The sequence below is a fragment of the Diplotaxodon limnothrissa genome, linkage group LG15 (assembly GCF_057381915.1).
Source record: "Diplotaxodon limnothrissa isolate DT_005_m linkage group LG15, D_limnothrissa_male_GT1.1, whole genome shotgun sequence".
NCBI lineage: Eukaryota > Metazoa > Chordata > Actinopteri > Cichliformes > Cichlidae > Diplotaxodon > Diplotaxodon limnothrissa.
The window spans coordinates 35,097,791-35,241,969 of NC_140610.1; the positions used below are offsets into that span (position 1 = coordinate 35,097,791).

A 144,179-nucleotide genomic window follows, 5' to 3' on the forward strand; every position below is an offset into this window, starting at 1 on the left:
GAGTACGAGTGAATGTTATATGGAAAGCTCTTGGAGCATAGAAAAAATAGCTTGTACGAATGGGTGTGAATGGGCGAATGAGGCAAGTTGTGTAAAACACTTTGAGTGCTCAGAGTAGAAAAGCGCTATATAAGAACTAGTCCATTTACCATTCCTTGGTGGCAGGGCCCCTCGGGTGTTGTAGGGCTGTCAGGGGCGGTACCTCTGGATTGGCAGACCAGCTGGTGGTTCCCATCATCATGAAGGGGGACCAGAGGGTCTGTTCCAACTATAGGGGGATCACACTCTTCAGCCTCCCCAGCAAAGTCTATGCCAGGGTGCTGAAAAAGAGAGTCTATCCGTTAGTCGAATACAGGAGGAACAATACGGTTTTCGTCCTGGTTGCAGAACACTAGACCAGTTCTTTACCCTTTCAAGGATACTTGAGGGTTAATGGGAGTTTGCCCAACCAGTCTACATGCCTTTTGTGGACTTAGAGAAGACATTCGACCATGTCCCTTGGAGTATTCTGTGGGAGGTCTTTCGGAAGTATGGGGTGTCTGGCCATTCGATCTTTATACAACTGTTGCAAGAGCAGTGGGAGTGGCCGTTATTTAATCCTCACTGGATCATTGTCTTGAATAAGTTAGTGCAACTCACCTCCAACCCTTGAGTTAATATTTCAGCTTGCCTGTGAGAGAGATGCCAGTCTGTATTTTCACTGTGCTCAGGTTTGCTTGGAGAATCCCCTATGGTGAACAGTCTTTGTGTGGGTTTGAGAGAGAGTCTGGAAACAGTTGGAAAGTGGGGAGAGCTATAGTGGAGTGAACTGTTCTGATAATCCATCATGTTGAACCAGCAGCGAGACCCTGAATTTCAATAGGTAAAAAAGGCACCGATGAGCAGTGCTGCAGGCTCCGTCTTTGTCTGTTCACATTTAAATGATGTACATCTAAGCATGAACAGACGTGTATATTCTACATGACTGTGGCTTTCACTTTGTAGTCTCTGTGTGCTGGATTTTATTTGGATTACATTTGTGCTTTTGTGTTCATACCTAAATACTGAGAGAAAAAATGTGTGTCTGCATAATATGTTTGAAATGCAAAAGTAATGTGAAGAGTAGTATAACAAATTACATTCTTATGGGAGTAATAAAAATAATTAAGTGCAGTACTTCTTAAAAGTAATGCATGACTTCCAAGAAAAGTGTTTTGTGTAATATGTGTAACACATTACTTTTCTGAGTAATGACCAATAAACAGGGGAAATGCCTCCAACATACACAAATCTGTGATCCCACAGCATGCAGTTAGTTTGCATGAATGTAATTTCTTTGATATGCTGCTTAAAGATTGTGGTTACTTTCAAAGTGAGCCAGTGAGAACCCAATGAGAATCGCTATTGAAATCAGAATCGCTAAATTGGCATTAATTCCCATCCCTAGCTGTCAGTGCATGTTAAATAGGAAAAAAAAATAGCACTCATGCTAGATTGAAAGTTGCAGTGATCCCTGAGAGGTGGGTTTTCTGATACATGGGAACATGTTGTTCCAAGATATTTAAAAAAAAAATTCTTTTTTCTTTTTTTTTTTCACTGACAAGCAGCAGGTGATGGACGAAGGGTTGCTGGTGTCTTCTTTAGCCCATGTGGAAATTCCAGAAGTGGACCAGCTGCTGAAAGAGATGTCCCTTTGTCTACTGGACCTCCAGGGTCTCTGCAGCATCTTGGCTCAGAGAGCGCAGGGGAAAGAGCCCAACCTGTCTTTGCTTCTAGGAATGACATGTATGTAGGCATACATTTTATACTTATTTATACTTATTCTTTATGTATCACTTGTAACCTACTGTAGTTAGAGGGCGAACACAAATACAGACATTTATGATTTTTTTGATACAAATAAGATTTGTAGCATTTGTAAAAAAAATATATATATATTTTTTTATTTTAGTCACCTAGTAATCAGTTAGCAGTTTTCTTTGTGCGCATGTAAAATTCCTGGAATAGGGCTCTCAAACTCATTTTCGGAGCTGTTGATTTAATTTTAAATCCCATTCCAAGATTTCAGTTGTCAGCTGTCTGGAGCCAACAACAACGACAATAGCTGCTGATTATAAGCTAACATTATACCCACTAATGTCCTAAAAATCACAAGAGTTTATTCAATAACTGTCAGAGTTCAATAATGTCAGCTCAAATTCAAAGAAAGCTTTGGTAATGCCGGAAAGGAAGAGCTAACAACTACAAAAACAGTGCTTAGCGATACTGAGGTGATACTGTTGGTGTCATCTGACAGAAGTGAGTTTCACTGACTCATGGATCTGAATCAGACTCAAAATTTTACAGCCTCTTCCAGAGTAAAATACATGTGGATGGTTCTTACTTAACGTATTGACAGCTGAGGTAAAGTGAGGTTGTTAAAGGGTTTCACTTTAATGTTTACTAACTTAAAATAAATAAATGGTAATAAACAGCTGCAAAAACTATTTTATAATTATCTGATTAATTACACAGGTTTGCAACCAAAAATCTGCATAGGGTTTTTTGACTGTTTCTTGTAGATTTTTACTCACTGAAACCAAGAAAAATGTTTTTAAAATTCCATCACGTCAGGTTTTCTTGCAAAACTCATGTTTTTAAGTTTAATTAAGCATACAATTTCCCTTTTTAAACTGAAATCTGGTATCCTATATTTGAGTTAAAAAAAAAACATATCCACTAATGATTTCTTACATGAATTTAATATATATTCTAAGAGCGAAAGCGTGTTCAGAGAAGCATCAATGTTTTTTGCAAAACATGAGGAGATGGAGATCATTTTTTGATTCAACACCCTAAAAACATAAAATTTACCAAAAGTATCCCATGCTACGGAAGTATGGAAGAGGATTAAGAAGATAGTGAGTATGTCTTTTTTTTTTCTTCTTTTCCAGAATTCTTTTAAAAAAGTCAGAATTCTGACTTTTTTCTCAGAATTTTTTTTTCTCATGATTCTCAGAATTCTGGAAACGAAGAAAAAAAAGTGGCCTTAATCCTCTTCCGTACTACGCAGCTGATTTTCTTTCTGTTTTTCTTTTTTCTGGAGACCTGTGTTATCAGAAACCTTTGAACTTCAACAACATATCTCAGGGCATTGAAATATCTTTTTTTTTCTATCAAACACAAAATCATTATTTATAACTTGGATGAACAAAACTAGCTGTGACCCAACTTTTTTTTTCTTAGTGTTCCCCACACACAGATTTTAAGATTTACGTATATAAACAGATGCTAGCCCCAGACTACAACATCATCCTTCTGAACTTTTTAGGTTATTTATGAAAGATTGTCTTCCTCACATCTGACCTACCCCACAAAAAGATTATAAATCTGTGGAAACCACTCAGAGCTGTGTTTGACTCATCATGAAATCAAACTTCTTCACCTTCTGTTTGCACAAGTGGTTTTCTTGCAGTAGACGTAAATCCACATATGATGTCCCTATGTTTAATATTTTGTGCCTGATTTCCAAATCCACAGATATTCCAGCTAACAAATGTATTTGTTAACATGACTAATAGGAAAGTTAGAAATGATTATGCATAAAAGTGGATAGTCATTTCTAACTTTCCTTTCCCCCGATAGAGAAGAAATGTAACAATAAACATGCTTAAACATATAAAATAAGATAAGTTCTCACTTGCTGGACCATCAGCTGTCTGTTGAAGCCACTGGATGGGACCTCACTGTGGCAAACTTCAGAGCAATACACCAGTAAGGACCACAGGTAGCTTACAGTTGAATTCATTTCAATTCAGTTTTATTTATAAAGCACCAAATCACAACAACAGTCGCCTCAAGGTGCTTTATATTGTAAGGTAGACCTTACAATAATACATACAGAGGAAAACCCAACAATGATATGATTCCTATATGTCTGCATGCAGCAGGGACCTACCAAGCACAATAACTCGCACTGGTAATATGTTAGTAGGAGTCACAGCCAACTCACATGAAGAAAGCACCAATCGTGTAACTCATGGCTCTGTGAGCAACACGCAAGGCTGTCTGCATTGGCTGGAGAGAACTCACTCGCCATCCTCTTCCATTAGGCGCCATAGGAAGGTTGCATCAAGCATGTGACCTCATGAACCGCGAGCAAGCATCACACCCAACTTACAGCTGAGTTTTCTTTTTTTGTTTTACAAAGCACTGAGTGTTTAACCCGTGACATTGTGAGCAACACATTGTTCTAAACTCACTCGCCAGGCAGCCAGTGCATCACAAATTTTGGGCCATTCACTCTAGCTAGCGGTCAGCACAGCCTGGGCGGAGTCCTATTTAAAAGGGCCTTGACACAGCAAGGTCCCACCCAGCACGTAAACCATGAGCAATACGCAGGCAAGGGGTCACAGCCAGAAAGTCAACATATGCTTCCCATTAAACAGGCAGGTGGACTAAATACTGTAAACCAACTCAGTCGTAATACTGATGCAGACTCCCAACACTCTGCACAGCTGTGGGCGTGACCAGTCAAGCATAAGTGTCTTAAAGAAGTTTCCATGTGCCCTGATGCCCTAATCATGGAGTCATACCCCGAGTGTAGCGACAGTCTCAATGCGATAGAGCACAGTTGCACTGCATGAGAGACATGTGTATGGTGCCTTCTGCCCTAATCATTTTCTTTTCAAGGCACTGCTTCACATTTCTTCATGCAGTCATAATCTGGCTCACTAAATATTGTCCTTGACTTTTTCATAACATTTTCTCCTTTGTTTTCTCTGTTCAGCGCTGACCTTTTCAGCAGAGGACAGTGACTGCAAAGTGGTGGCAGTGGAAGACAAGTTAAGGTTAAAGCTACTGGAAGTTGGCCAGCTGAGGAAAGACATCGATGCGCTGAGGAAAAGCATCTCAGACTGCTACGATCAGTTTATGGGTGACTGCATTTCTCAGTGACTTCCTTTCACATTCTGTACTTCGCAGAGAAAGAATGCAAAATGATACTTGTATGATTGCTGTGTAGTAACTGACATCTCCCTTTGGAGCTGAGTGGACAGCACGCTCACATATATATGGGACAACCCCAAACTTCCTGTCAAAAAGTATCCAGGTGGAGCATGTTAATGAACAAGGACAATGTTTGTTAATGTTTTCCTAAACTGTTTAATAAGCTTTTAAAAAATCAGTTTTGAGGATCCGCTAATTTGGAAAAACAGCTGCTTGGAAAGACACTGGGATCCCAAAGGCCCATCTGTATAGTTTCTCCAGCAGTCAGCTAATCGTGTTGCTGCTGCTGGATGCAACTTGTATTTTAATACATGGCAGGAGCTCTCTGATGTCAGGTCAATAAAGAGAGATCGTACGAAGGAACTGAATGTAATTGAGTTATTATAAACATGTGTTAAAGAGAGTATATACAAATATAAAGCAAGCTGCACACTGAGATAAAGTAAGGGGACAATATTTAAGTAAGTATATAACAGTAATTCTTGTATTGCACTTAAAGTATGAAAAGAATATTATTGTCCCCCTGAAAGCACTGAGTAGGTGATCGGTTCCATTTGTTTGTCTGTTTGTTAGCAGTCTAGCATCTGATGATAGACACCAACAGCTCGAGCTGATTGAAAGCAAGAACAAAAAGGTGACATCAAATGTCCAAATCAGTAAAACTTTATGTCACTCACAATTTTTAAAGATTGTTTTCAAACTTCACAACAACATACGAGGCCTTTGGGGACATGAGTACCTAAGCTGGCTAAGCATTTGACCTTGATCTTCATTTACGGTCAAAGTTGACCCTGAAGAAACAAATGAGACCGTATGAGCAGTATATGGTATATATGAGGAGAGAACTGTACAACACACCTCTTATTTTTTTTTTCAGTACAATGGCTTACAACATCACAACGATTCCATAATAGGTCTACATCATTATAATGTAATAAAAACATCATGAAACAGATTTAGTACGTGCTCTCTGAGTGATCTTGTTGAAATATATACTGCACTTGTGAATAAGGCAGATTATGGCAGGAAAGACGCAAATGTGCAAGCTTGTTGTGTGTGTATGTGTGTGATTAAACTGTCTGTTGATTGTTTCGATGTGCGGTCTTTATGAATCTCCATTTTCACAGCAGACAGTGACGCCCATGTGAGCATCTTCACTAGCACGGCCCTAGAAAATAGAAAAGTCACTTAGTGTCTCTTTGTTTGTTTTTTAATGAAAATATTAATCTATCACCATGGCTTCACAAAGAACTTACAAACGTGTTTGTTTCCTAGCATTAGCTTTCTTCTGTGTACATGAAGCCTGTTTCACTCCTAATCTCTGATCTGTGAGTTTCACCCTGTGCCAACGGAGCCAATGCGGGTAAGTGGACTTGCCCAGACTGGCTGCTTTGGTGTTCAGGGCCTTGCCTGCCCTGATACGAAAAAACCTGAGAAGCCTTGCAGGTGAAATTGTATCAGTCACACCTGTTACACCTGCAGCACTTGTTATCTGGGATGTTTTTAGAGGCCTGGGCCCGTATCCCTAAAGATTCTGAGAATCCTCTCAGAGAGCTCCTAACTTAACCTAAAAATTCCTTGCCAGGAGTTTTAGCTTAGAAGTGATTCCAGAACATTTTCAGTGAACTCTGAGCAAGGAATGGATGGAAAATCCTATCTTAGTGAGGAGGTGTGGTTGACCCCGTTGCTAGGTATGAGTCATCATTTAAAAAGCCGTGATTGGTTGAACCTACAAGTTTGATGGAAATGAGCTTTTGGTGATAATGAGCAAAGGATGTACCCTCAAATCAATAAACATAATTATACACTCTAATCTTATGCTGACTGTAATTGTAAATAATATTTCACATTCAAGAAAATATCTGGAAAATGAATAGTAAGCTGTAGGGGTTATAGCCTAACATTAGAATCTAAAATATGTGAAAACTTAAACTCATTACACCCTGTTCAAATAATGATTTGTGTCTTATTTGCTCATATTAATATCCTAGCTGACATATTTTGTACTTTCACTCCCATATGGACCCTGTTGAAAACAAGATGGCCTATCTCAAGGGGCTGTCCTTAATGAAGTAGAAATCACAACGTTACAAGTCCAGTGTGGTCTTAACGAGGGTAACACGGCTCAGCTTTTAGCAATGTCTGTGATTGCAGACCCAAGTCATCACTGCTGCATTGTTGCATTTTCCCGGATGCCAAATACCTCGGGGTTGTGATTACTTTCGTCTCCGGTGTAATAGTGTTGTGGCGTCGAGTTGGTGAAGTAATTGCATCTCTAAGGAGATCCACCACAAACATGATTCCTGCACGATCCAATCTGTAGCGTCTCAATAATTCCCTGTCATCCAGTGTTTGCAGGACATCTCTCCTGCCTCTTCTGTTGGCCATTTTGTGCAGCTGCTTAGGGGAACTCCTAAGCCACTAAAAGTCCTCTTCCCTGCTCTTAGCAGATCTCGCCTTAGGAGCCCTTTTAAGCGTTAGGAATCTTGAGGAATAGCTTTTATATTAACTGGGATTGTCATGTCACTTTTAGGGGAAATTCTAAGAAAACGTCATGACTCTGAGAATTTTCTTAGAATTTGGCCGCTAGGAGCCACTTTTTGCACAAAGATTCTTTAGGGATACGGGCCCTGGAGCCTGGGCCCCAAGGCTTACTTTAAAAGGTTAGAGTAACATGTACGAGCTGTTTGCATTAGAAAGAATAAAAAGTGAAAAGTTTATTAAGGCAATTTAGCAGGAGCAAAGAGTAATAATCCCAAACAAAGTAATCTCATCACAACTGGGTCAGAAAATGCACTTATCCCTGTGTAAAAACCAGCTGGAAGTATGATCTAAATCAATATCCTTCTGAATGAACCATCCAACACTGCAAAAAAAAGCAGATGAAAAGCCAAAAACTACAAAATCTCCACTGTATTTTCCACTGCGAACGTCTTAGCTCCTGTTGCCTGAACTGTTGATCTCACAGGGGGGTGCGTAGATATGGGGGATAGAAACAACTAGAAAAGCACAATGTATCACCACTTGCTGCACCTGTAGGAGACAAAACTGAAGACAACAGACACAGCACCCACAACACAAAACTTTATACACAAATAAGTGTGTGTGTGAGGTAGAGAGTGTGCCTGTGTCTTTGTCACAAATGTCATTGATAATGAGGGTGGGAAGCTGCAGCGACGCCCCCAGAAGCCTGAGGACACACATCCCAACAGGAAGACTGGACGTTACATCTTCTCACTCCGGGAACGTCTAATTACCTGATGTTCACCCACACCATTCTCTCTCTATCCTTCTGATTTACATGATTTACCACAAAGTTCAAACTTTGAAACGCCTTCATTACATTTTCTTTGTCATTCTTAACATAGAAAATTCCATCGTGTTTACACATTCAGGACACATGAACATGCATTTGAACTAATTCAGAGGAATACTTTCTTCTACTTCACCATTTATTTAATGCAACTTGTTTTTATTAAATCAAACGTCAGTCGGCCATTCGGAGATCAGTGACTCCAGTGTGTCACCCTCATCCTGCATATCCTGGGGCTGATATTATGATTTATTGTTATCATTGTTATTCTGTTTTCTGAATCATTATACTGGTTAAACTAAATTATTATTATTTTTTATGTATTTATATTTCACGGGTTTAACAGTCACAACACTCAAACATTAGCCGTCTGATCTTCTTCCAAGATGGCGCCGCGTATGGATGCCCTGGTGCTTCAGTGCGTTACTTTTGTCTTGTTTTTGTGCATTCATTCCGCTTCCTGGGTACCACCATCACCCAGGACCTGAAGTGGGAGCCCACCATCACCTCCGTCATCAAGAAAGCCCAGCAGAGGATGTACTTCCTGAGGCAGCTGAAGAAATTCAACCTGCCAACACGGACGATGATGCAATTCTACACTGCAATCATCGAGTCCATCCTCACCTCCTCCATCACCGTGTGGTACGCTGGAGCCACTATCAGGGACAAACAGAGACTGCAGCGTGTTGTGCGCTCTGCTGAGAAGGTGATTGGCTGCAGACTCCCATCTCTGCAGGACCTGTACACCTGCAGGACACTGCGGCGTGCAGCCCGGATCTCAGCTGACCCTTCTCACCCTGGACACAGTCTGTTTGACCTGCTCCCCTCAGGCAGGAGGCTCCGGTCCATTCGCACCAGAACCTCTCGCCACAAGAACAGTTTCTTCCCCTCTGCTGTTGGACACATGAACAATAACCACATGACTGTCCCCACCACTCACACATGACCCTACGCTGTGTCACTGCATCATTTCATGTCTGGCACTGATCACCACCTGCACTCATGTATATATCCTTCTACGTAGCACTCTTAATTCTTATTCTCATGTATATATCTCATGTATATCTCATGCACATATCTTTCTTTCTACATAGCACTTTAATTCTTATTCTTATTGTTTGCACTGAAGCACCGCAGCAAATTCCTAATGTTGTAAACCTCAACATCTGGCAATAAACCCATTCTGATTCTGATTCTGATTCTGATCTTTAATCACATAAAAAGATCTCAGCTGTGATGGCGGGGTGGGCTTCACTCTCGACCTCACGTCAACTGACACAACAAAGGAGACATCCAGTTAGCCTTGGTCCAGGTGCCAGCACTTCCATCTGCCCCTGAGCGCTGGAGTGGTTAGACTGTAGGATTGCCTTAGTTAAACGTGAAGTTTGGGTTTCAAACAAGAAAAGAGAGGGGTGGAAATGAAACTTGTATAGAAGTCCACATGAAAGAAACTGTTCGACTTTCCTCCTATTAGTAGTTTCTAACAGAAAACACTGTGTCTGTGTGTTTAGCTAACCTCTGCACACAAGTATAAATCACTGTTTCCTAAATCTGCCCACCTGCCACCACATCACGCCTCCGACTCAGGCTGTCCCACTCCCTCACACCCACACTCCTGACACCGATGAGCCCCGATATCTGTAGGTGAGTTATTTTATGTCAAAAAACTGTAGCAGGCCCCTCTGGGAAATGTATTTTCATTCTACACACTGTTTTGTATGCGGCTCAGGATGATCACGTACAGCATATTTATTGATGACTGTGTTATCCTGGATATTAACACAGTTGTGGGTGTCCAGGGAGAAATGTGAAGGGTTGAGAGAGCAGCCCTGTAGCCAGCTGGGAGTTTGGTCACATCCTCACCAACACCTTCAGTGTTTTACTCTTAAGTGGTTGTTTTCATATTGTTAGGAAGGAAGAAAGCAAGGAAGTCCAAAATACAGTTGCAGGTAGAATCAGCCAGTCAACTTTCCTAGTCTGACTGTATCAAAGGCAGAAGTGTAACCAGGAAGTGCATAGATTTCTGCTGCTGTCTAGATGTTGTATTTTGCAGTGGAGAGCCCTTGTACACGGATCCTTTGGAGCTTTAGATGAACTGTAGCGGGTTAAAAGTCTCAGGGACCACAGAGTTTATGTGTGAGAACTTCAGGGCCACCGGCTTGACGTGATTCCCAGATGATGATAAATACTTTGATGTGTGTAGGACTTCTGCATGTGTTAAAAACTGAATACTTGTCATCACATATTGCCACTACATTGTTCTGTTTGTTGACGTTTGCAGATCTTGGTTTATTTTTCGCACTTCTCCGAGCTTTGAACAGTAAATTTGACACTGAATTTGTTGAGATGTCCACTCATAGGAGGGTTGGCACGTGACTGTTTTCCACTTGTGAATATACTTTCTCGCTGCAGAACGATGAGCTTCATATTGTTTAGAAATGGGCTTGCAACTGTAGCCAGATTAATGGGCAGTAACACTTACTTTTATTAGATTAATACTGATGTTACCCAGAGGGTAAAGCAGGTCATTACTTAATGGCAGTGGTTGGTAATTCAATCCCTGGGTGCTACATATCGTTGTTACATACTAACCCCACGCTGCTCTATGATGCATCCACTGGAGTGTAAATGTCAGATAAACTGGTTCTTGGGTGAACGAGTGAAGTATTAAGGGCTTTTCCACCATCTTTCCTCTGATTCTATTATTTACAGAATGGTCCTACTGGGGGAATGCATCCTATATATGCAAGTAGTTGAGCTGTACCTCAATAAAAACCACCGAATGAAGTGCAAACACTGCACCGCATTGTCATGGGAAGAAAATGTATAGGAGTATTTAAATAAACAATTCTTCTCTACTGCTCAGTCTGTTTTAAACAGATTCCTGGAACACAGAACACACACTGACAGCGTCCATTTAATGAAGAAAATTATGGTTTTTTGTTTTAGGTCATGGAACAGTAATATTTAATGTTTACATGATTCTGAAGTTTCAACATTTGAAGTACAGCTGCAGCAATAAAATCATTTTTATACATTTTCTGCAACATTGATCACTCATCTTATTGGCAAGTGTTGCATTTTATTACGACTCACCATCCTCCTCATTTGATAACATCTCTATAAGAACAGGGATCATTCAGTGCTTTTGATGCGAGCCTGCACTGTAGCAGAGAGCCTTACCTACAGAGCTCAGGGAGTCTGCAGCAGCAGTTTCCCCTTTATAAATACGGATTTCATTTATCTTTTACTATTTTAAGTATGAATGATCAAACATTTTTGTGATGTCTGCGGTTTTCACGTTTACAGTTGTTTGAGTCTTTACTGCTGAAGAACGCTTAATATATTATTATTTTGTGTACACTGATTGTATTTGATTTGTCTTTTGCACACGTTTTGTAAGCCTGCTAACGCGAGATGGGAAAATATGTTTTGGACTTTTGAATGCTTTCAATTATGTCAAAGATAAAAACAAGACTGGAACCAAGACAATAAAATAAAATAAAAAAGACTGACCTGAATGCATAACATAGCATTGAGAGTGTTTAGACAGTGTTGTTCATGGGGGTGGGATTAACTTACTTCTGTTTCTTTGGGCCAGAATAATAATATTAACAGTAGTAAGAAATAAGAAGAATGTATTGAACTAAATATCTCTGCACAGTGGTGAGGCCTGTTGGTCAGGGGCTGAGATAAAAACAGTTTGCAAGTTTGTTGTATTTTATTACATTGTGAGGAACACCTCATAAAGTACATGTGGCACAACAGAAGCAATAATGAAATATAATGAACAGCGATAGACAAATCAACAGGGAACCCAAAGAATTGTATTCAATTACAAAGTGTTATTTTTGTAACATAGTCGTGTTAAAATATTCGGGTGGGATAATCATATATAAAATTATTCTTTAACATCTCATTTGGATGAACATGAACGGATTAGATCTGAGAAGTTTGGTAACAGATTCTTTGAGGAGTAACTATACAAAGTAAAGCAAAACAAGTGTCTCCACTAAACACCTCCACGATAACTTGGTGACATCCATCACCTGCATTATTATCCTGTATATCACCAAGTTTATCAGAGTCCAGCATCACTCCCTTCTGCACATACCTCCACTTTAAGAATATGGACTTTAAAACCCAAAAATCATTGTTGCATGACCAGAAAATTACATCACTCCAAGGAGAAAAGGGAAAACAGATGTTCCCCTTTTCACAGGATTGTCACTGAATTTCATTTCAGTTCTTTTCCTTTCCACATTCCAGCAGCTTCTAGGAAGAGCAGTCAGTTTCTGGTGGCTTTGAAGGAGTTTCCCCTGAAGGTGTCTCACTGGACATCCCAGTATCTCCAGACTCTGCTCCATTGCTCAGTGATAACTTCTCCAGTGCTAAAGGATGGACACAGAGACAATAAGCAAACTCATCCTCATCGTCAATTAAAAGCCACCTGGACAACCAGCAGCAGATCTTCTCCTGTTCTCTATCCTGTTTCCAAACCACTTCAGAAAACTCATCTCTTCACCCTGGCCTTTGACACCTTGTGAGATGTTGCTTTTTAGCTCATTCTATGTTGTTTTTTTAATATAGGGCTGTTTCAATTTGTATGTATTATGTGTAGTATGTGTTTATGTGTATTATGTGTCTGGCTCTCTGTGCAGTTACATCCCATATCGTAGCTGAAGGGGGACTACAAGTCAAGTGGAAATGTGTTATCAGAATTTTTATATATAAAACAAAAGAAACTAAAACAACAACGATGATTTTTCTGAAAAACAGAAAACCCGCAAAATCCAATTTTCCAACATGCACCCGCTTCTACAAAGGTGAAGGTATAAACAGTGCACACCTTCACATATGGACAAAGTCTGTTAAAAGCTCTTTCATTGATCTGCAGATTTCTTCGTACCTTGAAGTGATGCTGAACGGTTGCTAGGTGGTGCTGTGATGCTGTCATCCAGTTCATCTAGGTAGAGTCTGTAGCGATGGCCGCTGTCATCCTCGTACTCCACATTCTCATCATCGCTGTCCACTTCAGGAGCCACATACACGACCTCGAACTCTATCTGTCCTCGCTGACACAGACACAAAGAATTAACCACAAACAGCGATATGCAGGGAGCACGTGTATGTGCGTGCCAGTGTTACCTGCTGAGAGAGAATGGTGACAGCTTCCTTATGTTTGGCATCTCGCAAATTGATGCTGTTGACAGCAAGGATGGCATCTCCAACATGCAGCCCTCCACATCTGTCTGCGGGCTGACTGGGATGGATCTCTGAAATTAAAATGGGAACGCCGTGCTCCTTCCCACCCTGAGAAAGTGAGGCCGAAGGAATGAAATGAGTTGAAAGCAGCTTTAATGCACTATGTCATAATGACACAGATGAACAGCACTATCAGACTGTGTTCTAATGGCGCTTCCATTTCTAAAAGCGATATCACGCAATTGGCTCTTTGAACTCTGGCTGTTACACAACAACTTGTTAATGATATGACACATTGCTCACTACAAAGGTGTATTTCAATTAAATTTCATTTATTTATATACTGCCAAATCACAACAGAAATCACCTCAATGCTCTTTATATTGTAACCTTCATCCTACAATAATCAAACAACCGTCTGAACAAGCACTTGGTGACAGTGGGAAGTCAAACCTCCGGAGGTGAGAGTTGAAGATCTCCCAGACCGGGGCCTACGCCGCACATTCCCAGCTCACGTTTTGGTGCGGCAGGTCTGTCCACCATCCTCCCTCTCCACCTGACCCAACTCACCACTACATGGTGATCAGCTGACAGCTCCGCCCCCTCTTTATCAGTGTCCAGAACACCCGGCAGCAGATCTGATGGTACAAAATCGATCATCGACCTAGGGTGTCCTGGTGCCACATGCACTTATCGTCTTCATTATGGACAAACAGTGATTTGCACAGAAATCCAGTAACAAAGAACTGGTTGTTTCAGATCACCCAGGCTGTTCCTCCCAAACATACCAGATCTCACTGTCATTGCCCACATGAGTGTTGAAGTCTCCCAGTAGGAAGTCACCGGATGAAGCACCCACTCAATGACACCAAGACGGCTATCATTCACTGCATAAAAGCAAATGACATTTAGGACCCGTTCCCCAACCCAAAGGCACAGTGAAGCATCCCTATTGTCCACCAGAAAAACCCCAACGTACTGGCAGCAAGCGCGTGATTACAAGAACCCACCCCTGCCTGCCGCCACCCACCAGAACCCAAGCCGTGCGTTGAGGTTAGCTTGTCTATATCTAGCTGATTTTTCTCAACCTCACACACTAGCTTAGACTCCTTCCTCACCAGAGAGGTCACATTCCATTTAAGTAGCCAGCCTTGTTAGCTGGGGATTAGACAACCACGGCCTCTGCCCCTGAGTGCTGCTCGACACACATTGCACCAAACCCCTACCGCGCTAGGTCCTATGGGCTAAGGCCTGGCTACCAGATGGTATCCCTCTCCGTGACTAGCTACAGGATGGGTCCTCGGTAGCCCTATCTCAGGGCAGGGTACACTGGTCTCTTGGTCTTCTTTTATCCATTGGGGTGGACTGAGTGGCTCGTCATCTGGCCCCAGGGCCACTTTGCACTGGACTCAATGCCTCTTTGGATGGGATCTTCCAAAGTCAAGTGTGAGTTGCTGAGAACATTTTTGGCTGAGGTCACAGACATTGTGAATAATCCACCACTGTTACCTGTGTTCAGTGAACCCACAGATACTTGCACTCTCATTGAGGCTTCATTGCTTACTCAAAAAGTAAGTAGAAAGTGGGTCCATGTCCGACTCCAGTTGGAAAGTTTGGACATACATACTTATTGAAACAGCCTTAGACAAAGTGGACATCTAACCAACTGAAGCTTAAACAAGGATGATAGTGCTTCTTAAAGACAAAGAGAATGCAAGGTGCAAGTAAATGTCACCCCCAAGAAATTGGAGGAGATGGTCCTGCTCATTACCACTGATGACCGAAATATGCTTTGACCGCATCATCTTAGTAGATGAAAACCCCCTAGCTTCAGATGGGGAGTGAACAGAGAACAGAACCTCGATACTCGATACGATAAAGCGCTATACAAATACAGGCCATTTACCATTTACCATTTTACTTAAGTAAGGTTTGATCCAAACATGGCCAGCTGCTGATTAAAAAGATAAAATACTGAGACTTCTTACTGTAATGGAAATTCCTAGACCCTCATGATCCTCTTTGACCAGCACAACCTTTCGGATAGGGCCAACTCCCTGGGTTTTCTTCAGCATGTCTGGATCCTGTAATTACACACAAAAACAACTTTTGGACGCAGAACTAAAGGTACCAACAGCTTTCACTACTTTGTAGTTTTACACTCACATGTCCCACAGGAGAGGGAAGAGGTCTCTTTGGGTCACTTCGACCTCTACATGCTCGGATCACAGTTTTATGGCGGTGAAGGTGAATTTCTGCCTCCAGTTGATTCCAGAGCTTGTCATGTGCTGGCCCTTTCATGTCACGACCCAGTAACTGTATCTGCTGCACCCTGAAAGACAAACCAAGCAAAGATCTAATTACTGTCTGTATGTGCCATTTAATATCTTACTGAAATATGTAAAACATTTGACATCTGTGACATCACTGGTCATAGGTAAGTATAATGCATGGATCACACATTTCAATTCAATATTATTTATATAGCGCCAAATTACAACAGCAGTCGCCTCAAGGCACTTTATATTGTAAGGTAAAGATCCTACAACAATACACACAGAGAAACCCCCAACAATCAAATGTTCCCCTCTGAGCAAGTGCTTGGTGAGAGTGGGAAGGAAAAACGCCCTTTGAACAGGGTGACATTTCTGGCAGAACTAGGCTCTTGCTGGGACGGGCAGCTTGCTGGTTGGGGTTGAGAGAAAGAAAACAGGACCAAATAAAATTAAAAAAACAAAACAAAACAAAAAAAACACACCGTGGAAAAGAACTAGAGATTAATATTGACAAGTGATTAAACACAGAGTGGTGAGTAAGAACAATGAGTGAGATTGGTAACTAAAGAAGAAGCACTCAGTGCACAATGGAAAGCCTCAAGCTGCCTAGACGTATTGCAGCATAACTAATGCTGGGCTTACACTGTGCGATTTTTGAGCCAATTTTGAGTCGTGCGACCGTTTTGGCGATCGGCCCGATTTTGGCCTGCATCGTGTAGTATACGTGGGGTAACGGGAAGCGATTAACTCCTCACGACCAGCTCCCGATCATCAATCGCGACCGTCGTGAGTGTGTCACTGCAGCTTCTCACACTGCGGACGCGCAAACACAAATGTCAGTGTAAAGACGGCGCATCACGGCAGTGCAGTGTGTGATCTGGACACAAGCGATGGAGGCACAACTTGTAGAACTTTGGAAAGCTCATCCGAGCCTTTTCGATGTGGCCTCACAAAATTATCACGACCACAACAACCGTGAAAATAGTCGGATCTACACTGCTGCTTAATCACAGCTGCCTGATTAATTTTTTTCATTAGCAATTTAGCAAAGTTGATGGTGGTGTGTGTGTGTGTGTGTGAGTGAAAGAAAGAGAGGGAGAGCGAGCGACAGAATTTCTGTTATAACCTTCATTTTATGGACGCACAGTGTGAGCACTCAGGTCGCATCAGAGCATCGGGCTGTATAGTGTGAGACCTGCATCGTGACCTACCAACTTCTAACCCCTGCGAGTCAATCGTGCAGTTTGAGCAGAAGCTGAATAACGCGACTGAAAAAAAAAAATCGCACAGTGTAAGCCCAGCTTAAGGGAAGATTCAGGGTCACCTGATCCAGCCCTAACCCTAATTAGCTTTATCAACGAGGAAAGTTAGAAGCCTAATTTTAAAAGTGAAGAAGAGAGTGTCTGTGCCCCAAATCTTGGAGCTGGTTCCACAGAAGACGGGCCGGGAAACTTAAGGAGCTGCCTCTTATTATTGGTTTAGACACCATGTTTTTAAGTTTTTTTGGGGTCAAGTACAAAATCTCAGTTTTATCTGAAATTAGAAGCAGGAAATTCATTCAGGTCTTTATGTCTTTAAAAGATTCTTCCAATAAAGGCTCTGCCTTTCAACAATACTGCCTAAGGGAGGCATATCAAATGTAAACTTTATAGTTAAGCTTTCTGTCCCCATTTACACGAACAAATTGACTTAATAGAAAGATATGATTCAAACCACCGCAGCGGAGTGCCTTAATTCCTAGACTTTAAATAAACTAATCCTCTGCAGATGATTAGTTAGCTGTTTTACAATTACTCTTTAAAGGATTTTTGGTGAATGGGAGTTGAAGATTGGCTCGGCAAATGGTGTAAGTACTGCCACCTTAAAGGCCTGTCGTATGTAGCCCATTAACGGGGATAAACAGAGAGCAATACTCATCTACCCTTTGATGTTGCCTACTAATGAGAAGTGATTACTGTGCTACTGAAACAAGGTCCCCCAGAAGAGACCATTTCTCATTCAAATTTATTTTACACTAGAAACTTCACTTTGGTTTTCAGCAACATAGGTACAAAGACTGATAGACATACGTATAATAATTTCTTGTATTTGTTTATTATACTTGTGTATACATGTTATAGTGTGTGCTTTCCTCTTGCACAGGTCCAAACTGATATTTTAATCTCAACAAAACTGTCACCATTATCATGTTCTCAACATGATTACAGACTACACTAAACCCCATCATTTCACTCTTCTCACATTAGTCGTCACTTCCACTGCATGTAGTCTGTGCCACGTGCCTTCATGTGCATGACTTCCTAATTATTATACTAATTGCTTATTAGAATCATCATCATCATCATCATTATTATCATTATTATTATTATTAGAAGTTACCATAATAGTCTTAGCAAACCTAAACTTTGCACTAAAAATAGTTTGAACTTTAACGTCTTACCTGCCAGCCAGTTCCTTGTCCAAGTATTTAGCAGCCAGTCTGGCGCCGTAGACTTCGGCCTGCAGTACTGCCATGTGCCTGCGAAGGGCCTCGTTTTCTTTCTTATATAGTCTGGTTTCTGCCTCCATTTTTGCCTCTGCTAATTTCTCCTTCTTACTGGCCTCGAGCTCCTGTTCCTAGAACAAACACATACATTGTAAGTACAAAATATTAACCTATTTTATTTTAAAATGAATATTATGAAAATGTAATGTTAAATTTGCAAAAATTAATCATGATTAATTACAAATGTTATATGAGGAGGTTAAACTCTGATTTACATTCACATTAGTCTATGTAATTTTATGTAATTTGCAGAAAAATAACCATGAGAAAACTAGGTACACGGGGATAAACCACAGCTGACAGGCTGATCCCAATCTCACTAATAAATAGAAGACTCTTAATGTGGCATTTTTCAACAATTGTAAATTGAATCTATATCAAACTTTGGACTTGAGGGAGTATAGCACAGTGTTTGATAAGAGATTGCCTTATTGTTGAGGTTTTCAAACCTGTTGCTCATTGACAACTACTGTCCTCTGTTACCTTCCAGTTCAGGCACAATGCAGGCTGCGCTCTTTTGGATTTTTATTCCTGGCATGTGCTGGACCTGCTCGCCCAGTTTGGGGCTCACTGCAATGAGTTCTCCAGTTATCACTTGGTATCTATCACTACAGCCCACTTCCCCTGCTTATCCACCACTACTATGTCTGGCAGGATTTCTCAATATTATCCACTTCTTATATCCGCCAGTGGTACATACCATGGAGGAGCCACACTATCAGTTGTGGCTTGCTGATGAACTCATGGACCTTTGTGTTTTCATCCTGGACATTGGTTCTGGCACTCACTAGTCCTCAGCCACCTTCCATCCGCTTAGTATACAGTCTCAGGGTGCTGGACTTGGGGTAAGGCATCCTCCAAGTCTAGGTCACTAACGCTCACTAACGCATGATAAGACGCTTTCTTGTCTTGATGTCAGTGGCTTCTCTCTCTCTCTCAGGCCAGCTGATTATTCCAGCAGGGTATCTGACGACTGGCAGGTGCTGACTGCCTGGATCTTGATCTTGTACTCTCTGCATGTATTTGATGACTGCAGCTTTCCTAGCAGCCTCCCATTTGTCTGTGGAATTCCCAGGCACTTGTAGCTGTCCTCGATGTCTGCGATGTTGCCTTCTGGTAGTGGAATTCCCTCAGTTCTGACTACCTTCCCTCTCTTTGTTGCCATCCGACTACACTTCTCCAGTTCGAATAACACTCTGATGATGCTGTAGATTCTAGTGATGTGGCTCAGTGAATCGATGTCTCGTTCACTCCTGGCACACACTTCCATGTAGAGGAGGTGGCTGACAATTGCTCCATTCCGTAGTTTGTCTGGTCTGGCTAAGGGAGTTCAGGCCTATGCAGAACAGCAGTAGTGACAGAGCATCTTCTTGTTTAATCTTGTACTTGATAATGACTTTTGCGATTGGCTTGAAGTTGGCCTCTAGTGTTGTTCGCCACATCCCCATTGAGTTCCTGACAAAGGCTCTTAGAGTCCTATTGATCTTGTACAATTGTAGGCATTCCAGGACCCATGTGTGAGGCACTGAGTAGTAGGCTTTCTTGTAGTCAATCCAGGCAGTGCACAGGTTGGTCAGTCTGGTCTTACAGTCTATCTACCAGGAGCTGGTGTTTTGCCCATCTGTCCTTTCTTTTCCCTGCTCCATGTGGTGCTGAGGCAGGTTACTGACCAGCAGTTGAACGGGATTGGCCCGTTTTCAGTTAGCCATTCTGGGTTTGTTTGGTCCATTAGCAGCTGACTCATTTGTTAGTTTGCTAGATGCTCATGGAGCACAGTTACAGTGGGGCAAAAAAGTATTTAGTCAGCCACCGATTGTGCAAGTTCCCCCACTTAAAATGATGACAGAGGTCAGTAATTTGCACCAGAGGTACACTTCAACTGTGAGAGACAGAATGTGAAAAAAAAATATCCATGAATTCACATGGTAGGATTTGTAAAGAATTTATTCGTAAATTAGGGTGGAAAATAAGTATTTGGTCACCTCAAACAAGGAAAATCTCTGGCTCTCACAGACCTGTAACGTCTTCTGTAAGAAGCTTTTCTGTCCCCCACTCGTTACCTGTATGAATGGCACCTGTTTGAACTCATCATCTGTATAAAAGACACCGGTCCACAGCCTCAAACAGTCAGACTCCAAACTCCGCCATGGCCAAGACCAAAGAGCTTTCGAAGGACACCAGGAAAAGTATTGTAGACCTGCACCAGACTGGGAAGAGTGAATCTACAATAGGCAAGCAGCTTGGTGTGAAAAAATCAACTGTGGGAGCAATCATCAGAAAATGGAAGACATACAAGACCACTGATAATCTCCCTCGATCTGGGGCTCCACGCAAGATCTCATCCCGTGGGGTCAAAATGATCATGAGAATGGTGAGCAAAGATCCCAGAACCACACGGGGGGACCTGGTGAATGACCTGCAGAGAGCTGGGACCAAAGTAACAAAGGTCACCATCAGTAACACACTACAACGGCAGGGAATCAAATCCCGCAGTGCCAGACGTGTTCCGCTGCTGAAGCCAGTGCATGTCCAGGCCCGTCTGAAGTTTGCCACAGAGCACATGGATGATACAGCAGAGGATTGGGTGAATGTCATGTGGTCAGATGAAACCAAAGTAGAACTTTTTGGTATAAACTCAACTCGTCGTGTTTGGAGGAAGAAGAATACTGAGTTGCATCCCAAGAACACCATACCTACTGTGAAGCATGGGGGTGGAAACATCATGCTATGGGGCTGTTTTTCTGCCAAGGGGACAGGACGACTGATCCGTGTTAAGGACAGAATGAATGGGGCCATGTATCGTGAGATTTTGAGCCAAAACCTCCTTCCATCAGTGAGAACTTTGAAGATGAAACGAGGCTGGGTCTTCCAACATGACAATGATCCAAAACACACCGCCTGGGCAACAAAGGAGTGGCTCCGTAAGAAGCATTTGAAAGTCCTGGAGTGGCCTAGCCAGTCTCCAGACCTCAACCCCATAGAAAATCTGTGGCGGGAGTTGAAAGTCCGTGTTGCTCGGCGACAGCCCCAAAACATCACTGCTCTCGAGAAGATCTGCATGGAGGAATGGGCCAAAATACCAGCTACTGTGTGTGCAAACCTGGTAAAGACCTATAGTAAACGTTTGACCTCTGTTATTGCCAACAAAGGTTATGTTACAAAGTATTGAGTTGTATTTTTGTTATTGACCAAATACTTATTTTCCACCCTGATTTACGAATAAATTCTTTACAAATCCTACCATGTGGATTCATGGATTTTTTTTTCACATTCTGTCTCTCACAGTTGAAGTGTACCTCTGGTGCAAATTACTGACCTCTGTCATCATTTTAGGTGGGGGAACTTGCACAATCGGTGGCTGACTAAATACTTTTTTTGCCCCACTGTAGCTTCTGTATGTTAGACTCCTGGTCCCCTCCCCAGTCGGACCAGGAGTGATATGTTCTCGTTAAATTTCTGGCTGTCTAAGTGGTGTCCAAAAAGTTATTAAACTTAGAACAAGATCTTCCACTCCAGCTTGTTAATGAGCCAAAGACCCAGACATGGTCTTAATTCATTCGAAAGCCTGATGGTTAGCCTTGTCCATGCAAGCTGGAAACCTCAAAAACAGTGTTATTTGTTGTTATCTATGGGCCTTACTCAGAGTTTCTATCTGACTTCTCAGATGTTTTGATTTGGTACTCAGCTCAGCTAAAATAATTAGTGGGGGTGATTTTTGCATTGATGTAGATATTAAAAATGACAGCCTCAACAAGGCCAATTATTAGAAATAAGTGTCTTCTTTCAAAAAATAAAAGAACGCACTCAACACTTAGTCTTACTCTAGATCTTATTATGATATATGGCAAAGCAAATGAACATTAACAGTATTCCCTGAACACCATTTTTTGTCTGATCATTTCTTAAATTTACAACAGTGGATTACACAGCAGTAATGAATTGATTTCATGACACTTGTTTATAGTGTCACAGCTTCACTGCATAAAATGCTGGATACTGTAGCTGCTCTGAAAAGGAAAACCTCAAATCAGAAGTACTTGACTCCTTGGTATAACTCTCAAACATGCACCTTAAAGTAGATAATTCATGGTCGGGAGAAGAAATGACATGTCACTAATTTAGAAGATCATCATTTAGCCTGAAAAAACTGGTCTTTACACTATTAAAAACAGTAGTTAAACCATTTTAACTACTTTAAAGTAGTTAAAATTGCCCATCACAGTACAGAAACTGCTTTAGTGAAGGTTACAAATGATCTTCTTATGGCCTCTGACAGTGGACTCATCTCTGTGCTCGTCCTGCTAGACCTCAGTGCTTGTCCTGCTAGACCTCAGTGCAGCATTCAATACAGTTGTCCATAATGTTTTATTACCGCTATTAGAACATGCTGCAGGTACTAAAAGTCCTATGCTGCAGTATTGTGAATCTCATCTGTATAATACACTCGAATTTCTTCATGTAAATGGAGAGACCTCTTCAAACACTAAGGTTAATTATGGAGTTCCACAGGGTTCAGTGCTAGGACCAATTCTGTTTATGTTTTACATGCTTCCCTTAGGCAGTATCATCAGAAGGCATAGCATATATTTTCACTGCTATGCAGATATCCAACTTTATCTATTCCTTATGCCAGATAACACATACCAATTAGTTAAACTGTGGGAATGTCTTAAAGACAAAGACGTGGATGATATTAGACTCCATCAGAGTATTATTGTGTGCAAATGTTAGATAGAAAGCAGAAAAAAGAAAAAGGCTATATAAAAACAGTTCATTTACCATTCCATTTGTGCAATATTAATTAAAAACATACTGTCTCAGAGTGACACTGAAAAACTAGTTCATGGACAACTATAATTCATTATTATCAGGATGTAGGGATGGGTACCGGTATCCGGTTCTGACATAAACGGTAGTAACCAGACCAAAAAGCGGTGCTTTATTTCGGTGTTTTGTTTTTTTTCCTGAGATATCATACACTTTGGATTCTAGCCAACCATTTTACCTTTCCAAGGATAGTAGGTGGGCCCAGGTACATATGTTCTTTTAGAGCAGAGCTACAGATTAAAAATGCCCAAGGCGAAGTGGTCAAAAGTCTGGCTGTACTTCACAGCAAAAGATGCAAACTCAGCAGCCTGCAACAAGTGCTTTAAGGTGATACTGTGCAAAGGAGGTAACACCTCGAAGCTGACAACGAACTTGGCGATGCATAGCGTTTTTTTAAAAGCTGAGAAATGCACCGTATTTGATAGCTTGCTGCGAGACCTCACACCGAGCACATCTACTGCGGGTGTGGTGCCTGTTATCGGACCCGGAGCAACATCCCCCAAAAACCCGAAGAGGAGAGTCCAGGCCGCTAGCCCTGCCGGTGCAGCAGAAATGATGACGGATGATGATGGCAGCAGCAGCCGTTCTTCTCTGCGTGAGTAGCTTAATGTTGTTCGTGTGTAATTTACGTTTAGTAGTTAACCACATTAATAAATTAATGCACGTAAGGTGAACTAGCAAACAGCGTTGTAGTTACATGCGGCTGTCTTCTTGTTTGATGGCAGATACTCCCTTCACCCTGGCCAAAAAGGCTAAAATGACCAAAGAAAAAGTGGAAAACAGCTAAACATGAGAGGTTTTTGGACAAAGTTTGTGTTCTCCATTCTTTAAGCACCGGTTCGAGCACCGTTTAGTACCGGTTTGGCACCGGTATCGGATAAAACCTAAACGATACCCATTCCTATCAGGATGTCTTAAAAACTCGCTGGAAAGCTTTCAGCTCATCTAAAATGCTGCAGCAAGAGTACTGACAGGTACTAGACAGACAGCATATTTCTCTTACACTGGCTTTTCTTCAATCCAGGATCAAATTTAAAATCCTTCTCATCACATTAAAGATCTTGAATAATCAGGCCCCATCTTATAGTACTAACCTGATAGTACCACATGACCCCATTACAGCACTTCACTCTTAGACTGCAGGATTACTTGTGTCTCATAGGGTATTTAAAATTAGAACGTGAGGCAAAACCTTCATCTCCCACGCCTCTCGACTCGGCACCGTTTGCCATGGCTTTTTGGGTTTTCCATTAGGTTACAGTACCTGGTACCAGGTACTTTCTAAGTAGGTACTACAATGTTATCATTGTCACACTGCATGCCACTGATTGGTTGGTCAGCAGCATCACTCAATGAGTCATGAAAGTATCTTGATCACAAAAATTAAAACCACCATTTTTGAAACCTGGCAAGGGGGGAAATGGCTATAAAAAAACAAAAAAAAACAATGCCGTGGTCCCCAAGTCTGATGAAAAGCCACACACTGAGCAGCAGGTATGTTCTTGCCTCGATGTCCACCTTTGTTGTCCACGCCCAGATGCGTTGCTATGACGACAAGCACGCACACTGGGTTGTAATGGAAAACCAGGTGATCCAAGTTAGCTCGTGGTGATCTGTGGCAAGTCAATTAGTAGGTACTAATAGAAAAGGGGCTTTAAACTGAACAGTTTTGAACTGGTTTATTCTCCTGGCTTCTATCTCTGGGTTACCTCGCCAAGCAGCTGCCCAAGGCTCTGAGTCTTTGCTTGACAGTTTCTAAGGCCTCAGGACAACTTGCAGCATTTCTTAGGTACCCCTTTTTGCAGTTCCAATAGTTGCCAAGTTTCCTTTGTGCTGCCTTGAGCTTGCCTTTCTCAGTGAAGAATACTGCTCCTTGTGGTTGTTCATCATGTAGCCAAGCATTTCAGTGATCACTGCTGCTGCGGTGTAGATCAGCCAGCTGCTTTCAATAACCGTCGCATTAGGAATTGTCCATAATGCTGCTTTCACATCTTTTAGAAGAACTTCAGAGTTTATTTCAGGTAGTCGTAGTAATTGGACATGGAGGGTCCAGGTTTCCAGCGTAGCCATGATCCTCCATCTCCTCAGGTCAGCTGCTCGCACCTCCAACGCATTCAACACACCAGCTGTTCTTGGGGCTTGGTGGGTGGGAATACCACAGGGACATACCACTTTAGGTGTTTACCCATGAGTGTCTATGATCAATCATGACAGTCTGTGATTTCTACAATGGATGTGAGACAAATCCTACTGTGAAAGTGACTAAAGGTCAAGCTGCAGGCCTGATAACGTCCCTGTCTGTGTACTAAAAGTGTGCCAATCGGCTAGTTGATGTTTTTACTTTATACAAGCAACTTTCACAAGAATGTGTTCCCACCTGTCTTAATACAGCCACTATTGTTACTATGCCACTAGATAACAATGCTGCTTATTGACTTGAGTATTTAACACATCTCCTAGCTAGAAGGGCACCTACACAGAAAGTAGTTTGCTTACAGCTTTGAAACTCACAGTTGATCACTGATTGCAGGCTTTGGTTCTTTGGCTAACTCTGATTTAGTTAACACCCTATCATATGTAAATCAACAAAAGCTTGCATTTTTCATTGGTAGTTAAGAACAGTTTAACTCGAGCCACTTTGATTGCATTGTCAGCAGTTATTTTAAGCATTGTCTCTGACCCTGATTCCCACACTCTGCAAATGGACACTGAACTTCCTCATAAACAAATGTTGAAAACGGCGCAGTCACACCACTTCTTTGACTTTAATTTTCGAAAGTCAAACCCAACAACTGCATTTGCATTTTGAAGTATCCTTGGGCACATGATGCATGTAAAGAGTACAGTGTGTGTGTGTGTGTGTGTGTGTGTGTGTGTGTGTGTGTGTGTCTATATATATATATATATATATATATATATATATATATATTTATTAAGTGTAAATGGTTGAAATGAGGCATGTAGCTACATTTTCTGGGAAAGACACCATTACACCGACTTACCAGCTCTTCTAAGATTGGTGTAGGCTTTAAAGGAAAATATACAGAAAAAGAAAAGAAAAAAGTCTTTGATTAGAGAAATTGGTACAAAAAGCATTAGAAAGGTTACAAAGCATCAGATATACAGCAGCAGACACCAACCTTGTACAATTTCAACCAGAAATTTAGATTCATCCCTCCATAAAATCTGTTTTATTTTTAGTCTAATTCTTGTATAATTTATCAGCATTTTCTCCAGCCAGCCTGCCTGAGATCATTTCTGAAAAGGCTTCAGTAAATAGTAGATGTATAAACTTAAGGATATGCATTTCTCACAGGTTAGTTTTAATCTGTTTAATTACTGTATGGGGGGCATGTGCAGTTTTTATTTAAGTTAAATATAATGTTTCTTTTACATCTAGTTTTAGTTTTTAATTGACTATAATAACCTTGCTCTGAACCAGGTCAACATCCGATCTGTGACCCCTTCAGCCCTGCATTTCTCCAACTACAGTCCTAAACCATTTATACTTTGTGTAAATTTTTTTTAACATAAAGGGGCTAAAATAAGTATTGAACAATTTTATAAGTTAAGATATTTTTGATGGTCCCACTGACATGAAACTCTCACCAGATGTTGGTAAAAACCCATCCAGTCATCATATGCAAAGAAATCAAACCATAAATGACATTATGTGTAATAATGAGAAATGACAGAGGGAAATAGTATTGAACACACTTACTGAAATGTATTTAATACTTGGTCCAAAAAGCTTTGTTGGTGACAGCTTCAAGACACCTCCCGTATGGAGAAATTGCATTTCTGTGATTTTGGCTCCGTGGGCCACTTCCATTAACTCTGAGCTTTAGGTTTTTTTTCCTTATAGATTTTCAGTTGGATTCAGGTCAGCTGATTGGACCGGACCATTCTAACAGATTTATTTTCTTTCACTGAAACCACTTGACAGTTTCCTTTGGGGTGTGTTTTGGATCATTGACTTGCCTCCACCCTTAGATGGCAGCAGATTTTTTCAATCAGGAATGTCTACATTTTTCCACTCATCCTTCCTTCAATTATATGAAGCGTGCCAGTGTTTTATGCTGATAAACAGCCCTACATCATGATGTTTCCACCTCCAAACTTCACTCTGGCTATGGTGTTTTTGCGGCAGTGCCTTTTGACCTCCAAACATGGTGCATATTACTTTTAAGACTAAGCAACATGGCTGCTCCAGCCTGCACGCCAAATACCCTTGGGCAAGATACTAACCCCAAGTTGCTTGCCGGTGCATCCATAAAAAGTACTTAGAAAAAAAACATAGAACAAAGTGTTTATATGAACGGTCAAATGAGGCAAGTCGTATAGAGCACTTTGAGTGCTCAGTTAAAGTGGAAAAGTGTTATTAGAAACAGTCCGACTGCTCTGCCCTCTGTAGTCATTTAGACATTTGAGCATCTGGTACTATCCCATCTCCTGGATCCCTGCAGTTTGCCTAAAGAGTCAATAGGTCCGTAGTCAATGCAGTTAACATGGCACTGCACTTCATCCTCCAGCATCTGGACTCTGCAGGAACCTATATCAGGCTAGTTTGTGGACTTGAGTTCCACTTTTAATGCCGTCCTCCCAGCTCTACTACAAGACAACTCTCACAGCCAAATTTTCCGCTTACACCTGCAGAAGGATCACCGAATTACTGTCTAGGCAGGCATGTCTCACTTTCAACGCATCAGCACCTGTTCTCCTCAGGGCTCTGTACTTTTTCCTCGGCTCTTCTCCCTGTACACCAACATTTGAACCTCTTATTGCCAATCTGTCAAACTCCTTAAGTTTGCAAATGACAAACTCATCGGGCTCATCTCGGGTGGAGATGAATCTGCCTATAGGAGGGAGATGACAATTTCCTTGGAACCATCACCTCCCAGGACCTAAAGTTTGAGCTAAACATCAGCTCACTAACCAAGAAGGCACAGCAGAGGATGTACTTCCTGCATCGGTGGAAAAAAATACAAGCTGCCAAAGTCAATGATGATGCAGTTTTACTCCTCCATCATTTAATCTATCCTCACTTCCTCCATCACCATCTGGTACGCTACTGCCACTACCAAGCACAAAGGCAGACTGCAGCGTATCATCCGCTGCACTGAAGAGGTGACTGGCTGCAATCCTGTACACCCTCCAGGACACTGAATCAGGCAAAGAAGATTGCTGCAGGATGCTGTGGTCAATCACAACCAACACCTCACGCCACAAGGACAGTTTCTTTCCCCTGCTATGTTGGATTACTTAACACCACCCCTTCAATCCGCTTACTGCTCAGTTAACATGCTGCAGTAACAAATTTACTTACTCAGGTTTTATTACACACATGTTTTGTCTACATTGCACCCTTTAGATCTAGAGCATATTCTATTTCTGTACAATTAGTTTTGCACCATGACACCATTTTTGCTCTCTTTAGTGTCACTTGGGAAATAGTTTTTAAAATGCCAAATTTTCGCAGGGGAGTTAATAATTCTAGTCTTGGCATGTCCCAGCAGGAGGAGGCCCTGGGGCAGACCCAGGACAGGCTGGAGAGATTATATCTCTCAGCTGGCTAACGTTAGCCTCTGTGATAACTGATTCTTGTTGAGGGGTGTTATAGTCTAGCGTCACTTAGCAGACGTTAGTTGTCTCAGAGCCCAAAGACAACTGTTAGCAGGCTCAAGTCATCTAAGAGACCTCCATCAGCTTTGAAAGCACATGTGTGGACTTATTTTGGATTCAGAACAAAAGAAGGCAGTAAAGACTATGACAAGAGCTATGCAGTCTGTAAAATCTTCACCGCCAGAGTCAAATACTCGGGTAACACAACAAATTTACAAGTACATGTGTCTAGACACAATAGCGACGTAGGGTCAAATTCTAATTTTAAAATGAAATGAGGTGTTTAACGGACAATTAAAGAAGTTAACTTTTCGAAACTACCAGCAACTTCAACTCGTGCAACAAAAAAAGATAGCGCAGTCCGTACTTGTTTTTATTTGCAAAGACATGCGCCCTCTGAGTGCTGTGGAGAATAAATAATTTTGTAATATGATTAAAACACTGGAGCCCTGTTGCACTGTTCCCTCCCGACAACACTTCACGGACATACTCTGCCAAAGTTGTATCAAGAAGGCAAAGCGACAGTGCTGGACTGTCTCAGCTCAGCACAGACAGTTTCTTTGACATGCGACCCTTGGACTTCGAGAGCCACTGAATGGTAGGCCACTGTTACAGCACATCACAAAACTGATCAGTGGAACCGTCAGTCACACAGGTGAACAAATTCCCCTTTTCAGGTTGCACAAAAAGTGTTCTATTGATGGACACTGCAGAGCTGTACTTTCTTTTATTAGCACTTCATTTTAATAGCACTTTATATTGTCAGTGTTTACTCAGATGAATTCTTCATGCAATTTCATTTTTGATTTATATTTGTTTGTGTTAAGGTAACATAAAAAAGTGCTTCGTTTTGATGCTGCAGAGAGCATTTTTTGGATTAGTATTTTAAAAGTACTCAATAAGTACATCAACATTTCATTGTTTACTTTTTTCATGTTAAAGAAATAGTCGATATATCAGTAAAGCTGTTTTGTTTGTTTATTTGACATGGCTTCTGATAAGGCAGATGTTAATTTTTCTCCATTCATTTTGAACTTAAAGAGAGAGTGTTTTGTTTCCTCCAGTGAAATGTATCCCTCTATTTTAGTTGAGATAGCTCATGCCAAGCATTTAACAGTTTGGACTGTTTACTGTGAATTTTCCTACACTTAAATTCAGTCTTAATAAACACAAATAGTGTCTGGCTTTTAGTATCGCAATCTATCGTATGGTCTCCCCTGTATTGTGATACATATTGTATCGCTAGATTCTTGCCAATACACACCCCTAACGGAGATGTTTATTTCTGTTTTCCAGCAGAACTTGGCACCTGTCCACAGCACTGAAACTACTACAGTATGCTTACAGTGTTGTTATTCTGCTTGCCGGGGAGTGTTATTGTTGATTAAGACATTAGAAAGACAGAAAAACAGTAAGAAGACCTGGAGTAGAAAGACGAAAGGAGTAAACAGGAATGAAATTTCTCTTGAAATTGTAATGTTACCTCAAAGGAACATACGTGTCTTGGTCCGAGTACAAGAATGACATTGACTTTTTTAATTACAGGCGCATCACTAAGCTGTACACTGTAATGCTATGTCAGCAAGCATGTCTGATACACGTACCTAACGTCTTAGACTGAAAACAGAAGACTAGGTTGTCAGTGACAGTGTATTACTCAATGATTGTATAATAAATATGTCATCTTCACTCACTGCAGCCAATCAGTAACTCTGTTACTATTGTTAAATGATTACAAAGGAGTAAACAGGAATGAGAAGTTCCAGTCTGGTTTTAGAGCTCGGCATAGCACAGAAACCGCCCTTCTGAGAGTTTTTAATGATTTGCTTTTAACTGTTGACTCTGGTTGTGCTGCTGTCTTAGTAACCCTGGACCTGACAGCAGCCTTCGACACTGTTGATCACAACATACTGCTATCCCGCCTTCAACATTGTGTCAGTTTAAAGGGCACTGTCTTAAAGTTTTTCCAGTCCTATTTGAATAATAGGAGTTTTTCTGTTCACCTTGGTGAACTGTCATCTCCCAGAGCTCCTTTAACCTGTGGCGTACCTCAGGGGTCCATACTAGGCCCCCTGTTGTTTATTCTGTACTTGCTCCCTCTGGGCGATGTGCTCCGTAAACATAATGTGTCCTTCCACATCTTTGCCGATGATATTCAGATCTACCTCCCTCTGAGGTTGAACTGCAATGTTTCTTTGCAGCCGCTACTCTCCTGCTTGTCTGACATTAAGACTTGGATGACTCTTAACTTCTTACACCTTAATGAAAGCAAAACTGAAGTCATTGTGTTTGGGCTTCCTAAAGATCCCAACTTCTCTCTTGACTTTTTGGGACCCCTAACCTCCGATTGCACTTCTTCCATTAAGAGTCTTGGTGTTATTTTTGACAATGCTTTTAAACTTGATAAACAAATTAGCTCTGTAGTTAAGGGATCTTTTTATCATTTGCGGATTTTAGCCAAAGTCAAGTCTTACCTTTGCAGGAACGATCTAGAAAGAGTGGTCCATGCTTTTATTACTTCACGGCTAGACTACTGCAATTCCCTCTATGCTGGCCTAGATCGTTCCTGTCTACATCGCCTTCAACTGGTGCAGAACGCTGCCGCTCGCCTGTTGACCGGTTCAAAAAAAAGAGACCACATCACTCCGGTTCTCTGCTCTCTCCACTGGCTCCCAGTTGCCTTTAGGATTGATTTTAAAATCTTATTGCTGGCTTTTAAGGTTTTAAATGGCACTGCACCTTCTTACCTGTCAGAACTCCTTAGTACTTATCGCCCCAGGAGATCTTTGAGGTCAGCCGACCTGATGCTTTTAGATGTTCCCAGGTATAAATTAAAGACAAAGGGAGAGAGGGCGTTTGCTGTGGCTGCACCCAGACTGTGGAACAGTTTACCTCCTCACGTCAGACTCTCCAAAAGCCTAGAAACTTTTAAAACCGCTCTTAAAACTCACCTCTTTTCATTGGCTTTTAGAAAGGTTTAATTTATTTGTTTTATATATTTTTATTTTATTTTTATCAGCGAGGTGTTATTACGAAATTGTGTTCTATTGTATTTTTATCTGTATTTACTGTACAGCACTTTGGTCAGCCTTGGTTGTTTTTAAATGTGCTCTATAAATAAACTTGACTTGACTTGACTTGACAAAGGCTGATTGACTGTATTACAGCCGTTCTTCCTACCAGTTTATCTTTGATGCTATCCGACTCCTCAGCTTGGCCTTGCTTGACATGAAGCTGCAGTTGGAGAGCATGAAGCTGCAGGAGCAAGTCGTGGACCTCCCTTTCTGCCACCACCCGTGCAGCTTTAGCTTCGGTCAACTCTGAGCGCAAGTCCACCAGCTGAGCCTAGAGTGAAAGGAAACAACAGAGGGATGGGGCACAGGAAGCAGATGTGTTAGGTGGTTTAAAGGGGCATGGGTCTCAGATCACAGCATCACTGTTTTCGTAGTTTGCAAAACCCAAATCTTACAGTACATACTTTTTTTTTCTTTGTAATTTATGAGTATTAATTATTAGTTACTGTGCGGAAACATTACGATCCCATAAATTTAGCACAACAATGTATTCATGTGGTATTCTAAAGGTCTTTAAAGAAAATAACATATTACATATCCAGGGCTCTAGAGTGCAATCAATTTGGTCGCAAATGCAGGCTAATTTCTCAATGGTGCTACTAAAAAAAATCCCTGCGACCAGCTGTTCGAGTAAAAAACAAACAAAAAAAACAAAAAAAAAACCTCTGAAAGGCTCTGTGGCCAACAGCAGACAACATTATGCCCATATCATAAAGGTGCTGCTTAGAGTAGCTGAATGTGCTGCTGAAGCCCCGCAGCACCGACTCTGTGCTGCTGCTACCTTTTGCACTGGTGCACCTAAGAAAAAAAGTTAGGTGCACCAGTGCAACCATGGCAAAAAGTTAGTCTAGAGCCCTGATGTATTTGTTTATTAAAAGCTCTTTATCAAAAGATCTGCAGATGTGTCATTTAGTACTTGAATTAAAGAGGCGGAAAAGATGAAACACTGTTTCACACAAGCCAAGTCTGCCTGACCTTCAGGACATTAATTCATGGACAGACATTCTGTAGCAAAAACAGGGAGAACATGCCAACTCCAGACAGAAAAGGCGGTGACCTTCCTGCGCCTTCTGCTGTAATAGACGCACGTTGAGTAGGGGTGAGTTTCAATAATCAATTTTCCGATTAAAATTGATTTTGGCTTGAATAAAGCAATTCATAAAAATCCTGAATTGCTTTTTAAATATAAATGTATTTTGCCCGAAACGCCAGAATCTCAGGTTAAAGCTCACAAAACTATTTCAACAACCTCCAAACAGCTAAAACAGTAAATGAGTGCAGGTAAACGTATTCCGCACAAACATGTAAACACAAAGCGCAGACCTGACGCATCAAAATCAGTGAGATGTCAGCTTTCTCACCTGAAAGCCAACACCTCACAGCTTCTGCTGCGTCTGGTCGACGCTCTGTGTTTACGTCCTTTTTTTTGTGCTGGGTTCTGAAGCTGCTGTTTCATCACTCTCCAACTGAAACTGACTGAATCAGCAGCAAAAGAAGATCAAAACTAAGCTTTACATTCCGCTTCACTTAAACATAGTCATGAATTCCCTCTTACTTTTGCTGTTTTTCTTCCACCACGATAAAAAAAAAAAAAAAAAAAAAAAAAAAATCACACTTTTAAAAAATGCTTTTTAAAATTATGACAAATTGCAAAATGCCTCTGTGACTTTGCTCTGCTTCACGAGCAGGTTTTCTTCCGTTTTTGTTCTACTGCTGAATATTTTTAAGGTTAACTGATATAAAAAGCCAGGCCAGGAAAATCTCCTTCATGTTTTTCTGTGTTTTATCCTCAGTTACTTTGACACAAAGGCATCTGCTGTGATGCTTACACCTCTGATGACGTCTCAAAAGTGTCAGTACTGATAAATAAGATAAGATAACTCTTTATTGTCATTGCACAGTCATACATAGTACAGTAGTACAATGAAATTGGAAAACTGTCCTACGTCGGCACTACATATAACACAACACGACACGATATGACACATCACAACGCAACACAAACAACACAATATATTAACTTAGTATAAAAAAAAGAAGAATAAGTGTATGTGTATTGCACACTGTTATTATTGCACATTATGATCAGAATTATAATATTTCTGAGGAAAAATTTCCCCGATTCAAATCTAATTGAAATCGGTGGATCGAATCGAATCGGGACCTTGTGAATCAGAATCGAATCAATTCTAGAAATCAGTGATGATACCCAGCCCTATTGCTGAGCTAACAAAACTGTACAATCACAACATTTTTGTCAAAACACAAGTTATGTTTAGTCATTTTTCTCAGTGCATCTGTCCTGACCCCTCCTTGATCCACTTCTGTTCCACCACTGGAAAACATTTAGAAACAAGGTTCAAAGTCTAGGACAGAGGGTTGCTCCATCTGATAGATGGATGGCACAGTGTATATGCATTGTTTAACAAGTTTAACAGCTGGCAGGGTGAATCACCATGATAACAAGCTAAGCTGGAAGAAGCAGGGTTATCTCTAAGCAGGAAATACCACTGGTTCATGCGGATGTCACTCGCACCTGTATCACCTATTTAAACATTGTAAACATAAACATATAGCCCATAATGACAATATTCACAAATGGCAAAGCTTCTTTAGACATGACAACACACCCTAATTACACAGCAAACATTGCTGGGGAAATGCCAAGGAGTTCAGGTGCTGACTTAGTCTTTAAAGCCCCTCTCATTCAAAAGAAGCCTGGGGCCTGCCGACTTACAGACCGAGTCTGACAGCTTTGTGGAAACGTACGGAAGCTTTGAACGGCCTAAACAATAATATGTGTTGGAGCGGATTAGCCTGTTGCTTTAGGTTTGTATTGTTCAAAAATGTCTCAGGCTTTTAATCATGTCTTTATAGTGAGAGCCTTTTTGATTTGTCAAATTAGTAATGACAGGTCGTGTTCTTGAAACAAAAACACACAAATTATTATAATAATATTAATAAGAGAGACACAATACGGATAAGTGAATGACAGTGATAGTGTTTTTAGTTTTATGTTAACATTTACAGAAAAAAATGAAGGGCACTCCAGAAAACAAACGAGACATTACACCACACAATCCTGATTACATCTAAAGAAAAGATAATCATTGTCACTTTAAGGCCATGACGTAATAATCGAAAAATTCTGAAATTCATTTATTTATTTAAAAAAAACGTTAGCGCTACATAATTATAAAGGATATTTAATAAAGCGGTCAAAGACACCTGAGAACATGTTCTGTATCTAGAAGACAAATGAATGTGAAGTATGCTAACACCTATGTTGGTTTCAATGACCAAACGAAGGCTGCTGTGGATACCATAACCCATGTGATCACAGTTTACAGGTCGGTGCCACAGATGGATAGAAACCCTCAGAAGCACAGGGAGGACACCAAAACACAGGAGTGACTGAAGCCCTGAAAACACCAGTGCTGCTCTGTGGCATTAGTCACTCTGTTGAATCTTGAGTGGAGTCGGCGTGATCATTTCATTAACAGGAAACCCGCTTCCTAATATTAACCGCTCTTCTTAGACGAAATACTAACCTCTAGTTTATGGTTGAGCTGGAAGACAGTCTGAGTTTTATGACAGAGCTGAGCGAAACAAGAGCTGAGGCTGGTCATCTTCTGCCGACCCTCATACGTTATATCCACTTGATCTGGATCTATTTCTCCAAGCAACAGATCCACATCCACGAAAGCCTTATCAAATTCCTTCTCCAGCACTTCTAGCCATCGAAACATGGACATACTGGGGACAAGGCCCGAGTGCTGGCCCGATGGGGAGCATCCAGTCGAAGCAGACATGGTTAGAGCAAGGTAACGCTGATGTTAGCTTTGTGCTAACTTAAAAAATGATGACAAATTAATCTCTGTCAACACCGTTAAAATATCGCTGTAATGTGATGAACACTGTGTTGGTCCGTAGACTTAAAATTCCCGAAAGAAGCAACGTCTAACCAGAACGTCCCACATCAGATTCACGATTTCATCCAAGCAGCCACTACGCAGAAAGCGGCATACAAGAGACCTACGACTACTCCTTCCGCTACTGTGGAACTGTTCCCTGTGGGTGTTCTAGGAACTGCTATTGGACCTGTCGACGTCGTACCGGAAATACACGTTAACGCAGAGCTTGTTCCTGTTCTTACTTTCACAATTAAAGTCTTCTAATGCGAGGAATTTTGTATAAATAATTAAATAACATTATTTATGAATAATATAATTTTAGTAATCTCGGGGCTTTCGTGACATTTGCAAGTTTAATGACTTACTGTGTAGTGTTCCAGTAACACGTATTGTGTAGTTCTGGCTCACTAAATAACTGATGAGGATGTGCAGTTGTGCACTGAACAGGCTCTATCCATGAATGCAGTGCACAAAAAAGCATTATGGTGTATTGCTCGTAGGGATGGGAAGCTTCTGAAGCGCAGGTGTTAGAAAAACCAAGGCCACGGACCATTGTTCCCTCTAATTTTTCATGTGTCTGAGCGAACACACAAACTCCCTGAGCGGTCCCTTGGACCGCTGTGAGCAACAGTAGACGTGTGCACTGTGGTCACGCCAGCATCAAATCCATCCAAGTTACATGGCTTATTAAAATAATCCAATTACAGCATTTACAATTATGTTAGACTACTTTTAATTAACTGCTTTAGCCCACTTACAATGAAAAAAAAATCTTGTTCATGACCTGTGTAGTATGTTAACACTATTGGAAGTAACTTAACTTGAAGTAAAAATAACTTGAACTCCAATTTTGAAAACACAACTTTCTTTTTTTTTTTTTTTTTTAATAAAGCCCTGACTTGTATTATGAGTAGGAGTCTGGCCTGGGAGAGAGTCCTGTAACCTTCTGTTTGCAAAATACAGTATATAATGACCAATATTGGGCAATTAATTATATAGTTACTTCTCCAAAAAAGTAACTGAGTTATGCAAGTTTTTTGCAGCTGTTTACCTAAAAATGCAGCCAAGGCGTTTTTAAAAAAAAAACAAAAAACATTTCAAACTATTTACAGAACAATCAGGTGTTCTGCATCAAATTTGATGCAACACAAATTATTTGTGCCACTCCAAAAATTATTTCTGTCCACTATGAGATAAAGGAGAAAAACACTTCTGTAACACCTGTAACATTCAGTGGTCGCCTCACTGTTCTGACACACACAACAAAACTATTGACTACACTACACACTAACTACACAAGATTTGCGCTAAACGTTGCAAATCTCTCACATCTTAAAACACTGCTGTCACTCCTTAAACTTCCCCCCTTCCTAAACAACTAAATGCCATTTGGGGGGTGGTGTTGTTTTTGCTCACAGGCTTTCGAGCGTTTTCCTTATAAAACGCTGTTTTTACCGTTTCGTCCCGCAGTAAATATAAACAACGATAGTATTCAGGAAGAAAACCAAACATTGCATATATATATATATATTTTTTTTTTTATCATAACTCTGGTTTTACGTGGCCTATCAACACAATTTAAAAACCTGGTATAAAGTCCACCTTTTCCGTCAATTGCTCCGTCTGTCCTGCTCACATCTCCAATGGTTGTACACGTTGTCATTAACGTGGCTTCACTCCACATCAGCCACGCTGCTTTGCTAACTAAAACACCGGTGTCGGCACATAAGGACGCTGTCATAGCCTGTCAACGACGTTGATTAGCTGCGTATATACGAATGTGAATCACAATATTGCCTGGGCTATGGGATAAGGAACATTGCCACTGACCTTCACCCCAGTTTCGACAGGTACTGTACACCGGGCACCATTATTCCAATGTTTCACTAACCAGCACCCCCGCTATGTTTTTGCCGTGGATTGTGAAGCCCAATATGGATTATGCAAGCACTCAAACACTGGAATCTAAAGTGTAATCTGTGGCTTAAACTCACAACTGAATATCTCAACAAAAACCTCCTCTCTGCTTTCAATGAAAAAATAAAACAGCAGGAATTTTCAGCTCTTACTCCCTTTCATCAGAAAACTTTATTTGCTGCAATAAGTTACTTTATCATCACTATAACACATTACTCATATAACACCATAAAAATATATTTATACTGTTAAAAATGTCAGAAAAACATCCATTAAATACAGGTGATCCCTTTTTTTCATTACCACTGACGCTTCTGCTGTAATAATCTCATAAAGAGCAGGAGTAATGCAGTTTCACTATGACCCAGTAAAACATCATGCCAGTGTTATAAGATACAGCATCCACGGCAGTATAAAGTAAAGTTTCTAGCACGAAGCTGAAACGAACACCTGGAAAGCTTCAAAATCAACCAAAAACAAAGCAGACTGATCTCACAACAGCTGGAAACATGTTTGGTTATTCCAACGAATATAGCAGACTCAGAATGATTTACTTTGTAAATTAAGTTACTGAAAGCAACAGGAATATTAAAAGAGAGAGAATTTTGCTGAAGTACACTGATCACTATAGTCACAGACTGCTTTCTTTAACAGTTCCAATATGTTTCTGGCCTCCTAAATATGTGTTGATCATAATTATTAACAGTCTGGTATAATAAGTAGCTTTGTTCGGAACTGTGCAGAGCTTGTCTGTGTCACTGTAGTGTATTGGTGTAGTGAAATTGTCCAGCAGATGTCACCATGGACACAGGTTGACTCTAGTTGAAACTAAGGGGTCATTCAACTTGTGCAGTTAGCTTCAAAGCATAACCCTACTTGAAAATTGGAAAAAAAATGGAAATGTGCCAAGGATGATGTGTGCTCACAGTCAGCTGTTCTCATGTGTGGTGATTTCACTGATCCACTTCTGCACCTAGTGAAAATATCCTTTCATGGGATATAAAACTCTGACCATTGAGGGGATGTGCGCCAGTGATGTGCATCCTGCCCAGAATGCCAAGTGGCGAACCGCAAGACAATATCCTGAAGCATTGCTACTGGCCAGCATTTCTGCAACAGAAACTGTGGCACAGGCACCGTTTCAGGTCATCTCCCAAGTCAGAATTCCGAAAGAGATACTGACTGATTGGGGCACCTTGTTCATCCGTATGCAGTACCTACAAAAATGAGTCCAAGAAATGGCACCTGGTGAAGAGGCAACAGGATCATGAGCACCCAGGACTCACTCGTAGTGATGTAGTCCTCTGGAAGAGCATCTGCAGTGGAAACTGCATATAACCTTAATGTGGCAGGTTGCAATATAGTTGAACTAAACAGATTTATTGTCCGAAGGCCAAACAAAATGCACATTTATTTCCCCCAATTGGACCATTGCAGCTTTTGCTATACTGGTCCACTTGAAAGTCATATTTTATTAGATTTGTATTAGGATTTTGATTTATTACAATCAGAATGGACAAGAAGAAAGAGAAGACGAGAAGAAAGTTAACAGAAGAAGAGAGAGAGGGCACTAAAAATTAGGGGTGCAACGATACACAAAATTCACGGTTCGGTTCGGTTCGATACTTTGGTGTCACGGTTCGATATTTTTTCGATACAAAAAAATGTTCATGCCTTTTTAATTTGTCATTTATTAAAATTATAAATATATATTTTAACTCAAAAGTACAGTTTTTAAATTTAACCCTAACCCTTGTGCCAGTTTTTTATTTTGACAGCGAATGCGCACCTGCGGACCACTTATGTGCAGCCCTGGTTATTTAGCTCGTCATATTGCAGCCACAGAAATTCTTTTGTCCATGAAACCATAAAGCTGCACTTTCTTTTTGCCTTATAGTCTCATTTGTCATAACTTCTCCGTTTTGTGGTAAGCTTTTCTTTGGCTGTCACTTCTTCACCCCGACCTGTCTTATTTGGCTCAGCAGAACTAAAATATATATACTGCTACTTTTACACACGGACTCACATAAGCTCAGCGATTCTCTGAGCGATCAACCTCTCACATGTTTAAGCTTGCTGCGGGAGATTTCACTTGTCATGTTTGCATAGTAAGCTAACGATTAATAAGACGATGTCAGAGGAATTGGTGCACAAATTATCATCACTCACAGATCAGTGCTGTCATTGCAAAGTGAAAGCAAAAAAACAAGCGCAAATTCAAACGCGATTTCAATATGTCACATATTGACAGTGGCTCACCGATGCCAATGACATAATTACCCAGCTACATTTCTGAAAGAATGCAAAAGCATTGACATATATTTTTCCTACAATAGCCCGACGGGCAGGGCAGAGAGATTTTTGTAGCCCGACTGGAAAGATCGCTAGCCCCAGGACGTCGGGCTAGCGATATTGCAAGCCCTGTATCTGATTGAGGAATCACTCATCTTTGGAAAAGAGAGTTTATTACAGAGAAATGTCTCTTTCCAAAATAAAAGCTATACTATCCGCTTCTTCTGGGCTATATTCTCAGCAGCATAAGGAGAATCACGTGCTAACAGCTGTCTAAATGACTCGGCTAAAGTTAGTAGCATGCTTGTTGTTTTTGTCTTTGCACTAGGATGATGTCGGCGTAAATGTGCAGTCATATTCGTTGTGTTCCCACTAGTGCTTTCAGGTTAATCTCGTTGAAATGACCTTAACGCCACAACACGGCAAATCTCCGTTAACGAGCTACCGCCGATCGCCCCGTGCATGGGGCTAGACGGCCAACACGTTAACGAGCTAACTGCGCTAACACACTAGTTCACACCAATGTAATTAAGCATTGCATGGCACATCCAACATACTGTTTTACTTTAGTCCATGACTCGCTTACCTTCAGGGTCATACGTCACATGAAAACCAAAATAATTCCAAACGCCAGATCTGAATGAGGGTGGGGGAGGTGCCCTGCGCTCTTCCTTCTGACTATGCTGTCTGTGTTGAGCGCTCAGTGGATCTGCGCTCGACAGTGCAGCCTAGGCGGAGTAGTCGAACACAGATTCACTGAGCGCTCAACACAGACAGCATAGTCAGAAGGAAAGTTGATAAAATAAATTACAAATGTTGTATTGTTCGATACATATGCGTACCGAACCGAAAGCACTGTATCGAACGGTTCAATATCGATACGAATATCGTTGCACCCCTACTAAAAATCTTCACCACCTGCTGAAATAAAATGTAAAAAAAAACATGCAAAAAACTACACAGCAGGGAAACCTCAACAACAACCATCATATGCATAAGTAGCAGTAAATATTAAATATTTAATGTTACTGAGCACACACAGTGTTAATGACACATCACATGTTTAGAGGCAGCAGCCAACCAAGATTGTATGCATTTGTTTGGACACCTGTGTGTGAGTCCACACAGCCTGGCCCCCCTAGGACATGAAGCAGGCATGGAGGAGACCCGGGCCCAAGACATCTATAGGCACCCCAGAGCACGAGAGCCCCAGGAGGACCACCGCAGGGGCAGTCACACCACCCACCAAGAAAAGACCTGAGGAGAGCCCCAGACGGGGTTCACCCAGCAGCTATGGTGCAAAAGCCCCCGCCCCAGATGGTGAACAGAGAACGTGGGTGTGAGAAAACCCCATGCCTCAATCGGCCCTCTCATATGTTGTGTTGATGCATGCTGTTCTAAAGTGCATTTAAAACAGGGGAGGAGCATGGCGCCAACAACCTTCAGCCAGATAACAGCTGGTGACAGCTCAGCCCCTCCCAACACCCTAAATGTCTACATGCAATTTAAAATTGAAAAGTGGGCACAGGCACCAGAGGTGAGGCTAAATAAACAGACCGTTCTCTGCACGCCATCCAGTGTGCCTACCCCCAAGGACCTATATGAATGTGTTGTGAGAGTGTAAATAATGTGTCTAAGTTATGGAATAAAATTGAGGCACAGGTGACCAGGAGGGGAGGGCAATACATCCCCTGCACCTCAGTGACATACCTGTACCTCAAGGCCCTGCATGTGTGTGTGTGTGGGTGGGGGGGTGATGGAGCGGGAGGAGGGAGGTAATTAGAGAATAATATAAATCCCATCTCAATGAGAATGACACTGGATGAAAGAGGACATTGATAGCTACATTTTGATGTATATATTATACATGTAGGGAAAAGGTCTGGGTGTGAAAGAAGGAAAAAGAAATTCTTTTTCAGATTATTCTCCAGCCTCAGTTTTTACAGCTGATGATATCATCATGCAGTGTTGGGAAAATTCCATGAAGAATCAAATTCTTCATGAAACCTAAACTGTTCCTGTGGAAGAAAAGAGAAAAAAAAAAGATGTCAAAAACACAGAATTACCGGATAAAAGTCTTGTGACTCATATAAAGTTTGATGAAAGTTTGGCCAAGTGCTAGGGCTCCAGAGTGGCCTGGGTTGGTGCAATTTTTTGGAATTTCATAAAAACTATGCAATGAATTGCTGAAAAAAATACAAGCACATATGTTCAAAAGAAGAAGAATCTAATGGTCCCTGAATGGTTTCTCTAAGTTGAACGATGTTGAAGGACTACACTGGAACAGAGGGAACACACAGGCAGGGATGACTAGACATGGAAACAGAGGGAGCAGAGAATATCATGAGGGGCAATGAGATCAAACCCTAGGACCTAGAAGTAGCAAAACTAAAACACAGACGGCATATTTTAAAGAATAAAAAACAAACAAAAAAACAAACAAACACAGGCATCAACTTGTAACTAACTTACTAGGCACTAAGGAAGAAAGACGGAGGGAAGTAAAGACTGAGACAATTTATTTTTGGGCTGATCACCATTTCTCGTGAACATCCTAACCTCATGAGGCATTTCTGAATATCTCACCAAGCTTGTACCACAATGATTGTACAATATACAGTTTTAAAAAGATACAAATTTCAAGAATTGTGAGAACAAATAAATTTGACAAAAATGTGGTGCTGAGATGATTCCGACAGTAGGGGGCAGCAAAGGCTAAACCTGTGTATAAAGTGCAAACGTCACATTGAGAGTCAAAGTCTACCAGCTGTGTGTGTCTGTGTATGTGCACAGTGTGTCTAGGGGGTGGGGGTTTGAGGACTTTAAAAAGATTACATTTTGTGAGCAAAACATTTTAGATGTCACATTATTTTATTTTTAAAAAATATGTTGTGTTCAAGTCTAGAGCACTGTGCTATAAAATCTGCTGCATTGAACACTAATGAACTGCCTGCCAGTATTTCTTAAAACCTGACAGATTTGCCCACGCCACTCTCTCTCTGTCTCTCACACGCACACATGCATACACACCCACACATAAACACAAGCAGAATTAATCTAGATTTAGCGGGTGGAAGATTGCTGCGCTTGATGGCGAGCCAATCTCATGACATTACATAATGCTTCCCCCCATCTGTTTTCATTAGAAGTTAATCTATACAGACCAACTGTCAGTTTCTCCTATGATCCTGACATGTCAAAATCACACACCATTCATTTTAAAACTGTTTAGTTAAAGTGCAAACTCATTATCCCAGACAGTTGTTTATCTTCAGAGTTGCACATGTGACAGCTTTTTCTTTTTTTAATGAATAAATGAAGAGCTGGCAGCAGAGCTATAGGCAGAATAGCCTCTGCTATATCTGAAACCTGAAAGTCAGGAATAACCCATTAAAAACAAGTTGGATTAACTGTAACACGTTGTAGTGTTATTGCCCTTTATAACTGATCAAAGTGTTTGTGCAAAGTAAGTACAACAAAAATATGCTTCCAATAACGTGTGTCATAGCCTCCCCTTGTTTGTTATTGCCTTGGAGTCTCTATGAGGAGCTGAGCAGAGGTTAGCTTTTTTACTTCCACACATCAACCTGATCACTTGGTTCTAATCATTCTCATTACTGACCTGCATTTAAAGACCAGCTCAAGCACTCAATCTCTACCAGATTGTCTGGCTCCTTAGTGTGGTAATGAGACGCATCTATGCTACTCCTGCAAACCTGTCATTTCTATATGCTAACTAATTTGTTTCCCCTGTTTCATGGCTGAAATGTGGAATGTTTACCAGAATTACCCACCAGTTTTCATTGAGCTCATCCGCTTCTCCGGTAAATCTTCCTTTGAACACTCAACCAACTGCTCACTCTCCATTCTTTATTTCTACGAAAAAAATGACCAGTCTCCCTCAAAATTTCTCCCTACGGTCTTGCATTAAGCTATCACACTCACATTCTCCTTCTCCCAATGGTCAACACTTGGCAAAAATCCCAACTTGGATCCCCTGGACTAAGTGCTCTCCCCTCTCTCCCATGGTCCCATGGCTTCTTGGACCCTGCTGATGTTGCGTTTCAGAATGCCACATCAACCTCTTCAGACGTTTTTTGCTGGGGGGGGGGGGCTGTGGTGGTAATCTGATCCAGTGCTCCTTGGCCAAGTCTCATTTGCTCACACTCCTCTTCCTTAGCTCACATCGTTAAATTATTTTACCCAGTGGGTCTCCTTGGAGATGAGGCTTTGGCCAGGACTGAAGCCTTTTCCCTCTTAAACCCAATTGAAACTTACCCCTTTTAATTACTTTTTGGAAGGACTTTTTAATCACCCTTTAGCAACTGAGACATAGTTAAAAGGTTATTAAATTTGAGGTAATAAGAGCATGGCTGTCAGGATGTGCAGCTGCAGATTGTGTAAGTTTTGTGTGAGGACCAAAATGCAGACAAAGGAGGCTAGACTAAAACTTAACAAATAGCGAGCTGTTTATTATGGAAGCTGAAAACCATAACTCACCGAGCAGGGCCCATCCACTTAGTTATTTCTCGAAATTACCCTGAGTACTTGGTTTTCTTATCTCACCACCTAATAAGCCCGTTCTCTTAAGATAACCCTGGTGGAAAGTCATAACACTTCTATTACTTGCTTGAAAAATGTAAAGAAACTCAAATGGTAAATGGACTGGTTCTTATCAGTGTTGGGCAAGTTACTTTGAAGTAATTAATTATAATTACTAGTTACTTCTTCAAAAAAGTAACTGAGTTACAAGATTCTAAAAGTAATTAATTACTTGAAAAGTAACTATTGCTTATGTTACGGCCCTAGCTGGGCCTCCTGAAACTGCCCTTGTGTGGGTGTGCTTTTTCTCTCCGCCTCTTCCTCTCTTGCTACACCCCTCTGTCTCTCTCTCACTCTCCTCTCTCCCCAGGACACAGCTGCTCTTGATTAGCCTCGTTGGCCACCTGAATCCAGTCAGCAATCACCTCTGAGGCTATTTAAGCTGGGGGTGAGCTGTGAGCAGGGTGATTTTTCTCTGGTGTTCCCACATTGGGCGTTGAAGGTGTTGGGAGAGATCCTATAGTGTGGAAGCAGTGTGCAGTGTAATTGCTTCACGTGAGTAGTGTGGGCTTGTGGGCCTCGGCAGCAGTAAAACTAGCTGCTGCTAGTAACAGGGTGAGCTTGTGGGTCCCTGGAAGTGCCTCTTCGTGGTGTGGAGTTTTTTGTTTGGTTGTTGTGTTCCGTGTTTTGCAACCTTTTTCCTTTTTCCAAGTGTTATTGGTAAAACTGCGTTGCCGGCTCTTTATGTTAAGATTATCTATAATAAAGGCTATTTTATTTACTAAACACACCTGTCTGTTTTCCTTTTCATTCTGTTTCCGGACCCATTTGTTACTGGTCCCCTCACTTGCACGCCTAGACCCCTTTGTGGGGGACGTAACAATGTGGGGGCTCGTCCGGAATATGAATGGAAGGAACAGCAATTGAGCTTTAGTGTGTTGTTCGCCGGTGGCTTGTTTAGTTGCATTGTGTCTGCTGCGCTCTCTCTCTGGTTAGCAGAGGGGAGTGTCTAGCTGAGCGTGAACTCCTCCTTCAGGCACTCATTTTTTGTTTTGCCTGTTTTATTTTCGGAATAATCCCGGGTGGGGATTAGTTCCCTGTCGGAGGTAGGCTTGTCAGTGCTTTGTGCACTTGATGCTTAGCCTTTAAAGTTGCCTCGAGCCTGGTACACTTCAGAAGCTAAGCAGGCTAAGATTTTAGTAGGTAGGTCTGGGGAGAGAGTCGGTGGTATTTTTATTTTTTGGTTAACCTGTTGCCACACATTTCCCACCTATTTTTCATTTGTGTATTGGAGGTGGTGCTGCTTTGTTGTTACTGTTATCCTCAGGTAGTTTTAGTTTTAATGGCTATTACCGTGTTTAAGGAAAACCCTTCGCTTGTCCAGCTGGACGCCTGTAGGAAGAGGGATTTGCATGAGGTGGCATCATTTTATGGCATTTGTGTCTCCACAGCTCTGCATAAGGCTGAGCTGAAAGCTGCTCTTGTGTCTGGCTTGGTGGAGAAAGGGATAGTGGGTCTGCCAGTCTACCTGAGCATGGTGTAACGTCTCAGCCTGTTCCACAGGTGCCAGATCAAGCTGTAGCTCCTTCAGTGTCTACACCTGTTGCTCAGGGGATCCCTGAGGACAAGCCGATGACACTGCCTCACTTCGAACCACTCTCCATAGAGTCATCAGTAGGTTCGAAGCAGGATGCTAGGCTACGTGTCCGCCTGGCTCGTCTCCAGTTGGAAAAGGAGGATCGTGAGAGGGAGTTCCAGCTAAAGAAGGAGTTGGAGCTTAAGCGTTTAGACACAGAGCTTGCCAGAGCCAGGGAGGTTGAATTGAAAAAGGTGGAGGCGGAGACAGCTGTTAAGTTGCGACAGTTGGAACTCCAGCAGGCTTCCCTTTCTCCGGCTGCCTCCATTCGGCAGGCAGACACACCGTTTGATGTAGGAAAAAACAGTCGTCTGGTTCCGGTGTTCCGCGACACTGAGGTTGACAGCTACTTCGGGTGGTTTGAACGAATAGCCACAGCCTTACACTGGCCACGGGAGTCGTGGGCCATTTTGCTACAATGTAAGCTGGTAGGTAAAGCTCAGGAAGTTTGTTCCTCATTGTCAGGTGAGGACAGTCTGACTTATGACAAGCTGAAAAGTGCTATCCTTCTAGCTTATAAGCTCGTCCCAGAAGCCTATAGGCAGCGTTTCTGGGGATTAAAAATGGGACAGGGTCAATCCTACCGAGATTATGCAAGGAAGAAAAGTATGCTTTTTGATCGGTGGTGTGTGTCCAGCAAAGCTACTGACCTGGCGTCGGTTCGTGAATTAATGCTGATAGAGGAATTTAAGAACTGCGGCTCAAAGCGCATCGCAGTATACCTCAGTGAACATAAGGTGTCCTCATTACAGCAGGCTGCAACACTGGCTGATGAGTTTGCCCTCATCCATAAAACCAGTGTCATTAAGAATGACCAACGCGACGCCTCAGTGAAGGTTAGTGATGTGCCAGCTGCACAGTACCCAAAGAGTGAGGTACTTGTGTCCCATCCCAAAGCAAAACGGAAGCGTTTTCTGTTTAAAGTCTGGCCATTTGATAGCAAATTGTGAGGCCTACAAACAGAAACAGTTGGTCTCGAGGGCTAGGAGTGTGCCAGCTAGCAAAGCTGATACAGGTGTGGTTTCAAGATCCAAAACAAAGCTCTGTTTCTTCTGCCACAAACCTGGCCACCTGATTGCTCACTGTTCGAAAGCCAACTCAAGGCAAAATCGATCTGCTTTCAAAAGAGTGAACTGTGGTTCGCAAACAGACAAAGTTGCCAGTCCTAGGCAACAATTGGAGCATAATTGCTCAGTGGTCTCATTTGGTGAATGTCAGAGGTCGACTAATTCTGAGCTGCCACCTGTTGACCATCTTCCAGATTACCTACAGTGTGACAGATTGTGTGTGACACAACCATTCCAACCTGCACCTCTGGCTAACCAGCATGCCTTTCGCCATGACCTAGCGAAAAAGCATCAGAAGTGTTGCTGTAAGGCCTTCTAGCTGCCTTACGGGTTCTCCATATGTGATGGCTCAAAAAACATCTGGCTGTCACTTGAGACACTATGTTGAGGGACTTGAGCCAACCCCGTGCAGTGTTTTCAACCCATCAAAAAGGTCTTGGCAGATTTGGCAGGGTATGCCTAACTGTTATTATGGTGCATGGTAGGTATATGTTTAAAGGTTGGGTAGGACGTTCTGTGACAAACCACTGGTTTGTATTTATGGGAGGGGGTGTTACGGCCCTAGCTGGGCCTCCTGAAACTGCCCTTGTGTGGGTGTGGTTTTTCTCTCCGCCTCTTCCTCTCTTGTTACACCCCTCAGCTCTCTCACTCTCCTCTCTCCCGAGGACACAGCTGCTCTTGATTAGCCTTGTTGGCCACATGAATCCAGTCAGCAATCACCTCTGAGGCTATTTAAGCTGGGGGTGAGCTGTGAGCAGGGTGGTTTGTCTGGGAGAGATGCTATAGTGTGGAAGCATTGTGCAGTGTAACTGCTTCACGTGAGTAGTGTGGGCTTGTGGGCCTCGGCAGCAGTAAAACTAGCTGCTGCTAGTGACAGGGGGAGCTTGTGGGCCCTTGGAAGTGCCTCCTCGTGGTGTGGAGTTTTTTTTGTTTTGTTTTTGTTTTTTTTTTTGTTTTTGTTTTTGGTTTGGTTGTTGTGTTCCGTGTTTTTGCAACCTTTTTCCAAGTGTTATTGGTAAAACGACGTTGCCGGCTCTTTATGTTAAGATTATCTATAATAAAGACTATTTTATTTACTAAAAACACCTGTCTGTTTTCCTTTTCATTCTGTTTCCGGACCCATTTGTTACTGGTCCCCTCACTCGCACAGTGTTGGGGAGTAACGGAATACATGTACCGCCGTTACGTATTTAGAATACAAAATATGAGTAACTGTATTCCGTTACAGTTACCGTTTAAAAAGGTGGTATTCAGAATACAGTTACTTTGTTGAAATAAATGGAATACACTGGGGTACTTTCCTGTTTCATTTTGTCGCGGGTCAGGACTGTTTGGGTTTTGTTTGACAGCTACGTTCTTTTGTTCCAGGCGGCAGCGTTACGGTTGCCATGGTTACAGGGCGACGCTCTCTCTCTCTGCGCCTTTTCGTTGTTGTTGTTGTTGTTGTGCTAAGCTAACAGGCAGAATGCTACAAGCATAGCTCTAAAGAATGTAGCATCATGTTCAGTGTAGTCCGTGCTGCTGGGAGAATGGACTGCCATACACGTTATGTGTCTGTGAGCGCTAGGAGGGAGAAAAAGGGGAGTGGAAAGGTACGAGCAGTCATCGAGCAAAAACGGGAGCTGGAAGCATGTAAATATAATAATAACCACTGCAGCCAAGAAGAGTGCCTGACGAGCCCAGTTGTAAGTAAGCTATTAAGACTCGACTGTACACTGTGTTCGTGTTTTCCTCCGAAAACAACAAGTTCCGTTGGAGCAGCCTTTCAACGCCTCTGTCTGTCGCAAGAAAAGTTGACCCACACAACAAAGTAGAGCTATTTTTCGGCTACCAGCCGACAGGGACCCCGCCGTATTATGCTGGGCTTACACTGTGCGATTTTTTTCAGTCGCGCGATTCAGCTCCTGCTCAAACTGTACGATTGACTCGCAGGAGTTAGAAGTTCATAGGTCACGATGCAGGGTCTCACACTATACGGCCCGATGCTCTGATGCGACCTGAGTGCTCACACTGTGCGTCCATAAAAATGAAGGTTATAACAGAAATTCTGTCGCTCGCTCTCCCTCTCCGTCTTTCACTCACACAGACACACCACCACCATCAACTTTGCTAAATTGCTAATGAAAAACATTGGTCAGGCAGCTGTGATTGAGCAGCAGTGTCGATCCAACTATTTTCACGGTTGTTGTGGTCGTGATAATTTTGTGAGGCCACATCGAAAGGGCTCGGATGGTTCTACAGGTTGTGCCTCCATCGCTTGTGTCCAGATCACACGCTGCACTGCCGTGCTACGCCGTCTTTTTCGCTGACATTTGTGTTTGCGCGTGCGCAGTGTGGCAAACTGCGGTGACACCCTCACGACCAAGCGATTGATGATCGGGAGCTGGTCTTGAGGTGTCAATCGCTTCTCGTTACCCCACGTATACTATACGATGCACGACGCACGATGAAGGCCAAAATCGGGCCGATCGCCAAAACGATCGCACGACTCAAAAATCGGCTCAAAATGGGCCAAAAATCGCACAGTGTGAGCCCAGCATTAGTCAGAGGTCCCTTTACTACAGTTCGGAGTCGCGGACCTTCAGTAATAGTAATAAATCACACAGCAATAGTACATTCACGTTGTTGTAAAAAGCATGATAATATTGTAGCGGGTCAGGGCTGTTCGGGGTTCTGCTTGTACAGTTATGTTTTGTGTATGTTGCCATGGTGACGGGTGACGCCCTCTCGCTGCGACGGTGTGTCCTTCCGGGGTCAGAGGGCGCCCTATGTGTGTTGTGGTTGCTGCGCTGAGCAGTTAGCAAGTGGCAGTGTGTTCTTCTGCAAATGTAATAAACGGCTGTGCTCCCTGGCTAGCTCACGGGAAGCAAGACCAAACGATACCTCCGTCTCCTCCTTGTCTGAACTCGCCACAATATATTAAGTAATCCAAAGTATTCAGAATACGTTACTGTCATTGAGTAACGTAACGGAATAGGTTACAGAATACATTTTGGGGCATGTATTCTGTAATGGAATACATTTTAAAAGTAACCTTCCCAACACTGCACTCGCACGCCTAGACCCCTTCGGGGGGGACGTAACAACTTAACTTTAAAAAATGTTTAAAATACACAAAAGGAATATAATCTTGACACAGTGAAGACTTCATATTATGGTAGGTTCTGCAAATCACGTACTGAATTATTCTGAATTTATAAACAGCGAAACACTATTCTACTGAAACTGCCATCTGAAATGTCTTATAGAAGTTATAGTATATTATCTATAAACGTACCTGTCCGCTTGTTAATTACTTAATCACGTGGAGGCAAGGACCTCGCAGCACAAGCATACTCCCAACCTATTGTAAGATTGTGCTGTACATTATTATATATATATATAGTGTATTTTTTTTATTAGTAAAAAACGAAGTCACAAGCAAAAGGAGAAAACACCATGGCACATGTTTAAACAAGGAAAGTTTATTCATCTAATAAAATAGACATAACATTATTTTTTTTCACCCAAAAAACATATTCAAAGCACCATATCAGCCCGATATCACACAGTACTGTCACATGAAACAGAAGCTCTGCAGAGCGGCCAATCATAATGAAGCAGGTCATTATTTGTTCTTGATTTAAGCTGTTCTTCATATTTCTAGCCACCAGATCTCGCTAAAGAGGACAGTTTTGAAAAGCTTCGAGAAGCTTCAGTACTTCGGAACGCTTCATTTGGCCATCACCAGTATTATATCTAAGTCTTTCACTTTCCTGTTGCTAATAAAATTCTAATTCTTTGGTAATGATTTACTTCCAGACTAATGCCATTACCGTTTCTAACAGTGATGTGCGCACTCCTTGCGTAGCCTCAGATTTCACTTCCTGTTTACGTTCCGTAAATGACGTCACGTCGATAAGGTTAGAGAAACCGTTTCAAAACCTAAACAGCAGAGAAGTTGAAAAATATCCCATCATTACTGAAACACGTTCTGTCTCACTTGCAGACTGGAGCACCGGTGCGAGAGCGGGACCTTCGGTTTGAGCTGTATCGCTCAGATTTAAGAACGAAGCAAGCTACCCGGGCTGCTAAGCGAAGCTAACGCTAATATTTGAAAGCTAGGTATTTGAAAACTAAAACAATACAACTTCAAGACAGTGCCCAGTTTCTTTAAGGATGGAGAGCAAATACAACCTTAAGAGTCCAGGTAAGCCTGATCCCAAAACAACTTCTACAGCTTTCAGAACCCTAGGATAAATCCTACAGCTAAAATCCAACACTTTAATGTTTCTTAATTAGCTTAACTGTTATTAGCCTCCGTCCCAATCTAAATGTTTACACTGGCACCTTTATTTGGTATTTTTTCTGAGTTCTTTCTGTTGTGTGGGATGCTTTATTTATTTTTTTTAAACTCTTCGGTATTCAGAGCAAACCATCTGTCTGTTGAAACTGTACCGGCTGGCTCTGTCCCTGCACTTTTCGTGTTGCGGAGTTCTTTGACGTTACACACGTAATTAAGGACACGTCTGCGTGTTCAGCGTTGTCGTTAGCTGCTTGTGTAATATTAGTGATCATGGGGACGATTTAATCGGCTGATTTTGAAGGTTGACTTTAAGAAACATAGCGAGCATGCTGGTGGTGTGCAACCCACAGCAATAATACGTAATGTTTATTTTAAAAAAAAACGTTTTAAAACAGTATATGTATTTTTATGACTTTCACTTTCGTAAGAAGAAGATTTAAATGAGTCACGGAAATGGGAATGAAAAATATTGTGCACTTTGCAGTATATTGCACAAAGTCTTTAACGCTGAATATAAATCATGTCTTGTGTCTGTTGTGATTATGATAGTTGCATTTTGCGTGCATGGCTCAAAGCTGTTCTGGCAGGATCAAAACTTGGCCAGCTGTCCAAAACCTTTTCACTGATCCCTGATAATGAGTGTTTAGAGGTGAGCCTTATAGTTTCTCAGTTTTCACTGGGACAGAAATGAACTGAAATCAGAAACATCTTTATTTGTGCCCACAAACAAGGAATTGGACTCCAGTGTTCCAGGTTAACTGGTTTTTACGTTAACTCTCTATGTTCCGCAGATCAAATGGTCTTCTCACTTTGCCAGTGTGTCTTGCGGTTTCACAAGAAAGGGCAACATCTCCAGCTCGTACAAATGCCTATGTGTCTCAACATTAGCTTCAGGCAACAATTAAATTATCTCAATTAAAAAAAAAAGAAAAGAAACATAACTAACAAGCTGACATTTTCCTTATGACACCACCGATCTGCTTGAAGGACCCTCAGTCATGCATGCATCCTGTTCACCTGTCAGCTGTCTAACGTCTGCTGCTGATGTAGGAAACATGCCCACATTAACTGGTGTTAGACACAGTTTAGTGGGCAGCTGCGTCCTCAACATAATGTAATGTCATCACAATGGCTTGTTTCCTGAGTGCAGAGCTGCTGGAGATTGTGTTTCCTCTCAGAGTGACTGATCTGGGTTAAAAATGAGATTTAAAACGAGGAGCGATGAACACTGAGATAACTACAGAGCACTTCATAAGCGAACTTGTTGCTTTAATGAGAATTTGTTCTGCCACCGATTTGATCAAATGGACTAAATAGCATCCTCTCAAGATGTATGTTCAGGAAAGTCACCCAGGTTTCCTAATAGACACATAGGTAATAGACACAGGCAATTGATGGTTATTTTGAAAAAGAAACCCTCTTTAAATCTCCACAATGCTGAGTAAGTGTATTTGTAATGTTTTAATACATCAGCAGGTTGTGGCATGAAGTGCTAAATGCACTTGTAAATGACCATTTCTGTGAAACTTTGGTTATTATGTTGATGGGTTTTCATGAATGGTAGGATGATCCATTGCAATGAATTATGGGACAGCATTGTTTCTTCTCCCTTCACAACAAATGACTGTAGAAAAGATGCATGACCTGGCTGCACTTCCTTCCATAGTACAAAAATGAAGTCAAAATTTCCCACTTGTGGGAGCTGCCGTATTGCACGTTTGGAGTCAGTCTGTGCAGTAGTGACTCGAGGTGGAATAGCTGTGTCACCTGCTGGATGTGACCGTGAACACGCCCCCCTTCACTTTTTACGTAGCCCATCTTCTCCAGGTTATCTGCTGATGGGTTTACTGCGACTAACGACTCGTTAAATTAAATACAACCACAAAGTTTTGTTAGTATAAGCTTCTAATGAAGTGTTATTTTTAGCTGGTGAACTGGTGACTCACTGGACTGACAAGCTGGAGTCAAACGCACTGTTTATATATTTACTTTTTCCTCCCTCGTCTCCTCATCGGCCAGGTATACAGAGCGATGCAGTCAACTTGCAAAGCAGTCCACGACATGCAATCGGCTGTATTTTATGCAATAAAATGGTGTCGTCTTTGTCCCAAGCACACCCAAACAATTTAAAACATGTGGTTGCTCCATCACACCGCAAACATAACTGGGTTTCTCACTATAGAATGATCAGGAATCCTGGCATCCATCAGCGTGTACATAGAAACAAAAATCTCCACATCAGTCTTGTTTGCTTACATTTCTGTACCGTCATAAGATGGTACTAAACATGCTCTAAATCTTTTAAACAATTAGAGCGTTAAACCTTTGACGGTTTTTGAGAGCAGGTCTTTATACCTGTAGCGCTTTAGGTCTCCTTTTTTAGCTAAATGCTATAATAGTAGTGACAGCGGTAGACGTGCGCACAGTCTGGAGATGCTTTTTCTTTTCATTCTCTTGTCTATGCCTTTCACGTCTTTGGTGTTAGCTTGTTATTATGTAACAGTGTCTCTTTTTATCCCTTTGGACCTGGTGTGAGTCATTCCTAGTGGCAAATAGTCAACATTTGTGTTGCATAAGATGATTTGGCATATAAGGATTATCACCTTGGGCCTGTTACTGGACTTCTGCAGAGACAGTTGTGTGGGAAAGGCTTTTCTTGTCATCTCTTCCTACTATGGGGGTAGTTGCAGTTCTGGAGGTAGAGCAGGTTATTTACTAAACGGATAGGTTGGTGGTTCAATCCCTGGCTGCTCCATTGTGCATGCCAAATCTGCTTGGGGCAAGATACTAACCCCGTGTTGCTCTCTGATGCATCTATTGGAGTATGTGTCTGAATGTTGGATAGAAAGCGCTTTGAGTGTTCAGTTTGAGGAGAAAAGCATCTTACAAGAACCAGTTTATGTACCATTTAAGACAGAGCCAAAAATGGAAAATGAATATGAAACTCAGCAGGCAATAAGGAGCAGTGTAGTTCCTGTCAGTGTCTCCAGGCACAGATACGTTAAATGAGAGAATGTCATAATGAAATCCAAGAAAAACCATGTTAATTTCACTATCATTTTCGTTGTCATTGCATTGTCAACTCTAACTATCACCACCTTTGAATTCTATCTTATCTTATCTTCCCATCTTTAGCTTGCATGTAACAGAGTTTTTTTTTTTTTTTTGTTTTTTTTTTGGGAAGATAAATTTGAAAAAAGATAATTTTCCAGAAATTGTGTGGCGACATATCTGAATGAATGCAGTAGTAACTATAAATATAGCACTATGTTTTATGCTTTGTAGTGTATTGGCAAAAAATGAAATCATCATTGATCACAATTTCTTTGAGTGCCAATGCAATGGTAGTGCAAGAGGATTTTGTTGTTGGTCAGTTATTTAAGACCCGAGCAAATATGGAATTTATATTATAGTATTGGCCAAAAAAAAAAAAGTCGCCACCAAAAAAAGGTCACACACTCTAATATTTCATTAGACCGCCTTTAGCTTTGATTGCGACACGCATTCTCTGTGGCATTGTTTCAATAAGCTTCTGCAATGTCACAAGATTTATTTCTATCTAGTGCCCATCACTCTGGAACAAGGTAAATCTGGACTCACCAGACCACATGACCTTCTTCCATTGCTCCAGAGTCCAATCTTCATGCTCCCTAGCAAATTGAAGCCTTTTTTTCCGGGTTGCCTCACTGATTAGTGGTTTTCTTACGGCTACACAGCGGTTCAGTCCCAATCCCTTGAGTTCCCTTTGCATTGTGTGTGTGGAAATGCTCTTACTTTCACTTTTAAACATAGTCCTGAGTTCTACTATTGTTTTTCTTTGATTTGATTTCACCAAATGTTTAAGTGATCGGCAATCACGATCATTCAGAATTTTTTTTCAGGCCACATTTCTTCCTCGAAGACGATGGGTCACCGCTATCCTTCCACTTTTTAATAATGCGTTGGACAGTTGTTAACCCAATTTTAGTAGTTTCTACAATCCCCTTAGATGTTTACTGTGCTTGAAGCATGACAATGATTTGACCCTTCTCAAACACACTAATATCTTTTCCACGACCCTGAGATTTGTGTGTGTGTTATTGATATGTTGAACTGAGTAACGATATCCAATGATACTTAGCAAAAAATCATGCAAGTCTATGCTTCTGGGGTTAAACACCATTTTATACACCACACCAACTGCCTTGCTTGCTATCTGGTAATGTGATAGTGTCGTTACCATTACAGTATTTGCATGCTACAGTGTTAAATAATAATGTTATACTTTTACTGGTTATAAATGAAAGTTTCTTATTTGTTTACCGTAACTACCATGTTAATAAGTAATTTCATTACAGCCAGAGTAAAAATGCTAAGCTAAAACATCAAACAACACAGTAAACAAAGCTTACTGGAAGATGTTGATGAAGCTGTTAATACCTCACTTTCATCATCATCATCCATACAGTTCTTAGAAACTGACATACCAAAGTTGGCTTTCAGGCTGTCAGCCTTTAGATATACATTACATTGCCAAAATTATTTACTCATCTGCCTTCAAACATGAACTTGAGCTGCATCCCAGTAGTAATCCAGGATTTAATACAATGTCGGTTCACCCTTTGTGGCTCTAACTGCTTCAACTCTTGTTTGGCAAATGTTTAGCTGGCTTAAGCACATTTACTCAGGGCCTTATTGATGTGATATTCTTCTGCTGCCACGGCTGTGTGTCTGTGAAAAAGGCGTTTGCTCTGTGTTGTGGTGTCCTGATGACACACAATTTCACGAGACTCAAACCTTAAATACTGATTCATAGACATTGTCCCCCATTAATGATGGACATTTCTAAGTCTAAGAAAACTAGCTTGTTATTTTTCATATTCTCCGCAAGTCAAAGTAAATAGTTTTTAAAGGTGAAATATAAAAGTAAAATCAGATTTAGTCATTTATACATTTGACTCCAGACGGCTGATAAATTTGCAAGAAAGAAAGATTAGGTCATTGTGTGTAGAGTTTTGAGGTGAAAAATGAATTGAATCGGTTTAGGAATAAGGGTGTAACATGACAAAACATGGTACAAGTGAAGTGGTGTAAATGCTTTCCAGATGTACTGTAGCTTTCCGTGCAGGTGGTAACCTTTTTTTTTCCTTTTTCTTTATTTCTTTTGATGGAAAGCGGTGAAGAGGCTGATGAAGGAGGCTGCTGAACTGAGGGATCCCACAGAGCACTATCATGCCCAACCACTAGAAGTAAGTTTGGCATTTTTATGCTATTACTTTACTCTATAGTCTAACAATGCATGACAATGAAAATATAAGCAGGCAATGCAGCTACTTTTACGCTACTTTTACACTACTAGGTACTACTAGTTTTGATAGCCTTCAAGTTACAGTGTGTAAAATTTTCACCTATAGATATCAGTTGCAGTTTGTAGTGAGCTTGACTGCAGGTCAAAATTGGTGTGAAATCAAAGACGTGACCTGGGATTTTCAAACTGATAGAATATGGTTATTAAAGTTCTCCGAATTCTCTTTGAATTTTGTGACCTCACGGTCAGAAGTCAAGTTTTCTGAAAATCTTTTATATAAGATAACCCATACTTTTAGGCCTTTTAAATCTCACTATATATCCCTGTCTTGTCTCAGCTGGGGTCCTCATTTAGTGTCACAATCCTCAAGCTAATACAAACACAAACACACTCCAGTAAGTTCATTGGATTTAATACTTAGTTTCACTTTCATAAGTGATAGATATACGCTGGCTATGACTTCTGAAAATATTTGTCTAGTGGTCAATAGAGATGTTTAGCTCTGCAAGTCACTTTTTATTTCTTAGCATATTTTTTTCTTATTTCAAATCAGCTGATAATATCTGATAATCAGCTGTATAAAGCCCTCTTGTTCCACAGTTGCGATAGGGATCATGTCTTTAGTGATATAATAGGCTACTGTGGCTTTAAGATGGTTTGTTTCGGGGCAGGAGGCTGGGAAGACGTCGCGGTCTGGGATACAGCACGCAGGTTCAAGCACTGTGGCGCTGTTGTAAATGGTGAAAATGATTGGTAGAGCTCGAACCTTTTGTCGGGACGCTTTTTCGTCATTCTCTACAGAATACATTATTCTGCTGCTCATCTGACACTTTGAATCCAAACCATCTCCAAATATTTGAGCCGTTGTTTTTCTTTTTACCAACCAGCTACTCTGCGATAGCTACTGTGTCCATCTGGTCGCTGCCTGCAGGTGAAGCGATGGGCGAGTTGTGTTCAGTGAGAAATAGAGGCGGGGCAGAGTGACGTGTAGAGACAAGCCTGGACGAGAGAGACTGGCTCCACAAGTATAATTATAGCAAACGTAGACTATATCGATATAAACGATAGTGTCACATCTTATATGTCGTATCAAAGTATATGGATTTTTTTTTTAAAAACTTGATATTTCGCCCAGTCCTACCTTCTGTTGTCTTCTCAGACAGAAATATGTTCTTAAAATTAGGGCCGGGCCATATCACACCGTTCATGGTAATACCGGTATAATGTTGGGCAACGATAAGAAAATGAAATATCGTGATAGAATATGGGTAAAACGTGCATGCGCAGTGCCTTTGTTTTCATACGCACATGGCGGCGACGGAGAATGAGAAGGGCGAAAGCGGATCGTAGAATGAAACAGATGAACCAGAATTGGTTTGTAAAAATGCTGCAACTTCAGTGGTGTGGAACTGGTTTAGCTTTCATCCGTCAGATACACAACAAAGCACTATTTTTGGTAGAGCATGCTAGCGGGCCGTCGTTATTACCGTGTTGTTTGGAAAATACAGCACACTTTAAATCAATCCTTTGATTTTTCTGAAAATCGACAGTGTCCTTTATAATCCCGTGTGCCTTATGTATGAATTCTGGTTGTGTTTACTGACCTCGAAACGATTTTATGTACACGGCGCTCGAAAATCTGTCAAACGTTTTAGTACGACTTTGCTAAGCTACGAACCCGCACCGCTTGATGGATTGTCGGAGCATTACGGCTATCGTAGGCAGGAGCCTGGCGGAGTGATACGTACTGCGCTTCAACATAATGTTACCGTATATTGTGTGTATAACCTCTTTTTAAGTTTTGTGGATATTATACATGGTTATGCTGAGGATATGTCGGCCTTTTGGTTAAACTGTCAGCAAGGAATTTGCATTTGCACTGTTAATTTTTTATATAACTTTAATGCACATAAAAAAACAGCTGCTTGTTTAAGTGAAAATACATTGATGTTTTTTTTTCTGCACCCATAAAGTTGTGGATTTGTAAAGTGTTTTGTCTAGTGTCAATTATATCGTCAGCTATGTCGTTATCGCAAATTTTCAAATATATATCGTGATAAATATTTTTGGTCATATTGCCCTGCTCTACTTAAAATGATATTTCCTTCTTTCTGCAGGACAATCTCTTTGAGTGGCACTTTTCTGTTCGTGGTCCTCCAGACTCTGATTTTGATGGTGGGGTTTACCATGGCAGGATCATACTTCCCCCAGAATACCCCATGAAACCTCCCAGCATCATCCTACTCACAGTAAGATGCAGATGAAGATCACATCTTAGCTGCATTTGATTATTCTCCTGATGCAGCAGATAATCAAAAAGCTGAAAAAGCAATTTTTAAGAACAGACAACTTTCCCAACCTTATACACTGACCATGTTTGGCTTCACACATAACTGCAAGGCACATTCTCTAAAATGAACATTATCAAAAATAAATATCGTTCTAGACTTACCAGTGAGCATATGTATGGCCCTGATTCCATTCAAGCCCAGGCTTACACACCTGGAGGAACAAGCTAGAGCTCAATTTTCTTTTGAAACAGTCAGGGAGTTGAACGTAATAGGGGAAGAAAGTGAGCTTCCAGAACAGTTCAGGTGTTAAGATTAAGGATGTTCCTGGCCAGGAAAAAATGAGACTGACTGACTAGTCTAAAACTATGAAGTTCAATTTTAAAATCGTTTCATGGAAATTTCAAAAACTAATAACAAAGGCATTGTAAACAATTTACCCCATTCTTCAATAATGAATCATGCCGCTTAACATTTCGTTTTGTGCGTTATCAACATTACACGTACATTATATTCAGCATTATACAACATTATACTTTAAACAGTTAAAACAAACCTGCTGCAACAGGGAAGCCCAAACCTCCCTCTTGCTGCCACCTCCAGCTTATCCGAGGAAACTTCAAGCCTTTCCCGGGCCGGCCGATAGATGTCGTAAGATCTAGAAATTTTTAACAATTAGATTCAATTGCTAGTAAGTAAGGTTGGGTGACTGGACGAATATATTGCCCATCGATGATAGACTGAGCCTTTCACCGATCGTTTTTACAAGACCAATTTATTTATTTGCCCGTGAGTAAGTTTGCTGATAATGTTGACTGAAGCTAGGGAGAAGCAGTCAACAGAAAAAATAATAGCGCCCATCAAAAAGTCTGCGCCTGCGTGAGTATATTGCCTTTTGTCGGTTATTGGACCGGCGAATGTCAGTTGGAAAATTTTTACATATCGCCCAACCTTAGCAGAAAGTCTGGTACCGACTAGTGACAACAGCGACCATTAATCAAACATTAGTAGAGTCAAGATGTAAAAGAGAACGAGGGACATTCAAGCTTCTCCCTTTATTGTGTTTTTCACTTTAATTAAAACATTGAATGCATAACTTTTAACATTTCATTTTTTTCTCTTATTTTAAAATCCAGCTCTAATTTTACTTATAAAACAGGGGGAATCGATTAACTCGCACACACAGTGGGGGAAATTTAATTTTATCCCATGCTGAATTCCTCTCATACAAAAAAGAATAGTTTCATATTTTAATGGTAATTTCATTTTAATGTTGAGAGATGGAATGTCAGTAAAAAAAATAAAAAATAATAATAAAAAAGTTGAAAATGGATTTGAATGTCATTGAGTGAAATAAGTATTTGACCACCAACCAGAATCCTCACGTTGGGAGGAAGTCCTGTGGTCAGGAAACCCAAATCAAGGCTGGACTAGGCTGCATGACCATAAGGAAGGCGCTTATTGAAAACGGATCAAATATTTATTTCAGTCAGTTATAGATCTTTATGTAATGTGTGGATTTTTGTTTATATGAAACAACCACAAAAATGAGACTGTCGAAATTTAAAAATTCACAAGATCAAATCATCCTTTTCCCACTATATTCAGGCAGCTGTGCGGTACATGTTTTAATGACTGATAAAAGTTAGAATTTGTTGTGAGAAAACTGTGTTCACATGTTTTCACTGACACCAGCTACTATTTTATTGGTTCTTTGTTGAACCAAATTTTTAATTAGATTTTTGTTTGAAAGCTCTGACATTTGCACAGTAGTAGCCTCATTTTTATTTGTTAATACTGCTCAAAACTTTTATGTCAGTTTGTGTTCATAGGTTTTGAGAAATATGTGCTGTGCCTCTGTTTTCCCATACGTACCAATACCACTTTCTTTTTATTCCCTTCCATTAGCCAAATGGGAGATTTGAAGTTGGGAAGAAGATTTGTCTGAGCATCTCTGGCCACCATCCCGAGACCTGGCAGCCCTCTTGGAGTAGTAAGTATAGGAGACAAGATCCCAGTTCTCCATACGTATCTTATTCCCTGAGGTAATCTAAGTATTTAGAGGTTGCATTTGGAAATAAGCTCCACAAAAGAATTTGTAGAGCTGTGAAATGAGATGTGTAGGAAAAGTACTGAAATGATCATCACTAATTAATAGCACTGATGTCTTGCATGCAAAACCATCCAGGTAAGCACTGATGCTCTAATGCTGTTAATTGGTACAGAAGTATTCCTGATTTCCTATTTTTGTTGTATGTTTGTCACACTTCAAAGTTTCAGATCATCAACCAATTTTAAATGTTAGACAAAGATGACACGAGTAAACACACTATGCAGTTTCTAAATGAAGGTGTTCATTATTAAGGAGGAAACAGAGGAACCCACCCGAGGGATTAATAAAGTTCTATCTTATCTTGCCTTATCTTAACAATCCAAACCTACATGGCCCTGTGTGAGAAAGTGATTACCCGCTAAACCGAATAACTGTTTGTGCCACTTTTAGCAGCAACATCTGCAATCAAGCGTTTTCAGTAACTGGCAATGATTCTTTTACAGCTCTGCCCACTCATCTTTGCTGAATTGTCATAGTTCAGCCACATTGGAGGGTTTTCGAAAATACACCTTCTTTTTAAGGTCATGCAACTGCTCCTCAGTCAGATTCAGGTCAAAACTTTGAATGGGCCACTCCAAGGTTTTCACTGTGTCAGTAAGTCATTCAGAGATGGACTAGCTGGTCTGTTTTGGATCATTGCCTTGCTGCAGAACCCAGTTGCGCTTCAGCATTTTCTCAAGGTCATCAAGGCCGAGTTACATGAACAAATTGGAGTCTATTAGATAGATATGATAGAAACCACCACAGTGCAGTACCTGTAAAACCTACAGCATGCTCTAATCATTCTAAGAGAATATTATGGTCTACAGCACAGGTCTCGGACTCCAGGCCTCTAGGTGCCGGTGTCCTGCAGGTTTTAGATGTGTCCTTGATCTAACACAGCTGATTCAAATGGCTAAATTTCCTCCTCAACATGTCCTGAAGTTCTCCAGAGACCTGGTATTGAACTAATCATTTGATTGTGTTGACCTAGGGTGAGATCTGGAACCTGCAGGACACCGGCCCTCGAGGCCTGGAGTTTGACACCCCTGGTCTACAGTATCTAATGCTGCACTGAGGTCTAGGAGGACAAGCACAGAGACGAGTCCACTGTCAGAGGCCCTTATGATGATACATGTGTTTGGTTTTGCTGCTGGCGGCTGCAGTTTGTCCTGATGTGGTGTAGTGCGGTGTAGTTTTTGTGTGTGTCGGTGGCATATTGACTGCTGCTCTTATCTATCCGATCTTCACTGACGGGTCAAGATACCTCATTCTCCTGTGTCAGCGTTTACCACCAGTTCCCCTGTCATTCAGCAAAAGTTAGACATTTTTCTTCGTTTGAACTACAGCTGATTAGAGTCAGGTATAAGACCTTTTTTTTTTTTTTTTTATTGTCCTGTGGTGTATCGTCCATTTTTAAAGGCATTCAGTGACTTATTATCCTCCACTATAAAGCTGCCCAGACTCCTTATAGTTGGAGATTTTAACATTAACGTAGACGACAACTCTGACCTCTTTGCCAGAAGCTTTACTGGCATCATGGATTCTTTTCATTTCACTCAGTTTGTGTCTAGTCCCACACATACCAAAGGACACAAACTGGACCTTGTTTTTACTTTGGGTTTAAATATTGATTCTATTTGTTCTGGGGACATTTTTACTTCTGATCATCACTGTATTATTTTTAACTTGTCTTTCTCCTGCTTGCCGTGTGGTCAGCACTCACACCTTAAATTCCTCTACTGCTGAGAAATTCTCTGATTCTTTTAAGTTGTTCTTATCCCCTTATGATCTTACAACAAATCTTTTTAATAATTACTGTCTTACTGAAATTAGCTCGTTTCCAAATTCTCCCTTCGCATAAATGAAACCATTCGCTGCTTAAAGCGTTCTTGTCGATAAGCTGAGCACATGGTCTAATAAAGGATCTTTCTTTCAACCGTTCAGTTAGAGATGCGAGAGTGCCTATTTCTCACATCTGGTTACAAAGAGCAGAGGTAATCCTCAGGTGTTATTTGATGCCATTAGTAATATTGTTACTCCTGCTCCACCTGCCACCCCAATCTCTTCAAATAAAGGTGAAAATTTTCTGTCTTGATAGAAAAATTGATAATAGAAGAATTACTATTTCTCCATCAACATTTACATTGTCTGTTCCTGCTCTAGCTCGGCCTGTTATTTTAGAGTTGAAAACTAAAGTAGACTTTTGGCCCCCAGACTCTGGAACTCTCTCCCCCTGAGTTTGAGATCTGTGCACTCGGTGCTTTCCTCTAAGAAAACTAAAATTAAAACTTTTTAGACTTGCATTTAGTGTCCTTAGATTGCTTGCTTGCCAAAGTCAGTATGTTAAATGCAAAGAGATCTTTTTCAGTACTGCATGAACTTTGTATGTGAAACATTTGTTTTCTAATATAAATGACAAAGCTCACTCCAGTAATCTGCTTCTGGCCTAAACAGTATTGCACTTTGGGTGCTGGTGTTGATAGATGAACTTGTGCTGAGGGTCTTGATATAAGAGTATTTTTATACACCTCGAGAGTAAAAACGAATAATTTATTACTACCAAGAACTCCTCATTAGTTTGTAACTGGCGTTTGGTCCGTTTGCTGAGTTCTGCTTTCATGTTACTTCTCAGCATGGAACTTTAATCAGTGGAAACTCAGTGGGAGATGCTGCATCTTCCTCAAAGCATTTCTCTCTACTGCCTCCCTCTCTTAAGTAAGAAGAGTTTCAAATCAATAACAGAATTAAATCAACCTTCTTTTTACCAACAAACTGTAGGTCACATGGCCAGCTATGCCTCAGAGATTTGACTTCCCCTGCTGGGTTTTTAAAGTGTTGGCTCTAAGTTGTGTCTGATCCTGTTTGCAATGACCACAGGAGGCCTGACTTGATAATTGAACAGTGCTTCCGATTGTCACAGACAGGCCAACTGTAGGGTTCCAGGTTTATGCTCACTACTCTTGGTGGCTGCTTTAGTTCATATGATATGCCTGCATATTTATAGAGCATGCTTCAGATAATTAAACATTCCCTCTGATGTCTCTTTGGGAAATATTTAAATTTGTATTTTTTACATAGGCTGATTTATTTAGATATGGTATCGTTACTCATGAATATCTTGACAAATGTTTTTCCTCAAGCTGTTTTCTGGTCTGTCTGTACTTAATACTGTTTATTTTTTAAAATGTAAGCTGAAGTGTATTGTGTGTATTGTTTATAGCCCAGCTATTTTCACAAACTTTGGTCATAGGTTATACACACAGTTAGAGATAGCAGGTCATCAGAACTGAAGTATGACAGTTTGCACCAAAGTGACTTATTTCAATAGACTGGCTGCTGTTAAAATTTGCTGCTTCTTCTTGTCTTCGTCCTAGTGTCTTTTTCAGTCACTTAATTGAAATTTCTCTCTATTTCTATCTATTTCTCTATTGATCGATGGAGCAATAGATCATCGCCGTTTACGAATAGGAACATAGAAAAGAGAGACCTAATGTTTAACAATCCATATTTAACAGCTTTACTCTGGTGCAGTTGTGGATACTATATTGTTCTTACTTTGATTTTTTTTTAAAAAAAATTTATTTTAAATTGTATTTTTGATGATTTTTCTTTTGTTTTTTTTGGTGGTCTGTGAGCAGATAGCCGCTAAAAAGAAGGGGTTTTGGGGGGATTACAGGAAGAGAGAAGTTGCAGAGAGGTGTGTAAGACTGGTCCCAAGTCTCAGTCACATTTTGGGGGGTTTAATAAATTTCACCAGATGTCTAGAAATGGGAGCTGCTCCATCCAAAGTGGGATGGATGTCGTCTCTCCTAATAAGATCAGGTTTTCCCCAGAAAGTTTCCCAATTATCTAAAAAGCCCACGTGATTTTTTTGGACACCACTCAGACAGCCAGCAATTTGAGGACGAAACGCATCACTCCAGGTCCGACTGGGCAGAGGACCAGAGAAAACAACATAGTTTTTGCCAAAGTCACACACTGTTTCAATATAATTATAGTGAACTCTGACTGACACAACCCGATGTTATTGCTGCTGATATGAATGATAATTTTTTTACCAAATCTACATTTACAAGCAAGATGTATTTAAAGAACAGACAGTTCAGAGAATAAACATAAACTGGACAATTAACAGGTTGTCATGGCCAAGTGAGGCTAACAATGAATATCAATAGTCAATACTCAATCAGCTTTATTCGCCACATGCAGGTTGTCCTGCAGTGGAATGGACCCGCCCCCTGACCTTACGTTGTGTTTTTCATTCACTTGCTATTTTCTCCTCATTGTTTACACACTCTCTCTCTTTTTTTTCTTCCAGTTCGCACTGCCCTCATAGCTATAATTGGATTCATGCCAACAAAAGGAGAGGGTGCCATTGGATCTCTCGATTATACTCCTGAAGAGAGAAGAGCCCTTGCCAAAAAGTAAGATTTAGTAGATACAAAAATCTTTTCAGTCTTTCCAGTTGAGAATGGTAATAAGGTGAGTATGGCATATTGCATCTTCTTGTATGAAATAATGTTACAACCTCAAGTAGCAGGCAAGCAGGAAGTGGATATGATCCTCATAAAATATTCAAACAGCCAAGTCCGTTCAAACATGTAATAGAAGCACCTGAGCTCGAGTCGACATGCCTCATTGCTAATTACTGGTCTATCACAATCTGAAAAGAACATTTCCAGGCCAGTCCTGGTATTGAAAGATGACAAGTTCATCGTTGCTGTGTGCTGCCAGTCTCCAGAGGACGCGTGAGCAGACACTCAATTTTCATATCACACTGTGTTTTCCTCAGAGAAAATGGTACAAAGCCAGCGATGGTAAAGTTCAAGCTAAAATTGCTCTTCTATTAGCAGATGAGATGAGTTTTTGATCATCCGGTTATTTCATTAGTTCATGGAGATGAAATGGAAAGGAAAACACACTGTGTGATGAATACAAGGCTGCTTGTCTCCATGATGGCACCTCCACCCCTTCCCAACACACACACACACACACACACGCACACGCAGTGGCTGAGGCAGCACTAAAATGTTCATTTATTAAATGAAAATGTAAAATATTACTATTTAAGTACTTCACATTTACACTCATTTTGATTACATATTCAGAAATGACAACATCTGATCTTTAGACACTTTGTGAAAAGACAGTCTGCATGTAAGGACAGTTTGAAAAATAGTAAGGAAACTTAAACCTTAAACTTCAACCAGCTAGTTATTAACATAATGTTTGCTGGATTTAGTCCCTGTTCAGATACTGGCATCTCTGCAAACATAATGAACAAAAACCAATCTATTGCAAATACCTAATAAAGATGGCATCTGGGTACAAGTCAGCAGCAGCTCAGATTTGCACTTTAGTCACTGATAACATAAGACAGAAAAACCCTTTGACATCTAATGAAATAATGAACACTTCTACGTAGGGATGCCATTGTTAAAGTCTTAAGTCAAGAGATGCCTTTATGAATGTAAATGCAGAGGGTTTAGAACAAGTTACAAACCATTGGTTAAAGTCAAGTACAAGAACAGTAGAGGAATGGCATCATTAAACATCTTATTTATAGTTTAAAGAATCAAGATGGATCCTTTCATTTTCTTGTTCTGTCAACTTGAGTTCACAGTACTAACTCCTCTGCCAGTATTTTCTTGAAAGTAGTGCTGGACAGTGCTGCTGTGAAAGAAGTATCAAAGAATAAACAAGAGCACTCAGAGAGTGTAATTCCTCCTGAAGGGCAAGAGCTATACTAAAACTTTGTTTTATGATGTTTTTGTTAAAACATGCTGTTCCTCCGCTACTGCCTCGTTTGAATTTTGGACGAAAGGGATTCTGGGATATTGCATTTCGTCATTTCGATTTGATTGGAGACCAAAACAGCCAATCAGATTTGCATCCAAGTCTATGATTGGCTGGTTTTGTGGCACAACTATAACGGTGTACAGAAAGAGTTGAACGCGCACGGGCAGAAATGTTGAGAGCGTGAGCAACACATTGCGAGCGAGCGCAAATGCAAAAACTGAGCGAGAGGGGCTGCTGTTGTGTGTGTGTGTGTGTGTGTGTGTGTGTGTGGATAATAGCAAACACTGAAATAAATTTTTTGCACGCAGCAATGAATTTTGTTCACTCAAATTTAGCTTTTCTTCGCTCAAAATAAATTTCTCCTTAAAATGCAACACTTGCACCTGCAAACTTTTTTTACGTGCGCTCAAAATTTTCTTACGTGCGCTCAGAATAGTGGCACAAAAATAACGCCATAAAAACTCCCTGAAAAGCTTTCAGTTAATCCAAAATACTGCAGCGAGTACTGACAGGGACTAGCAAGAGAGAGCATATTTATTCTATATTGGCTCCCTGTTAAATCCTCTGTTAAAACTAAAAATCCTGCTCCTCACATACAAGGTCTTAAATAATCAGGCCCCATCTTATCTTAAAGACCTTATAGTACCATATCACCCCAGACACTATCTCTACTTTTAAGATTAGGCTTCAAACTTTCCTTTTTGCTACAGCATATAGTTAGGGCTGGATCAGGTGACCCAAGGTTAAGGTTACTTTATTTATACCCATAGGGAAATTTGCTTTACAGAAAAATAATAGCATTTGGCATCCCTTCACAAAACACACACACCTAATAAAACCTGACAAATGCACATTTTTTGTAATTAAATCAAATGAATCAAATCAAAACCATTCTTATTGAGTTCGGTGACAACAACAGGGACAAAGGTGTTTTTATAACGCTTTGTCCTGCATCTTGGAACTAGAAACCTCTGTCCAAGGAAAGACGCTGAAATTCACCCCATAGACGATGGGAACCATTTTTAAGAACTGATCGAGCTGGGAGGCTAAACAGGGCTGTGACTCACCTATCAGATGACTGGACTGTCTCTGCACGGAGTGTTTCTTCTTCAGTAACCTTTTTTCACTCACTGTGTTTTTATACACCTCTCTGCATTTAATTATTACTTATTATTAATATGTGGCTCACTACCAGAGAATGTCTTTATCCTGTCTTCCGCCCCTTAATCCCAACCGGTCATTGCAGATGGCCGCCCCTCCCTGAGCCTGGTTCTGCTGGAGGTTTCTTCCTGTTAAAAAGAATTTTTTCCTTCCCCCTGTGGCCAAAGCGCTTGCTCATACGGGATCATTTGATTGTTGTTGTTTTTTCTGTTTTCTCTTTATTATTGCAGGGTCTTCGCCTTGCAATATAAAGCACCTTGAGGCAACTGTTGCAGTCTGGTGCTAAATAAGTAAAACTGAATTGAATGAAAAATAAGAAAATTATATCTTGAAAACTGTGAACACTTGTTTGCTGACAAACAGACAACGCTTGTAAGCCAGTAGCAGACGTAACTGCTGCTATTCTTTCAGTATATGTCTTGGAATTTACAAATAAGCTCTTCCAGCTCTGTGAGCCGACATATGTGTTCTTGATTTATGTCTGAAAGGGTTCCAACTGTAGTTTTTGTGAAAAACTATCAACCAACCACTGTGCCTATGTGGTCCCTGCTTTTGGAGACACAGGCTTCCCATTTACCATGTCATAGTCCAGTTATGCGAAGACTGGAGGCCAAAAAAGAACATTCGACATGCTGTGCAAAATTCCTCATGCCGAATAAGCCAAGCTTTTTCTTTGTACGTCTAAACTTGACTTGAATAGAATCTAATTACCACTTTTTTCCAGAGGAAGACTCTGATTTGGATCATTTAATACATAATGTATCCAAATTTATCTATGCCACCTTTTGCTTGAGGAGCTTTACAGTGATAATGTGCTGTTCCTGAGAGCATGAGTCATTCCACAACTTCACAGCTGTAATATGAGGCCATTAGTTGCTTCTAGGGATGATTAGCTATTCTAACACAATCCAATGAAATCCACTGAAACATCTTTTTCTGTACTGCTCATGTTTTTTCCACTGCATTAAGCGTCTCTGTTGATCGTGTTCCTAGTAATATCACACCAAACCTTGCTGTCAGGGCTGAGATGTTGGCCTAAAGGTGCACACAGTATTCTAAGCTCTTAACAGGGGCATGTCAATGTTAAAAAAAAAATTACAGCTGACGATACACACTGTGGCAGTCAACACGATATAGAAAGTCACTGTTACAAACACACTTGCAGTCACAGTGTAATCCCGGTACTGATGTTTGAAGCAGAGTTTTGTCTGTTTGTATGGGATGATGGGAATTGATACACAGCCCTAAAAAGTATGGGCAGCTCAATGTAAAAGTCTTTAGAACTGTATACTGTAATTGGTACCGAATGGGCGAAGCACCACATGGTGTTACATTTTTCTTTGGCACATACATCAAAGAGCCACACTGCATATGCTGCTGTGAGGGTTCTGGTTTTTCTTGCTTTGTTCATGTTGAGAACAGCAAGTTCTCTGACCATCATCCAACAAATCTGGATCTATGTCTTTGTACCAAACGCTGCTCACTGGCTGTATAACTATACACAGCTTTTTGCTCATATTCATCTCAAGATTCACCAACATAATTCTGCCTTTTGTTGTATTTTTTGTGGGGCAGTTTTTTACTTTTCTTTTTGGGATGTCAGTGGCAGATTTTGTTGTTGTGTTTGTCCCCCCTTAGCTGTAAAAAGCTGATAATGTAGTCACTTTTATTTGAAAGTTCTTAAGAAACTCAACGGTCAGGGCTGAAATTCTGGAGAAATTTGAAGTTCTTAAATTTAATGTGACCGTAAAGTTGGGGAAGCTTCACGGTCAGAAATTTGAAGCGCTGAAGAATTACAAAAGCATTGGTGTTTCTTAATAGGTTGGCTGTCTAATAAAAGTATGTCTCAGCTTAATGCTTGTTCTGTGTATAACCAACATGAGTTGGGAGTAATTGAGCTATTTAGTTTTTTGAGTTGATTGTTCTGTGTTCAGAGATTTGAGGCTGCCATGGGATTTTGTTTTTTGTAAAGTTGAATGTAAATTTTATTCTTCCAATAAAGTTTTGACAGGGATTTTTTTTTTTTTTTTTTTTTTTTTTTTAAATGGAATAACATTTTTAATCCTGTTCTGGACTCTTTGGTTCTTTGGTTCAAGCCTGTTTGAATTTCTAGCACTAGATTTGAACATGAATATCTCAGCCTAAAGTTTTAGTCAAAATGGACGAATCTATAATATGGGAGAGAAACATCAAAAATAGCTGTGTATTGGTAAACTATGTAAGAAAAAAATATGAGTAAGTATTTGATATTTGAAGCTTGAACATTTTATAGCAGCCATTATACAGGGTGGGCCATTTATATGGATACACCGTAATAAAATGGAAATGGTTGGTGAAATTAAAGTCCTGTTTGTGGCACATTAGTATATGTGAGGGGGCAAGCTCCTCAAGATGGGTGGTGACCATGGTGGCCATTTAGAAGTCGGCCATCTTGGATACAAAATTTTGTTTTTTCAATAGGAAGAGGGCCATGTGACACATCAAACTTATTGGTAATGTCACAAGAAAAACAATGGTGTGCTTGGTTTCAACGTATCGCCAACCATTCCCATTTTATTACGGTGTATCCATATAAATGGCCCACCCTTTATATCCAAACCTTGGATGACAACAATTTTAGGCAAATTGAAGATGGTTTAACAGAAAATGTTCTAAAACTTTAGTGATTTCAGATGTAGTGACTCAGGTTTTAAACTATTTTTGTTTTTGTGGTACAACTTGTCATATTTGCTACAGCCAGCTTGAAAGTTAAATGCCATTTTCTTAATTTGTGTGACTAGGAATTTCATGGTAAAAATGATTCTACATGTTTTATCTTGCAATATTGTGAACTTTGTTTATTTAGAAATTGCCGCCAGTTGTTTTGGGGTTTTTTGCCTTTTCTTATATTAGTGTGTCCTCAGATAGTCCAGCAGGAGCATTGGGCTTCTTTTCATATGTTTACGAGCCAATATTGAGACAATTTTTAATGCATCTATCGAAAATTACACACCTGATTCATTTTGGTGGTAAGAAACACCAGTGAAAATTTCAGGCCTTTATTTTTTATATATTCATGTTTAACATTGCAATGTGATTTCAATGGGTAAAAAAATTGTTTAAAAGTGGGCCATTTTTCCAAAAACAAGATACATCTTAAATTATCTATGAAGCTAAACTTTCCCAACATGCATTATATATGTCCAAACTTTGAGCCAAACATTTTTATGCAAATTGGAAATGGTTGAGCAGACAATGTTCTAGTAACTGTCTGATTTGAGGCGTGCTGAGCTGCCCCTAACTACCATGACCCATACAGTGGTGAGTCAGTGGTCACAGACTTCCACAGGCTAGACAACAGCGCCCTGACTGCTGCTGGTATCGGGATGAAATCCTTGGATGGGTCCTGGGTTTATCCAGAGGATTCAATCCCCAGCCTCACTTGGCAAAAATGGTTATTCCAGGAATTGATACTATTCACTCTTCCCCATGCTTGTGTGACCTAAATCAAACAGAACACCTCTGGGACATTATTTTGTTGTCCATCTGAAGTTGCCGCGTTGTACCTGAGACCATCCAGGAGCTCAGTTATGCCCTGGTCCAGATCTGGGAGGAGATCGCCCAGGACACCACCCGTGATCTCATTAGGAGCATACCTTGATTTCATAGGGCATGTGTATCGGCATGTAGGTCCCATAGAGAGTACCGTTTTGAGTTCCTGCTGTAGTAGGTTGATCAGTCATGGAGTGAATTCAATTTTATTCACGATCATTATCTAGAAGGTTCCAAGTGTGAAACTCAAACAAGTCCTTGTGGCAAGATGACATCACCACATGCCACCTGTTCTCTGACAGGTCCCAGGACTTCTGCTGTGAGACCTGTGGCTGTACCATGCGCTCTGCCCTCCTGGATCTAACCCCCAATAGCAACCCTGGTGCTGAAGACCATACGGCTAAAGAACTGGCTCAGCAAATCAACTTTAAGGTACAAACTCTGGCTGTTACATGAGGCGGGTTAAATTCATAGTTCTTTTGTTTTATATTTTCTCTGTGCATGACAATTCATAACAAAGCTGATTTTGATAATAATTGTTTAACTCGTATCACAACTTTCCATAATTATATTGAGAATACTGGAACTCCACAGATTATATCCAGAGCCTTTATTTATTAGAACCACAGAGCAGATGGGCCAAAAGCACTGTTCATTGTGTTAACCGTTCATTATTGAACATTGGAATGGAAGCTAACATAATCCCACTACAAAGATTATAAAGTCAGTGCATAATTTAGCAAATACCTATTAAGATAGTTCTCACCAATGTTTTGCAGTAGCGCAATAGGCATGCCCCTTATTTTTACATTTCTTTTGTTTGAGAACTATGCAGGATGAGAATTAAAATTAAATATGAGCAGCTTGACCTTTAAAAATCCGCTACTGGAAGCATGTAGGATGAATATATAGATTTGAGGTCTGGCCCCATTACAAAACGCAAGGCATGCTGTAGATTACATAAATTGACTGTGTTTATGCAGGCAGAGTCCAGTTTATCCAGAGAATCTAGTGAGAATGAAGGAGGAGAAAGTGAACCTTCAACCCACACCCAGGGACCCTCCTCTGCAAGCCAAGAAGCTGAAAAAGACCAGGCCGAACAGGTAGGTATCTTTTTTTTTTTTTTTACCACTCTTGTTTTACACAAGACAGCACATAACCTGCAGCCAGCTCGCCACCTACAGAGTTATCCATCCCAGTGGTTTTGTTTTATTTTATTCTGCATGCATGATACATGCATAAAGTCGGCTAGGAAACCAGATGTTTACAGAGTTGAGTCCTCTGAATTGTCTCTTCTCCCTGTTGTTAATTCCTCCCACCAGACAAGCACAGACATGTGCTTGCTAAAAATAAAACAATGATGATTTGTTTTCTTCACATGAGTTTCAGCCCCACTCTGCCCAAATGAAGAGATTTGTTTAACCAGTGTCCAGTGTCTTACTCCCTTTGAAGACTTTTTCACCCTTTAAATTGCTTTACATTATGATCCCACAATCTTCCATAACTGTTGGCAGGTGATTCCAAAAACTGCCATGACTGGGAGTCTTTGAAGGTGAAACAACAATTTACCATAGGGATTGTACAGAGGGTATCATTCTTTTAACCTGAGTAAAACTCCATTGTAACTTATATTGAACACATAACAAAGTAGATTTTCGGCATAAAACTGGCTCCAAGTACCACATTTTAATTTATTTTTTGCATTACATTCATTTGCTAACTTTCATGTGTGTTCTGGAGCAGTTGTTTATCCAAGGAAGTACAAAATTTTAAGTCATAGTTTTAATAAATACATTTTGTCTATAATTTGCACTATTAGCACAGGTTGTGGCATCAGCACAAAACAGTGCCATCTCTCCCAGTATGTCATATCACATATAGAATAATATAATATATATAAACATTTGATATAGAGTAGTAGTATCGTATAGTTGAAAAAAAAAATGTCAGTTTAAAATTCAGTTTCGGCTAAAATGTATTCTCATGTTTCATAATTAAAAGTATTGTCAAATGTTTGCAAGAACAACTTTTGTATTTAGTCCAGTCCATTTTTAACATTTACGTAAAACATCACATAAAGCTGTCAGGTTATAATTCATGTTTTTCACGTAATCTAGCCATGCAATTCATCCATATTCCACTTATCCATTGTGGAGGGGCTGTCCCAGCTGTTATAAGGTGAGAGGCAGGGTACTACCCTGAATAGATCACCAGTCTGTGTCAAGACCAACACAGAAAGACAGCGCACGCACATTCACACCTATAGGTAATTTAGATTCTCCCCATTAACTGCATGTCTCTGAGAAAAGGCCCGTGGCCAGATAGTGAACTTCAACCCATTCAAACACTTCTTGCTGTGAGGTTATAGTGCTAATCACTGTGTCACTGTACTGTCTATCCAGTGTGTCATTTTAGACACTCGTGTTTAACATTGTAGAAGATGTGTCATGGTAGCTTAAAGCCTGTGATACCATGGCTTCTCTTCATAAGTTGTGATATGGGTGAGCTTTGTTGCCTAAGAGGATTGATTTTGGTGCCAGCTGCTACCCACAGAAGCACAGAGACTGAGTGTGAAGGAGTACTGTGGAGGGTCAACTTAGATCAGTGCTGCTGCGTTAGGATAAACTAAGGAGGGACATATCAAAAATAGTACTCACCATCTGCTGCTAGAATTGGGGAGGGGGGGGGGGGTTAAAACTGCAGAATCAGACAGGCTGGCATTCCACACTGCCTCTATGCTGCTGATGATGATGATAAATGATCATCATCAATGCATCCAGACAAAAAAATGCAAAAAAACTATTTAAACATAAAAAAAAATCACAAAAAAAGAACAACATGGTATCCACGACTCAAGCAAAGACCGAAGCAAAAATGTGGATTATTAAACAGGCCATTAATTAGTACATTAATTAAAAATTTAATAACAAATTGATTTTTTTCTGCTTTACAGAAACCTGGTTAGACGAGGAGGATTATGTTAGTTTAAATGAACCACGAGTTATACTAATTTTCCGAATCTTCGAAGCACAGGCTGAGGCGGTGTGGCGGCACTCCAGCTTATTAATCAGACTCAGAGTTTTAATATATTTGAAGGCCTGTTGAAAACCAGTTTTATTTGTGATCATCTATCGTCCACCTGGGCCTTACACAGTTTCTGTCTGATTTCTCAGACTTGTTATCTGATTTAGTGCTCGTCTCAGATAAAATAATTACTGTTGGTGATTTTAACATTCATGTAGATGCTAAAAACATTTATTCTATTATTAGACTCAATTGGCTTTTATCAAAATGTAGAAGAACCCACTCTCCACTTTAATCACACTTCTAGATCTTTTTATGATATATAGCAGAGAAACTGAGTATTTAATAACATTTCCTGAAAACCTTTTGTCTGATTTTTTTTTTTCCCTAATAACATTTTAATTTATAATAATGTATTACACAGTAGGGCTGCTCAATTAATCGAATTTTAATCACGATTACGATCTGGGCTTTCAACGATCATTAAAAGTGACTGAGCCAATTATTAGCACCTCCCTCGTGCTTTACTCTCGCGCTGCTCCGTGTGGCAAAACGAGCGCACCTCTTGTTTCGAACACACGTCACAACAATTAAGAGGACCCGAGGGAAGCTCAGAAAGCTAAGCAGAAGTTATTTGGAGAGGAGAGTGACTGCCGTTGGTTGAAAAGAGGTAAAAAAAAACTTCAGTGGTTTGGAAACATTATGGGTTCGCGGAGTCAGACGTGGATCAAGTAGACACAGTGTGTAAACTTTGCTACGGTGTCGTAGCTGCACCACAGAGCAACACTGCAAAGTTCACTAAACATAGATGTTTACATTTTTCATTTATTTCTTATATTGCAAACATTTGCACTGTTATCAGTATTTCTCACACTATTTTATATTATTTTTTAAAGTCATTATTCAATACATTGTTATTGTTAACCCTTTAAAGCCGGTGTTCTGACAAACCATCCTACTTTGGCAAAACGTCCTACCCGTAGGATAATTTTACGCTGCCATATGACAAACTGCCCTACTTTGGCAAAATGTCCTACTGTATGTAATTTATGCACATTTCTGCTGCCAAACAATAATTCCAGCACAAATTTAAGTAGGTATGACGGTTTGCCACTTAACTTTGCCCATCAGAGTATGTTTGTAGCTGATATTCATAAAGCCAGTTCGGTTTGACACTTTTTTTTACCCATTAAAGTGTGCTTGTAGGTCACATTCACATAGGTAGCATGTTTTGGCACGTAATTCTTCCTGTCAGAGTATGCTTCTACTTTATAATAACAAAGGTAGCATGTTTTGGCACGTAATTCTTCCTGTCAGAGTATGCTTCTACTTTATAATAACAAAGGTAGCATGTTTTGGCACGTAATTCTTCCTGTCAGAGTATGCTTCTACTTTATAATAACAAAGGTAGCATGGTTTGGCACTTGTTTGTAGAAGCAGTCTGCATGCCAAGGTGCTTAAGTTATACAGCTGTCACCACTGAAGTGATTGGAACACCTGACTATATAAACTTTGACAATGAACTCACTCCATTATAGTTACAGTATATATTTACTGAATATATTTACAGATACATATATTTGACGTTTATAGATCAACAGAACACAGGGAGAAAGAACTGAAAAAGAAACAGTGTACAAATTATGCACATTTGTCGCACAGGTACTTGACCAGGCTGTTCTCATATTGAGCACATCCAAAATGTGCCCATCTGGAACAAAACTCGCACTGCACCTGAAGAGGGAGAAGGGGGGGGGGTGTAAGTGTGTTAACCAACATTATGAATTTGATGAGAAAATAATTACTACAGTGGCTTGCAAAAGTATTCGGCCCCCGTGAACTTTTCCACATTTTGTCAGATTGCATTCACAAACATGAATCAATTTTATTGGAATTCCACATGAAAGACCAATGTCTCTACCAGTCTCTAGCTGGTAGAGACAGACCCTAAAAGACTGGCAGCTGTAATTGCAGATAAAGGTGATTCTACAAAGTATTGACTCAGGGGGATGAATAATTACCCCACTTTTCAGTTATTCATTTGTAAAAATTGTTTGGAATCATGTATGATTGTTGTTCCACTTCTCACGTGTACACCACTTTGTATTGGTCTTTCACGTGGAATTCCAATTAAAATTGATTTGTGTTTGTGGCTGTAATGTGACAAAATGTGGAAAAGTTCAAGGGGGCCGAATACTATTGCAAGCCACTGTATATTGCATTTGTGGTTTATTTGTTTTACCATTTCAATCATACTGGAGTCTGGATCGGCTTCCAGCATGGAACAAACCACACAGTAGTCATCAGCATTACCTAGAAACACACTGACATTAAACCTAACAGTTTTAAACAAAACTGAAAGTGCTATTGCAATACAAAAGCACATGACTCAACTTACTTTGATGTTCTAGCAGTTCGCAAGCAATTTCAGTGCGGTGCAGCCCAATGGCTTCTGGAGTGGACAGCACCCTAGTAACCTCTCCACTCGGAAGGTAGTGTTCGGCAAACTGTAAAATATGTTACAGTAATTGCAATTGATTAACTTAATTCTAGTTTAATACATTAAATACAATTGCTTATTAAATACCTTCAACACTAAAACTCCACAACTGCTGGAGTCCATCTGCTTGTTGTGTGGCAGAGTCTCCATTTTCCAATCCACTCGGGACTCTTCCTTTCCTTTCATCTTCAGAAAATTCCTAATAAAAACAAAACAAGTTTTTAAAATGTAGCCAGCATTTTGCTCTAAATAAAAAGAAAAAACCCCCCACAAACCAAACAACCTAAAACAGATAATTAATGAATGATGAATACCTCCAGTTACGCATAACTTTCCTTTCATAACAACCTTCATTTCCAAGAGGGTCTAACAGCAGTACAGATTGTGAGGAGATTTTGACAACCTAAAATAAAAATTGCATTTAGTAGAATATGTGTATTACACTCACTTAAGTAAACATAATCAATTGTAAACATTTTCAAAATAAGAATATGCTGCTAAAAAGAACAGTAAAACAAAATAGAGAAAAAACACATGAGGTGTGAACATGTACCACAAGTATCCAGTGTGCACCAGAGTTCAGTGGGCACAACCAAATGTCCTCAGCCAGAAACAACATCTGTGGAATATTTTTAAGTTTATAAAGGTTTAGATTTATTTACATAACATACACTATATAACCAATATAACATCTACATTACCTTGCTGACACATTTAAACTTCCCAGAAAACAGAGAGGTTGCAACAACGCAAGACAACTGATACACGGGTTTCTGAAAAAATGCAAGATTATTATTATTATTATTATTATTTTTTTAAATGATTACAAAATTTTATAAAATACCTTTGTGAAATAACTGGCATACGTTCTTACTTGCCTTTTGTTTCTTAATGAGGCAGTGCAGGTATGCATCAATGACCTGTTTGGATTAAAAGAAGATTATTTTTACAGACCACCACTAGGACCAAAAATGATTATTTCACTTACCTCATCAGAAAGCCACCCACTATCCTCCAGTGTGCGAAAAGAAGAGTCATACAATTTGTATGGCCCAACGACTGCCTCCACACGCCCGGTGTCTTTTGCAGCCCAAAGCCACTTCACTAAAAAACAAAATATGATAAGTTTCTTTAGTAATAACAATTGCCATTTGAAAATCACGGTCAATGGCCAACGGGCCACAAGCAGACAAGGGCCAACGGGCCAACAACATAAACATGCCAGAGGGGAGTAGCTTTATGTAAATCAGAAATTAGCCAAAATTGGACCAACAGGTCAAAATTAGCAAGAGGGGAGAAAAAAATAAAACATTCTATCCATCTGACTAGCCAAACAGGCAACAATTGACCAACCGGTCAGAATGAGATTTTTAGCTATGCCACCTTTTTCTTGCGTGCTGGGTTTCTGGGGGGTCACTGGTACAAGCTCTTCTGGTGCTTGGACTGATTTTACCTGAGCTATTTTTGGTGCAAACTGAATGACAGAGGATCTGTTATTTTGCAGCGCTTCATGTTGATGCTGAGGACTGCAAGGCCACATCTCAGAAGATGGGCTACTCTCAACAGGTTCAGCTGGAGTTGAGACTTGGACAGGGTGGCTTGTTCTATAGGGTTTAATGTGGTCAATACTGTATAGACTTTTTAAAGTATTTCCCTCAGCGTTTTTCAGTCTAACACATTTTCCACTGAAGTCATCAATTGTGTAGGGACCTGAAAAATCCGGTTCAAGTCTTCCTCCTTTTCGCCCACGTTTCCTCATATTTAGAAGCAGAATTTGATCCCCTACATTGTACACAACATTTTTGTACTTTTTCAGGGCCCGCTTGGCATATGCAACCTTTTGCTTGTCTTGTGACTTCGCAATGTTTTCTTATGCAGTTTCTTTAACTGCATGTTGTGCTTCACTTTCAGACTGTACATAGTCACTGTACCTTTTGTCGTCTGGCAGAATGATGTTGGAAATCTAAAATTTTGTAGATATTAGCAATTAAAACAAGATGATATCATATTCATAAAGACATTACTGGGTTTTTTTCTTAAATGGTTTCAATTCTTAGTTCTAACATAGAAAGAATTTGACAAACACTCACCGGCACTTGAACAGGCACTTCTGATGGAAATACTGCCTCTCTTCCATACATCAGAAAAAAAGGTGTGTATTTTGTTGTGGTGTGTACTTTTGACCGAAGTGAAAACAGGGTGGGCTCTAGATACAGATCCCAGTTATTCTGCTGGTCATTCACCAGTTTTCGGAGGGCTCTAAATGCAGGCATAGAAATATGTAAACACAGTAAGTAAGACAAAGTTTAATTAGAAGTAAAGAAATTAATAAATTATTAAGTAACAATTAAGTTTGAATAACATAAGTAATGTTATTAAAAACTGATAGATAAAAATTAGGCATACCTTTTTATGTTGTCATTGGTCTTTTCATCTAGACCATTCGTCTGTGGATGGTATGCTGCTGTGACACTTCTTTCAATTTGCAATAACTTGCAAAGATCAGAGTTGAGCTTCAACAGATAAGGACAAGGTTATACTGCTTATACAAGCACACAAGAAAAAATCTTTGACCCCAGTGAAGTAAAGTTAAAAAATGTAACTGAAAATTATTTAACACTTACTTCATTCACAAACTCTCTGCCTTGGTCTGACAAAATCCTTTTGGGGCAGCCATGTCTATATATAATGGAGCACAAGTGCTGGGCTACCTCAGATGCAGATTTCGTTTTTAATGGGAAAGCTTCAACCCATTTTGAAAAGTAGTCAGTTGCAGTAAGTATATACTGGAAGCCGCTTGAAGTTTTAGGAAGAGGTCCAGTAAGATCTATACCAATAAGTTCCCACACTTCAGACACCTATCAAGGACAAATTAATAATTTGAATAACAATTTGTATAATGTACACATTAACATTGATGGTTAAAATTAGTTGGCAAACCCTCCTGCCTTTATGAATATGAGCTACAAGCATAGTTTGATGGGTAAACGGGGCATAATATTTACCTGAATACACTGCAACGGTTGCACAGCAGTCAGTGGTTTCCCAACTTTTTGACACTGGTCACATTCCTGAATCTTTAAGGTAAAAATATTTATGGAGTTCACGTAAATGTTCAACATTCTCATTTGTAAAAAACAAAAACACTTAATGACATATTCTCTAACGAACAAACTATTTAGCAACAATAGTTTGTGTGCGTGTCTTCAAATCTCTGCCAGGCCTACGGGTTATTACTGTAATATCACTAATTAACCATATTTATTTATATTTTTAACTGATATCAAAAAATGTGCTTATTTTAAACACTATTTAACAACAGTACAAACAGTTAATACATACCCATGTTTTAATGTCAACTGTCATACCAAACCAGTAAAATCTGGAACACACTGCATTTAGCGTTTTGTGTGTGCCAGTGTGTCCTCCAATTGGAGATGAATGAAACTCATGAAATATCTTCCTGGCATCATCCATGGTTTTTACTACTCTTCTGGTTCCAACAAAGAGTTCTCCATCTGCAGTAAAACAATATATATTTAGAAATTAATTTAACCACATATGAGTTGTTAGTATTAACAGTAAATTACTGACCCTTTTGTTTGAATTTTGAGGCATATCTTCTGAGGTTTTGCCTCTGAGCCTTGTCATATCCTGAAGGGTAGGAGCCCGCAGAAATGAACGCGTAAATCTCTTCCCACTTCTTCTCCATATCTACGAATGTCAGTAAACATTTTCTTATGAGCTTCAATATGTGCAGTTGACAATGCAAATAATTTAACTTATTAAATAACGAAATTACCGAAACAGCCTTAAAACACCGAAGCTGCGGACTCAAAAGTGTTGTGCAAATACCACGTGTCCGGTAACTTGACAGCAGACTTCACCGAATCTGCAAATTCGACAGTTTTGTGCAGAAAGCAGATAGCGACTTCACTTTAATATTGACAAACAATCACAAAGGCTTAAAAAATCAAGTATCAACGTCAATAAAAAGTACTAATACTTACTACTTACCTATTCTCCTGCAAATATGACAATGGAGTAGCGTGAAATCACAGCCGGATGCGCTTAGCTTCCCTTTTTGTGTTGTGCGCATGCGCGCACATGCTCAGGAACTACGGGTAGGACGGTTTACGGGGTAGGAGAAATTCCCAGAACACCGGTCAGAGCAGCACGCTCTGTTTTGTGTAACTATTTTTAAATCCCTGTAGAACCGGAACCGCTAAGCTAGCGCAATAATTTTTTTTTGCATATGAAACCGGAGGAGTTGTACTTACATCTTATGCCATCAGCTTGTCCTTGGTCACGGTTTCCTTCCACATAAAGCTTTGCAAAAATTGCATAAAAAGCGCTTGCAGGAACAAAAACATAATATTCCAGAAACAGCTTTGCCATCTGATCAGCTGTTCGTAACACTTCCCACATTGAAATAGACGTCAGCGCGAACTATCGCATGTCCGCCATTTCCTGCCAGAAACCGGAAGTGACGTCATCTTCGCGGAACATGTAGTTTTTTTTACTTGTAGGCCTTAAAAACCTATACTGGTGTTTTTATAAGTCATGTTTGACTTTTCTGAATAGTTGCTGGGATGCTTAGAACTCATATTGCACTGCTGGAAATAGTTTATTTTGATGCACCTGCTGTTTTCTTTGCAAATTTGAATCATAGGATTGTTTTTTTGTTTTTCCTGCACTATATAAAAATTGCTTTATCTCCAAAATAAAACTATGAAGACACTCAAAATAAATTTCCTGTTGTTGTAAACTATTTTTTGCATTTAAAGTTTTGAGGGACAAACCTCTTAAATTTCTCCAAGTAGAAATATATGTAAAAAACAAAAATGATTTTCAATTTTTTTGTAGTTTATTGCACTTTTTTGCAATTAATGTAGTTACTATGGACTTAATGCATACATATTATTAAAATATGGGCTATAACAGTTGTATTGATGTATAGCAACTTGAAATGCTCCCAATGGCACTATAACATGTAAAAAAATAATATAAGCTCTGGCGGACTTGGTTCTATAGTAGGTCGTAAGGGTTAAATAAATATCGTCAAATAATCGAGATCTCAATTTCAGTGAAAATCGTGATTATCATTTTTGCCATAATCGAGCAGCCCTATTACACAGCAGTGGGGATAAATTCATCCACTGTCTTCTACAATGACATGTGCAGCACGGTTACTTGAACGTTAGTCCAACAGAGGTCGATTATCTTGTTAATAATTTTATTTCTTCACTGCATATGACTCTGGATACTGTAGCTCCTGTGAAAAAGAGAGCCTCAAATTAAAACTACTTTCAACTCTCTGGTATAACTCTCTAACGCGCACCTTAAAGGTGATGACTTCAAATCAAATCAAATCACTTTTATTGTCACATCACATGTGCAGGTACATTGGTACAGCACATGTGAGTGAAATTCTTGTGTGCGAGCTTCACAAGCAACAGAGTTGTGCAAAATACAATAATGTAAACAAAAAATACAAGAATGGCTACATCTGAAACTAATAAATATATGTACTTCTGGATGTGTATACTAAATATTTTTCTGTGTGTGTGTGTGTGTGTGTGTGTGTACACACATATTTTACAAATTAAATAGAGTAAACAATAAATAAAATATATAAAATAAAATATACAGAGTTGAATATGTGCAAAACAAGTGGCATTTACAGTGGGGCAAAAAAGTATTTAGTCAGCCACCGATTGTGCAAGTTCCCCCACCTAAAATGATGACAGAGGTCAGTAATTTGCACCAGAGGTACACTTCAACTGTGAGAGACAGAATGTGAAAAAAAAATCCATGAATCCACATGGTAGGATTTGTAAAGAATTTATTCGTAAATCAGGGTGGAAAATAAGTATTTGGTCAATAACAAAAATACAACTCAATACTTTGTAACATAACCTTTGTTGGCAATAACAGAGGTCAAACGTTTACTATAGGTCTTTACCAGGTTTGCACACACAGTAGCTGGTATTTTGGCCCATTCCTCCATGCAGATCTTCTCGAGAGCAGTGATGTTTTGGGGCTGTCGCCGAGCAACACGGACTTTCAACTCCCGCCACAGATTTTCTATGGGGTTGAGGTCTGGAGACTGGCTAGGCCACTCCAGGACTTTCAAATGCTTCTTACGGAGCCACTCCTTTGTTGCCCGGGCGGTGTGTTTTGGATCATTGTCATGTTGGAAGACCCAGCCTCGTTTCATCTTCAAAGTTCTCACTGATGGAAGGAGGTTTTGGCTCAAAATCTCACGATACATGGCCCCATTCATTCTGTCCTTAACACGGATCAGTCGTCCTGTCCCCTTGGCAGAAAAACAGCCCCATAGCATGATGTTTCCACCCCCATGCTTCACAGTAGGTATGGTGTTCTTGGGATGCAACTCAGTATTCTTCTTCCTCCAAACACGACGAGTTGAGTTTATACCAAAAAGTTCTACTTTGGTTTCATCTGACCACATGACATTCTCCCAATCCTCTGCTGTATCATCCATGTGCTCTCTGGCAAACTTCAGACGGGCCTGGACATGCACTGGCTTCAGCAGCGGAACACGTCTGGCACTGCGGGATTTGATTCCCTGCCGTTGTAGTGTGTTACTGATGGTGACCTTTGTTACTTTGGTCCCAGCTCTCTGCAGGTCATTCACCAGGTCCCCCCGTGTGGTTCTGGGATCTTTGCTCACCGTTCTCATGATCATTTTGACCCCACGGGATGAGATCTTGCGTGGAGCCCCAGATCGAGGGAGATTATCAGTGGTCTTGTATGTCTTCCATTTTCTGATGATTGCTCCCACAGTTGATTTTTTCACACCAAGCTGCTTGCCTATTGTAGATTCACTCTTCCCAGTCTGGTGCAGGTCTACAATACTTTTCCTGGTGTCCTTCGAAAGCTCTTTGGTCTTGGCCATGGCGGAGTTTGGAGTCTGACTGTTTGAGGCTGTGGACAGGTGTCTTTTATACAGATGATGAGTTCAAACAGGTGCCATTCAAACAGGTAACGAGTGGGGGACAGAAAAGCTTCTTACAGAAGACGTTACAGGTCTGTGAGAGCCAGAGATTTTCCTTGTTTGAGGTGACCAAATACTTATTTTCCACCCTGATTTACGAATAAATTCTTTACAAATCCTACCATGTGGATTCATGGATTTTTTTTTCACATTCTGTCTCTCACAGTTGAAGTGTACCTCTGGTGCAAATTACTGACCTCTGTCATCATTTTAAGTGGGGGAACTTGCACAATCGGTGGCTGACTAAATACTTTTTTGCCCCACTGTATATACAGTGTGGAGTGCATAATGTTAAAGTTCCAGTAGTGAAGCTGAGGTGTCTATGACGTGTTCAGCAGTCTGATGGCCTGATGGAAGAAGCTGTCTCTCAGTCTGCTGGTACGGGACCGGATGCTGCAGAACCTCCTTCCTGATGGAAGTAGTCTGAACAGTTTATGGCTGGGGTGACTGGAGTCCTTGATGATCCTCCCCGCTTTCCTCAGGCACCGCTTCCTGTAGATGTCTTGGAGGGAGGGAAGCTCACCTCCAATTATCCGTTCAGAGCACCGCACTACTCGCTGGAGAGCTTTGCAGTTGTAGGCGGTGCTGTTGCCATACCAGGTGGTGATGCATCCAGTGAGGATGCTCTCAATGGCACAGTGATAGAAGGTCCTGAGGATGCGGGGGCTCATGCCGAATCTTTTCAGTCTCCTGAGAAAGAAGAGGCGCTGCTGCGCCTTCTTCACTGTTTTGTTTGTGTGTACTGACCACGTAAGATCCTCAGCCAGGTGTACGCCAAGGAACCGGAAGCTGCTCACTCTCTCCACAGCAGCGCCGTTGATGGTGATGGGGGTGTGTACTTCTCTGCACCTCCGGAAGTCCACTATCAACTCCTTTGTCTTTGCGACGTTGAGGGTGAGATGGTTGTCTTGACACCAGTGGGTCAGGGCGCTGACCTCCTCCCTGTAAGCCGTCTCATCACTGTTGGTGATAAGACCCACCACTGTAGTGTCGTCCGCAAACTTCACAATGATGTTGGAGTTGTTAGTGGCCGTGCAGTCGTAGGTGTAGAGTGAGTACAGGAGAGGGCTCAGTACACACCCCTGTGGAGCACCAGTGTTCAGTGTGACGGGGGATGAGGTGATGCTGCCCAGTCTGACCACTTGGCGTCTGTCAGACAGGAAGCTAAGGATCCAGCTGCAGAGGGAGCTGCTCAGTCCTAGATCCTGCAGTTTCCTGTCCAGCTTCGAGGGAACGATGGTATTGAATGCTGAGCTGTAATCTACAAACAGCATTCTCACATACGTGTCTCTCTTCTCCAGGTGTGACAGGGCAGTGTGTAGTGTCAGGGCTATGGCATCATCAGTGGACCTGTTGTGGTGGTATGCGAACTGTAGAGGGTCCAATGAGTCGGGTAGTGCAGAGCAGATGAAGTCCCTGACCAGCTTCTCGAAGCATTTGCTTACGATGGGGGTCAGGGCTACAGGTCGCCAGTCGTTCAATGAGGAGATGGTGGAGGATTTGGGTACAGGGACGATGGTGGCCATTTTGAAGCAGGCTGGGACTACAGACAGAGAGAGGGAAAGGTTGAAGATGTGCGTGAACACTCCAGCCAGCTGAGCCGCGCATGACTTGAGGACGCGGCCGGGAATCCCGTCCGGACCAGTAGCTTTGCGCGCGTTCACCTTCCTGAAGCACTTCCGCACATCCTCCTCAGACACAGTGTGCGCACTGACGTCATCCGCGGTGCGCACACTGTCCGGTCTCATGGTGTTCGCTGTGTCGAATCTAGCGTAGAATACGTTTAGATCCTCACACAGAGAGGCCGTGGTCTGCGGTGTGCTGGTTTTCCCTCTAAAGTCTGTGATCGTGTTTAGTCCCTGCCACATACTCCGAGGGTTGTCAAACTGTTGCTCCACCCTGTCCCTGTACTCACGTTTGGCTGCTTTGATCGTCTTCCGGAGTTGGTAATGTGCGTGTTTGTAGTCCGATGTGTTCGCGGAGGCAAAGGCGGTGCTCCGTGCCGCGCGAACATCTCCGTTAATCCAGGGTTTTTGATTTGGGAAGGATTTAACTGTTCTGGATGGGACGACATCTTCCACGCATTTCCTGATAAATCCACAGACTGAGTCTGTGTATTCATCAATGTCCCTAGCAGCCACGTGAAACATTTCCCAGTCCGCGTGATCAAAACAGTCCCGCAGCGCAGACTCCGAATGGTCCGTCCAACAGTGCACCGCCCTCCGGGTTGGAGCTTCCTGTTTCAGCTTCTGCCTGTAGGCGGGCAGGAGCAGGATGGAGCGGTGATCTGATTGGCCGAATGGGGCGCGGGGGAGGGCTTTGTACACATCCCGGAAAGAGGTGTAGCAGTGGTCGAGTAGCCGATCTCCACGAGTGTTAAAATGGATGTGTTGGTGGAGTTTGGGTGAGACTTTCTTCAGGTTTCCCTTATTAAAGTCTCCGGCTGTGATAAACGCCGCCTCTGGGTGTGCGGTTTCCTCGCTGCTGATCGCGCTGTACAGTTCCCTGAGTGCTCGGTCAGTGTCGGCTTGTGGGGGAATGTAAACAGCCGTAATAATCACTGCTGTAAATTCCCTCGGTAGCCAGAATGGCCGGCACTTAATCATCAGGTACTCCAGGTCCGGTGAGCAGAAGGATTTGACCGGGTGCACGTTCGCATAATCACACCAGCTGTTGTTGATCATGAAACACACACCACCGCCTCTGCTTTTCCCAGTAAGATCCTGTGACCTGTCCGCGCGATGCACGGAGAACCCCGGTAGTTGTATTCCGGAGTCCGGTACCTTGTCTGATAGCCAGGTTTCTGTGAGGCAGATCACGCAGCAGTCCCGCATCTCTCGCTGGAATGAGATCCGTGCCCGAAGCTCGCACAGCTTGTTCTCCAGAGACTGCACATTAGCCAGTAATAAACTGGGTAACGGTGGTCTGTTAGTGCGCCGTCTCAGTCGAACCAGAACGCCAGATCTTCTCCCTCTGCATCTGCGTTTGCGGCCTCCAGGGCCAGAGAACAAAGGCGTCTCAGGTGAGATGAATGGGGGGTCTGCAAACGGAGCGTCCGTGTTGCAAAACTTGAACTCCGGAAAGTTATAAGAAAGACCGTCTTTTATGTCCAGTAAGGTTTGTCGGTCGTACACAAGGAGACATGTGCTACTCGCGAAAAAATGAAGGAAAAGTAAAATTAAACACAGAAAAAAGCTGTTGCTTGGGGGAGCTCGCGACAAGGCTGCCATACTCGGCGCCATCTTGTTCTTGTTCAACTTGTAGGCTGGAGAGGAAATGGCGTGTCACAAATCTGGCAGATCATCATTTAGCCTGGAGAAATAGTTTGTTGCTTTATAAGAAAGCCCTCCATAAAGCTAGAACATCTTACTATTCATCACTGATTGAAGAAAATAAGAACAACCCTAGGTTTCTCTTCAGCACTGTAGCCAGGCTGACAAAAAGTCAGAGCTCTGTTGAATCAACCATTCCTTTAACGTTAACTAGTAATGACTTCATGAACTTCTTCACAAATAAAATTTTTACCATTAGAGAAAAAAGGACTCATAATAATCTCACAGAGATAACATTATGTACAACTACTTTCAGTACCATTAATATTCATTTAGTCTTTTTCTCCAATTGATCTTTCTGAGTTAACTCAGGGAATTACTCCCTCCCACCCATCATCATTTCTTTTAGATCCCATTCCTGCTCAAAAAATGTTCTAACATTAATTAGTGCTTCAGTCTTTAATGTAATCAACCTATTAATTGGCTACGTACTCCAGGTCTTCAAGCTGGCAGTAGTTAAACTGTTAACTATAGCATCTTGATGCATGCTCAATCATCCAGGCAAGGAAATCCCTAAAACTTGATTCTGTTCATCTGGATGTAGCGTATTCAGTGGGAGAAACGTTTTGCCACTCATCCAGGTGACTTCTTCAGTCTCAGCTGACTGCAGGTTTCCCCAACCTTACAGTACCTTTGAACAATGACTGAAAGTAGCCCACTGTGAGCAATCTTGGAGTGTTTTTGACTACAATATGTCCTTCAACGCACATATTAAACAAATATGTAAGACTGCTTTCTTCCATTTGTGCAAGATCTCTAAAATTAGAAATGTCCTGTCTCAGAGTGACGCTGAAAAACTAGCTGATGCATTTATTACTTCCAGGCTGGACGACTGTAATTCATTATTATCAGGATGTCCAAAAACTCCCTGAAAAGCCTTCAGTTAATCCAAAATGCTGCAGCAAGAGTCCTGACAGGGACTAGAAAGAGAGAGCAGATTTCTCCTGTTTTGGCTTCCCTTCATTGGCTTCCTGTTAAATCCAGAATTGAATTCAAAATCCTGCTCCTCACATACAAGGTCTTAAATAATCAGGCCTCATCTTATCTAAATGACCTTTATAGCACTATATCACCCCACTAGAGCACTTGGCTCTCACACTGCAGGCTTACTTGTTGTGCCTACAGTATTTGAAAGTAGAATGGGAGGGAGAGCCTTCAGTTTTCAGGCCTGTCTTCTATGGAACCAGCTTCCAGTTTGGATTCAGGAGACAGACACTATCTCTAATGTAGGATTACGCTTCAAAATTTCCTTTTTGCTAAACCATGTAGTTTCAGCATGGAGGAGGAAGTGTGATGTCTGGGGCTGTTTTGCTTGATCCAGGGTTGGTGATTTATTCAGAGTGAGAGGCACCCTGAACCAAAACAGCTACCACTGCGTTCTGCAGCGCCATGTAATACCCTCTGGTATGTGCCTAGTTGATCAGGATTCCATCCTACAGCAAGACAAGGACCCAAAATATAAGTCCAAGCTATGTCAGACCTACCTCAGTAAACAAGAACAAGATGGTAAGCTTAAAAACACGGAGTAGCCAGCACAGTCTCCAGACTTAAACCCTGGTTTGGGATGAACTGGACAGAACAGTGAAAGCAAAGTAACCTACAAGTGCCGCACGTTTATGGGAACTTCAGCAACAGATATGAGAAGAACTTTGTGAAGAATATTAATGCCACAGGTGTGTTCAGCTCTTATATCTTCCAAAGGGGACTACTTTGATGAGTCAAAAGTTTAGAATACATTTTGGTCTATAAATTGATTCCATGATTTCTTATTTAACTCTAATTGCTTATTTGTACTATGTTTTCATTTCAATGTGCAATGAGAATAAAACTGCGTTATTGTCAATACAAAATTAAAAAATTGGCGTGTTCTAAAACTTTTCTGTTAGTGTATATTGATCTACTACAATTCTACTCAATACAACCTAAGATTTGCTTCAAAATGCTGTTAATTTTTTTCCTTTACAAATGTATAATTTATAATATCAGCACATATTTAGTTTATCATAATAGAAGATAATTTTTTGTGTTCATTGTAGCCAAACTCTAGATGTTATTGTTCTCAGTTTAATTATTTTTCCTGCTAGACAGCTGAATTCTATATAGCAGTAATCAGCTTGAAGCTCATAAATTAATTTAAGCAGCAGTCATGTCCAAGCTGTCCTGCTGTTCACATTTCGTGATGATGTCCTTGTCTGATATAATCAGCATGAATCCGTTTTAATGGCATCTGCTGTCCTGTGTGATTGGCTGTCTTAAAAAGTGTGCGTACAAAATAAAGCAACTTGGCGATTAAAGTCACTAGGTTATTAACAGGAAATTACAGCACACCTAAAGCTGCTTTAGTTCTGTGTAAACTAATAACATTTCTGCTTTGGTCTTTGTCATATTTGTGTGTTTAGGTGCATACATGTGTAGGTGTCTACTGTGCACTCTCCCATGTCCCTAACTGGAAAGCATTTTAAAAGCTCCTTGTAAATTTATACAGTGCCCATCACAACTACAGTCACCTCGATGTGCTTTATATTGTAAGGTAGACCCTATAATAATACATACAGAGAGAAACCCAACAATCAGATGACCCCCTATGAGCAAGCACTTTGGCGACAGTGGGAAGGAAAAACTCCCTTTTAACAGGAAGAAACCTCTGACAGAACCAGGCTCAGGGAGGGGCGGGGCCATCTGCCGCGACCGGTTGGGGTGAGAGAAAGAAGACAGGATGAAGGACGGAACAGATCAACCAGGTCACCAGTCTTTGTCAAGGCCAACGCAGAAAGACAGACAACCATTCGCACTCACATTCACACCTATTGGCAATTTAGATTCACCCTATTGACTGCATGTCTCAGAGAAAAAGCCCGTGGCCAGTGTATTTCAACCCATTCAAACCCTTCTTGCTGTGAGGCGATAGTGCTAACTGCTGTGTCACTGTACTGTCCTTAGTGTATTATTTCAAACATTCATTTTTAACATTGTAGTCTGCTGCTGCGACCGACCAAAGCTGCTTGACCTAAAGGACAGGCAAAATTTAGCTCCTAAAAGTGGTTCAAAGCATTTTAAAGACAGAAGAACAAAAGCTTAAAAGCTTAGTAGAAAAAGTCTATAAAATAAGTGAGTTTCAGACATTTACTGAAGAAACAGCCAAACAGCCAAAAATGTAACCAATGAGATGACTAATGTCCTTGTCTTAGTGATGCTTACACTGAGATCCTCTTCCACAGGTAGAGGCTTCTCAGTCCACAAGAGCGGAAGCACTTCAGACACCTACAACCTCCACAAGTTCCGATCGTCCTCTCAGCCCCAGGCAACGTCGCGCCCAACAGACCCAAAGAGAGTCAGCAGCCAGCAGAGCAGTTTTCACACCAATTCATCAGCCTCAGGATGAAAGCCACACAGGCTCTGCAGTTCTCATTGTGGTGCTCACTCTGGCTTTGGCTGCACTCATCTTCCGCAGGATCTACCTTGCACATGAGTACAAGTTTGACTATGATTTGTGACCTTCCTCCTGAGTCAACCGCTCGTACTACCAACTCCACAGAACTTTAATTAGCTAAAGCAGAACCAGAGGTGAGGCAGTGGCTAACAGTGACTACAGCTGTCCTCTCTGCCTGTCCACAGAGGGTTCAGCCTCCACTTAGGGGGAACTTTCATTCCTCTAATCGCTAGAACACCTCCAGGGTGTCTTTAATTTAATGTGAATTTTACTTTCCAGAGCATCTTGAATTTTTGTGAATGGGAAACTTCATTGTTTGTGACCTGTTAAACCACACACACACAACATGTCCCCTTCCATAGAAATTGTCTTACAGCTGCTGACTGTTTCCAATATTGAAATAACAGAGTAACGTAAAATGACAACAACATAGGATCAGGGGCAGTTGTTGTCTCATACTAATTATTTGATCAAGAAAGCATCTGCACAAATTACATGTGCTATTATGACTTTATCATGTGTTTTATCTTCCTGCAAGGTCAGCTTGGTCACAGTGCACAGGGCTCTGTTTTAATGGTTTAAGGCTAACAACAAGCACAAAGTTAATGTGGACAATTGTTTTAATTGCACGGGGGCATTCAGACCAATCTGAATAGCAGAAGCTGCAGCTGCATCACCGTGTGTCCTGCTACTTTTAGGTGACTGTGGGGATTTAATAGACTGATGTAGAAGCTTTCCGTACACTGTAAAACATCAGTAGTTCAAACAAGGACCAAGACAAATATTAAAAAACTAAATTTCATAAATTAATCTAAATACAGTACAACAGAGCTTTAGGTTAAAAAGAGTGGACTATAACGCAGTCTATTCCTTTATAGGTATAGTGTCTTTTACAGATACCTGTACCGATATCCTGTGCTATAATCACTGTCATTTTTGTCTGTGTATTTATTTGAAAAGAATACAAAAAGAGTATTTAAAATGTTTAAACTGAGATTTTTTTCTTGATTTCCCCCAAATACAATACATTTATACTCATCTTATACAAAGTTGTCTGTGAAGATCCAATTAATACTGAATTATCAGTGCATCTAAAGATTTTGTTAGCAACTTGTGCTACTGATAAGATGATAACCCTTAGCTAAGGTACTGCATATTCCAGCAAGAAAATACTAAACAAAACAACCAAATAGTAAATATTAGAAAGGATATCTGCAGTAAAAGTTCAGGTATATAACTAAAGGCAGAGGAACTTGTGCTTGTATTGCACACTAGTGCACAGGATTTTGGTAATGTGCACCAGAATTGGTGAAGGCATGTGTAGAAATTAGCAACACTTACTGAAAGCAAGTGTTGCTATTTTAAGTCAATCACAATATTAATTATTCAGCACAACAATGGTAAACCACATTCTTCACAAGTTGTCATAGCACTATAGCTCCATAGTAAAAGCCTCGAGTGTTATGTTTCTTCACTGTCATCATTGGATGTTGTCTTTGTACTATTTTCATTTAAATATAGGGTTTAAATTAATTGTTACTTTTTTGGAAATGGGGTTAAAAATTGATGAATCCTTTCAAAGTGAGGTTTAGGATTATGCTTTCTTTTCCTCTAAACTTTAACCCTTTAAAGCCTAAAAGAATTGTCCGAAAATTTGTTGAACAATCTGGGAAATATGATATACTAGATGTTAAGGGGTCAAAGGTCTTTTAGTGGCTGAAGTGTCTAATGTCTTGTACACAGAAACATTTAAGACACATTTCCATCAGAACACTACCTGCTTTGTGCTGAAGCATTTGTTATATGTTGTGCTGCCACCAAAATAGAGCCTGGAGTGTAAAGCTTCCTAGTAATCCTGTGTGACTGATCCAGTATCAGCTAAATGCATGTTTACTGAAGAACATGATCAGGGTAGACAGCTTTGTTAATCTTATTACCATAGCAATGTTTATTGGTGATGTCATTTTAAGGATTACTTGCTCAAACAAGACAGTGTCTTCATAAACGTCTGCCAAACGTGCAACCAAGTGCTTACTTCCAACACAAGTATAACTGCTTGGACTCTTCACCTATCACACCAACATCACACTTTGTTTCCAACACAAACTCGCTTTTCTGTGGATTTGTAATTCCATTTGTTTCAGTATCTTTCCTCTTTCGGTACTTCTGTCACCCCAGCTGTTTCATGGTGTTCATAGCACATATCTTTGCATTCATTTTTTGTTTGCCTTGCATTCTCTGAAGTTATTTTTCCCAGTTTTTAGACTCAGAAACTGTCTCAAGCATTTAGTATTTACCCTTTTTGATTCAACTTAGATTTAGAATTTTATCAGTCTCGTGACACTCAGAGGAACATGGAAGCAATTTAAATGTATTCTTTGCACATCAAAGGTGACAGCTTTCTGATACGTAGAACGTCTTGGCTGCATACAGATAGGTCAAAGGAAGTTGCAACAGTCTACAGGAACAAATTTGCCTCTGTAGTCTTTTTCTTCTTCAAGCAGCATCGGATACCTGCATATGTCCAGGTATTACATGTAGACATTCAAGATTTTATTTTTTTTTTTTTATCAGTGTGCATTTTGTCAGAATTTCTTTATGACAGTCTCCTCTGTCTTTATTCCCATAGCTCTTGTACTTGGATATAAACAGAAAATAAATCAATTTCAGATGAAGGAATGTGTTTGCCATGTGCCAAGTTTTATTCTGTCTTATCCTTATTTATTACCTTATTTAGCCCCTCACAGCCCATTGTTCATCAGGGGGCTAGTTTCAGTTATTGTGCAAATGTACTGTTCATAAGGTTGGGGAAACCTGCAGTAGCTGAGACTGAAGAATCAACAGAATCAACCTTTTGGGATTTTCTTACCTGAATGATCGAGCATGCATCAAGTCAAACTCTGATGATCAAGTTGACCTCTTGCAGTTGTGTGCAGGGCCTGGATCCCAGAATGTGTGACAATCAATAGATGCTCTCTCATTGTTTCACTGCCTGTTAAACTTGTTACAGTTTCCTTTGGGCATATTATCTTGCTTTTCAGGCTCTTCATGCTCAAATTGCAAGATTTTGATTAAAAACGAATCAGGGCCTTCAGGACAAAGTTGTTCGATCAATGCAACATGTCTAAATGCTTCATTCAAAACACGTCAACACCCAGTTTGTTTTTTCATTCGATAGCCATACCCTACATTTAAGAATTAAAATGGCATTATTTTATGAACATTATTTTTACACAGAAAAAATTAAAGCCAGATGACTATCAAAGTGTACAGTAAAGCCACCCACACCTTTTAAAAGCTCACCCAATATCCACTTTTTGAAGTTTTCCACAGTGAATGATCAAAGGACATATCAGATATCTAGTTTTTAGTCTTCTAAAGACATTGAATTGATGCTGTTTTTGTAGTGAAGCTATGATGCATGCCATGATGATGGTCAAAGTATGTTATAGATTAAAATCAGAAAGAACCAATCAGCTAAGTAAAGAGAAATGACAGGCCATGATTACTTTCAGAAAATTTACTTTTTTTTTTTCAGCTTTATTTGATAGACACAGGGAAGAAACGACAGAGAGAGAAGGGGAAAGGGTCGGACTTGAACCGGTGGACCGGCCGCTCTCATCCATATGGCACGTGATCGCCCCCTGAGCTAGAGTGCAATTTTTATTTTTAAGGGGAAAAAAATCACACTGAGGATGCCAAAGTCATGTATAAAATATGAAACGCTTGGTGTTAAGGTAAGGAATTACAAAAGGGTAAATTGAACTCCTCTATGTTCAACACTGTGTCTGTGACGGTTCTCGGTCATCCAGGTCATCGTAGTCTAAGGAGCTTGGAAAGAAAAGCGACCGCACGTTTCACCTCTCATCGGAGAAGCTTCTTCCACAATGGTATACTGCAAACTCGGCTCTCTTTGCCCGAGAGATGTCCAGTGTTGAATCATTTCTTTCAGTATTACATACAGTATTTCTTTCACAGTGTTGCATCCCCTTCCTCGAGCCTTCATACAACCTTATCAAACCTTGTCATATAAAGATGTAAAAGTAATTACAGAGACTGTGTTCAAATTTCTGTCAACATATGAAAATTAAAAATACAGATACCAATGTTAGAATAAACAGCTGTACTATCCTGATTTTATTCAATGTGTTTTTGGGTCCAACTCCTGCTATCATGGACTTTTGTAGGCTTTTCTTTTTCACATTTGAACAACATCAAAAGTTGTTTAAGGAGGACAGCCTCCATTTTTACTGTGCTTGTTTTTATTGCCTAATTGTAAAATCTACTCTTGCCAGTAGCAGTAGCAGCAGCAGTAGTGAACCCGGGCGGGCTTAAAGAAAATCATCATCTGTTTGTTTCTCCAAACACTTGATAGGATAATGCATTCTAATCATTTAAGAGCACATCGTCCTCAACACCCACAAAGACTGCTCGAAAATTTGGTGCTGAGTTGACGTCAGATTATCTGGGAAGAAATTTACTGTAGAGAATCATGTCCTGACTGACAGTAGAGGATTTTGGCGAAACCTCTGATTTTATAATGTATATATCTCCTATTGTAAACTGAAAATGATATCGCAAATGCCGGACAGTCATACATACAGCTGACTGGAATTAATCTGAGTGTAGCTCGCAAATATTGTTTTTCATTGTTATTTTTTTTTTAATATTAATACAACGATCACTCCCAGCTCGTCAGGCGTTCATTATGTTTATGTGCTTGTTTATATATTTGATTATTTCATGTGACGCTACATGTGGTCCTGAAGCTGCGCGCTCCTATCCACGAAAAGCACCTCTGGAGTTTGATGACCAATCACGGCGCTTTTCAGTCTTCACCATCAGTCTCTCTCTGCGAAGCAACTGGCGCACTCCTTCACCACAGTCTCTAGACTCAAGCTCGATTGTCTTCCTGCTTTAGACAGAAACATGGTACGGCTCACGGAGGGTGCTGCGCGTGGAAGGAAAACGTCGCTAATCGACTCTCAGCTGGACTTCTAACTCATCATGCCGCGTTACACCAGGGTCCTGCTTCTAGTTTTGTGTGTGAGTCTGATCGGGGAATGCCGGAAACACAGAAGTAGGAAAAAACGGTGGCCGGCACCGGCCGGGACTCATAAGCCAGCAAAGTAAGTTCTCTGTTTCGTTGTATTTTAAAGTAAAAGAAAAAGAAAAACAACAACAACAACAACAACAAAAACCCCAAATGAAATGAAACAGCAATGTGACGTAATCTTTTTGCACGTCTAGATAATTCACTCGTGGTTCATCCATCATATTAAAACATTAGTGTGGCACTGAACAGCATATTTAAGTCTTTAGTCTTTCTTTCTACGAACACATAGAATCACAGCATTCAAGTGTAAATTCCCCGTGGCTAAATACATTTTACCAATTTGCAGTCCGGTTCATTTTTGAATGGTAACTAATTGTGTGTTTATGCAACCAAACCGTGCGTAAAAAGCAGCCACGGAACAGCAATCCGCTGTCCTCGAGCTTCGAGAAATCATCTACAGCAAAGAAAACCATGCTTGGAGATACAGCGTGTTATACAGATGTTATTTTAGTTATCAGGACTTCTGTGAAGGGAGCAGGAACGGGTCCGTGGGGGGCAAGAATTTTAGGAATTATCATTCTGCCTGTTATTTAGCTGCTATCGTTCGCTGATTGTCAGCTCTCTAACAGGAGCACTCCATGACTCTATATCCTGGATTTAATCTCTTTGGCTAACAAGATGTGCAAGTTACTGATACTGATCGTGTAACGTCGGATTACAGACTCACGTTTCCTTTAGTTTCTTCCGTAATAATTCTCCCTTTTCATTGTTGATCTGTTGCTGATTATTCCTGATTTCACATGTGTCATGGTTCCTGTTTTCCCCCAGTTTTTGTGTGTTCTTGATTCAGTTCTGAGTTATGATGTTATGATTTCCTTCCAGCTTCTCATGTTTTAGTCTCCCCCTATGTTTAATATTATGCCCCATTGTTCATAGTTCACTTATGGATATTTCTAGTTTCTAGTCTCAGCTAGTTCCCCCTCATGTCCAGTTTGTCTTAATCACATCTTTGTGTTTTTTCCTTCCAAGCATCCCTCTTGTATATCAGCATTCTCTCTGGCTGTTTACATGTCAAGTCTACGTTCTGCACTTCCTGTCTTAATTTACCACCAGTCCCTGGTCTTGTGTGCCTTGTGCTCAGCTTAGTTTCAGTCTTGTTTCTCAGATTTAGCTCGTGTTTTCTTGTGTGTTCCAGCTCCAGTTAATTATGTCACATGTGTACTTAATCCCCCAGTTTCCCTCAGTTCCTGGTCGTGTCATAAACCGTCATGCTATGTGTCTCCCCTGTGTCTCCCCTGTGTCCCTTTTGCCCATCCAGTAGTTTCTCAGGGTATTTTAATACTCGTTTTTTAATTTTATTTTTGCTGTACCTCAAACTGGGCTCTTACAGTGTTTGTGGATCATAATTATTTGGACACTTGCTAACTGCTTTTCTTCCTTCATTTTATATGTAAATAGAGTTGGTTGCAACTCATAAGGGTCACCATTCATACATGATCCATTCATACCACAAGTGACAGCAACTTAGTATAGTGTGTTATTTTGTCACCAAAATTCAGAAATGTGCATCCATCAACCTTTGCATTGCATTTAACTGTGTGACTTTAACTTGCAACAACTCACCTCCCACAAGATTTAAGAGTAAAATGTCTTTATTAATTGAGCTATTTATATGTATTAGATTTATTGTGTTATATTTTGTAACTTTGCAATATATTGTGTGATTTAATTTAGTTGACTTTTATTAATGCACAAAGTTCCTAAATATTTTTCATTTGAATATAAATATATGTCTTATAGGGAACTTGCTGGAACACCTGACACTGTTGTTATTGTAAGGCCAGGCTCTGAGACCAGGATGGAGGACAGGTGTGTAACACATTTGTCTTTTATGCCCAACATTCCAATGTTGCAATTAATTGTTCACATTTGTTTTTAACTGTGACCACAATCTTTCCATAATAATAATTATAATTATAAATGTATTCATCACACTCAATCACAATTACATTTGTAAATTTCAAGAAAAAATATTTGCAAATTAATTACGGGTCATAAAAGCAAAGTTTGAAAAGATATTAGATATTATTTTATTTTATTTATTGTTGTTTGGATAGTGTAATGGTTGTTTGTTCCTAACAGAATTATCATTGTGACCATTAATAAAACAACAGCAGTCTTTCTAGTTTAAGGGTGACAACGTCCGCATTAGTAAACAGCACACGACTTTTAGAGTCTCATGTGGTACTACTTCTTGATTTCATCTTTACTTTCTTTGTCCTTTCTTTAGTCAGAGTTAGGAAAGCTGATGGTTTGGCCTAGTATAGACAAATTATCACATTAGGAAGTTGAGGTTTCTAGGCAACCAGGGTGACAGGTTCAGCTCACACATGTAGGCAGAGGTCATTTAGTTTTAAATCATAAAGGTAATAAGTAATAATAAGCTGGTTACACAACTGAACTATTGAATTATTTTGTCACAGAGCAGTCTCCTTCTAATTAAGCCCAAATGTTCAGCTGTTAATCATCATCATGTTGGGTTCATAGAAAATGTGGTATGTGTTTTGCAATGAGTGAGGATTGTGGATGTTGTTCACCACTGCTAAATTGAAAGATCAATATGAAGGAATCATTTACTGACGAATATGAGGAGTAAGAATGATTTGAGTCATGGGCACCTGACAGTTTTTGCTTTTAGCAAACGTTCACTACTTCTTAATCCTATCTTTTAGTTCCCCTTTTTTTCTCTGTCTGGTTTTTGTCATCAGTCCTCTATCAAAGAAAGTTGTGGATGGAACTAAAAGCCGGAAGGTAAAGACCAGCCACCTCCTGCGCATTGATGAACACGATTTCACCATGAGGCCCGCATTTGCAGGTAAGCTCCAATAGCTGCTAATTTCCATCATGATAAGAGTAATGTGTTCTTGATTTCTTTAAAGACATGTGTTTTCTGAGAAATATAGAAAACCTACAGAGGCAACTGGATATGTCAGCTCAGCGCTTCACTAACATAGTCTCCCAGTCTATTTCTCCAAATTTTGTTCAACCTAAAGTCAATGTTGATACCACTCTGACTCTTTCCTTCTTGACTGACCCTTGTAACCCTTAGTTTAAAAAAGATTCATTCCATGATCACTTGTGCTCTTTAACACGTGACTCCTGTGAGACTCTCGTGCAGTCATTTAAATGAGGAAGAAGTCAAAGTGTGCACCAGCTGTTGCAGTCCCTTCTGGCTTTAAAAGTAGCGACTGCAGTGTAACTAATGAAAGAAGTGTTTAGTGTTTGAACTGCTTCTAAAATGTATATCAGAGTGTGACAGTACACAAGGTTTATCGTCAGCAGTGTATAAGGAGAGCTAATAAGGTTTCTGTGCTTATAATTAAAGCACCTGCACTGCTCCCATTGGACTGTGGTGAGACACATTTAATAGATGAACAGTAGCAGACAGTTTGGTGAAATATTTGGAATATTTCATATGACATCAATCTGCAATGTATTTATGTAGCTCCACCTTCATGACTGTCTACAAAACAGGGCAGATACACTTGTATGGATTGGTTCTATTTGTAGTATTGAGACGGTCTGGTTTTTATGTCACCAATGTCACTCTGAGGAACTCTGCAGTGGGATTTCTTTCTGGTTTTACTGTGTGTTACATTTTCATTGTCTGTGAACTGCCAAGGTTTGCATAAATGTCATCATTAGACATGGAGCATGAGGTTTGGAGTGGACATCTACGTGCACGACAATTTCTTTAGGAATGTGCGGCCCCATCAGCGGGGACTTTATGTTCCACAGGCAATGCAATGCACTTAATATGCATGTGTTGCAAAGACTTCAAAGAAGTATAACAGGAATGATTATTCCTCCAGCTGTCTGTGTCTATGTTCGCAGCAGAGTAAAATCACTGCTTAATGCACAGGCCTAGTTGTCTAATCTAAGCACAGTCAATCAACAGTGGATTTACAGTTGTTAATCCACACAGAGTTCAGCATGGAATGGACAAAGTGTTTTCTCTCTCTATTCTGGTGAACGGACAAGATAATAATTCAAGCTCTCAAAACTAAGGCTGACTAGGAAAAATTACAGCTGCAATCTTAGATATGTGAAAAAATAAAAAGCAGTTGATTAGTATTTAAAAATGAACTCATGCTTCAGAATCAATCACATTACCGGTATGTATGTAGGGAGACACTCCTTAAAATCCGCACTGCACCATTTGAATAGATAGAAACAAAGGAAAGATTGATGGAGGGGTTTGGTTTTTTGGTTTGGGTTTGGTCAATTTAGCACACAAAAGAACTAGATAAATAGCAGCCCCACATGTGCTGAGGCACAGGATTAAGATAAGATAAGATAAGATAAGATAACCTTTATTAGTCCCACACGTGGGAAATTTGTTTTGTCACAGCAGGAAGTGGACAGTGCAAAAGTTATGAGGCAAAAATTAGAATACAATAAGAATAAATACAGTACACAACTGTACAGAATAGAATAAAATAAAATACTATATACAGTAGAATAAAATAAAATAAATATACAATAAGATAAAAATAGAATACAAATACAAATACTATATACAACTGAGTAAAAATACAACGATGACAGAAAGGATTATTGCACTTAGTATTATTGCATATGTATGGATGTGTGTGCTTGATCAGTTAAAGTCTTTGTTGTGGAGTCTGACAGCAGTGGGGAGGAAAGACCTGCGAAATCTCTCCGTCCCACACCGTGGGTGCCGCAGTCTCCCACTGAAGGAGCTGCTCAGTGCTGTCACAGTCTGCTGCATGGGGTGGGAGATGTTGTCCATCAGGGATGACAGCTTAGCCGCCGTTCTCCTGTCACTCACCACCTCCACTGGGTCCAGAGGGCATCCTAGAACAGAGCTGGCCCTTCGGATCACCCTGTTCAGCAGGGGTCAATAATAGTGGGACACCCCCACTAGGGCTTAAATACCTTGGACTCTCCAACAATTGCCCTTAAATCTGAAGAAGCTTTTTGGATACGAGGTGAAATGTCTTCAAGAAACTTAAAGAAGTCCAGTCGCTTTTCTTTCCAAGGTCCTTAGAGCTCCATAGGCCATACAGCAAAAGTATTTTTCCCTATGACATGAGCTGAAATTTACTGATGATAATGGAGAAATGAAAACGAAAGGCTCATCCCAAGAAACAAACTTGTAAAAGCATATGCGTTACTACTACTAATAAAATCTGTTTAATAATTTTACTCTAGAATGAGCAAATGTTAGTCTACTAGTTGACTAGACTTTCCTTATCTTTACAAAAAAGATTACACAGTTGTATGACTCCAATCTAACAGCAACAGTAACTGAAAACGTATATATGTTTATGTATTTTTAAAATTTTAAACAAAAGTTAAACTAACAGGAAATGCAAACCCTGGTTCCCCTGGGTGAAAACCTATCACGCCAACACTGTGGCACATTTTGTACATACTGTTTTGTGATCTCAAACATGTATTTGTGACAAATATACCAAAAAATAAGAAATCAAACACATTTCCACAGCACGAATGTAGCATGATGGATCCATAGTGATGATGCACTTTTGATTTGTGGGCAAATCCACACATAGGACACTTCATGCAACTATCTCATCAGTCTATAAATGTTTGGAAGAAGAACGGATACCTGCTTTACATTCTCAGTAATTTATTGAACATGAAAACTTGTATTCGTCCTCTGGATAGACCACCGCTATTTCCTTGTCACTCTGTTTGGCTCAAAATGGACTTTGACTGTAGCCAGAAATTAGGCAATCCTGCTCCAAAAGCACTGCTAGCTGAGGCTTTTTCTCTGCAGGCATCTAGTGTTATGTCAGCTGAAGGGGCGTGTCTTCAGGAGGAGTTATAGTGAGTCCAGAACGTGACATGTGACATATGATGTGAGTAAGAGAGGGGAGAACACTGACAGCTGGAGCTGGGCATGAGTTACTATCCCTTCTTCCAGGTAGCAGCTTTGCTGTGCAACCAGTTATGTAAGGCTGACTCTCTCACTGCTGCAGAGATTAACAACACCACAGCAGCCAATGTGACTTTCATACAGAAACGACAGACTGCTGTGTGAATTTGTTTCTATCTGTTATGAGCCTGCTAGGATACTCTTCCATATCCCTCTAAATCCCAGACTGGCCTTAAATATAATCATCTCATCAGCTAAACAACACAGAGGAACAAACATGAGAATGCTGTGTTCTGCCTAACTCAACCTTTCATGTGAAATTACCAGTTATTACTACTGGCTTTAACGGGATACTCCAGCCTGTTATTCTAGGATTGTGTAAGGAATGCACTGAAAGCAAGTTTGCAGATCATAAGAGTGACTGCATCACATCTGATGTCACATTTCTATTGAAATCAAAGAAGATCTTAGCACACTTAGTTTGTGTCATCAGAAACAAACAGTTAGACACTTACCCATTCATGAGACAATATGCTATAGTTATGAAAGCCAAAAGTTCTTGTCTGTTGTGGAATTTCAGCTGCTCAACACTTTGGGGCCCTCACTGGCTTCTTTTTTTTTAAATTTCAAAATGTACCCAATAATTTCAGTGGGAACTGTAGGCAGGCATGCTGTTTTGCCATGGGGCCATGTTGTTGGATGTCCAGTTTGTCATCATCTTACTGATATAAGCATGGAAAAAAATGCCTGTGCATAGTTCAGTTTTATTGTTGCCTTTACAGATGTGCAAGTTACCAAATGTGCATTAGTGCACCATAGACCTTACCCCTCAGGATTCGGTGTCCATCGTTTTCAACATGTCTTCGTTTAGGTCAGACCAGAGTCTGGCCAAAAGGAAGACATTTTCAGGACAGTGTTCAACTTTGAGATCTTGTGTTTTCCTGCTGGAGTTTAAACTTGCATTTGTGGATGCAGTGACAAACTGTGTTCATAAGCAATAGTTTATAGAAGAGTTTCTGAGTCAATATAGATCTAGGTCGCTTCTTAAAGCTGTTGTCAAGGCTCCACTGTGTGGTGTTGAGAGTAGGGCCCAAATGCAGGATTCACAAAGCAAGATTTAAAATTCAAAAGGAGCTTTACTGCTGAGAACTTCAAAGTAAACATAACATAAAGCAGGAACAAATAATCTGACGAGAGGCACCTAACTGGAGGCACACAGCGAGAGACACAGCTTGAGGGTGGACGTGACAAATAACAGAAGCAAACCGAGGCTTTAAATAAACAAGAGGTGATTATGTCAGAGTGCCAACACCTGCAAACACAGCTGAATTGAATCTGACTAATTAAACAAGGGGAAGCAAAACCAAATATAATGCACACAAGATGAGGGACTGTCAAAATAAAACTAACACTGCAACCAAGACTATGACATAGAAACTGGACACAGTTTAACAGGGACCATGGAGACAAGACAGAAAGATACAGGGACATTATGGGGGAACAAGAAAGGTAAATAAAAAAGGAGACAAGACTGACATGTCACAGGAGACAGTGACGACAAAACACAAAGACGAAGCTGGGACAGACTGGACACGACAGATATATAACATAATAAAATAAGAAACCAAAATCTTAAAACAGAACTCAGATGCACTACAAAATATTATACTCAAAACTAAATATTACAAAATTTGACCATAAGTCATCTTTTAAATCCAAAAGAAAGAAGAATGAGTCTACAACAAAAACTTAAAACACTGGATCAGCGACCCTGGACCATGACAGCAGTGCTACCTGCTAGCCAATTATTTCAGCTTGACCTTTATGCACAGATTTTTCTTGATTCTCTAAGAATTTGTACTATAGATGATGAAATCTATTTTTTTTGCAGTTTGGCAATGAGAAATACTATTATTTACTGGTTAAACTTTTTGTATAGGCCTTGTTCAGTCTTTTGAATTATGATGAACTATTACTATTAATTACTTACTTATTAAGGTCAAGGTGAACTTAATAAGGTAGCATGTTTCCTGGGCTTGTAATCATTGTCTTAGCATCTTTGAAATATGTTAACAACAAATTTAAAATTTGTTTGCAGGATTTCAAATGTCAGTGACAATCTGGTTACTTTTTCCATTTTATTATTTCAGTTGAATATAGAGAATATTAGAAAATCATCTGTACCTCTTTTTATTTACAGTATGCACAGGGTTCTAACTTTTTGGATAAAGTTTCAAAAGCAATGTGATTTTAATAGATGTCTTCACTATTATTAATTTGTAAATAGCTTTTTAAGTGTGCTTATTCCTCTGTGCACAGATATGCGCCTGCACAGTTTCTATCCTTGGGCAATAAAGACTAAAGACAATAATGAAAGTACTTTAGGTTCTACTTATTCTCATTGTCTTATTTCCAGTGTTGTAATATACTATTTACAGAGGTGGGAGGTAATGAAGTATTTGAACTGTACTGTAATTTTTACTTTTACTCCCTTAATTTTTTAAGAAGTATCTGTAATTTCTACTCCTTACATTTTCAAAACAGACTTGTTACCTTTGGTTTAATGTGTTATTTTAACTTTAAAAATCACGGTGATTTGAGCCTAAACAGTAACACAGAAGACAGTCCCGTTCATGTATTAATCACCAAGGGTGAAAGGGATGTGCCATAGTCAGAGGTTAAAGTGGGCCAGTGTTTATTTATTCATTTATTATCATTGTTATTATTTTATTTTATTTTTTGGCACAATACCAGAACAACTGCATGTTTCCATAAACTGCAGTTGCAGTACCAGCTAGTCCTATAGAAGAAGAGTGAACATAAAGTGGCAGGTAATTTCAAATGGGTCATTGCATTTTTTCATGTTGAGAAGGTAGACTGTGCTATTGAAAGGTTGCATGAAAATACTTTGCAGGTTACTGCACAATAAACAGGTTAGTTTGCTGTACTGTGACAGATTCAAAGTAAAGAATAGTGTGTCGGACTGGTGCACAGCAGTTGTGGTGCTCATGGTCAGTTAGGTACATAAAGGCTAGCAGTGATTAAGTTGAAGTTAAACTGATGATGTTGAGATTCATTCAGTAAATTCAGAATCAGAATACTTTGATAATTCCTAAGGAAATTATGTGGGTTACTGTTGCTCCAAGATAACAACAGTAACAGACTGAACTAATGAAATAATACAATATATTGCAGTAAGAAATATAAGAAATAGCTCTAATATATATACAAATAGCTCAATTATAAATATCCAGAATATTACAGAGATTAAATATATAACAGACATTTACTCTAAACTGTAAAACGTTGTTATTTGTTATTTTACTGTAGAACATATGCAAAAGAGTGTGTAACTATTGCACTGTGTACTGTGCATTAGATGGAGGAGTTGTACAGAGATATTCACATGCAGGAATGATTTCCTGTGATGTTAAGTGGTGCATTATGGGTAATCTAAGTCTCCCACTGAACACGCTCCTGTGACTGGCCAGCACATCATGGAGTGAGTCGGAGGTATTGTCCAACATTGTCCTTGTCTTGGACAACATCTGCGTCTCCGAGTCCAGCTCCGTCCCCACAACATTACTGGCCTTGTCGTCAGTTTATTGAGTCTGTTGGCATCTGCAACCCTCAACCTGCTGCTCCAGCATGCAACAGCATAGAGGATGGCAGCGGCCACAACAGACTGATAGAAAATCCTGAGCACTGTCCAAAAGATGTTCAAAGTCCTCAGAGACGACTCTGGCCCTTCCTGTAGAGTGCAGTGGTGTTTTTAACCCAGTCCAGTTCATTATCTATGTGTACTTATCTATCTAGTATTTATAGTCCTCCACAATGTCTACATCGATCCCCTGGATTAAAACAGGGGTCACGGGTTTCCTGGTCCTCCTAAAGTCTGCAGTCAAGTCTTTGGTCATTGTCACATTGAGCTGCAGATGATTCTGCTCGTGCTATCTTCAGAAAACTTCTGAAGATGGCAGGTCTCTGTGCAGTGGCTGAAGTCTGTGGTGTAGTGGGTGAAGAGGAAGGGGGAGAGGATGGTCCCTTGTGGTGCCCTTGTGTTGCTGATAACCTTGTCAGAAACACAGTGTTGAAGATGCACACATTGTGGTTTTCCTGTTAGATAATCAACAATCCAGGACACAAGAGACACATCCACCTACATCGCTGTCAGCTTATCACCCAGAAGGATTAGTCTGATGGCATTGAATGCACTGGAAAAGTCGAAAAACATGACCCTCACAGTGCTCGCTGGCTGGTCCAGATGGGTGTAGACACGACTGAGTAGGTAGATGATGGTGTCCTCAGCTCCTCTGAAGTGAAGGGGATCCTGATGTGGTCTGACTATAGGTCGCTGGTCAAGGATGAGTCTTTCCAAGGTCTTCATGATGTGGGAAGTCAGTGCCACAGGCCTGTAATCCTGGGACCACTGGAACATGGCGTCTTTGGTACAGGGACAAGGCATGACATCTTCCACAGCACTGGGACCCTCTGCAGACTCATACTCAACATGAACAGTTTATGAAAGACTCGACAAAGCCTTGAGAACATGAGGACTCACCCCGTCTGGTCAGCAAACTTGCCTGAGTGGAGTCTCCTCATTTGCCTCTGAACCTGGTCGTTAGTGTGATAGGTGGGGGAGGGGTGTCAGGACTCAAAAAGGAGGCAACGATGCAGTGTTGAGAGGGAGGGAGAGACAGTGGTGTGGCTACAGGCAAGTCAGTAGGGGGCTGAGCATTCACTGCAGTGTTGAATCTGTTGAAAAGCACATTCTACTCGTTGGCTCTGTCCTCACCACCCCCAGCTCCCCTGCTGTTGGATGGCTTGAATCCAGTGATTGTCTTTGTAACAAACCCACAGCAGACTCGGGTGCACCTTCATGCTTTGCAGCATCATTTATTTGCTGGTTGCTGTATACACACAGTTGGCTGCAGCTCTCTTTCGCTGCCAGCCACACACACTGACAACAACAACAGTACTGCAGGGCCCAGTACCATATTTAAGTGATTGCGGATGCCGTGCAGGTATGTCCACCTTCCCTGCATGACACCGCAGGCTATGCCCCACCACAGTCTTCATGCCACTCCACACCTCTCTCATGCTGTTCTGCTGTTCTGTTATTCAACCTTACCAGCTGTAGAGTGTATAATATAAAGCATAAACAGTGTACTGTCCGTGTAGAGGATGGAAATCAGCCAGGACACCTCATGAAACATCTGCTCATACAGTGGGGCAAAAAAGTATTTAGTCAGCCACCGATTGTGCAAGTTCCCCCACTTAAAATGATGACAGAGGTCAGTAATTTGCACCAGAGGTACACTGCAACTGTGAGAGACAGAATGTGAAAAAAAAATCCATGAATCCACATGGTAGGATTTGTAAAGGATTTATTCGTAAATCAGGGTGGAAAATAAGTATTTGGTCAATAACAAAAATACAACTCAATACTTTGTAACATAACCTTTGTTGGCAATAACAGAGGTCAAACGTTTACTATAGGTCTTTACCAGGTTTGCACACACAGTAGCTGGTATTTTGGCCCATTCCTCCATGCAGATCTTCTCGAGAGCAGTGATGTTTTGGGGCTGTCGCCGAGCAACACGGACTTTCAACTCCCGCCACAGATTTTCTATGGGGTTGAGGTCTGGAGACTGGCTAGGCCACTCCAGGACTTTCAAATGCTTCTTACGGAGCCACTCCTTTGTTGCCCGGGCGGTGTGTTTTGGATCATTGTCATGTTGGAAGACCCAGCCTCGTTTCATCTTCAAAGTTCTCACTGATGGAAGGAGGTTTTGGCTCAAAATCTCACGATACATGGCCCCATTCATTCTGTCCTTAACACGGATCAGTCGTCCTGTCCCCTTGGCAGAAAAACAGCCCCATAGCATGATGTTTCCACCCCCATGCTTCACAGTAGGTATGGTGTTCTTGGGATGCAACTCAGTATTCTTCTTCCTCCAAACACGACGAGTTGAGTTTATACCAAAAAGTTCTACTTTGGTTTCATCTGACCACATGACATTCCCCCAATCCTCTGCTGTATCATCCATGTGCTCTCTGGCAAACTTCAGACGGGCCTGGACATGCACTGGCTTCAGCAGCGGAACACGTCTGGCACTGCGGGATTTGATTCCCTGCCGTTGTAGTGTGTTACTGATGGTGACCTTTGTTACTTTGGTCCCAGCTCTCTGCAGGTCATTCACCAGGTCCCCCCGTGTGGTTCTGGGATCTTTGCTCACCGTTCTCATGATCATTTTGACCCCACAGGATGAGATCTTGCGTGGAGCCCCAGATCGAGGGAGATTATCAGTGGTCTTGTATGTCTTCCATTTTCTGATGATTGCTCCCACAGTTGATTTTTTCACACCAAGCTGCTTGCCTATTGTAGATTCACTCTTCCCAGTCTGGTGCAGGTCTACAATACTTTTCCTGGTGTCCTTCGAAAGCTCTTTGGTCTTGGCCATGGCGGAGTTTGGAGTCTGACTGTTTGAGGCTGTGGACAGGTGTCTTTTATACAGATGATGAGTTCAAACAGGTGCCATTCATACAGGTAACGAGTGGAGGACAGAAAAGCTTCTTACAGAAGACGTTACAGGTCTGTGAGAGCCAGAGATTTTCCTTGTTTGAGGTGACCAAATACTTATTTTCCACCCTAATTTACGAATAAATTCTTTACAAATCCTACCATGTGAATTCATGGATTTTTTTTTTCACATTCTGTCTCTCACAGTTGAAGTGTACCTCTGGTGCAAATTACTGACCTCTGTCATCATTTTAAGTGGGGGAACTTGCACAATCGGTGGCTGACTAAATACTTTTTTGCCCCACTGTATCTTGTTCAGTTCAGTTGTGTAAATCCTCAAAGAGCACTGAACATCCCTGTCCCTTTCACAGCTGGGGTTCCGTTCTGCCAAGACGAGCCATCGGAGTCTAACCACTAAATACATCTGTCTAACTTCTGTTCATCAATAAATCAATTCATTCTTTTAATTACATGTTCTTATTGAACTGATTTTAACAAATCTGCTTTAACCTCTTCCCTGCTCATTTTCCTGTTTATAGGTAAAATCAGCCACTACAACGCAGGCAACAGAAAACAGAGCTATGTTTTTATTTTGTTCCACTTAACTGATTCAAGCTGAGGAACTGTATTAGAATTAAAATTTAGACTGAAATAAAGTTGGTATTCTTATATACTAATGTTATTTTATCATGGCATTAATATAGCAAAGGATTCAGTTAGTTTTGCATAAAAATAGGTGGTAAAAATGTTCTTCAAGGAGCTACTTTACTTTCTTACTCTGAGCTACTTTACTTTCTTACTCTGAGTACATTTCAGAGCTGATAGTTTTTCATACTTGAGTAAAGAAGTTGAATTAGTACTTCAACTTTTTACTGGAGTATTTTTAACACTAGTATCTGCTTAAGTACAGAATGTATGTACTTTTGGCACCACTTCAGATTTGTTTGTTTATATCTGAAGGTCCAGCTGTCCCTGTTGGGGTGGACGTTCAGGTGGAGAGTTTGGACAGCATATCAGAGGTAGACATGGTAAGTATTTTAAATGCATTAAATGTAAATTTGCATTACACAAAATGTAGCTTAACAAGTATTTGGATAAAGTACCTGTAAGGCTGAATGTTTAATTGACACTGAAGTTTAAGAGACATGCAAAACTGACTGTGTTATCAGACATGTGACCCCATTCATTTAGAATACTGGAATAGTGATTATGGAAACTGCTGGTTCTTGTAGTGCACCCAGCATCTCGTCATCTAAATTTGTGGCACAAACACAAAACAGTGCCAGTGACTTGGACATCAAAATTTCCAGAGCTGGTAGGAGACTGCTGTAGTAATGTCCAGATGTCTGGAGCTATATAAAAAAGTGGTTTCATTACTGCAATGAAGGAAGTGTGAAACACAACAGGTTATGGCAATAATCCCAACAGTCCACTTGGTACCTCAATTAGACACACAGCATAAGTATCATGTGCAGCCGGGGGCAAATTTTCAACCATGCCATAATCTTGCTAAGCAGTTCTTAGTGCCTAAAAATGAAACTAATCACACAACATAACACAAATTTAACACAAACACACAAACTGTCCCGTCTCACCAACTTAACGTGTTACAATGTGGACTTTAAACAGAGGGTCATTATCTGTGAGCACCCAAGCTTAACATGACTTGTGTGTCAAGCCTTGGAATTGGGGTAGATTTTATCTGCCAGTGCTTAATAAATATAGCATTGTCCAAGTCTAATTTATGAGAGACCATGGCTAAAATATGCTACGTGTAGGTAGAACAGGGGTGGCATTTTTACTCTTACATAAACTGCTGATCAGTAAAACATCCTTCAATAACTACTCCTTCATTAGGCTTAAGGTACTGGCTCAAAATGGGTATGTTTTAAATTTTTGTAATTAATTGTAATAAAAATTAATTAGGTGACACTAACACTTTGTGACAACCAACCTTGCTTTGGGGTTGGTTGTCCCCAGAGTTATCAATGAGATATCAGTAAAAATTGTGATTTTTTTTTTTTCTGATATCATCTGAGAGCCCAGCTTTGGCACACACATTGACACATCAAAGCCATTCTTCCTTGGGCCAGCTACTGATATAAGGCTCAACACAAACCAAGCTGTTCTGTTCAGTGGAGGTGGGAGGAGCCAGGCACTCCTGTAACCCAGATAAGGTTGGAAGACAAACTTTGGGCAAACTCAAATTCCTGAAGATATCTCTATTTATTGGGTAGATGCCACTTACCCTGAACGATACTGGATGTTGGTAGGGGGTGCAGCTATTGGGAAGGAAATGGCCACAATCCTTAGAATAACATTTGGCAGCATCCAGGCATCACGGGCAGAGTTGACATACTTTTTAAAAGATCCATATTTTGACCCGTCCATGGGATTGAGTTTACGTGAGCAATCTGGAGGGAATAAAGGATATGATGCCCCCTCCCCACCTCCCCACCTTCTGCTTCGTTCCACAAGTTATTCAATTCAAATCTGTATTTCAACATGATCTGCTCCTGGTTGTCAAAGAACATGCCAGAATTCTCCCTGTTGAAACTTGTAGTGCGTGCCAAGCTTGTGGTCTGTGGTGATCAAATGGCAAGAGTAGGGCAGTGTTTGAGGAAGCGACTAAACCAGTCTGCCTCGGCTTGACTGGTTTTACTCCAGGGCCCTATTTCAGAAAGCCGGTTTAGTGCAAACTCTGAGTAAGTATACGCTGAGTTAACGAAAACTCTGGGTTTTCGGTTTCACAAAGCGAGTTTAGATTAATTCTGAGTGAGTTACTATGACGACACACTCCGTGAAGCTAACCTGCCCCCTAGCAGGTTTACTTCAACTAACCCTAACTGTCCCCGCCTCTTTGTCGGAAACCTGACTGTAGGAAGTGTCAGACATGGCGTGCCCCTTCCTTGAAGAGCCAGTAGATGTTGAAGCCCAAATTCTCCGCAGAGCTCTCTGCCGGGAGAGAGTGATTAGAGCGCGTTTGGACATTTTATCATTTCCTGATGATTTCCTGTGTGAACGTTACCGTTTTTCAGCACAATCTATAATTGATTTGAATAACATCCTCAGGCCTAATATTGCTCATGTGACACATCGCGGACATTCTCTCAGTTCTGTGCATATTATTTGTATCGCACTTCGGTTTTTTGCAAACGGGAGCTTTCTGTATAATATTGGTGACGCTGAGCACGTTTCCAAGGCTACCGTCTGTCGGGCAGTCAGGAATGTTACAGTTGCACTGAAACGTCTCCTGTACTCGTTTGTGGTGTTCCCCGGTCATAGACCCACAAGATTTATCAAAGAGGGATGCCACAAAATTGCAGGTATCAGGATGACCAAAACTTAATTTATGATGTGGTGATACTTGAACTACTACTTAAATTTTACATTTATTTTCACGGTTCCCAGGCGTGATTGGCTGTATAGATGGCACTCACATTCCAATCATTGCTCCTTCAGTAAATGAAGGAGACTATGTGAACAGGAAGTCTTTCCATAGCATTAATGTACAGGTACATAGTTCCCTGTAGCATTTCAAACTAACAAATTATTTCATTATAGTAATGGATGCTAATTTGTGTTCTCTGCACTGTGAAGATCATATGTGATGCTGCCAACATTATCACAAATGTGGAAGCCAAGTGGCCAGGCTCTGTGAGTGGTGGTGGTGGAGGACCCCCACCTGTTTTTCGGGCCTCCGCTTTTTTTCTGTTGGCTATAACGGGCCACATTTGAGCTTACAGAGTAAGCAAATATGTACTTGTAATGTGCTCAGATAATTTCAATAAGTGCTTACAGAGGGGAAATTAATGTAGCCTCTAACTGCAATTGATTTACATCGGACAAACAGACCAAGCACTATGGCTCATAATACAATTACACCTTACCTGTTTGGACTATATTTTTATATTTCATTTTTACTTGCTGCCAGGAACGTTGGGGGCCTGTTGGGTTGCACCTGCGCTCAAATCACATCACAAAATAAAATATAATAAAATAACGTGTTAAATGGGTGGAAATCCCTAGATCAATGTTTAAATTAACACTCACGCATTGACTCTGTCGGCTATGTTTTGCCATGCATGCTCCCTTTCTTTTGCAGCTGAGGCTGTGTTACTTTTTTTCTGCAAAATTTGCATGTTATCAGCATATGCTGCCATCAGAATTTCGGCCTCAAGCGCTGTAAAATACATTGACCGCGCCTTCTTTCCCTCCGTCTCCATGGTGACTCGCTTAATCTGTGCTCCACTGATCAGGGCTTTATGTATCCTCGTGCGCGCGCTTAACTTGGGGTTAAAGCAACTCCACGTTGATTGAACTAATTGTTATCAGCCTTTCTGAAACCGAATATTCCGAGTTGGACAGTTCGGGGTTACTCAACCCTGAGTATCGTTTTTCACTCTGAGTTTTCTAAACCGGCTTCCTGAAATAGGGCCCAGGGCTTTGAGATTGTGACTTTCTGTGCCACTGCAATGTTGTATACACACTTATGGACTTTTTGTTGGTGCAAAGTCATATTAAATATCAGAGGCCTTAATGATGGAGCTTTCCAGTAGTTTTTCTTGATTAGTGCCGACAAACTGACAATTGTTTATGTGCCAACTTGCACATATGAAATAGTTTAATTCACTTCTTCTCGGTAGATGTTTTTTGGTAGTAACAGGTCAGTGTTCTGTAGTTCAATTCAATATTATTTATATAGCACCAAACTGATCCTAACCATGGCTTTACCTTATTATTAAGTGTCTAATACTGCCAAAGCTCTTAATAACAAAAACCAAAAACACACACAACAACACGTGAAATTACTCTGAATACCTCCTCAACTCGGTCTATTTTTGTTTTACAAAATGATCGCTGTAAAATGGACAGCTCGTAATGGTTAAATATGTGATATCAACAAAGTTTCACAGTGCCTTCTAGTGTGGCAGTAATAAACAACGTGCCAACCAGCCCAAATCTGTCCTACACACTGAAAACAGTCTGAAGTACACAAGGCAAAAACTGTTTGTCAGGATTAATTTCAGCTGTATCTTTGGAGGTGTGTGACTTTAAACTGCTGTGCAGAAAGTATTGTTGGTATTTGCAAAGAGAACATGGACAACTGTGTGTAAGAAATGGAAACTGGATTTTTTTTAAACTGACCATATTGCACAAGCATTTCTGTAAATTAGTTACTCAACTGCTAATTGTGCCAGTTTTCAATGCTAAAAAGGCACGTCTTAATTTTTGAGCTTGATATTGCAGCAGTTACTGCTGTGTGGAAGAGGCATTGCAAAGGTTTAAGAGTGCATGCTTAGAAGAGTTAGACATCTCTCCAATTTATTTGGAATGTCAGATGAAGATGTTATAAAAGAAAATGGATTACCAAACTTCCTGATTTTAAATTTTCTCATTTAACTTAGAGATGACCTCCAACCAAAACAATACCAGCAGCAGTAAAACTTGTCCTGGTGGTAAATTTCATTGTTTGTGACCTTATGCTAAATAATGCGGCTCTTGGCATGTCATTTTGAACTAAAACTGACCGCGCTTGTGTGTCACTTCACAATTTTAACAAACGGAGTCATTTTAGTCTCTGGGCCAGGGACAAGTTACTGCCCCAAGTGGAGTTTAAGTATCTCAGAGTCTTATTCATGAGTCAGGGAAGAAGGAAGTGGGAGAATAACAGATGGATTGGGACTATGGCTACTGTGATGCAGATGCTGCATTGGTCCGCTGTGATAAAGAGCATAATAACAAAGATTTACCAGTCAGTCTGCACTCTGATCCCTCAGCTGTGATCATACCTGGGTACTACCTGGGTGAGGTGTTTTGGGCATGTCCTACTAGAATAAGGGCACGGGACAGACCCAGGACATGCTGAAGGAATTCAATTTCTCAGCTAGCCTGGGAATGCCTCTGTGAGCGGGAGATGAGCGGGAGGAGGTGACTGGGGAGAGGGAGGTCTGGGTGTCCTTGCAACCCAGCCTGGATGAGTGGAAGAACATGAATGGATGGATGTAGTCACTGTCTGTCGTGTTTCATGTATATCACTGAACCCACTGTTAGACAACATAATATACTGTATATTTCTGGCCAGAGTTTACTTTTCATTGCTTAATGCAAGCCATTCAGTGTGCTTTAATGACAGCCATAAAGACAGAAAACATGCTCTGTAATACTCCAGCAGTTGCTGTCTAACACTCACTGTTATTAGGTAGCATTAGACACTAAATTATACCAGAGTGTAGCAACAAAAACCCTCAGCACAGTATTCAGTGACATGAGAAAATGTGCTATTTTGTTTCTGTTAAATCCAATTTTTAATAAATAAAAGACAGAAAATTCAATTTATTCTTACAAAGCAGTTTTGCTTTTGACAGAGATATATAAAAAAAAAACCATGAAGCAAAATTTTACATGACCCAGTATACCAGTATATGGGTTATTAAAACCATGAACTTGAAATATGCAAGAATACATACTTTAGATCTTTAAAGGTGGAATCATCTCTGATTAGTAGACATAAGTTATTAATCATGTGAAAGTCTCAGACATGCCCTTAAACTGGTCTTATGCAATATCAAAGGTACTTGTTCACTTGGTGCCAAGAGTACATGTTGCTACAGTCATTAGTCATTATAAATCCGTTGTTATATAATTGTAATACTATGAGAACAGGACAAAAGATTATCTGTGGTGTGGAGGGGGGCATGCACGGGCGTAACCATTCCTGCCTGCAGAGCAACGTAGAGGATGAAGGAGGAAAAAAACGAGGGTATTCTAGGACCAAATGAAGCCTGTGGACTGTACTTGGTTAACATATGTTCAGCATTTTGGCTTACTGTACATTTATCTGTAAACAACTTCAATAATCCAGCAGCCACTGGCTGCAGTGATGTAATCCCAGGAAAAATTAAATAAATTAGGGATAGCAAGACCCTTTCATTCCGATGCTGTCTTCTTTCTCCCATTATCTCAGGACTTCACCATGACTCTGTACCTGAGGCACTACTGGAAAGATGAAAGGCTGGCATTCCCAAGCGCTACAAACAAAAGCATGACCTTTGATGGTCGCCTGGTGAAGAAAATATGGGTACCTGATGTGTTCTTTGTCCATTCCAAGAGGTCCTTCATCCACGACACCACTACTGACAACATCATGTTAAGGGTCTTCCCAGATGGTCATGTTCTATACAGTCTGAGGTGAAGACAGGAAACAAATGCCTTGCAAGAAAGGGCCCCCTGTCTAGAGTTACTAAGGTTTATATTCTGCTTTAATTCCACAGAGTAACAGTTACTGCAGCTTGCAACATGGATTTTAGTCGTTTCCCTCTGGACTCACAGACATGTACACTGGAGCTGGAGAGTTGTAAGTATTCTTAGACCATGAGACTCCTTCTTGTGCTGCTATGCAGTGGGGGAGATAATAATTTTATCTGCTAAATCTCTAAGTTCACTCACAAAGAAATTAACAGTTTGAGAATGTCAACCAAAAATCCAAACCAAAAGTGGAGACTGGCTAGGCACCTCCATGATGTTAATTTGCTTCTTCTTTAGCCACTCCTTTGTTGCCTTGTGGTGTGGTTTAGGTGACTGTCATGCTAGAAGGACGGTGTCATCCAAGATTTGCGGTGTCAATGCAGTGAAGTCGTCATCTACCTTAGCAGAAAAAAGTCACGCAACATGATGTTTCCACATCTGTGTTTAACTGTGGGGAGGAGACTTTGGGTCATTCCCAGCATTTCTCTTTGCAAACACGGTTGATACCAAAGAACTCGATTTTGGTTTTATCTGACCACAGCGCTTTCTCCCCCGCCTTCTCTGAATCGTTTAGATGTTCATGGCCAAATTAAGGTGGGTCTACACAGATGCCTTCTTGAGCGGGGGGACCTTTTAGGTGCTGTAAAATTTCAGTCCATTACAGTGTAGTGTATTATACTAATGGTATTCTTGCTGACTGTGATCCCAACTGCCTTCAGATCGTTAACAGACTCCTCCCGTGTAGTTTTAGGCCGATCCACCACCTTTGTCATAATCGTCTTCACCCCATAAAGTAAAATCTTGCATTGAGCTCCACTCTTCCATTTTCAAATAATTGCATCAACAAGTGTCACCTTCGCACCGAGTTTCTTGCTGATGGTCTTGTAGCCCTCTATAACATCATGCAGAGCTACAGCCTTGTTCTTCATATCCTTTGACAGCTCTTTGGTCTTGCCAGCTTTTTGGTTGATATTCTGTCTTTCTTCATTAAAAAGACACCATAAAAATTAGAGACTGTTTATTTTTGTGTAAATGAGCAAACCTACAACAAAAAGGGGCTTTGGTTACTAAATTATGAATTGATTATTAGTATTAGTATTAGTTTAGTTCTTATTTGAAACTCAGCCATCAGCAGAATACAAGCTTTTATTGAATTTATGAATTTGCTCTGTTTGCTTATCCAGGTCCAGCTATGTTCATTCAGATGACTGCTGTTTCCATTCCTACTTTCTGTCCTGCAGATGCTTACACAGATGAGGACCTGATGCTTTATTGGAAAAATGGCGATGAGTCCCTGAGCACAGATGACAGGATTTCTCTGTCTCAGTTCCTGATTCAGAAGTTTCACACTACCTCCAGGCTGGCTTTCTACAGCAGCACAGGTTGAGAAGGAAAACAAACCCAGATTTCACTTACACATACATATTTTGTGTAATACTAGATTGGTCACTATTACAACTGCTCCACAAAAACCAAAGATTTAGGGGAAATAATCTGAAGTTGTTGTAAGCTACCATATATGAAAGTCCCGTTTTAGCATCAACATTATGATTATCTGGGAGAGATTCTAGAGTTAATTTCATGTTTAATCAGTAAACTAAGCCAAACTAAGTTGGGAGAGGTTTACATATTTCCTCTGATGTCTGCTGATGGCTCAGCCAGATCCAGCTATTACAGTCAGAAGTCATCCTGCTGACTGAGCTGAACCTCAGTGGGGCAAGTTAAAAAAAAAAATCCCAAAACATGTTCATAGAGTGGAGGGAAAAAACTCTTTGATTCCTTGCTAAATTTGTCAGTTTGAAGACTTACAAAGAAATTAAAAAATATCTTATTTTTATGGTAGTTTCATTTAATGAAGAGCCAGAATATCAACAGAAAGATAAATAAACAGTGCAACACAATGCAAACATAACAAAGTTATAAATTAATTCGGATGTCTCTGAGTAAAATACATAGGTAAGTAATAAGTAGATTTCTGGTTCCCACAGGTAGGCTGTGTGCCCATGTGGCAAACAGATTAGAGTGGCTATCCATCAGTACATTAGTACAAGTGCATTTGCCTTGTCAAACCTAAAAATAGAAATTTATATGTTAAAACTTACCAAAGTAGAGCAATTTTCATCTCAGACAGTTCTGTCAAAAAGTCCTAGTCTATCAATTGATATGTACATCTGGCCCTTACATTACTGCCATCTTGTGGCCACAGTCAGATATTGCAGCTGGAAGCTGTGCATATTTCATCTCGTAGCAAAGTGTGTGTCTCTTAGGGCATGTCCATCTCCCAGTAACAATGACTGGAGCTGGCTAGGCTGAGAGGCCAGCAGCTTTATTCTGGTGGTTTGCACATGTGCATTGTGGATAAATCTCTGGTCCTTGAGAGAGGAGCACGCGAGGCTCAGCTTTTAGTTCAATTAAGTTTTATTTCTATAGTCCAAAATCCCAACAACAGTTGCCTCAAGGAACTTAAGACTTTTGCTGCTCTTAGATCAATTTCAATGTGTTATGGAAACTCAGCTAGCATTAGCAAGTAAATAAGATTCAGTGATTTAGCAGCAGAACAGATAAGTTTGCAGTTGCTAACCACCTTCATTCAATTCAATTCAATTTCATTTATACAGCACCAAATCACAATAACAGTCGCCTCAAGGCGCTTTGCATTGTAAGGTAGACCCTTCAATAATACATATAGAGAAAAACCCAACAATCATATGACCCCCTATGAGCAAGCACTTTGGTGACAGTGGGAAGGAAAAGCTCCCTTTTAACAGGAAGAAACCTCCAGCAGAACCAGGCTCAGGGAGGGGCGGGGCCATCTGCTGCCACTAGTTCTTTCTTAAAAGTAGAGATAGTGTCTGTCTCCTGAATCCAAACTGGAAGCTGGTTCCATAGAAGAGGAGCCTGAAAACTGAAGGCTCTGAGTTCCATTCTACTTCTAAATAACCACCATGCCTAACATGTATGATGCAGAGAAGATGGACTGTGATAAAGTTGCTAATAATCATCTCTGCTTGCCTTTCTGTAAACGCCACCACACAACACTGCAATCAATCAATTAATTACAGAAACTCCTCTTTTCAACTTGTTATGTTTATAAAGCACATGAGAAGAAGCAATTTCTTCCATTCCAACCTAAGGAAAGAGCAAATAGCTTTCAAGAGCTTTTAATTGTTAATTGATTGTTAATTTCCTCATGTTCTGTCATTTTACCTTGTTTTTTCTGCTTTACCTCTAACACATAAAGCGAAAAGTATATTGTGTTTTACTTATTCCTCACTTATTCTATCTCCAGGTTGGTACAACCGTCTGTACATCAACTTCACGCTGCGGCGTCACATCTTCTTTTTTCTACTGCAGACCTACTTCCCTGCTACTCTAATGGTGATGCTGTCCTGGGTGTCCTTCTGGATTGACCGCAGGGCTGTCCCTGCCAGAGTCTCATTAGGTAAGAGGATCTGCATCATTGTAACTGTTGCCTGCTAAAACTGAATATGTTTCCTAAGGACATCAGATGTGAAAATGTGAAAATGGAAATCAGTTAGCTCTTTTTGGCCATTAAAATGACCTTCTGTTGTAGTTCATTGACTGCTGCGCTAACAAGACCTTGTATGCTCTTCAGGTATAACTACGGTGCTCACCATGTCCACCATCATTACTGGAGTGAATGCTTCCATGCCCAGGGTCTCCTACATCAAAGCTGTGGACATTTACCTCTGGGTCAGTTTTGTCTTCGTCTTCCTGTCTGTGCTAGAATACGCTGCCGTAAACTACCTGACAACTTTGAGGGATGGGAAAGACCGCAAACTCAGAGAAAAGGTTAAGGAACAGGTACAGGCACCTTTTTCAAAACTCACACATCTCAAACAGTGATCAAACCTTTTTAATTATGATTCCTTTTGTCTATTTCACCTAGTCCCAGACACTCCCTTGCACATGTGGCATGCCCCATACCAAGACCATGATGCTTGATGGGACATACAGTGAGGAAGATGCCAACAGTCTGGCGGGATACACAAGAGCCTCGATGGTTGCCGAGGACATATCAGATAAACAGGAACAGATGGTAGTGCATCTGTCTTTGGACAACGAGTCCACTGGCACCAAGAAGAAGGGCATCCGTGGCTTCCGGATCATTCAGAACACCCACACCATTGACACATATTCTCGTATGATTTTCCCAGGCTCATATATCCTCTTCAACCTGATCTACTGGTGTGTGTACTGTTGAGAATTTTAGCTCAAATTGTAGTAGTGAAAGAAAATTACTGTGAAACCATTCTGTGGGACGTAAGCCTGAGGTTTACCTGTTCAAGTTTGCCAGGATGGCCTATCAAAGACATCTGGGAGTGAATACTACCCATTTCATTGTTGGACTGGACATTCGATATAGCTTATTTTTTAATTTTTATTAATGAATCCTTTATTTATCCAGGTAAAAATCTCACTGAGAATCAAAAATCATTTCCAAGAGAGACCTGGCATCATGGCAGCAAAAGACCTGTTCCTGCCTCACAAGCTAATATGTACCCAAGTCACGCTGAGAGAAAACTCATGGGGCTGGTTGCACATTCACTCTAATACAGCGGTCCCCAGCCCCCGAGCCACGGTCCGGTGCCGTGAGCCGTTTGGTACCGGGCCGCAAGAGTTGAGGCTCGGGTGTGAAATTTATGGTCTTCAGGGCTTTTATCGGTTTTTATTGTTATTTTTTATAGTTAACTCGGTTTCCCTGGGTCTTTTCCCGTGTGTTATGAATAAATCTTTTTTTTTGGTACTGGTACTGGTTTTATTTTGTTGTATTTATCTGCAACACCTTAAAGGCCAGTCCATGAAAATATTGTCAGACATAAACCGGTCCGTGGCGCAAAAAAGGTCGGGGACCGCTGCTCTAATAAACAGGTTAATCATGAGCCTAAAAAGCTTGCTACAGCACCCTAAGGGTAACAGTGGTGATACTTTTAGCTCTTTCACAAAGATGTCAGTTTCCTGGATACATTCTTGTTTGCATCTTGTTCTGTTTTATGGTAACTTCAGCAGAAAGTTTCATCTACAATCTCTCACCACTGAATTTTGTCCTTGTTGGTCTTTCAGTAATATACAGTTTCACCTTAATAAATAGAACTTAGCTCAGTTTACAAGTTTACAAATAATCTAAGTGGTTTATTCCACCTCAAATGTTCATTTGGACTTTTTAAAACAGACTGTTTTCACAGCAGATATTTTGGCTTGTAAAGATTAAGTACAGGTGTAACACATACCATGAAAAACTATTTTTATTCCATTTAGGTGAGCAAATTTCAGACCTCTGCCATTCATGCTGGCTCACATATAAACCTTAACTCAACTACCTGATGGAACTGCACTATCTGCAGTTAAGGTACTTTCACTTGTGATTATCAGATATGTCAGATTGTCTGACATGAGTGAAGTTTGATGGACTGATATTCTATTCAATTTTATTTTGTTCACTCTGTCTAACATGTGTAACTTAGTTGTTTACTATTAGTAGCAACGGTCTATCCCTTTGTTACCAAGTCAACATGATAACTGGGGTAACTCTTGCTAAGAACTCTTGCAATATACTCTGTGGGTAATAATATGGTTGTTTTCTGTTTCTATTAAATTCAGTTCTACTGTATTTATATAATCCCAAATTACAAAAACAGTTGCCCCAAGGCATGTTATGTTGTTGGGTATAGACCCTGCAAAAAAATCTGTTTTCTATTTTTTTCAATTTGTCAAGGTTTTTCACATTATTTTTCACAGTTTGATCTGTAAAACATATAAGCACATTTTCTGCAATGGTTTAGTATTACTGACCAGTGAATCAGTGAGCAGCTAGGTCCCAATATTTAAATATCATTTGTGGAAAGAAACATTTATTCATTTTCTTGTGATTTGTTGGAGTTGCTCTTCATTTAGATGGAAGTTTAACCTGCAGATTTTGCACAACAAAAGTACTTTTGGACAGTTAAATCTAGCCTGTCTCTCTGCAACCAGCCCCTGTCCAGGCTTCCTGGAATAACACACTTCAACCTGAACCTCTCAACTGTCATGACTAAAAAGATTAAGAGAATATAATTTGGCTGCTATTGCCTCTGTAGTCATTGGATTTGACTGAGTCATGTATCTGAATTTGTCCAAAGCAGTTGGAACTTTAAAAGTACTTTAAAAGTACAATTCATTACTGTTGCTGAACAAAGTATTTTGATTATCTATTTATAGGATTTCTAAATTCACCACATTTTATTTAATGTTTTATTATTTATTTGCACCAGTATTGGATCCATGTGTCATTGCAGGCAAGTTGCAGGAAACAGGGCTTACACAGAAACTGGTTGGTGAATGCTGCAAGACATGGAATATAATATCTTCCTATATGTATTTTTCTTAGAAAGAACTTTAAAACATAGAAAGCTTTACCAGTGATGTAATCAACTTGAACCGCCTTAAGTGAACATTGTTTTCATGTACATATTTTGACAAGATAGATTTTTTGTTTTTAATTAATTTCAGAGCAATGATTGACATTAATCATGTAGGTAACTAGAAGTTAACATTAGACTGATTGTGCTATGATGTGTGTGAATTCATCCATCACAACACTACTGTATTTTAAGCAGATAGTTCCTACAAAGATACAGTGAGTAAATTATTGAACACTTCACCAATTTTTTAAGTAAATATGTCTCTAAGGTGCTACTAACATGAAATTCTCACTAGATGCCTGTAACAACCCATCCAATCCTTACATGCAAAGAAATCCAATAATATGTGTCCATAAATTATGTATAATCATGAGAAATGACACGTGGGAAAAGTATTGAACACATGAACAATGGGAGGTGCAAGAAAGCCACGTAAAGTGATGACACCAGCTGAAATCTATCAGTTATTAGAAAGCAATCCTGCCACCTATTGCAAATTAAGATATTAAGAAATTACAGATACGCTTCCCAACCCCCTGAGCCACGGTCGCCCGATAGTCTGGACAAATGAGACCAAAATTGAACTTTTTGGATGCCATAGTACACATCATGTTTTGAGATCAACAGGCAATGCATATACCCCCCCAGTTTGGAGGTGGGAACATCACGGCGTGGGGATGTTTTTTATCATACGGCATTGGCACGCTTCACATAACTGAAGGAAGAATGAATGGAAGCTGGATATCTCAGGAAGACAATATTTTCTTTTTCTGAAACCAGCTGAGTTTCCTTGACTGTGTGTTTGGGATCAAAGCTGCTAGAATGATCCAGTCAATAACCTGACCTGAATCCAACTGAAATCCTATGGCGAGAACTAAAGCTCAGAGTTCACAGAAAGGGCCCGCAGAACCTTCAGGATTTGAAGACTGTTTGTATGAAAGAAACTCACCTGAGCAATACATGCAACTTTTCACCTCCTGTTTCTCCATACAGGAGGCGCCTTGAAGCTGTCATCACCACCAACAGCTTTTATAAATACATTTCAGTAACCATGTTCAATACTTTTTCCCTGTGTCATTTTTCATTTTACACATAATTTATGACATCTGTGGTTTGATTTCTTTAGCTCAATTCAATTCAATTTTATTTATATAGCGCCAAATCACAACAACAGTCACCTCAAGGCGCTTTATATTGTAAGGTAGACCCTACAATAATAGGGTCTACCTTATTATTGTCTACCTTGTGTGGATTGAAATGTGTTATTACCAGCATCTGGTGAAAATTGTATGTCAATAGCACTTTCAGAAATATATTTACTTAGTAAACTCATGACTTGTTCAATAGTTATTTTACGTGCTGTATACATTTCTGACAGATATACAGTTTGACAGATTAGTTCTTTTATTTATTTACATAATTGGTTTAGCTTAGCATAAAGCAAAGGTACGTAAAATAGCAAACCTAGTTCAAGTTGGTGTTTGTACATTTTTATTCTGGTACTCCACTCCAGGGTACTTTTGCATGATTCACACATAAAGAAAAATCCTCATTTATAGTGGGGTAAAAAACATTTAAGTTTGCTCATTTACAACAGGCTCTAAAATGTATGGTAGTTTAATTTTATCAGCTGATGTGCACGTCATTGAGTAAAATAAGTATTTGATTCTCAAGCAAAACATGACTCATTAATTGGTGGAAAAACCCTTGTTGGCAAGTACAGTGTTAAGATGTTGCTTGTAGTTGGTGACTAGGTTTGTACTTATCTCAGGATTTTGGCCACTCCCCTTTACAGAAACTCTCTAAACAAGGGTGGCTGTGGCACAAGACGTACTAGTTGCAAGCAATGTGGTTCGATCCCTTGTTACTCCAGTCTATATGCCAAAGTACCCTTGGGTAAGATACTGAACCCAGAGTCCTCCAATGCGGTTAAGAGTGGGAGGGATCATTGTAGTTGCATCATACAATTTTTTTTCTTCAAAGATGGTGGGTTGAGTTGAAGCCAAAAAAAATCTATTTTGGTTTTATTCTGACCACAGCACATTCTCCCAAGCCTTCTCTAAATCCTTTAAATGGTGTCTTACAAACTTAAGATAGGCCTACACGTCTGCATTTTTGCATAGGGGCACCTTGTGAGCACAGCAAAATTTCAAACCATTATCGCATAGTGTGTTACCAGTTGTGTTCTTGGTAACTGTGGTTCCAACTGCCTTCAGATAATCAACAAGCTTCTCCTGTGTAGTTTGGGGCTGATCCACCACTGTAGAGGCTGAGCCCACGCTTGAAGCCACTGAGATGTTCGTTGGCTGGGGTGACGCGATGCCACTGTTATGAATGAAACTTATCACAGTCCGATAACTCCAGCCGTACTTATCTTGTTCGTTTAGAATCTGTATTCCACTTCCATCAGTTGCATTTGTTGTCAACAGTTCTCTTTATCCAACACCATTTATCATAAACCGTTTGCTCCTTCTGAACAACAACACACCTGCCGCTAATTACGTGTGTCTACCCTAAATACATTCCCGTCAACACACCATATCGTAAAACACAAAAGGTAACCCCTAATGGCATACATAATGTACCAACACAAAAAATGGCTCCACTTTCTCATGATCACCCTCAACCCACGAGCCAAGACTTTGCATAGAGAGCAAGACTGAGTGCAGCTGACGGTCATTTTATATTTTTCTGTTCCTCAATAATGGCATCAACAGTTGTCACCTTCTCACCAAACTTCTTGTTGATGGTCTTGTAGCCTGTTCTAGCATTTTGCAAGTCTATAGTCCTGTTCATGGTGCCCTTTGACAGCTCTTTGGTGGAGCGGTTAGAATGGAAATTGAAGGAACCTGATTTTGTAGACAGGTGTACTTCATACATAGTTGACATCAGGAATATCTTTAATTGATTGATTGGTTGTAATTTGTGGAATTTTGGTTGATATTCTCTCTCCATTAAAATAAAACTTCCATAAAATTAGAGACTGTTTATTTGTTTGTAAGTGAGTGAACCTATAAATACAGCAGGTAATGAAATCATTATTTCCCCCACTGTCGGAGAATTGTATGTACACTGTTTATAACACATTTCAGTTTCTGTTCCTTGAAACCTGAAAATGTGAGCCAGAAATAGTAAGGTAAACATATACTTTTATATATATTTACTTGTATATATTTATACTTACCTGGCAGGGGAGATACCATGATCACGAAGGTGGCTCACCCAGCACTGCGGTTGTGCTGACCCCTGTAGTAGGGCAACATTCCTGTAGTAGGGCAACTTCTGTTCAGTTCAGTTTTATTCATACAGAACCAAAGCACAAATGCAGTTGCCTCAAGGTGACAATTGATTGCACACTCTCGTCTGTGTTGTTTATTAATGTAGCCGCTGCTTGGGGTTAATACTGACTCACGCTCCACAATGTCTGGCCATAATTTATACCCACCAGCCTTAAGGACTTATTGTCCTAAGAGGACATCTGTGCTGTACGTAGGGTACATTTGCAAATATTTAGAAAAAATGAAAAGAAAAAAACCAAACATGATAAAGTTTTACAAATTCCTGTATGCACAAAGGCACTGGGTTTGGGTGGTTTGTTCAGATTTGAGTATGAAATGATGTGATTTTAACTAAGCATAACGTAGATGTTTTTGTTTGCTTTGTTTTGTTTTTAAATAAAAACATTGCACAGTAGAAATGACTAACAATCTTTATTTGATACCCTTATGTAGAAACTGGGAAACAAAATGGTTATGAATTACATGATTGCTGTCTCGGACTGTAGTGATGTGTCATGTCACTAAAAGTATCTGCATGACCTGATACCACCGCGAGCTCAAGATCAACACAAGCTTTCAGGGGGGCTTTCAGGTGGTGAGAGCTTTCAGTGGGCTAAACTAGATTAACCCCAGTGTAATAACAATTACACTGAGTTCTCTTCCCAGTAATTAATGACTAATCTGCCTTTCCCTCCTTTATCAATCCCAGCTTTAACTCTTCCACCTTTACTTCCTCCCTTTGCAATCCCACTTCAACCCCAAGCCTTTCAAGTTCAACCTGCAACACATCCATCAACCCCCTCCTTCATACTATACTTGGCACATCTGTCACTATTCCCTCTGTCACTATTACCAGTTATTAAGGAGGGAGGAGGGTCATGAGGAACAAGCAAAGCCACATGAATAGCCTTACACACTGTAACCTATGCAGTCCATGACCTCCCCTTCAAGACCCTACTTGTGTGAGTGGCATGTTGTATGTCCAGAACCACTGGACCATATAGCATGTACAGTTATGTGCAAAATAATAGCAATGTATTTAAAACAACAGAGGAAAAGTTCCACGTTACTTCCATAGCATTTAGCATTCCAGCAGCATTTATTTCCATGTATACAAAGGAACTGGGAGCCGTGCACATTCAATCCCAAATGAAAACATGAACAATTTTGTCTGTTCTTCTCTTCTTCTTTTTTTAACTGAAAATGAAGAAAAACAATGGGTTGTTTAAAAAAATTTAATTTACAAACTGGAATATTTACAGTATAAACTGAAAATAAAATGAGGATTTTGCTTTTCCTTTAAGCACTGATTATTTAGTTGTATAACCATTATTTCTGGTCACTGCTTTGCATCTGTGTGGCATGTAGTCAACTAACATTTAACACCTAGAAACAGAAATTGCAGCCCAGGCTGACTGGACTACAATCCACAGATCTTCTGCATTTTTGGGTTTTGCATCAAAAACAGAATTTTAGAGGTCATTCCACAAATTCTCAATCGGATTGAGGTCAGGAGAAGGGGCTGGCCACTTCGCGACATCAGTCTTTTCGGTCTGCAGCCAGGATGTTGCCCGCTTGCTGGTGTGTTTGGGGTCATTGTCCTGCTGAAACACCCATTTTAAGGGGATTTCTTCCTCAACATAAGTAGAGATGGACCGATCCGATATTACGTATCGGTCCAATACTGACCTAAATTACTGGATTGGATATCGGAGAGAAATAAAAAATGTAATCCGATCAATTCAATATCACAAAAGCACCTCACAAAACTTGCAACATAGCAACCCAGCTCATAACCTTAGCATGTCGGAGGAGTATGCATCTCGTGATAGAGCGTCTGTGGCGTGTGAGACCTGGTCTGGTTCAGCATTTGGAGCCTCGCTACGTGCTTCCAAACCGGCATTTAATCTACGAGAAAGTTATCCCAGAGAAGTAAAGCAAGTGTGTAAGCTCATCTCAGAATGTTTGAGTTGGCAATTTGTCTTAATTTTGTCTTTGTCTTAAACTTTTTGGCTTAAAGTGACAAACTCCAACGATCTCAAACATCCTACTCATCATCCTCGTCTACATTTTCATGATCATAATTTTTGCGCATATGATTGATTATTACCGAGTTATGTAATATCATAATTTCATGATATTCATGAAAATAGAAAATTAACTTTTATTACTTCCGTTACAATTTCCTGAGGCATAAATCATTTGACACGGGGGCCATAAAACATTGGTTTGACACGAAGTAGGTAATTTCTCTCTCTTCCATCTATATAATAATAAATATAAAAATATACAAGACATCCAAACAAAGTTCATTTTATTTTTATATTTAAACAGTAACAAAAGTCAGCAGCGGACCAGCTTTCTCCTGCCACTGATGCGTGTCCACAGGGTTCGAGCTGTCTGGGCAATGATCAGTCCACGGGGCAGGCGGAGGCTCTTCAAAGGCTCCCTGATACAGGCCAGCACTCCTGGATGTGTGGGCTGCCCCAAGTACTCGTGGGAAATGTAGTTTATTCTCCTCAGCTGTTCGCCATAATAATTCCTGAGGTCGCAGAGCTCCTCAGCTGCTGTGTCAGAGATGATGGAGGTCTGGGAAGGAGAGCTAGGCACAGTGATATGGGTGGATGGACAGGGAACATGCCCTGTGGCTGCTGCTGTGTGAGCACAAGCTTTCCTTCGCATTCTCTGAGGGGTGCTGGATTTGCAACTGGAACAAGGTTTATCTGAATGTGACGGTGTTTTCTGACAATCACTGATTCCTACATGATGTACTCTGTTCATTTCAACATCCGCCTCAATTATATGTTGAAATACGATAGGTTTATTCTTCTTTTCCTCTGCCTTCCCATATCTGTCCGGTCTCGCCATCTGCTTGTTTGTCTGGCTGACTGGCTTCAGGTCTTGTCTTCTCGATACGTTCCTCTTTTCTTTAAATATTATCTGTTTAGGTTGTGGGGGACAGCTGTCCTCCACAACAGTGGAGTCTAAGGTCATATTGACATCCTCTTCATTCACTTTAACAGCTGAGGTGTCCTGTAAACATGAAATTCAATGTTAGTGAAGTCTTCATTCTGGAATAAGCCACTGGATGTACACAAAGAGGTGAATGTGTCAAAATAGAGAAACTTAAAGTATCATGTTCATAAAGTGTATACAGCAACAGAATATTTAACCTACAAGTAACCAGGAATGTGTTAGTTTGATGAAATGTTAGCGAGAGCTTGGTGAAACATGCTTCTTAGTGTAAAATCTGAATATTTAAGATTTTACACTAAGCCCAACAGGCGTGGGCGAGAAAATATAATCAAGATAACCTTTATTATGCCCAAGGGGCAATTTGCTTTGTAGCCAGCTGCATAAATAACACATCCACCCAAAATTACATAACAGAATTTCAAAAATGAATAGTGGTAGGGACGAATGAGAATTTAAATCTGTTTGTTCTGCAACGAGGCAAGAAATACCTCCTCCCTGAAGGCAACAGCTGATACTCTTAAAAAAAACAAAAAAAAAACAGAGGGTGTCATAGCACCCTGAATCCGTTCTGACTTCAGGGTCGCCCTCCCTTTATGCATGAGGGCAAGATCATTTAGCTGCCACTTTGCTACACAATTTAAAAATGAGCTCCAGCCTTTTCTTATTTTTCAGGCTAAGAGACCCAAACCAGCAGATTAAAGAAAATGAAAACAGACTCAATAAAACAAGAACATTTTCATAAAAAATATTATCCACATTAAAACCACTTAGTTTCCGATACAAATACATACGCTGGTGAGTCTTTGCACATATGGTGTCTGTAATCACATCAAATTTAAACTTTTAATTAAGTATGGTGCCCAGATATTTATATTTCTCTATCCCCTCAATTTCTTGCCCATGAATACAAACAGGGTTAGATGACATTTTTTATTTAGAAAAAAATCAACAACCATTTCCTTTATTTTAAACACATTAATGTCAAGAAAAGACTGTCCACACCATGCTTACAAAGTCATCTACAACTGGGCCACAGTCACAATCTGTATCGTGGAGCAGAGAGAGACGATAACGGAGTCGTCTGCAAACTTGATTATATGTCCGTCCTGGTAGAGGCTCTGACACTCATTTGTATAAAGAACCAAAGTGGAGAAAGGACACACGCTTGGGGGGAAACAGTGGAAGATAAAAGCACATCTGATAAAATATTGTTGACTCTCACTTTCTGAGGTCTATCTGTTAAAAAGTCAATAAGCCAAGAAATCAGTCCAGAATCAACATTAAATGTACGGATGAGATGTCTTGCTAAAATATGGGGCTGAAGACAAAAAGCAGGCAATAAAAGTTTGCTACACCATCCATGTGCTTCAAAACCATATAGAGCAAGGTGCACACAGCATCCTCTACCCTACCTATTACCTGTTCTATAGGGGGTGAGGAGGTGTAATTTATCCTGAGTAGCATGCAAAAGCTCATGTTTTACAAGCTTCTCAAAAGTTTTCATCACCATGGAAGTCAAAGCACCAGGCTGAAAATCAGGATTTTAAAAATGCGGTAACAAGTAACAGTGTTCATAGCACCATGCATACACAAGCAACTGTGAACAGAGTAGGGAATGATGAACTGTACTTTGTAAACTTGTCCTCTGGGCAGGTGAGAGAGGGCTATGGGAGATGTGTCTTGATTTTCTTGGACACAGTGGCATCTCCACAGCTCTGAACTGATCTCTTTCCCTCTTTGGATTTGCCCTTGCCACTGGAGACTTTTACCTGCAGGTCATTAACAAAAGTGCTTTATCCGAATAGGTTCACACCGATGTGGAATGTATGAGTCGACACTAGAAGGGGAGGACATGCAACAATCCAGGACAGAATCTGATTCAGTGCCAAAACAGGAAACCGTGAGATCTCAGAACGGTACTGCTGTAAAGATCTAATTTACAACCCCATTTCCAAAAAAGTTAGAAAAGATCCTCTGCATTCAAGTATTAAGTATTTCAAGTCTGAGGAGTTGTAGCTTTCTATATCAGTGTGATTTGTCCACCATCATTGTTTATATAAACACAGATCCCTCCTCCCGTTAAACGGGAAAATCCACTTGTTAGCTTTAATGTTCGGGTGTGTAGAGCACTGTAAAGCAAAGAGGACTGTGCAGAGGAGAGCATATTTTAGTTGGCTAGTTCTGTGAGTGTAGCTGTTGAATTGAAGAGTACATTGACAAGTAGTTTTACTTAGTTTATTCATAAAAAAAATTAATTATCTTTTCTGAAGCAATTATATTTTTTTTGCTAATTTTTTTTTTTTGATAATGCTTGGAAACTCCAGGAAGAGAAGCAGCTGAACATTTTTACTGCAACCAATTTTTAGGACTATTTACATGTGGCATAAATAATACATGCAGAAGTTTATGTCCCGAACAGAAGTAATGAAAGTCATGCATTTTTCTGTGTACCCTGTACCCATACCATTGACCTGTTTAACCCTTTTATAACCCATTTATATTAAATAGCTTTATTTCCAATTCAATTCAGTTTTATTTATACAGCGCCAAATCACAACAACAGCACACTTTATATTGTAAGGTAGACCCTACAATAATACGGATGACCTGATATCGTCGTGTTGGTGTTGTTCCCACATCATCACAATAAATGTTGTTCCGGGTTCAACATTGCAAGTGACCAATCACATAGTTGTGACGTCATGCTTTTGCGACTACAACACGAGGATATCAAATCGTGCCAATAATACATACAGAGAAAAACCCAACAATCATATGACCCCCTATGAGCGAGCACTTTGGCGACAGTGGGAAGGAAAAACTCCCTTTTAACAGGAAGCAGGAAACAGGAAAACCTCCGGCAGAACCAGGCACAGGGAGGGGCGGGGCCATCTGCTGCGATAGGTTAGGGTGAGAGAAGTAAGACAGGGATCTAAAAGTGTTTATTTTGACTAGAGTGTCCTTATGACATTTTTATTCACTTAGAGCTTTTAAATAGAACATAAATGGTTTATTAGGCTCTTTTGGATTAGTTACTAATAAAAAAAATATTCCAAACAGTACAGTGCAGTCTGCTCACTCTGATCTGTTTGTGCTGGCACTCAGTCTGATTGTAGCTGTAATATCTTACAAATTGGAAATGTTTGTTCAAACCTGTTGCAAACAAAGACAGTGTGATGTACTAACTAAAGTGAGTGTTTTAAAATTCAGGCCTAACTACACCCAACTGTGACATGAAAACAGATGTGATTTGTAACTTACTTTGTAGTTAGGGTTAGGTGTTATACTAAAAAACTCTCCTAAATGATGGTAACAGAAGAATATGTTTTTTCCTTCAAACTTACCAAAGCAGTTCCGGCCCCTGCATCTCTCATCTTCACGCTCAGTGTGTGTGTCGGGTTCTTCAGCAGAGAAGCTTTGCGGCCCAGCTTCATGTAGAAGTAGGTGGTGTAAGGTGTGAAGCTGAAATCCTCTCTGAGGTCAACACATTGGGAAGAACTCTGTGTCAGACAGACTTAATGGTCACAGGATCAGAGCTTTATCTTTAATCCCATGAACTAGAGACTTACACAGCCTGATGGTTTGCCACAGTCAGTCAGGTCAAGTTAAGGTGAGTTTAAAGCTTTATTCAAAGAAAGTAAAAGTGAAAAGCATGTCTGGCCTTTAACTTCAGCTACTCCACTCTATAGACTAAATATGGTCCGATTTCCAACACAATGTATTTGCAGAGGCTGTGTGATTTGAGGGAAACTTCTCAATGCATTTTTGTTCTTTACATTGTGACAGGTCTGATCCTAATTAGAAAAGCTAGAATGGATATTCTGAAAAGGGCCTGATGTTTTGAGTTCAATTTAATTTATTCTGCATTTCCTAGGCCCCACATCTGCAACAGTGCACCGGTTGCTAGCTCGAAGGCTAACCTAGTGTAGAGGAAGAAAATGGTATCCAAACTTGGTTAGCAGTTTGGAGGCACTTCATTGACACCAGTGGGTTTTCTTTGCATTTCTTTGCATGAAATCAACATCTTTTTCTGACGTGTCAGAAAAGAGAGATGTGTCACACAAAGATGTTCTCTTTTAGACCAAGAAGCACTCCAAGAGCACCAACCTCTGCCCAGGCAGCTCACTCTCTTCTCCTCAGTATTTACTTTTAGGGGTACATTATATTTGCATTTTGTTGTCTTTGTTCTTTTTAAATGTATTTTAAGAAGATTGCAGTGAAGTAACAATAATGCATTTGGGGGTTAACTTTAAAGAAGTGCACATGTGAAATGTAAAAGTGATGTCAGAGATCAAATGTGACATATTTGGATCTAACTGTAATGCGATATTTAGAATCCTTATATACCAGTATCATTTCCTGTGCCAATACAATCAGAGGAAGCCAAATTTTAATGGATCGTTAAGCCAAGCCTTCTCTAAACCCCATCCAAGGTTTTATCAGAATTCATTCAAAACTTTTCCAGCTATCATCTCTACAGACAGGCTGACACACAGACATGCACACACTGGTCAATTAATGAACAAAAACAGAACAATAAACAAAGTCATCTTGAAAAACTGTAGTGAATTGATACTTAATAAATAAAATTGAATTAAGCTAAATCCACAGAAAGAAACGAAGCATGAATCACCTGAGGTATCCCTGCAGGAGCAGGTGAACAATCACAACTTCAGCCTGTCGCCGAGACAGCGTGGTGGTCTGAATCATCTTCCTGTGCTTTGCAGGGCCTTTCCCCATCCATGCATCCACCAGTTTCAGTGGGGTCAGTTTCTCATCCATGGAGGCTGCAAGCTCCACAATCTGCACCACTTGCCTGGCATGTTGGGTAATGTCCACAGTGGGGTAATCTGGAGGGGGGTGTTAAAAGTGAGGTGATGGATTTAGGGCATATGATCGATATGGCTGACACATAAAGCAATAAATTTCCTCACCACCCACACCTTTTGCTTGACTGCAAGTGTCACACATCTGGTTGCATCCTTCATCATCCCACACTTCATCAAAGTGAACTGCCATGAGAGAGCGCCGACACCTTCACAAAGCAGATATTACATTTAAGAATATATATTACATTTAAGACTGTGCAAATTGGGCAGCCCGCACTGACATCCTGTGCTACCTGTTAACATTCTGGCAGTAATCTACCATCTGTAGCAATTTCTGCTGACCAACATTCTCCATCACCACCATGGTGCTGATCCTGAAGATATCAGCGAAGCCGAAATAGACAATGCAGTCAGCCGGAGAGTCATCTCGACCTGGAGACACAACGGAAACACTTAACATTGGAATAATAACCGTGAGTAATGCTAGAACGGTATTGCTTATGCTACCAATAGAAATTATAGGCCGTCTACCTGCCCGTCCACTCTCTTGGTAGTAGTTCTCAATGGACTTGCTGATGGTGTGGTGGATGACAAACCTGACGTCAGGCTTGTCAATGCCCATGCCAAATGCCACAGTGGCTACCACAACCTAAACACACAAAAACGAAAAAAAACAACTCATGTGTTTTACAGATGCATTATTCAGTGAGCTGTTTACAAGCATGGAATGGAATTTTTTTTCCAATCAGAGGTATTGCCCCTCTCTATGTATGGGGGAACTTCAGTGCTGATTTTGAACAAAATTGATATGATTTTTAGTTCGGATCACATTATTTATATAATATTTACAATCTTTTTTAATCAAGTCCAGATGGAAGGTTAAGTAGATAAATTAAAGTGAAATCAAAGGCCAATTGTGGAAAAATTGTTAAATTACGTTTGCTACCACCTCTGTACAGTAGGACAGCTTTGGACAATCCCAGAAGATTTGGAAGAGACCTGCAGATTTATTACTGCTCGTTCTCTGGCATGTCCCAGACCTTTAGAGGTACTGACATCCACTTATTGAGTGTAAATAAATATTTCTTATAAAGATTTTAGTCCTACTGTATTCAAAAGAGTAATGAGCTATCTTTTAATAATTTTCTAAGCAAGCCAGAGTTATGCCTCCCTCCTCTTTCATTAGCTCTAGAGTTTGTGACCTAAGCCTACATGTTATCTTGACCTGGATAAAGGCTGATATCAGGCTATTAAACTCAATTGTTTAAGAAAGTGGTGTCAATTTTATACACATATATATATATATATATATATATATGGGGAAAAAAGACGTCCCCACCCCTCCCCCCAGTGGCCCTAATCCTCTTCCGTACATTGGTTATTATGATGAACTCCTCTCAGTTTCAACGTGTTTCAAGCAGATCATCGCATGGATTACTTCCAGCTGTTTACCACCTACAATGATAGGATCTCCATTTAAAAGTGACTGCTAAGAGGGAACTGGCTCTGGACTTTGTAATCCCATTTTTCCAGGTCGTTTGTGGCTTTGGATGCGCTGCTGTAGATCACGGAGCTGGAGTCATAAAACACCCTGAGTTTTCCTGGATAGTGTCTGATGATGAACTCATTTTTCCTTGAGTGTCATTCTGATTGCATTATATGCTTTTCTTTTAAGTGCAATCTAAATCCCAAAGTGCTGTTTAAAGAACACTCCTTCCACTCTACTTGATCTCCATTTTTTCCATGCAAACCACCTCCTTAGTTCCATATTCCAGGAAATAAGCTATGCTCACATCCCCCTTGAGCTCCTTTGTAATTTATAGTTCATTTTCTGACTTTGCCATGTTGATTTCTCCCTTTAATCAGAATCAGAATACTTTATTAATCCCGAAGGAAATTCCTATTATCCCCTTTTATGCTATTTAAATCTACATTTTAAGCTATGACTTAATTATTTATTTTGGGGAGCACTGACTGTAGTTTAAGCTGCTGCCATCTACAACACTACAGAAGTCCAGAAATCCACTAAAACCCTTTTTAGAAGAATATTTTAAATCCACAAATTAGTTTTAATAATATCTAAAAGCTATGTGCTGAACCATTTATTGCAATTAAATAAAAAAATATATTAAAATTTTTTTTGTGGAATCACTCCAGGCAATATTAACCATGAGCAGAAAATCTTGACCCAATTCTTATAGAAAATCTCAGCAGAAATGCAGCTGTGCATATGTTTCTTTACTGACCTGAATTTTGTTGGAGGTCCATTTGCGGTGAACCCGGGACTTGTCCTCAGAGTCCATGTTTGCATGGTAAGGATATGCCAAGATGTCTCTTTTCTGGAGTTCTGCTGACACCAACTCTGCATCCTTCTGAGAGAATACATACACAATTCCTGTGGCATGTATGAACAAAGCAGAAAATATTCATACATGATTATTACGTATAGAAATATTCACATTATAATTGTCTATTCTAGCATGACTAAAAATACTTTGCAGAATTGAGGATATTAACCTTTTTTAGCCATTTTCCACTAGTGCCCACTCAGCTCGGATTGGCTCAAATCAACTCAATTTTAAGGGTTTTCCATTAGGTGGTAATAAGTGGTAACCAGGTACTTTTTTAGTACCTATTCGGTAAGGCTTCCAAGCAATCTGAGACAATCAGAAAATGGAACAAACTGGATGACGCCAATTGGCCAGTCAGTGGTGTCACTGGGGTCATGAGAGTGACTCCTTCTCAAAAATCAAAACCACTATTTTTGAAACCCAGCACTGAGGGAAATGGCTACACAAAAACCAATACCATGGTCTGCAAGTTTAACAGTAAGCCGTAGGCTGAGCAGAAGGTATACCATCGCCTCAGCGTCCTTCACTGTTTGTGTAGTATACAAAACCATGTTGCTATAACAACCCATGCATGTACTCAATTTTAATGGAAAATCACCAAAACAGAAGAGAATCAAATTGAGTCGGCACTAGTGGAAAAATGGCATTAGTAATGTTTTATATATGCAGCAGTCTTGTTTGTCATAGTACCTGATTGGTCCTTGTATTTACTCTTGATCAGAGCAGCTATGTCATTTACTGATGCTTCACTGACAGAATCCTTTATACGAACCTGAGAAGGAAATGAAACACGTGTTAAGTGTGTATGAAGATGGGGAGCATAGTAAAAAGAAGTTTATGAACCCTAACTCTTAACTTCTAGAGCACAGGTGTCGAAATCCAGGCCTCGAGGGTCAGTTTCCTGCAGGTTTTAGATGTGTCCTTGATCCAACACAGCTGATCTGAATTAAATGGCTAAATTACCTCCTCAACATGTCTTGAAGTTCTCCAGAGGCCTGGTAATGAACTAATCATTTGATTGAGGTGTGTTGAAATAGGGCGATATCTAAAACCTGCAGGACACCGGCCCTCGAGGCCTGGAGTTCACCACCCCTTTTCTAGAGAATTCCTCTACAGCCTTTTCGAACTTTGTGTATTCATAGAGTATCTTCTGTCAGTAAGAGTTGTTAGATCAATGCATGATCCAAACCATGTCTTGTTGAGAATTTGTATAACTTAACTTCTATAAAGGGCACTTCTACAGTCCAAAGTTATAGTCAAGGGGCTGAAAATGGAGCCAAAAACTACAGGCACTTCAGGCTGGTTTTAAAAGCCAGCAAAATACCAATAGAGTCCCATGTTAAAAAATACTAGCTCTACATTTTGACTGAAATTGTGTTAAGCGTTGGAGTTATCTGACAGAGTTGGTCACATTAGTGTTAGCCCAATTTAGCAGACATAACTAATGTAACTATACTCAGCTCACACATTTGATGTGTGAGAAAGCAAGTTGTATAAAGCTCTTTGAATGCTCGGAGCAGAAATCCTTCCTTGCTGTTTGGCATTTTCTTTTATGTGCAGGTTCAAATACACATAATAAATAAATGTCTTTGTGATTATTACATCGTATCATGTCATCATCATGTTTATTTGACAAGGTTTTAACCGTTAAAATGAAGTCGATTTGATTTAGTTATTAAATCAAACCAAAAGTAACATCAATTTATTCAATACAGTGTTAATATCTGAAATGGGACCCGCAGTAAAAAAGGTTAAGAACCTCTGCTCTATTTAATGATTATACAGTGGAGGTGACAGTTATTAACTCTGAGAAAAGATAAAGAGCTGACTTCATAAGCACATTTATTTTTTATCTTTCTATCATTATTCAGAGAGTTTGCCTTCCACCTGATATATTAGGTAGATTCAAAGACAGATGATGTCAAGCACACCACACAGTAACTGTGTGATCCGACTGTGAATAAGCAGCACACTATTTTGTCCCAAATTCACAGGGAAGAAAGAGACTGACAGATTGGTTCAGAGACTTTCAACATCCAACCACATCTAAAATATTGTTTTTCTTATATTATCCTGCATTTTCTTTTTTTATTTTACTGGCCTTTTAAAATCAGCAATGGTCCACAGACTAAAGCAGGGGTGTTGAACTCCAGTGCCAGAACTTCAAGACACGTTGAGGAGGTAATTTAGCCATTTAAATCAGCTGTGTTGGATCTAAAACCTGCAGGACACCGGCCCTCGAGGTCTGGAGTTCGACACCTTTGGACTAAAGTGTTTTTCAGTGGCTAATGTAATGTACATACTGACGTTATACCTTGGAATAACAATAGTGGTCTATTCAGCATATTTTCCCAACAGTTTAGCATATGTCCTGCTACCACCATAAATCAGTTTATGTTTGAGTATGAGGGATAATCATTTTGTGTTGGTTTCAAACTGGATATCGAGATTCATGTAAGTCTACTGTGACATCCCCGCCCGGTGATGCTGGTGTCTGTCCTGCCAAGCATGTGACAATGACATTGTATTGACTGTTGTTAATCAATTGTTTATTTTAAACTGATGCATTTTCATGTTTGCAATAACTATTCATTTGATATATCATAAACCTCTTGGCATGTCAGTCTGTATGAGATCAAATTGCTTTTTGGACATCTCATAAATCCTGTTCTGTACGGTGACAACAAAACTGGATTTTATTTCCAGAATATTTTTTATGTAGATTTTTAGGAAAAAATCATAAATAAACATTTCAGGGTAGAAATGTTTCATTATAGCATAAAGTGAATGACTCGGAAATACTATATTGGCTGTCACCCATTGGTTTGTCTTGACATGTCTTTGACAGCATAATAGACAGAAATGTCTTCAGTTTCCTTTGTCACCCATTTAAATAAAGTCAATGTAATTTCTAATAATTATTTTAATTTAAAAATAAAAACAAATCTGTTGTTTTTGGTTTTCTTTTTTTTTTTCCCCAGGTCATTTTTTTAAACTGTGTTATGGGCACTGATCACGAAGGGATGGGCAGGATGTATACTATTGATTGACAGCTGGTGTGTCACGTTTGCTACAAGTTAAATATGAGCATATTTGTTGAAGATGGCCACCACTCCTTCAATGGACTATACTGAAAGTTAAAGACGTATTAAGGTATAAAGGTGGGGGATTCTAATTTCAATCTAATATACAGAAATTAACAATTTCTTCACAGAGTTCGTAGCTGTTGCGGCTTAGCAAACTACCAGCCAATCAGACAACGGTATTGCCTGTTGCTAGGGTAAAAATGTACATTTCTAAACACATATTTTTATATTAAAACATTTGACTGGCTAAGTGGATTTTTGAGTGCAGTGACAGTGCTTACTTCATAGTAGAGATTAGTTCGATTGAAGGAAGCAGTGAGCGTGATTGCCTGTGGCACACACAGGATCTTCTCGCAGTCTTTCAGGACACTACTGGTTGCTGTGGCTGTGAGGCCAAGGAGGGGCACTTTGGGGAACTGCCTCTTCAGGATGCCTAGCATCTTATAATCTGAACGACAAGCACACAGGTGAACCAGTATGTAGCACATCATAGCGACGGGGGGGGGGGGGTGCTTACTAAATATGATCTGAGGTCAGAATACTCACCTGGTCTGAAGTCATGACCCCATTGGCTGCAACAGTGCACCTCATCAACAGCAATACGATTCAGGAGGTTTGCTTTGTAGGCTTTCTCCAGACGAGACATTAGGAGCTTGCTCTTAGCAATTTTCTCTGGAGTCACGTACACCAGCTTGAAGGGGGCCTTTGGATCTGTCATTCCAGCCATGACCGTCTTAGCATGCTCCTGCGAATGATGGAAACAAAAAACAAGCTGCAGTTTAGTGCCAGAAACATAAAGCTCTGCAGTTGTTGTGGATCATTACAGATGATCCATCCATGTTGTTTAGATGCCCTAAAGCCATCTCAGTCTTCATTTCTTGTCCACAGCAGAAGTGTGTGTAATGTCACTAAACGATTCTTGGACACACTGGTGAACAGTGAGTGCAGTTCCCATGGTTATTTCATTGTTGCTTAAAGCAAAATGAAGACATGGATACAAAATTAAAAGCGGTTGTCAAGAAAGTCAGTTTACTCATCAGATATGAACAGCAGTCATGGAATATACAGAATGAATGATTTTGGATGATCTCTCACATTAGTTTTGTAAACCAGTGAAAACAAGATCACAGCTCCTTGAGGCAACTATTGTTGTGATTGTGGCTGTACAAATCAAATGTTACTGAATTGAATAGAAGATAGTACCTGTACGTGTAGTTTTATTTTCTCCCTAAAACTCTGTTTTGCTAGTCTGTGCATTCACACACACATTTGCAAGTTCACTTTCATGAGACATACTATTAAACTATCAACACATGTGTATGTGTGAATTTTTGACAGATGTGTACATCTGTCAAAAGCTATGGCTCAGGCTGTCACAAAAGAAGGCTACCTGGAGGGAGAGTGGGTATGACCTCTAGTTTTTTTCCACTCTATATCTTTGGAATCACAACACATAACACAGTTGGCTAGCAGATTTTTTTCCTTTCCAAAAATCTGCACCCTTTCAGTAAAACAAACACATAGTTACAACTTGTATCCAAAATGTGGATTACAAAAGGCAATTCTTTTCTTTCCGCACACACGCATAATCCTCAAATAATCTTTTTCTACATGGCAGGCAGTTCTTACTCTGCTACTGGATGCATTGAGCATGACTGCCGACACGTCAATAGTCTTCAGGTACATCAACTGGTCCTCCATCAGGGATACAAGTGGAGTGATGACCAGTGTAAAGCCTGATAAATGATAAAAGTAAAAGAAATAAGTCGTAAGAAGAAGAGCATAAAACTGGAAGGACAGATGTTTTGTTCCAAAACTCTGCATGTGTGTCTCACTGTACCATTAGAACAGATTGCAGGAAGCTGATAGCAGAGACTCTTCCCTCTTCCTGTGGGCATGACCAGGAACAGGTCCTTGCCTGACATGGTCAGGTTGATGGCTTTCAGCTGCAAAGGTCTGAAGTTAGAGAGATGGAATGTGGCCTTCAGGTGCTGCTCCACGTTGCTGGACCATGGAAAATCTATAAAGCATGATGTTACTGCATGTCAACACAGTGCACAGACGTGGCATATTTCTACAACTAGTTGTCTAGTCTGTCTGTCGAGTACCTGTGCCATCATATCGTTGCATTTCCTGCTTGCTCATCGCTGGCTTGGCTTCAGATGCCTTTGAGGCAGAAGAAGATAAAGGCTGTGCAGTGTCACAGGCCTCCTCCAGCTGCTGCAGCAGGGCATTCTTCCGAGAAGTGAGCTCAGCCTTTTTCTGCAGGATCTCTGCGAGCTGCAGTTCCACTGTGTCCAGCTCGGCCTCGATCGAGTCCAGCTCGACCTGCATATCTAAACAGCAACACCAGGAACATTGGTAGCAGGCTCCAAGCACTTATTTGTTGTGTCTTTGGACCCCAAACAGTTCAGCAATGCCCAGATAATAACTACTCTTGGGCAATCAATTCTGGTTTGTTCAAAATCACTCATCCATTCAGCTTGCGCATGTCCAGAAGTGGCCACCAACTAATTAAGTCTGTAATTTTTTTTTTATTTGCATGGTTTTCTTTTGCTATTCTTACTGCATAAAGTTTTTAACTAACATCAGCTCTTTTCATAAATATAAACCCATAAAACACCAGTTTGTTTGTACAATGCCCTTGTTGGAAGACAACCTCAAAAATGACAATTTCCTATATTTGCAGTGCTACTGGATTTCTTATATTGTTAATAGTAGAGTTTAAGACATGTCCTCGATTAACAACAACATATATTATTATTTTTGTGCACGTAAAGCAAAAGTTGATAAAACTCCCACTCAGCTTATTCATGGCCAAAAGTGGCCACCTCCTGTTTACGTTCATAAAATACAATAAAATATATATATATATATATATATATATATATATATATATATATATTTGAGTGAGAAAGGTGATATCTCCGTGAATCGCTACCTTATCGTGGTGGAGGGGTTTGTGTGTCCCAGGGATCCCAGGGGCTATGTTGTCTGGGGGCTTTTGCCCCCTGGTAGGGTCTCCCATGGCAAATTGGTCCTGGGTGAGGGACCAGACAAAGAGCGATTCAGAAGACCCTTATGAAGAGAACATCGAGGGAACAGTTTACCCTGCCCGGGATAGGGTTACCGGGGCTCCGCCCTGGAGCCAAGCCCGGGGAGGGTGCCCGAGGGCAAGCGTCTGGTGGCCGGGCCTTAGTCCATGGGGCACGGCCAGGCACAGCCCGAAGAGGAGACATGGGCCCATCCTCCCGCAGGCCCACCACCCGCAGGAGGCACCATAGGGGTCGGGTGCATTGTGTGCCGGGTGGCGGCCAGGAGCGGAGGCCCTGGCAGACTGATCCCCGGCTGCCAAGACTGGCAATAGGGACATGGAATGTCACCTTTCTGGTGGGGAAGGAGCCTGAGTTAGTGCGTGAGGTTGAGCGGTACCGGCTAGATATAGTCGGGCTCACCTCTACGCATGGCTTGGGCTCTGGAACCAGTCTCCAGGAGAGGGGCTGGACTCTGTCTCAGTCTGGAGTTGCCCCTGGTGAGAGGCGGTGGGCTGGGGTGGGTATTCTAATATCCCCTTGGCTTGCTGCCGGTACGTTGGGGTTTTTCCCGGTGGATGAGAGGGTTTGTTCCCTGCGCCTTCGGGTCGGGGAACGGGTCCTGACTGTCATCTGCGCTTATGCGCCGAGTGGCAGTTCAGAGTACCCAGCCTTCTTAGAGTCCCTGGGGGGGTGCTGGAGGGTGCTCCACCTGGAGACTCTGTTGTCCTCCTAGGAGACTTCAATGCTCACGTGGGTAACGACAGCGAGACCTGGAGGGGCGTGATTGGGTGGAACGGCCTCCCTGATCTGAACCCAAGCGGTGTTTTGTTATTGGACTTCTGTGCAAATCACAGTTTGGCCATAACAAACACCTTGTTCGAACATAAGAGTGTCCATAAGTGCACATGACACCAGGACGCTCTAGGCTGTAGGTAAATGATCGATTTTGTAATCGTATCACCAGACCTGCGACCATATGTTCTGGACACTCGGGTAAAGAGAGGGGCTGAGCTGTCAACTGATCACCACCTGGTGGTGAGTTGGATCAGGTGGCGGGGGAGGACGCTGGACAGACCCGGTGCACCTAAACGCGTAGTGAGGGTGTGCTGGGAACATCTAGCAGAGGCCCCAGTCCGCGAGATCTTCAATGCACACCTCCGGCAGAGCTTCAACAGCATTCCGAGGGAGACTGGGGACATTGAGTCCGAATGGACCATGTTCAGCGTCTCCATTGCCGAAGCTGCTGCATTGAGCTGCGGCCGCAAGGTGGTTGGTGCCTGCCGTGGTGGTAATCCCCGAACCAAATGGTGGACACCAGAGGTGAAGGGAGCCACCAGGCTGAAGAAGGAGTCCTATCGGGCTTGGTTAGCCTGTGGGACTCCGGAGGCAGCCGACAGGTATCGACAGGCCAAGTGGAATGCGGCTCGGGCAGTGGCTGAAGCAAAAACTCGGGTGTGGGAGGAGTTCGGAGAGACCATGGAAAAAGACTTTCGGACTGCCTCGAAGAGATTCTGGCAAACCGTCAGGAATCTCAGGAGGGGAAAGCGGTGCTCTACCCGCACTGTGTATAGTGCTGGCGGAGCGCTGCTGACATCGACTGAGAAAATTGTCAGGCGGTGGAAGGAATACTTCTCCTTAATCCCACTGACACGTCTTCCAAGGAGGAAGCAGAGTCTGGGGATGAGGGGAATGACCCGCCAATTTCCGGGGGCGAGGTCACTGAGGCAGTTAAACAACTCCTTGGTGGCAGAGCCCCTGGTGTTGATGAGGTCCGAGTACCTGAAGGCTCTGGACGTTGTAGGGCTGTACTGGTTGACACGCCTCTACAATGTTGCGTGGAGATCAGGGGCAGTACCCCTGGACTGGCAGACCGGGGTGGTGGTCCCCATCTTTAAGAAGGGAGACCGGAGGGTGTGTTCCAACTACAGGGGATCACACTCCTCAGCCTCCCTGGGAAAGTCTATGCCAGGGTGCTGGAAAGGAGAGTTCGTCCGCTAGTCGAACCTCGGATACAGGAGGAACAATGCGGTTTTCGCCCTGGTCGCAGAACACTGGACCAGCTCTTTATCCTCTCAGGGATACTTGAGGGTGCATGGGAGTTTGCCCAACCAGTCTACATGTGTTTTGTGGGCTTGGAGAAGGCATTCAACCGTGTCCCTCGGGGTGTCCTGTGGGAGGTGTTGCGGGAGTATGGGGTGTCTGGCCCATTGCTACGGGCCATTCGATCCCTATACAACCGTTGCAAGAGCTTGGTTCGCATTGCCGGCAATAAGTCGGACTCATTCCCGGTGGGTGATGGGCTCCGCCAGGGCTGCCCTTTGTCACCGGTTCTGTTCATAATTTTTATGGACAGGATTTCTAGGTGCAGCCAAGTGGCAGAGGGCTTTCAATTTGGTGGCCTCAGAATCTCATCTCTGATTTTTGCGGATGATGTGGTTCTGTTGGCTTCATCGGGTGGGGGCCTCCAGCTCGCACTGGAACGGTTCGCAGCCGAGTGTGAAGCA

General features: G+C 40.7%; 6 protein-coding genes across 12 annotated transcripts in view; 3 read left to right on the forward strand and 3 right to left on the reverse strand.

The window, feature by feature from the left end:
• The window catches only part of cep85l (centrosomal protein 85L), an 18,045-nt gene extending 13,131 nt beyond the window's left edge, over window positions 1-4,914 (forward strand). The window contains exons 11-12 of one of the 2 annotated variants that reach the window (XM_085373055.1): window positions 1,584-1,764; window positions 4,748-4,914. In XM_085373055.1, the coding sequence (XP_085229181.1) occupies window positions 1,584-1,764; window positions 4,748-4,914 (348 nt within the window). The remainder of the gene's footprint in view (window positions 1-1,583; window positions 1,765-4,747) is intronic. The other variant, XM_085373054.1, reaches the window with a different exon arrangement.
• A 6,885-nt stretch (window positions 4,915-11,799) lies between these two features.
• gopc (golgi-associated PDZ and coiled-coil motif containing) lies at window positions 11,800-35,885 on the reverse strand. 2 transcript variants are annotated; one of them, XM_085372539.1, is made up of 8 exons: window positions 35,379-35,885; window positions 31,934-32,098; window positions 18,200-18,369; window positions 15,650-15,815; window positions 15,472-15,567; window positions 13,427-13,591; window positions 13,188-13,353; window positions 11,800-12,669 (listed from the first exon to the last, which is right to left on the reverse strand). In XM_085372539.1, exons 1-8 carry the CDS (start codon window positions 35,637-35,639, stop codon window positions 12,554-12,556), a joined length of 1,305 nt encoding a protein of 434 aa, XP_085228665.1. In that variant the 5' UTR covers window positions 35,640-35,885; the 3' UTR covers window positions 11,800-12,553. The 2 variants fall into 2 exon arrangements, with proteins under 2 accessions (XP_085228665.1, XP_085228664.1); XM_085372538.1 differs by having other exon boundaries at window positions 18,200-18,375.
• A 15,184-nt stretch (window positions 35,886-51,069) lies between these two features.
• Window positions 51,070-91,830, forward strand: ube2j1 (ubiquitin-conjugating enzyme E2, J1). Of its 2 annotated transcripts, XM_085372257.1 has the most exons (9): window positions 51,070-51,097; window positions 51,184-51,384; window positions 56,635-56,708; window positions 58,885-59,016; window positions 60,964-61,048; window positions 65,469-65,574; window positions 71,944-72,073; window positions 72,625-72,744; window positions 90,737-91,830. In XM_085372257.1, exons 2-9 carry the CDS (start codon window positions 51,354-51,356, stop codon window positions 91,010-91,012), a joined length of 954 nt encoding a protein of 317 aa, XP_085228383.1. In that variant the 5' UTR covers window positions 51,070-51,097; window positions 51,184-51,353; the 3' UTR covers window positions 91,013-91,830. The 2 variants fall into 2 exon arrangements, with proteins under 2 accessions (XP_085228383.1, XP_085228382.1); XM_085372256.1 differs by having other exon boundaries at window positions 51,079-51,384.
• On the reverse strand, window positions 76,307-78,945 carry LOC146617852 (uncharacterized). The gene is made up of 10 exons (XM_085373199.1): window positions 78,549-78,945; window positions 78,154-78,269; window positions 78,044-78,085; window positions 77,867-77,938; window positions 77,719-77,784; window positions 77,480-77,568; window positions 77,253-77,364; window positions 77,064-77,172; window positions 76,908-76,978; window positions 76,307-76,399 (listed from the first exon to the last, which is right to left on the reverse strand). Exons 1-10 carry the CDS (start codon window positions 78,922-78,924, stop codon window positions 76,307-76,309), a joined length of 1,146 nt encoding a protein of 381 aa, XP_085229325.1. The 5' UTR covers window positions 78,925-78,945.
• A 4,125-nt stretch (window positions 91,831-95,955) lies between the features above and the next one.
• On the forward strand, window positions 95,956-119,923 carry LOC146617853 (gamma-aminobutyric acid receptor subunit rho-2-like). 4 transcript variants are annotated; one of them, XM_085373675.1, is made up of 10 exons: window positions 95,956-96,077; window positions 97,805-97,873; window positions 98,773-98,879; window positions 109,411-109,478; window positions 115,418-115,641; window positions 115,725-115,807; window positions 116,940-117,080; window positions 118,988-119,140; window positions 119,315-119,523; window positions 119,609-119,923. In XM_085373675.1, exons 1-10 carry the CDS (start codon window positions 95,956-95,958, stop codon window positions 119,921-119,923), a joined length of 1,491 nt encoding a protein of 496 aa, XP_085229801.1. The 4 variants fall into 4 exon arrangements, with proteins under 4 accessions (XP_085229801.1, XP_085229802.1, XP_085229803.1 ...); XM_085373676.1 differs by having other exon boundaries at window positions 119,615-119,923; XM_085373677.1 differs by lacking the exon at window positions 97,805-97,873.
• A 7,818-nt stretch (window positions 119,924-127,741) lies between these two features.
• The window catches only part of recql (RecQ helicase-like), an 18,579-nt gene continuing 2,141 nt past the window's right edge, over window positions 127,742-144,179 (reverse strand). Inside the window, exons 2-14 of the mRNA XM_085372927.1 lie at window positions 140,749-140,976; window positions 140,481-140,660; window positions 140,270-140,376; window positions 139,187-139,385; window positions 138,922-139,088; window positions 136,245-136,326; window positions 135,450-135,598; window positions 133,735-133,852; window positions 133,497-133,635; window positions 133,318-133,409; window positions 133,008-133,224; window positions 131,719-131,848; window positions 127,742-128,431 (exon numbers count right to left, since the gene is read on the reverse strand). Coding sequence (XP_085229053.1) covers window positions 127,742-128,431; window positions 131,719-131,848; window positions 133,008-133,224; window positions 133,318-133,409; window positions 133,497-133,635; window positions 133,735-133,852; window positions 135,450-135,598; window positions 136,245-136,326; window positions 138,922-139,088; window positions 139,187-139,385; window positions 140,270-140,376; window positions 140,481-140,660; window positions 140,749-140,976 — 2,498 coding nt within the window. The remainder of the gene's footprint in view (window positions 128,432-131,718; window positions 131,849-133,007; window positions 133,225-133,317; window positions 133,410-133,496; window positions 133,636-133,734; window positions 133,853-135,449; window positions 135,599-136,244; window positions 136,327-138,921; window positions 139,089-139,186; window positions 139,386-140,269; window positions 140,377-140,480; window positions 140,661-140,748; window positions 140,977-144,179) is intronic.

What these genes read in the sequence shown, in the direction of transcription:
- gopc (XM_085372538.1), bottom strand. Translation starts at nt 35,639, where the DNA reads ATGTCTGCTTCGACTGGATGCTCCCCATCGGGCCAGCACTCGGGCCTT. An exon ending in TTCCCTCTCCTGTGGGACAT is followed by an intron (nt 15,568 to 15,649) that starts GTGAGTGTAAAA and finishes GTGTAATTACAG; the next exon opens with GATCCAGACATGCTGAAGAA. An exon ending in GTCTAGGAATTTCCATTACA is followed by an intron (nt 13,592 to 15,471) that starts GTAAGAAGTCTC and finishes TCACTTTCTCAG; the next exon opens with GGTGGGAAGGAGCACGGCGT.
- ube2j1 (XM_085372257.1), top strand. Translation starts at nt 51,354, where the DNA reads ATGGAGAGCAAATACAACCTTAAGAGTCCAG. An exon ending in ATACAACCTTAAGAGTCCAG is followed by an intron (nt 51,385 to 56,634) that starts GTAAGCCTGATC and finishes TTTGATGGAAAG; the next exon opens with CGGTGAAGAGGCTGATGAAG. An exon ending in AGAAGAGCCCTTGCCAAAAA is followed by an intron (nt 65,575 to 71,943) that starts GTAAGATTTAGT and finishes GTTCTCTGACAG; the next exon opens with GTCCCAGGACTTCTGCTGTG.
- LOC146617852 (XM_085373199.1), bottom strand. Translation starts at nt 78,924, where the DNA reads ATGAGGAAACGTGGGCGAAAAGGAGGAAGACTTGAACCGGATTTTTCA. An exon ending in GTGCACACTGGATACTTGTG is followed by an intron (nt 77,569 to 77,718) that starts GTACATGTTCAC and finishes TTTTTATTTTAG; the next exon opens with GTTGTCAAAATCTCCTCACA. An exon ending in AAAGTTATGCGTAACTGGAG is followed by an intron (nt 77,365 to 77,479) that starts GTATTCATCATT and finishes TGTTTTTATTAG; the next exon opens with GAATTTTCTGAAGATGAAAG.
- LOC146617853 (XM_085373675.1), top strand. Translation starts at nt 95,956, where the DNA reads ATGCCGCGTTACACCAGGGTCCTGCTTCTAGTTTTGTGTGTGAGTCTG. An exon ending in TACACTGGAGCTGGAGAGTT is followed by an intron (nt 115,808 to 116,939) that starts GTAAGTATTCTT and finishes TCTGTCCTGCAG; the next exon opens with ATGCTTACACAGATGAGGAC. An exon ending in CCCTGCCAGAGTCTCATTAG is followed by an intron (nt 119,141 to 119,314) that starts GTAAGAGGATCT and finishes TATGCTCTTCAG; the next exon opens with GTATAACTACGGTGCTCACC.